Below are 144,179 nucleotides of genomic sequence, written 5' to 3'. Positions count from 1 at the left end.
GTTGGTACGTGTGAGAGAGATCCACCTTTCCAAGTTGTTGGGGTTAGTGTTGAGCGAACACGGACTGTATTATTCGTGTTCGTACCGAATAATTGGATTTTTTGTACCCGAACACGGACACGGACACTTTACTGTATGTTCGGGTAAAAATCCGTGTTCGGTCGTTTTATTTACGGGTTTTGCATGCTTTGGCGCTCTTTTCATGGCGGGCTTTCAACAGCCAATCAACAATCGTTTAACTGGTGTGCCTTAAGCCATCCCAGCCATGCCTGCAAATGTCTCAGTAGCTGTGATTGGCCGTCTGAAGCATGTGACCAAGTCTTTATAAGTTCGAGGCAGCCGCAGCGGCGTCATTATGCTGCTTAGATTCAGGGACAGAGAGCACACATCAATGTGCTGGCTGCTGATTAGGGAAAGATAGGCAGGAAAAAACCATTTGTGTCCGGATAGAATTGAGGGACAGGTCGGAGTGTTTAGGCAGGGCGAGTTGTAGGCATTTTAGGGATAGAGTCTGCTGAATTATATAGGGTCAGTGTCTTCTACAAACTACAATCGATATTGCTGTGTGGGGGGTGGGGTGAATCTGCACTCAATCCTGATCTACGATCTCTTCTCAATCCTGTTAGGGACAGAGTCTGCTGAATTTTAGGGAAACTGTGTTCTACAAACTACAATCGATATTGCTGTGTGGGGGGTGGGGTGAATCTGCACTCAATCCTGATCTACGATCTCTTCTCAATCCTGTTAGGGACAGAGTCTGCTGAATTTTAGGGAAACTGTGTTCTACAAACTACAATCAATATTGCTGTGTGGGGGGTGGGGTGAATCTGCACTCAATCCTGATCTACGATCTCTTCTCAATCCTGTTAGGGACAGAGTCTGCTGAATTTTAGGGAAACTGTGTTCTACAAACTACAATCGATATTGCTGTGTGGTGTGGGATTGGAGATAGGCAGGTGTCAGTGATCCACATCCATTTTTCTGTGTGTGAGCTGCAGTGAACACAATCTTTTTGGGCTGCAGTGAACACAATCTTTTTGGGCTGCAGTGAACACAATCTTTTTGGGCTGCAGTGAACACAATCTTTTTGGGCTGCAGTGAACACAATCTTTTTGGGCTGCAGTGAACACAATCTTTTTGGGGTGCAGTGAACAAAATCTTTTTGGGGTGCAGTGAACACAATCCTTTTTGGTGTGCAGTGAACACAATCTTTGTGGGGTGCAGTGAACACAATCTTTGTGGGGTGCAGTGAACAAAATCCTTTGTGGGGTGCAGTGAACACAATCTTTTTGGGGTGCAGTGAACAAAATCCTTTTTGGGGTGCAGTGAACAACATCCTTTTTGGGGTGCAGTGAACACAATCTTTTTGGGGTGCAGTGAACAAAATCCTTTGTGGGGTGCAGTGAACACAATCTTTTTGGGGTGCAGTGAACACAATCTTTTTGGGGTGGAGTGAACAACATCCTTTTTGGGGTGCAGTGAACAAAATCCTTTTTGGGGTGCAGTGAACAAAATCATTTTTGGGGTGCAGTGAACACAATCTTTTTGGGGTGCAGTGAACACAATCTTTGTGGGGTGCAGTGAACACAATCTTTTTGGGGTGGAGTGAACAACATCCTTTTTGGGGTGCAGTGAACAACATCCTTTTTGGGGTGCAGTGAACACAATCTTTTTGGGGTGCAGTGAACACAATCTTTGTGGGGTACAGTGAACAGAATCTTTGTGGGGTGCAGTGAACAAAATCTTTGGGGGGTACAGTGAACACAATCTTTGTGAGGTGCAGTGAACACAATCTTTGTGGGGTGCAGTGAACACAATCATTGTGGGGTGCAGTGAACTCAATCTTTGTGGGGTACAGTGAACACAATCTCATACTGAAGGTTTGAGGGTGCTGCCTGTTCCATACTCCCCCTACTCCTCATCTAGCCTTTTAGGGGTACAAACAATAGTAATTGGGGCCTAGTGTGGTTGTGTACGTGTGATATACATACACTTTTTTGGGATCATATTTTCTATTCCGCTATTTAATCAAAAACCTCTGGGGATCAGTTAAATTGGGGGATAGTCTGTGTTGGTACGTGTGAGAGAGATCCACCTTTCCAAGTTGTTGGGGTTCATCTCATACTTCTGAAGGTTTGAGGGTGCTGCCTGTTCCATACTCCCCCTACTCCTAGCCTTTTAGGGGTACAAACAATAGTAATTGGGGCCTAGTGTGGTTGTGTACGTGTGATATACATACACTTTTTTGGGATCATATTTTCTATTCCGCTATTTAATCAAAAACCTTTGGGGATCAGTTAAATTGGGGGATAGTCTGTGTTGGTACGTGTGAGAGAGATCCACCTTTCCAAGTTGTTGGGGTTCATCTCATACTTCTGAAGGTTTGAGGGTGCTGCCTGTTCCATACTCCCCCTACTCCTAGCCTTTTAGGGGTACAAACAATAGTAATTGGGGCCTAGTGTGGTTGTGTACGTGTGATATACATACACTTTTTTGGGATCATATTTTCTATTCCGCTATTTAATCAAAAACCTCTGGGGATCAGTTAAATTGGGGGATAGTCTGTGTTGGTACGTGTGAGAGAGATCCACCTTTCCAAGTTGTTGGGGTTCATCTCATACTTCTGAAGGTTTGAGGGTGCTGCCTGTTCCATACTCCCCCCTACTCCTAGCCTTTTAGGTGTACAAACAATAGTAATTGGGGCCTAGTGTGGTTGTGTACGTGTGATATACATACACTTTTTTGGGATCATATTTTCTATTCCGCTATTTAATCAAAAACCTTTGGGGATCAGTTAAATTGGGGGATAGTCTGTGTTGGTACGTGTGAGAGAGATCCACCTTTCCAAGTTGTTGGGGTTCATCTCATACTTCTGAAGGTTTGAGGGTGCTGCCTGTTCCATACTCCCCCTACTCCTAGCCTTTTAGGGGTACAAACAATAGTAATTGGGGCCTAGTGTGGTTGTGTACGTGTGATATACATACACTTTTTTGGGATCATATTTTCTATTCCGCTATTTAATCAAAAACCTTTGGGGATCAGTTAAATTGGGGGATAGTCTGTGTTGGTACGTGTGAGAGAGATCCACCTTTCCAAGTTGTTGGGGTTCATCTCATACTTCTGAAGGTTTGAGGGTGCTGCCTGTTCCATACTCCCCCTACTCCTAGCCTTTTAGGGGTACAAACAATAGTAATTGGGGCCTAGTGTGGTTGTGTACGTGTGATATACATACACTTTTTTGGGATCATATTTTCTATTCCGCTATTTAATCAAAAACCTTTGGGGATCAGTTAAATTGGGGGATAGTCTGTGTTGGTACGTGTGAGAGAGATCCACCTTTCCAAGTTGTTGGGGTTCATCTCATACTTCTGAAGGTTTGAGGGTGCTGCCTGTTCCATACTCCCCCTACTCCTAGCCTTTTAGGGGTACAAACAATAGTAATTGGGGCCTAGTGTGGTTGTGTACGTGTGATATACATACACTTTTTTGGGATCATATTTTCTATTCCGCTATTTAATCAAAAACCTTTGGGGATCAGTTAAATTGGGGGATAGTCTGTGTTGGTACGTGTGAGAGAGATCCACCTTTCCAAGTTGTTGGGGTTCATCTCATACTTCTGAAGGTTTGAGGGTGCTGCCTGTTCCATACTCCCCCTACTCCTAGCCTTTTAGGGGTACAAACAATAGTAATTGGGGCCTAGTGTGGTTGTGTACGTGTGATATACATACACTTTTTTGGGATCATATTTTCTATTCCGCTATTTAATCAAAAACCTCTGGGGATCAGTTAAATTGGGGGATAGTCTGTGTTGGTACGTGTGAGAGAGATCCACCTTTCCAAGTTGTTGGCGTTCATCTCATACTTCTGAAGGTTTGAGGGTGCTGCCTGTTCCATACTCCCCCCTACTCCTAGCCTTTTAGGGGTACAAACAATAGTAATTGGGGCCTAGTGTGGTTGTGTACGTGTGATATACATACACTTTTTTGGGATCATATTTTCTATTCCGCTATTTAATCAAAAACCTTTGGGGATCAGTTAAATTGGGGGATAGTCTGTGTTGGTACGTGTGAGAGAGATCCACCTTTCCAAGTTGTTGGGGTTCATCTCATACTTCTGAAGGTTTGAGGGTGCTGCCTGTTCCATACTCCCCCTACTCCTAGCCTTTTAGGGGTACAAACAATAGTAATTGGGGCCTAGTGTGGTTGTGTACGTGTGATATACATACACTTTTTTGGGATCATATTTTCTATTCCGCTATTTAATCAAAAACCTCTGGGGATCAGTTAAATTGGGGGATAGTCTGTGTTGGTACGTGTGAGAGAGATCCACCTTTCCAAGTTGTTGGGGTTCATCTCATACTTCTGAAGGTTTGAGGGTGCTGCCTGTTCCATACTCCCCCCTACTCCTAGCCTTTTAGGGGTACAAACAATAGTAATTGGGGCCTAGTGTGGTTGTGTACGTGTGATATACATACACTTTTTTGGGATCATATTTTCTATTCCGCTATTTAATCAAAAACCTTTGGGGATCAGTTAAATTGGGGGATAGTCTGTGTTGGTACGTGTGAGAGAGATCCACCTTTCCAAGTTGTTGGGGTTCATCTCATACTTCTGAAGGTTTGAGGGTGCTGCCTGTTCCATACTCCCCCTACTCCTAGCCTTTTAGGGGTACAAACAATAGTAATTGGGGCCTAGTGTGGTTGTGTACGTGTGATATACATACACTTTTTTGGGATCATATTTTCTATTCCGCTATTTAATCAAAAACCTTTGGGGATCAGTTAAATTGGGGGATAGTCTGTGTTGGTACGTGTGAGAGAGATCCACCTTTCCAAGTTGTTGGGGTTCATCTCATACTTCTGAAGGTTTGAGGGTGCTGCCTGTTCCATACTCCCCCTACTCCTAGCCTTTTAGGGGTACAAACAATAGTAATTGGGGCCTAGTGTGGTTGTGTACGTGTGATATACATACACTTTTTTGGGATCATATTTTCTATTCCGCTATTTAATCAAAAACCTCTGGGGATCAGTTAAATTGGGGGATAGTCTGTGTTGGTACGTGTGAGAGAGATCCACCTTTCCAAGTTGTTTGGGTTCATCTCATACTTCTGAAGGTTTGAGGGTGCTGCCTGTTCCATACTCCCCCTACTCCTAGCCTTTTAGGGGTACAAACAATAGTAATTGGGGCCTAGTGTGGTTGTGTACGTGTGATATACATACACTTTTTTGGGATCATATTTTCTATTCCGCTATTTAATCAAAAACCTTTGGGGATCAGTTAAATTGGGGGATAGTCTGTGTTGGTACGTGTGAGAGAGATCCACCTTTCCAAGTTGTTGGGGTTCATCTCATACTTCTGAAGGTTTGAGGGTGCTGCCTGTTCCATACTCCCCCTACTCCTAGCCTTTTAGGGGTACAAACAATAGTAATTGGGGCCTAGTGTGGTTGTGTACGTGTGATATACATACACTTTTTTGGGATCATATTTTCTATTCCGCTATTTAATCAAAAACCTCTGGGGATCAGTTAAATTGGGGGATAGTCTGTGTTGGTACGTGTGAGAGAGATCCACCTTTCCAAGTTGTTGGGGTTCATCTCATACTTCTGAAGGTTTGAGGGTGCTGCCTGTTCCATACTCCCCCCTACTCCTAGCCTTTTAGGGGTACAAACAATAGTAATTGGGGCCTAGTGTGGTTGTGTACGTGTGATATACATACACTTTTTTGGGATCATATTTTCTATTCCGCTATTTAATCAAAAACCTTTGGGGATCAGTTAAATTGGGGGATAGTCTGTGTTGGTACGTGTGAGAGAGATCCACCTTTCCAAGTTGTTGGGGTTCATCTCATACTTCTGAAGGTTTGAGGGTGCTGCCTGTTCCATACTCCCCCTACTCCTAGCCTTTTAGGGGTACAAACAATAGTAATTGGGGCCTAGTGTGGTTGTGTACGTGTGATATACATACACTTTTTTGGGATCATATTTTCTATTCCGCTATTTAATCAAAAACCTTTGGGGATCAGTTAAATTGGGGGATAGTCTGTGTTGGTACGTGTGAGAGAGATCCACCTTTCCAAGTTGTTGGGGTTCATCTCATACTTCTGAAGGTTTGAGGGTGCTGCCTGTTCCATACTCCCCCTACTCCTAGCCTTTTAGGGGTACAAACAATAGTAATTGGGGCCTAGTGTGGTTGTGTACGTGTGATATACATACACTTTTTTGGGATCATATTTTCTATTCCGCTATTTAATCAAAAACCTTTGGGGATCAGTTAAATTGGGGGATAGTCTGTGTTGGTACGTGTGAGAGAGATCCACCTTTCCAAGTTGTTGGGGTTCATCTCATACTTCTGAAGGTTTGAGGGTGCTGCCTGTTCCATACTCCCCCTACTCCTAGCCTTTTAGGGGTACAAACAATAGTAATTGGGGCCTAGTGTGGTTGTGTACGTGTGATATACATACACTTTTTTGGGATCATATTTTCTATTCCGCTATTTAATCAAAAACCTCTGGGGATCAGTTAAATTGGGGGATAGTCTGTGTTGGTACGTGTGAGAGAGATCCACCTTTCCAAGTTGTTGGGGTTCATCTCATACTTCTGAAGGTTTGAGGGTGCTGCCTGTTCCATACTCCCCCCTACTCCTAGCCTTTTAGGGGTACAAACAATAGTAATTGGGGCCTAGTGTGGTTGTGTACGTGTGATATACATACACTTTTTTGGGATCATATTTTCTATTCCGCTATTTAATCAAAAACCTTTGGGGATCAGTTAAATTGGGGGATAGTCTGTGTTGGTACGTGTGAGAGAGATCCACCTTTCCAAGTTGTTGGGGTTCATCTCATACTTCTGAAGGTTTGAGGGTGCTGCCTGTTCCATACCCCCCCTACTCCTCATCTAGCCTTTTAGGGGTACAAACAATAGTAATTGGGGCCTAGTGTGGTTGTGTACGTGCGAGATACATACACTTTTTTTGATCATATTTCCTATTCCGCTATTCAATAAAAACCTTTGAGGATCAATTGAATTGCGGGATAGTCTGTGTCGGTACGTGTGAGAGAGATCCACCTTTCCAAGTTGTTGGGGTTCATCTCATACTTCTGAAGGTTTGAGGGTGCTGCCTGTTCCATACCCCCCCTACTCCTCATCTAGCCTTTTAGGGGTACAAACAATAGTAATTGGGGCCTAGTGTGGTTGTGTACGTGCGAGATACATACACTTTTTTTGATCATATTTCCTATTCCGCTATTCAATAAAAACCTTTGGGGATCAATTAAATTGCGGGATAGTCTGTGTCGGTACGTGTGAGATCCACCTTTCCAAGTTTTTGGGGTTCATCTCATACTTCTGAAGCTTTGAGGGTGCTGCCTGTTCCATACTCCTCCTCCTCCTCATCCATCCTTTTAGGTGTACAAACAATAGTAATTGGGGCCTAGTGTGCTTCTGTACGTGTGAGATACATACACATTTTTTGATCATATTTCCTATTCCGCTATTCAATAAAAACCTTTGGGGATCAATTAAATTGCGGAATAGTCTGTGTCGGTACGTGTGAGATCCACCTTTCCAAGTTTTTGGGGTTCATCTCATACTTCTGAAGCTTTGAGGGTGCTGCCTGTTCCATACTCCTCCTCCTCCTCATCCATCCTTTTAGGTGTACAAACAATAGTAATTGGGGCCTAGTGTGCTTCTGTACGTGTGAGATACATACACATTTTTTGATCATATTTCCTATTCCGCTATTCAATAAAAACCTTTGGGGATCAATTAAATTGCGGAATAGTCTGTGTCGGTACGTGTGAGATCCACCTTTCCAAGTTTTTGGGGTTCATCTCATACTTCTGAAGCTTTGAGGGTGCTGCCTGTTCCATACTCCTCCTCCTCCTCATCCATCCTTTTAGGTGTACAAACAATAGTAATTGGGGCCTAGTGTGTTTCTGTACGTGCGAGATACATACACTTTTTTTGATCATATTTCCTATTCCGCTATTCAATAAAAACCTTTGGGGATCAATTAAATTGCGGGATAGTCTGTGTCGGTACGTGTGAGATCCACCTTTCCAAGTTTTTGGGGTTCATCTCATACTTCTGAAGCTTTGAGGGTGCTGCCTGTTCCATACTCCTCCTCCTCCTCATCCATCCTTTTAGGTGTACAAACAATAGTAATTGGGGCCTAGTGTGCTTCTGTACGTGTGAGATACATACACATTTTTTGATCATATTTCCTATTCCGCTATTCAATAAAAACCTTTGGGGATCAATTAAATTGCGGAATAGTCTGTGTCGGTACGTGTGAGATCCACCTTTCCAAGTTTTTGGGGTTCATCTCATACTTCTGAAGCTTTGAGGGTGCTGCCTGTTCCATACTCCTCCTCCTCCTCATCCATCCTTTTAGGTGTACAAACAATAGTAATTGGGGCCTAGTGTGTTTCTGTACGTGCGAGATACATACACTTTTTTTGATCATATTTCCTATTCCGCTATTCAATAAAAACCTTTGGGGATCAATTAAATTGCGGGATAGTCTGTGTCGGTACGTGTGAGATCCACCTTTCCAAGTTTTTGGGGTTCATCTCATACTTCTGAAGCTTTGAGGGTGCTGCCTGTTCCATACTCCTCCTCCTCCTCATCCATCCTTTTAGGTGTACAAACAATAGTAATTGGGGCCTAGTGTGCTTCTGTACGTGTGAGATACATACACATTTTTTGATCATATTTCCTATTCCGCTATTCAATAAAAACCTTTGGGGATCAATTAAATTGCGGGATAGTCTGTGTCGGTACGTGTGAGATCCACCTTTCCAAGTTTTTGGGGTTCATCTCATACTTCTGAAGCTTTGAGGGTGCTGCCTGTTCCATACTCCTCCTCCTCCTCATCCATCCTTTTAGGTGTACAAACAATAGTAATTGGGGCCTAGTGTGTTTCTGTACGTGTGAGATACATACACTTTTTTTGATCATATTTCCTATTCCGCTATTCAATAAAAACCTTTGGGGATCAATTGAATTGCGGGATAGTCTGTGTCGGTACGTGTGAGAGAGATCCACCTTTCCAAGTTGTTGGGGTTCATCTCATACTTCTGAAGGTTTGAGGGTGCTGCCTGTTCCATACCCCCCCTACTCCTCATCTAGCCTTTTAGGGGTACAAACAATAGTAATTGGGGCCTAGTGTGGTTGTGTACGTGTGATATACATACACTTTTTTTGGATCATATTTTCTATTCCGCTATTCAATAAAAACCTTTCTAGGGCAAGATCTTAAATTACAGAAATATGAGGAGACCGTCAAATAAGGGCCGTGGCCTGGGTCGTGGTGCTGCTGGTAGAGCTCCTGTTGCAAGGAGAGGACATGGTCGATCTGTGCCAGCTACACGCACAAGTGAAACACCTTCCTCAAGTGTGAGTAGGCGACAGAACCTGCATCAGTATTTGGTAGGGCATCAAACGCCCCTAGAAGTGATGAGGCCAGAACAAGTTGAGGCGATAGTAGATTGGTTTGCTGCTGACAGTGCCTCCAGTTCCTTCACATTGTCTCCCACCCAGTCTACTGCAGAAAGGTCAGAGTTGGCACCTGCAGCCAATGTCCAACCGTCTTTCACCTCACCCCCTTGCAAATCAGGCCAGCAGTCTGAGCCCCAAGCCATACAGCAGTCTCTTATTCTTTTTGAGGACTCTGTCAGCAGGGTTTCCCAGGGCCATCCACCTAGCCCTGCCCCAGAAGTGGAAGAGATTGAGTGCAGCGATGCCCAACCACTTATTCCTCAAGATGAGTACATGCAAGGATCATCGCAGCACGTCTCCGATGATGACGAAACGCAGGTGCCAACTGCTGCGGCGTTCAGCATTGTGGAGACCGACAAGGAGGGCAGGGGTGAAGACTGGGTGGAAGATGATGTGGAGGACGATGAGGTCCTCGACCCCACATGGAATGAACGTCATGCAGGTGAACTGAGTAGTTTGGAGGAAGAGGCGGTGGTCGCACAGAGCCACCAGCACAGCAGAAGAGGGAGCAGGGTGCAGAAGCGGAGCGGCCGTGCCCTAGACACTACACCCGCTACTGCCCAACGCAGCAAGGGAACGAGCGCACCAAAGTCAGCTCAAAGGAGTTCTCTAGCGTGGAAGTTCTTTAGAAAATGTGCTGATGACAGGACACGAGTGGTTTGCACCCTGTGCAATCAGAGCTTGAAGCGAGGCATGAACCTTCTCAACCTGAGCACAACCTGCATGATCAGGCATCTAAGTGCAAAGCACGAGCTGCAGTGGAGTACACACCTTCAAAACCAAGAAACGTCTCTGGCTCATCCTGCTTCCTCTTCTGCTGCAGTCTCGGCCGCTCCAGCCACATCTGTAGTGATACCGGCACCTGCCACCCCGCAAACAGACGATCTGTCAGCAACACCACCACCTGGGTCACCAACAACCATCTCCACAATGTCCCGTGGAAGCGTTCAGCTTTCCATCTCCCAAACACTTGAGAGGAAGAGGAAGTACCCCCCTACCCACCCGCGATCCCTGGCCCTGAATGCCAGCATTTCAAAATTATTGGCCTTTGAAATGCTGTCATTCCGTCTGGTGGAGACGCACAGTTTTAAAAACCTTATGTCGGTGGCTGTCCCACAGTACGTCGTGCCCAGCCGCCACTACTTTTCCAGGCAAGCCATCCCTTCCCTGCACAACCAAGTGGGGGAAAAAATCAGGTGTGCACTGTGCAACGCCATCTGTGCCAAGGTCCACCTAACTACGGATACGTGGACCAGTAAGCACGGTCAGGGGCGTTATATCTCCCTAACGGCACACTGGGTAAATGCAGTGGCGGATGGGCCTGAGGCGGATAGCAATTTGGCGCATGTCCTTCCACCACCGAGGATTGCAGGGCGCTTCAGTTTGCCTCCTGTTCCTAACTCCTCCTACTCCGCTTCCTCATCCTCTACCGCCTCCTCATCCGGACAGCGTAACACCTTCACCACCAACTTCAGCACGGCCAGGGGTAAACGACAGCAGGCAGTTTTACAACTTGCCTGTTTGGGGGACAAACCACACACCGCGCAGGAGTTGTGGAGGAGCATGGAACAGCAGACAAATGAGTGGTTGCTGCCAGCGAGCCTCAAGCCCGGCCTGGTGGTGTGCGATAACGGGCGAAATCTCATAGCAGCTCTGGGCCTAGCCGGTTTGACGCACATCCCTTGCCTGGCGCATGTGCTGAATTTGGTGGTGCAGAGGTTCCTTAAAAACTACCCCGATATGTCAGAGCTGCTGCAGAAAGTGCGGGCCGTTTGTGCGCACTTTCGGCGTTCTCACCCTGCTGCTGCTCGCCTGGCAGCGCTGCAGCGTAACTTCGGCCTTCCCGCTCACCGCCTCATATGTGACGTGCCCACAAGGTGGAACTCCACCTTGCACATGCTGGAAAGACTGTGCGAGCAGCAGCAGGCCATAGTGGAGTTTCAGCTGCAGCACGCACGCGTGAGTCGCTCTGCGGAACAGCACCACTTCACCACCAATAACTGGGCCTCCATGCGAGACCTGTGTGCCTTGTTGCGCTGTTTTGAGTACTCCACCAACATGGCCAGTGGCAATGACGCCGTTCTCAGCTTAACTATCCCACTTCTATGCCTCCTTGAAAAAACAATTCGGGCGATGATGGAAGGGGATGTGGCACAGGATGAGGAGGAGGAGGAGGATGAAGAGGTAACATTTCCAAGGCTTTCAGGGCAGTCATTCGCAAGGGGCTCCGAGGGTGGGTTCCTGCACACGCAAACGCCAGGGACGCAATTGTCCAGCAGGGGCACAGTTCTGGAGGATGAGGAGGATGAGGAGGAGGAGGAGCTGGAGGAGGAGATGGAACCATGTTCACAGCAGGGTGGCACCCAGGCCAGCTCATGGCCATCACTGGTGCGTGGCTGGGGGGATACAGAGGACACGGACCATACACCTCCCACAGAGGACAGCCTTTCGTTGCCTCTGGGCAGCCTGGCACACATGAGCGATTACATGCTGCAGTGTCTCCACAACGACCGCCGAGTTGCCCACATTCTAACTTGTGCTGATTACTGGGTGGCCACGCTGCTGGATCCCCGTTACAAGGACAACGTACCGTCCTTAATTCACTCACTGGAGCGCGATCGCAAGATGCGCGAGTACAAGCGCACGCTGGTAGACGCCATGCTGCTGGCATTCCCATCTGACAGCGGGGCCACAGTGGAAGCACAAGGCAGAGGAGGAGGAGGAGGAGGTCGCCAACGCAACCAGGGCACCGCCAGCACCTCAGAAGGCAGGGTTAGCATGGCCGAAATGTGGAAAAGCTTTGTCAGCACGCCACAACAAACAGCAGCACCAGCAGCTCAGATGGAACGTCTTAGCAGGAGGCAGCATTTTACCAACATGGTGGAGCAGTATGTGTGCACACGCCTACATGTAGTGAATGACGGGTCTGCCCCCTTCAACTTCTGGGTCTCCAAATTGGGCACATGGCCTGAGCTTGCCCTTTACGCCTTGGAGGTGCTGGCGTGCCCTGCAGCCAGTGTATTATCTGAACGGGTATTTAGCACGGCTGGGGGCGTTATAACAGACAAGCGCAGCCGCCTGTCCAGAGACAATGTGGACAAGCTCACGTTCATTAAAATGAACCAGGCATGGATCCCACGGGACTTTTCCGTACCTTATGCAGAATAGCAATGGATACCGACCTTACCCACCCATTGTTCCATTTTTGCTCTTTCTCACTCTTTTGGGGTGTACCCTCATTTAAAATTTGTGAAAAGAAGCAGTGTTGGCTACCTCGTCCTCCTCCTCAGGGCCAGATTAATGTAGGGTCTATTGGAGCTGCAGCTCCAGGCCCCTACCTTTTATATAGGCCCCGGGTTGGCCATATTCACTGTTACCGCTCTTCTGTCACTTGTAAACACAGAAGTCTGGCTTCTATGCTCGCTTCCCCAGGCAGCACCCTCAGAACCTCCCCACACAGCGTGAAGGCCGGACAAGGAGGGACAGTTGGCGATGCATGGATGTGTTTATGGGCTTCAGAGACAGCATCCCATGTTGAATTAGGCATGCATGGCTGCACCCTTCCTCCTCTGGGTGCATGGCAAGGCACGGCCCTAAGGCCCTTCAAAATCCTCAGCACCAAGCCCATGATGCTGTTAATCCGGCCCTGGTCCTCCTCCACCGCCGCTTCCACCTACACCGCCCATAGGTGTGCGCAGCCTATTGCATTAAGGTGTGCACCCCAAAGTTGAAATACACATGCATGTGTTTGCCAGCAGGGAGAGTAATGTATCGGGGCCATGTACCTGTAGGCAAGGAGAAATAGAGCAGAGCAGGTCCCAGGGAGATCTTTCCCATCTCCTCACTGGCAATGCTATGTGCCCTAGGTGATTAGGGTGTGCCCAGGCACACCCAGCACACCCTGTGCGCACGCCTATGTCACCGCCACATCCACCACCACCTCAACCTCCCTCCTACTCCATATGGGCCTCGTCCTTCAGAGATGAAGAAGAACATTGTTTTATTTTTCTGTTTTTTTTTGTTGTTTTAAGTTATTTCCCTATCCACATTTGTTTGCAGAGCACTTGCCATGCTCTTAATTACGTTTTGCTGCCATTTGCAGCACTCTAGCCCTTTCCTTTGGTGTTTTAGAGCCATTTTAGTGCCTTAAAGTTCGGGTCCCCATTGACTTCAATGGGGTTCGGTGTCCGGGAAAAGTTCGGTAAAAGTCCGGGACACGGACCCGGACTTTTTTTTAAAGTTCGGCCGAACCCGTCGAACACGGACATCTAGGTGTCCGCTCAACCCTAGTTGGGGTTCATCTCATACTTCTGAAGGTTTGAGGGTGCTGCCTGTTCCATACTCCCCCTACTCCTAGCCTTTTAGGGGTACAAACAATAGTAATTGGGGCCTAGTGTGGTTGTGTACGTGTGATATACATACACTTTTTTGGGATCATATTTTCTATTCCGCTATTTAATCAAAAACCTCTGGGGATCAGTTAAATTGGGGGATAGTCTGTGTTGGTACGTGTGAGAGAGATCCACCTTTCCAAGTTGTTGGGGTTCATCTCATACTTCTGAAGGTTTGAGGGTGCTGCCTGTTCCATACTCCCCCTACTCCTAGCCTTTTAGGGGTACAAACAATAGTAATTGGGGCCTAGTGTGGTTGTGTACGTGTGATATACATACACTTTTTTGGGATCATATTTTCTATTCCGCTATTTAATCAAAAACCTCTGGGGATCAGTTAAATTGGGGGATAGTCTGTGTTGGTACGTGTGAGAGAGATCCACCTTTCCAAGTTGTTGGGGTTCATCTCATACTTCTGAAGGTTTGAGGGTGCTGCCTGTTCCATACTCCCCCTACTCCTAGCCTTTTAGGGGTACAAACAATAGTAATTGGGGCCTAGTGTGGTTGTGTACGTGTGATATACATACACTTTTTTGGGATCATATTTTCTATTCCGCTATTTAATCAAAAACCTTTGGGGATCAGTTAAATTGGGGGATAGTCTGTGTTGGTACGTGTGAGAGAGATCCACCTTTCCAAGTTGTTGAGGTTCATCTCATACTTCTGAAGGTTTGAGGGTGCTGCCTGTTCCATACTCCCCCTACTCCTAGCCTTTTAGGGGTACAAACAATAGTAATTGGGGCCTAGTGTGGTTGTGTACGTGTGATATACATACACTTTTTTGGGATCATATTTTCTATTCCGCTATTTAATCAAAAACCTTTGGGGATCAGTTAAATTGGGGGATAGTCTGTGTTGGTACGTGTGAGAGAGATCCACCTTTCCAAGTTGTTGGGGTTCATCTCATACTTCTGAAGGTTTGAGGGTGCTGCCTGTTCCATACTCCCCCTACTCCTAGCCTTTTAGGGGTACAAACAATAGTAATTGGGGCCTAGTGTGGTTGTGTACGTGTGATATACATACACTTTTTTGGGATCATATTTTCTATTCCGCTATTTAATCAAAAACCTTTGGGGATCAGTTAAATTGGGGGATAGTCTGTGTTGGTACGTGTGAGAGAGATCCACCTTTCCAAGTTGTTGGGGTTCATCTCATACTTCTGAAGGTTTGAGGGTGCTGCCTGTTCCATACTCCCCCTACTCCTAGCCTTTTAGGGGTACAAACAATAGTAATTGGGGCCTAGTGTGGTTGTGTACGTGTGATATACATACACTTTTTTGGGATCATATTTTCTATTCCGCTATTTAATCAAAAACCTCTGGGGATCAGTTAAATTGGGGGATAGTCTGTGTTGGTACGTGTGAGAGAGATCCACCTTTCCAAGTTGTTGGGGTTCATCTCATACTTCTGAAGGTTTGAGGGTGCTGCCTGTTCCATACTCCCCCTACTCCTAGCCTTTTAGGGGTACAAACAATAGTAATTGGGGCCTAGTGTGGTTGTGTACGTGTGATATACATACACTTTTTTGGGATCATATTTTCTATTCCGCTATTTAATCAAAAACCTCTGGGGATCAGTTAAATTGGGGGATAGTCTGTGTTGGTACGTGTGAGAGAGATCCACCTTTCCAAGTTGTTGGGGTTCATCTCATACTTCTGAAGGTTTGAGGGTGCTGCCTGTTCCATACTCCCCCTACTCCTAGCCTTTTAGGGGTACAAACAATAGTAATTGGGGCCTAGTGTGGTTGTGTACGTGTGATATACATACACTTTTTTGGGATCATATTTTCTATTCCGCTATTTAATCAAAAACCTTTGGGGATCAGTTAAATTGGGGGATAGTCTGTGTTGGTACGTGTGAGAGAGATCCACCTTTCCAAGTTGTTGAGGTTCATCTCATACTTCTGAAGGTTTGAGGGTGCTGCCTGTTCCATACTCCCCCTACTCCTAGCCTTTTAGGGGTACAAACAATAGTAATTGGGGCCTAGTGTGGTTGTGTACGTGTGATATACATACACTTTTTTGGGATCATATTTTCTATTCCGCTATTTAATCAAAAACCTTTGGGGATCAGTTAAATTGGGGGATAGTCTGTGTTGGTACGTGTGAGAGAGATCCACCTTTCCAAGTTGTTGGGGTTCATCTCATACTTCTGAAGGTTTGAGGGTGCTGCCTGTTCCATACTCCCCCTACTCCTAGCCTTTTAGGGGTACAAACAATAGTAATTGGGGCCTAGTGTGGTTGTGTACGTGTGATATACATACACTTTTTTGGGATCATATTTTCTATTCCGCTATTTAATCAAAAACCTCTGGGGATCAGTTAAATTGGGGGATAGTCTGTGTTGGTACGTGTGAGAGAGATCCACCTTTCCAAGTTGTTGGGGTTCATCTCATACTTCTGAAGGTTTGAGGGTGCTGCCTGTTCCATACTCCCCCTACTCCTAGCCTTTTAGGGGTACAAACAATAGTAATTGGGGCCTAGTGTGGTTGTGTACGTGTGATATACATACACTTTTTTGGGATCATATTTTCTATTCCGCTATTTAATCAAAAACCTTTGGGGATCAGTTAAATTGGGGGATAGTCTGTGTTGGTACGTGTGAGAGAGATCCACCTTTCCAAGTTGTTGGGGTTCATCTCATACTTCTGAAGGTTTGAGGGTGCTGCCTGTTCCATACTCCCCCTACTCCTAGCCTTTTAGGGGTACAAACAATAGTAATTGGGGCCTAGTGTGGTTGTGTACGTGTGATATACATACACTTTTTTGGGATCATATTTTCTATTCCGCTATTTAATCAAAAACCTTTGGGGATCAGTTAAATTGGGGGATAGTCTGTGTTGGTACGTGTGAGAGAGATCCACCTTTCCAAGTTGTTGGGGTTCATCTCATACTTCTGAAGGTTTGAGGGTGCTGCCTGTTCCATACTCCCCCTACTCCTAGCCTTTTAGGGGTACAAACAATAGTAATTGGGGCCTAGTGTGGTTGTGTACGTGTGATATACATACACTTTTTTGGGATCATATTTTCTATTCCGCTATTTAATCAAAAACCTTTGGGGATCAGTTAAATTGGGGGATAGTCTGTGTTGGTACGTGTGAGAGAGATCCACCTTTCCAAGTTGTTGAGGTTCATCTCATACTTCTGAAGGTTTGAGGGTGCTGCCTGTTCCATACTCCCCCTACTCCTAGCCTTTTAGGGGTACAAACAATAGTAATTGGGGCCTAGTGTGGTTGTGTACGTGTGATATACATACACTTTTTTGGGATCATATTTTCTATTCCGCTATTTAATCAAAAACCTTTGGGGATCAGTTAAATTGGGGGATAGTCTGTGTTGGTACGTGTGAGAGAGATCCACCTTTCCAAGTTGTTGGGGTTCATCTCATACTTCTGAAGGTTTGAGGGTGCTGCCTGTTCCATACTCCCCCTACTCCTAGCCTTTTAGGGGTACAAACAATAGTAATTGGGGCCTAGTGTGGTTGTGTACGTGTGATATACATACACTTTTTTGGGATCATATTTTCTATTCCGCTATTTAATCAAAAACCTTTGGGGATCAGTTAAATTGGGGGATAGTCTGTGTTGGTACGTGTGAGAGAGATCCACCTTTCCAAGTTGTTGGGGTTCATCTCATACTTCTGAAGGTTTGAGGGTGCTGCCTGTTCCATACTCCCCCTACTCCTAGCCTTTTAGGGGTACAAACAATAGTAATTGGGGCCTAGTGTGGTTGTGTACGTGTGATATACATACACTTTTTTGGGATCATATTTTCTATTCCGCTATTTAATCAAAAACCTTTGGGGATCAGTTAAATTGGGGGATAGTCTGTGTTGGTACGTGTGAGAGAGATCCACCTTTCCAAGTTGTTGGGGTTCATCTCATACTTCTGAAGGTTTGAGGGTGCTGCCTGTTCCATACTCCCCCTACTCCTAGCCTTTTAGGGGTACAAACAATAGTAATTGGGGCCTAGTGTGGTTGTGTACGTGTGATATACATACACTTTTTTGGGATCATATTTTCTATTCCGCTATTTAATCAAAAACCTTTGGGGATCAGTTAAATTGGGGGATAGTCTGTGTTGGTACGTGTGAGAGAGATCCACCTTTCCAAGTTGTTGGGGTTCATCTCATACTTCTGAAGGTTTGAGGGTGCTGCCTGTTCCATACTCCCCCTACTCCTAGCCTTTTAGGGGTACAAACAATAGTAATTGGGGCCTAGTGTGGTTGTGTACGTGCGAGATACATACACTTTTTTTGATCATATTTCCTATTCCGCTATTCAATAAAAACCTTTGAGGATCAATTGAATTGCGGGATAGTCTGTGTCGGTACGTGTGAGAGAGATCCACCTTTCCAAGTTGTTGGGGTTCATCTCATACTTCTGAAGGTTTGAGGGTGCTGCCTGTTCCATACCCCCCCTACTCCTCATCTAGCCTTTTAGGGGTACAAACAATAGTAATTGGGGCCTAGTGTGGTTGTGTACGTGCGAGATACATACACTTTTTTTGATCATATTTCCTATTCCGCTATTCAATAAAAACCTTTGAGGATCAATTGAATTGCGGGATAGTCTGTGTCGGTACGTGTGAGAGAGATCCACCTTTCCAAGTTGTTGGGGTTCATCTCATACTTCTGAAGGTTTGAGGGTGCTGCCTGTTCCATACCCCCCCTACTCCTCATCTAGCCTTTTAGGGGTACAAACAATAGTAATTGGGGCCTAGTGTGGTTGTGTACGTGTGATATACATACACTTTTTTTGGATCATATTTTCTATTCCGCTATTTAATTTAACTGGGCCTCCATGCGAGACCTGTGTGCCTTGTTGCGCTGTTTTGAGTACTCCACCAACATGGCCAGTGGCAATGACGCCGTTCTCAGCTTAACTATCCCACTTCTATGCCTCCTTGAAAAAACAATTCGGGCGATGATGGAAGAGGATGTGGCACAGGATGAGGAGGAGGAGGAGGATGAAGAGGTAACATTTCCAAGGCTTTCAGGGCAGTCATTCGCAAGGGGCTCCGAGGGTGGGTTCCTGCACACGCAAACGCCAGGGACGCAATTGTCCAGCAGGGGCACAGTTCTGGAGGATGAGGAGGATGAGGAGGAGGAGGAGCTGGAGGAGGAGATGGAACCATGTTCACAGCAGGGTGGCACCCAGGCCAGCTCATGGCCATCACTGGTGCGTGGCTGGGGGGATACAGAGGACACGGACCATACACCTCCCACAGAGGACAGCCTTTCGTTGCCTCTGGGCAGCCTGGCACACATGAGCGATTACATGCTGCAGTGTCTCCACAACGACCGCCGAGTTGCCCACATTCTAACTTGTGCTGATTACTGGGTGGCCACGCTGCTGGATCCCCGTTACAAGGACAACGTACCGTCCTTAATTCACTCACTGGAGCGCGATCGCAAGATGCGCGAGTACAAGCGCACGCTGGTAGACGCCATGCTGCTGGCATTCCCATCTGACAGCGGGGCCACAGTGGAAGCACAAGGCAGAGGAGGAGGAGGAGGAGGTCGCCAACGCAACCAGGGCACCGCCAGCACCTCAGAAGGCAGGGTTAGCATGGCCGAAATGTGGAAAAGCTTTGTCAGCACGCCACAACAAACAGCAGCACCAGCAGCTCAGATGGAACGTCTTAGCAGGAGGCAGCATTTTACCAACATGGTGGAGCAGTATGTGTGCACACGCCTACATGTAGTGAATGACGGGTCTGCCCCCTTCAACTTCTGGGTCTCCAAATTGGGCACATGGCCTGAGCTTGCCCTTTACGCCTTGGAGGTGCTGGCGTGCCCTGCAGCCAGTGTATTATCTGAACGGGTATTTAGCACGGCTGGGGGCGTTATAACAGACAAGCGCAGCCGCCTGTCCAGAGACAATGTGGACAAGCTCACGTTCATTAAAATGAACCAGGCATGGATCCCACGGGACTTTTCCGTACCTTATGCAGAATAGCAATGGATACCGACCTTACCCACCCATTGTTCCATTTTTGCTCTTTCTCACTCTTTTGGGGTGTACCCTCATTTAAAATTTTTGAAAAGAAGCAGTGTTGGCTACCTCGTCCTCCTCCTCAGGGCCAGATTAATGTAGGGGCTATTGGAGCTGCAGCTCCAGGCCCCTACCTTTTATATAGGCCCCGGGTTGGCCATATTCACTGTTACCGCTCTTCTGTCACTTGTAAACACAGAAGTCTGGCTTCTATGCTCGCTTCCCCAGGCAGCACCCTCAGAACCTCCCCACACAGCGTGAAGGCCGGACAAGGAGGGACAGTTGGCGATGCATGGATGTGTTTATGGGCTTCAGAGACAGCATCCCATGTTGAATTAGGCATGCATGGCTGCACCCTTCCTCCTCTGGGTGCATGGCAAGGCACGGCCCTTAAGGCCCTTCAAAATCCTCAGCACCAAGCCCATGATGCTGTTAATCCGGCCCTGGTCCTCCTCCACCGCCGCTTCCACCTACACCGCCCATAGGTGTGCGCAGCCTATTGCATTAAGGTGTGCACCCCAAAGTTGAAATACACATGCATGTGTTTGCCAGCAGGGAGAGTAATGTATCGGGGCCATGTACCTGTAGGCAAGGAGAAATAGAGCAGAGCAGGTCCCAGGGAGATCTTTCCCATCTCCTCACTGGCAATGCTATGTGCCCTAGGTGATTAGGGTGTGCCCAGGCACACCCAGCACACCCTGTGCGCACGCCTATGTCACCGCCACATCCACCACCACCTTAACCTCCCTCCTACTCCATATGGGCCTCGTCCTTCAGAGATGAAGAAGAACATTGTTTTATTTTTCTGTTTTTTTTTGTTGTTTTAAGTTATTTCCCTATCCACATTTGTTTGCAGAGCACTTGCCATGCTCTTAATTACGTTTTGCTGCCATTTGCAGCACTCTAGCCCTTTCCTTTGGTGTTTTAGAGCCATTTTAGTGCCTTAAAGTTCGGGTCCCCATTGACTTCAATGGGGTTCGGTGTCCGGGAAAAGTTCGGTAAAAGTCCGGGACACGGACCCGGACTTTTTTTTAAAGTTCGGCCGAACCCGTCGAACACGGACATCTAGGTGTTCGCTCAACCCTAATCTTAACCATAGCATTAGAATACCCCCATTCTTTGCCTTTGCAGCTTAAAAGGGGGGGGGGGGGGTTTGGTTGGGGAGGCTCAGGGACGTTTTTAACACCCCCCACCTGAAAGTCAAAGTGAGCACTTAGTAAGGCTATGTTCACATCTGTGCGGTTGGTGCCGCTGTGGAACTCGCACAAATACCAGCCGCTGCAACCACTCACACCTGCCCTCACTGGAAATCGCACCTTGGTTCCCCGTGCGGGCTGCGATTTCAGAAATAGTGGAGCAACTTCTATCCTACGTGTCCCAGGGCACGGCAGCCCATTTAAATGAATGGGCTCTCGTGGCCATGCAATTAATGGCCCACATACCCACACAGTTGTGAACCTAGACTCGTTTTTGTTTTGGGTCAGTGGCCATGAAATAAATGAAGCCAACAACCGCCAGACAAGTAACATTTTTAGAAAAATACCACCAATGGCATCTCTTATAATTCTCTCAGTATAGACTTTGCTGAGCCAGAACTAGGGATAGACCGATATGTTTTTTTCAGGGCTGATACTGATACCGATATTGATATTTTGGTCACACCATATCAGTATCGGCCGATATGGGCCAATATTTTGTACATATAAAGTTTTAAAAAATAAACACAAGTTTTGACACAAATTTGGTACTGAACATGTTAATTTTTGTTTAATGCTTAATGGCTGGCTGTCTGGCACCCTGTGGTGGGGGGGGGGGGGGCTGGCTTGCTGGCACCCTGTGGTGGGTGGTTGGCTGGCTGGCACCCTCTGGTGGGTGGCTGGCTGGCACGCTGTGGTGGATGGCTGGCTGTCGGGCACCCTGTGGTGGGTGGCTGGCTGGCACCCTGTGGTAGGTGGGTGGCTGGCACAAGGGCTGTGGGTGGCTGACTGGCTGGCACCCTATGGTGGGTGGCTGGCTGGCTGGCACCCTGTGGTGGGTGGCTTGCTGACACAGGGGCTGTGGGTGGCTGGTTGGTACAGGGCCTGTGGGTGGCTGGCTGGCTGGTACAGTGCCTGTGGCTGGCTGGTACAGGGCCTGTGGGTGGCTGGCTGGTACAGTGCCTGTGGCTGGCTGGCTGGTACAGGGCCTGTGGATGTGGGTGGGTGGGTGGCTGGCTGGCACTGGGCTGCTGTGGGTGGGTGTATGGCTGTGATACACTCCCACAAGACTAGTCTCGACTCCAGGCAAGGCTGTCCAAAGCGAGGGAGGCAGCCTAAGAAGGCAGAATGACGTCACAAAAATATCGGCAATATCGGCCAGTTCCGGGGCCAATACAGATATATCGGGGAAAGTGCATATCGGCTCCTGATATATCGGCCTAATAATCGGTCTATCCCTAGCCAGAACACCTACCATGGGCAGTGCTAAATCAGCATGTATGTGAGTTACTATAATAAAAATGTTATGCAAAGGCACGCTCCAAGCTTAGGAATAAAAAATGGAAGGGGCCAAAGAAAAGCCTCTAAAGAACGGCTGCATAAAGGGATGCTCAGACCAACTTTGTATGAATAATCAAAAATTCTTTATTAAGGATCAAGGTGACACATTGTCTAAAAATTAACCCCGTCATAGGGGAACAGTGTACAAAACATGAGAGGATACAGAAAATAAACTGACCACACACAAGACATAAAACCAAAAAAGAGATCACACATACAAGGCCGGCCTCACACATACACTGGAAGAAAAGGCCGTGACCACCAAGCTGACCCAGCCATACAGTGGATATATGCCAATCAATTCACGGCCGTCATCTGGCCAATGGCACAATTGACCAGTATGGGATACAGCTTATGTTTGGTGTGAGCCCGCGCAGTCTTCCCCATACACTGCGTCTCTCCCTTGCTCCCGCACCCCTACTCACCATTACAGCAAGAGACTCTCTGCCATAGGGGTTCTAAGTTGGCCCGATTATGCAAACCAAACGTTATTTGAGGATTTGAACTTCATCTTTTTCAAGACACTAGCCATCACCCATGTCAAGGACTGGCTCTATTTACAGTTTATATTAATCGGTGTGCAGACATTCCTCTAGATGCTTCCCTCTTTTCATGGTGAAATCGTGTTGATAATTTAGAGCCTATATGCCTCTCAATGACAGTAGAAGTGTATGGGTTTAGATCTGCATTGCATGGCAACAGTTCACAGTATATTCTGAATTTTAGGGTTGACAAAATTAGAGTTTAAAGTTTGAAGTTCTCAACCTTTTGAACCATTGGTGCAGCTATATTGGTTATATATCATACCAGGTATTTTACATCATTGTGGCATGCCGACCAGCAAACCGATGAGATAGCAGCATTCAGACATTCCCGGTTGGAATGTATGCAGCTTACTCCGGTTATTGCTGGTCTGATCTTCCAGTGTATGTGTGAGGCCGGCCTTGTATGTGTGATCTCTTTTTTGGTTTTATGTCTTGTGTGTGGTCAGTTTATTTTCTGTATCCTCTCATGTTTTGTACACTGTTCCCCTATGACGGGGTTAATTTTTAGACAATGTTTTACCTTGATCCTTAATAAAGAATTTTTGATTATTCATACAAAGTTGGTCTGAGCATCCCTTTATGCAGCCGTTCTTTAGAGGCTTTTCTTTGGCCCCTTCCATTTTTTATTCCCCAGTTACATTAGGATGCGGTGGCTCCCCACTTATCATTTGAGACCCTCTTGGACTACCATTGGGTCTACTGACGGGTCTGTGCCCAGGTAATTTAGGACACAGCACTCTCCATTTTGGGTGCTCTTCTTATAACGCTCCAAGCTTATATCAATGGTTTTGATGGTTATATAATGCAGAAGAGGATGTATTGCCGATAAATTTGGGTCTTCTTTGGTGCAGATTAGCAAATTAAAATAGCACTTACTTGCGGGTACCGATAGAGCCCCAGAATATGAGCCAACAGCATGGTGTAGGTGGAGATGGAGTGGCCAATGACAGCAGCCAAACGGACATCTTGGTTACAGCGGTAGTTAACCAGAGGTTGGCCGTGTCCACTCAGCAGCTGCAATGTTCCCGATATCGCCCTCTGCAGGACAGTGCAAGAGTCAAAAATCCAAAACCCCAATGAGATGTTTGGCAATAATTGCGGATCTTTATTTATCTCCTCCACTGCAAAATGTACAGCCTGGACACGTTGATAATTCTCCAGCCTGAAACTGAATTTAAGACAAAGTATAACACATTGTGCCATTCATTTATTGTCTTTAAAAACTGATCTAAGATAACCTGTTGTGCCTATGATACTATTAGCGCTGAGATCTAGGCAGATACAGACGACACACGAATGCAGTTCTGTAATCATTATTTAATCATTATAGTGGTTCTAAAGGCGTAGTTTTTTTTTTAATTTACCTTAATTCTCTGCATTAAGGTAAAACATCTTCAGTGTGCAACTACCACCCAGCCCCCCCCCCCCCTATACTTGCCTGAGCTCGATCTTCATCCAGCACAGTGCCCAAGAGTAGCGTCTCTCGGCTCTCTCTTTCTTCATGGGACAGATGGGCAGCAGTGGGAACCACTGGCTCCCGCTGCTGTCAATCACAGCCAATGAGAAGGAAGCAGGGGTGGGGCTACGTCTATGGACACCACACAGAGCCAGCTTGGAAGTGAGCCCGCACAAGTGCAAGTTGCTATGGTGGGCACTCAGCATTGGGGGGGGGGGCATCATTATTTAAAATATATGTACTGTATATAGGTTTACAATCACCTCAAATTGTATTTTTAAATATAAGCAGTGTAAGTATCTAACTTTGTCCTGGTAGCAGCTTCCAACAGTCCCTGTACATCAGGGCTGGAGCGTAAGAGGAAAATGCAGAACAAGGAACCAATCACTTCATGTGCTGACAAGAAGCAAGTAGGAGAAAGGAGAATGACAGCACCACTTTGCTGCTTCTCTATTCACTATTTAGTCATAGGCTTTAGGTGGGCCTAGGATGACCTGGGCTCAGAGGAAGGTGGTTGAATGATGCTGGCCATCAGAATTGGGGCAACTAGTGGAATAAAAAAGTTCAGTGGTAGAAACCTCTGGATTGAAGGTATATGTTGCACCAAAAGATGTTTTTCCTATTTTATTTTTCAATAGGCTATTTATTTTTATCTTGCTTTTTTGATCTGTCATAGGGAAATAGGGAACTGAAAACAGAAGTCTGCAGTTGGCTGTATATTTCATTAGATGGCTGTTTAGGTGCCCTAGAACTCAAGAAGCTATCACCCCCCCACCTCACCCTTTGCATCCTATAACTAGTCCCTTAGTGTGTTGGACAGCCTTGTTGGCAGTGACCCTTAAAAGGCAATTAAGTAGGTAAAGCCAAAATTTTAGTTGTGGATAGAGTGATGACATTTTAGAACTTCTGTTTGTCCATGTTGGAGTTGTCTCCAGTACAAAAAGTGATGGGAAATCGAAAATGTTGTAGTTCTCACTAGTGATGAGCCGAATACCCCCCTGTTCGGTTCGCATCGCATCAGAACATTTCGAGCAGAGAAAATGTTCTAGCGAACATACGAACAAAAACAATCACAAGTCTTTATTTTAAAGGCTTAAATGTAAGTGACTATTAATCACCCACTGGCCAGGGGAGATTCAAACCCATAACTTGCAAGCCCGTTATTCTACCAGCTACGCCACCAAGCCAGCTGATTAACCTAAGACTCTCTCTGCCTAACTAACTTCTATCTGAGTTTGACAGCTCTTTTAAAGGGCTCTGACATCACCAGCACCCCATAATCCACTGCTCAGGTGCAGTGAATAAATTACTGACTTCAGTAATTATAGTAGTCAGGGGGGCGTGGCTTGGATGGCGCTGCGGAGGATGGCAGCACATTGAGAGAGCTCCGTGAACCTTCAGCCCTACTAAGCTTATCGGTCTCCCTAAAACACGGCAATGGGCAGAATTCTCCGCCACGGAACACAGAGCAGACAGTCCCGGTCCACGCCGGCTTCTTCCAGCAAAAATATATCGGCCCTCTTCAAGGCACAGGCCGTGGCAAGATCCCTCAACTTGGCCGACAAGATGGCGCAGCTCCACCATGAGGCCGACTTCAGTGAGTAGTCACTCTCTGCTTCGGAGGACACGGTAAGAGAGGAGCGCTCTCCCGACCTTCCCCTCACTTATGCGGACATGACTGTCATAGCGGCAGACATAAAGAAATCCTTTGCTGCTACTATCACTAGCCTGACTGCTAACATCATGGTCCTTTCTTATAAACTGGACAGGTCAGAGAGAGAAGGGAAGGCCAGACATACTGCCATTAAGCTTCTGGAGCACACTGCTGAATCGCATGCTGCACATTTGATTGATGTTAACAGACAGATTGAAGACCTGGACAATAGGGTCAGACACAATAATACCAGAGTGCGGGGAGTTCCAGAGTCTATCCCCTCTGAAGACACTAAGCAAGCCCTGACCAAAATCTTTTATAATATACTTGAGAGACCCGAAGAGTCGCCGATTGAATTTGTACGGGCGCACAGGGTCCTCCGACCAAAGGACCGGATAATCTGCCTCCCAGAGACATTATCTGCTGTCTGCACAACTTTCCTCTCAAGGAGGAAATTCTCGCCAAAGCACGCCAAAATGATCAAGTGCTGTTTAATGGGGAACCTATTCTCCTTTTTCAGGACTTATCTCCTATTACACTTAATAATAGATGTGCTTTGCGCCCCCTGCTGGAGGCTCTGAGAATTAAAGGACACTCCTATAGATGGAAATTTCCTTTTGCTCCTAGTGTTACTTTTCATGGGAAAACCTACCTCTTACGGACCCCACCGGATCTACCTGCGTTCCGTGAGGCCCTTCAGATTCCTTTTACAGAAGTACCTGACTGGTATGCGGAGTTCAAATTGCCAGAAGCTCCCAGCAACCCTCCATCTTATTGGCGCAAGCAACAAGAAATTGAAGCTGAGCAAATACGCCGATGGCACACCGAGACGTTCCCACACCACGCCAAAAACTCCCAAGACCCTGGGACCCAGAGCTCATTTTTGACGGCGACGTTATGTCTACCTAATGCCTTGCTGGTTCATATTTTTCTAGATGCACCCCAGCGTCTCTGGCCCCTCGTTCCACAGTTAACTTCTTGACCCACCTCTGCATATGGCTCCTCGTTCTATGGACACCATAGGCCTTTGCTCATTTGTTTGCCGTGGCATTACCCTTTTTTTCTTTTCTCTTTTTTTTTTCTTCTTGGAGACCACTTCAACTTGGTTCAAGCCCTGCTTGTTACCTCCTTTCACTTTTTGGGCTTGGTTCGTGATGATATTTTTCCTAGACATTTGTGTTACATCACTGACTGATGCTCCCACTCACCTCACAAATCAGTAGTCTGAAACTAATGCTGATTGCATTTGTCCTTTTTCCTTTTGGTTCTTATCGGACTACGTTTTTGATCGCCTTCAGTGTCCCCCACTGTTAGGCGTTGTTATATATTGTTATTAGGAATTTTGCTGAATAGTGCATAAGAGTGTCTGATATTTTAAATTCCCTATTGCTTCCGATTTCTTTTCTTGTATCTCCTTCTGCCACTGATCCTTTTCTGCACCCCCCCCCCCCTCCCATTTTCTTTCTCCTTAGAGCTGGCTCGGGGTGCTCTACGGAAGTTCGTTCTTGGGTTCTTGGTCCCCTCTCCTGACTTCACCAGGACCCACACCAGCATCTCTGCCGCTTTCCTACAACTGGCTTAGGCCCACCTAACCCGGAACGGTGAGTAAGCCGGAGACCTCTACATAGCATACACCACCCAAGATATTTACATCATGTTTTCTGCACTTGGCAGGAGTCCCACTGTACTCTCTTTTAATTGCAGAGGACTCAATATACCAGAGAAGAGATCTTCCATTCTTAGAGCTTTAAGTAAGGTGAAACCTGCCTTTGTTTTTCTTCAGGAAACTCACTTCCGTGCCAGATCCATACCCAACCTAAACACTAGACAGTTCCCTAGAGTCTTTCATGCAACCTCTCCTATAAACAGGGCCAAGGGAGTATCCATCTTGATACATAAAGAGACCGCATTTGACCTTACTCACCAGCTATCAGACCCTGATGGCCGTTTTCTCCTGCTGAAAGGTACCTTAGCTGGTAGGTCAGTGACCCTTGCTAATGTCTTTTTCCCCAACTCTGCCTATGTATCCTTCTGCCAGAAGGTGATTGATGAGCTGAAGTGGTTTGGGGAGGGTTGTATTATTCTTGTAGGGGATTTCAACGTACCCCTAAACCCACTGTTGGACACTTCCAATGGTCACTCCTGCATAAAATACAGGACCTTGAAAAAACGTAAGGCTTTGCTTGGGTCGCTCACTCTAGTGGACTCATGGAGAGCATTAAATGCTGACACCAAAGACTACACGTACTATTCACCGGTACATTCCAAATACTCTTGCACTGACTTTCTATATGTTTCCCAACGTGATCTACCGGACTTCACAGCATCACATATAGGCAACCAAACCATCTCGGACCATGCCCCTATCTCGTTGACACTCAACGTCAAACCGAAGGACTCAGGAAAAGTCTTCAACTGGTGTCTGAACCCCACATTGCTAGCTGACCCCCAAATTTGCGACCATATCTTTAGAGAGCTAGACCTACTCTTTGAAGTTCACGCAAACTCTACGGTTCTTCCAATGAAAGTCTGGGAAGCACATAAATGTACTATCAGGGGGGCGCTTATAATGTGGTGGCCAAACTCATTGCCACTCATCTCAAGTCCTTACTTCCGCAATTGATAGGTCCAGAGCAGGTGGGTTTCATGCCTGGTCGCGAGGCCCGCGACAATGTACTAAAGTCCATTAGTCTGATTCATAGATTCCATCTGGACGGTGTCGGAGGCCTTCTCCTGTCCACAGACGCGGATAAGGCCTTCAACAGAGTGGCTTGGGATTTCATGTTCGCGACCTGCAGACATGTGGGCATGGGAAACCACATGCTTGCATGGATCACAGCTCAGGTTAAAGTGAACGGCGCCCTGTCAGAGCCGATTCACATTCGTAATGGCGCACGCCAGGGCTGCCCACTTTCACCCCTTCTATTCATTCTGTCCCTGGAACCCTTTATTCGCACAATTAACTTACACTCTTCCATCAGGGGCATCGTGGTGGATGGTAGGGAGCATAAAATTGGCGCTTACGCGGACAATCTTTTATTCTATGTCTCTCTCCCGTCGATCTCGATCCCCAACTTGTTGGACATGTTTGAGATCAATGGCTATATGTCAAATATGCTAGTAAATTACCACAAGTCTGAAGCCTTAAACCTAACCCTGACTACGCAGCAGATGAGTGACATCCAGCAGAACTGCTAATTTAAATGGAACCCGACGAGCATACAATACCTGGGAGTTAAACTCACCCAGCACCCCAAAAATTTGTTCAAGCACAACTATCAACCACTTCTCGCTTCCATCACAAGAGAATTACAAGGTTGGATGCCCAGACACTTTTTCTGGTTCGGCCGAGCCGCTATCATTAAAATGATAACCCTGCCGAAGCTTCTGTACCTACTACAAGCCCTCCCCATTGTCATACCCTCCAATTTCTTTATGAAACTGCGTTCTCTACAGATACAATTTATATGGAATCATAAACAACCCCGGGTGCATTTTGACACGATGACCAAATCCAAATCCTCTGGTGGTATGAGCTTACCTAACTTCAAGCACTACTACTGGGCTGTCCATCTCTCCAGGATTATAGACTGGAACTGCCATGCCCGCTCGAAAGACTGGGTAGAGGTTGAAAAATCTTTCTCCTTGGCTCCACTGGCACATTCCCCTTGGATCCCTTTGACATACTGTCCTAAAGCGTTATTGTCACACCCCCTCATCGGCCCCACACTGAAGACATTCCATACCATTGCTCAAAAATATGATATATCCTCCTCACAGAGTCCCCTGACTCCACTATAATCCGGAGTTCACACCGGGTATGAACAACCTCTCTTTCCTGAAAAGCACACTAGACCCAATACTGGCCAAGGACTGTTTTGTAGGTGGCGTTTTTAGACAATAAGCAGACTTTGCACAGCTAACTCAGGCCCGGAGAATGCCTTTCTGGTCATACTTTCAAGCTCGCAGCTACCTTACATCACACAAAAGAAGACTTTTAGTGTGCAGACCACTGAGTGACTTTGAACACTGCTGTCATTCGGGGGACCGAGTTGAGAAGACCATTTCCCTGACCTAAGCCTGGCTACAGAAACACACTGATACTAAGCAGGACAGATTCAGGGAGAGATGGAGCTCCTCGTTGAACACTCCTATTTCTGAGGCACAATGGAAACGAGTATGTCTGCTCTCGCACAAGTGCTCGCTGAGTACGAAAATGCAAGAAACTGCTTATAAACTCCACGCCTGATAAAGTTAAAAGATGGTATCCTCATGCTGATGATACTTGTTGGAGATGTGGTCAGGAGATAGGCACCTTAACTCACATTTGGTGGTCTTGTCCGCTTATTTCCAGCCACTGGAGAAAAATCCAGACACTGTTCTCCACCATTGTCGGCGAGGAGGTTACCTTCTCTCCTGAACTCTGCTTATTGCATCTAAGCTCCATACCACTCTATAGCTATAAGAACTCCTTGATTATTCACCTCATTAATGCAGCCAGATCTCTCGTTCCCCTGCACTGGAAATCCACTTCTGTTCCCTCTATCTCAGACTGGCTGAGGAAAGTCTCGGAAATTTGTGAAATGGAAAGGGTAAGTGCTCTGGCAAACGCCAGAATTCCCAGGTTTCTCTCCTGCTGGAATGCCTGGCTCACCTTCCAGACCTCCCCGCAACATGCTTCAGCCTTCCCTGGTCTACCCTGAGCCGGCTCCCTATCTTCTCTGACCTCTCTTCCAGTGGCGGCCCGTGCATAGGGGGCGCCAGGGCGCCGCCCCCCTACCCCTAAAAAAAAAGAAAAGAAAAAAAAAACAAAACGAACAAATAAAGTTGTTCAAAAAAAAAAAATTGGGTTCGCCGGCCTGAACCCAAGGCTCTGGTGGCTGGGGGGGGGTGGGGTTACGTCCCAGAAGAGGCGCCGATTGGCTGCCTTCTGGGGGGGTAGGGGGGTATCCTGGGCGCAAGTCTTTGCGGTTGGACACCCCCACTTTCTGATATCCTGGCTGTGATTGGTCCAGTCTACAGCCTGGACCAATCATCATCCAGGATATCGCTGACGTCGCAATGGGGGCAGTGCCGGTGCGTGCGTCAGTCACTCACCGTCACCGCCGCTCAGAGAAGAGGAGAGGCCACCCGCCCGGCGGTTCCCGCCGCCGAGACGACGAGGGAGAAGGACCCGCCGCAGAAGAGGAGGAAGAAGCTGAGCCGCGCCGCGCCGCCGCCAGGTAAGTTTGAAGGGAGCACGCACGCTGGCACTCTGCAATCATTGGGGGACAATGCTGGCGCTCTGCAATCATTGGGGGACAATGCTGTGGCGATTTGCAATCATTGGGGGACAATGCTGGCGCTCTGCAATCATTGGGGGAAAATGCTGGCGCTCTGCAATCATTGGGGGACAATGCTGGCGCTCTGCAATCATTGGGGGACAATGCTGTGGCGCTTTGCAATCATTGGGGGACAATGCTGGCACTCTGCAATCATTGGGGGGCAATGCTGGCACTCTGCAATCATTGGGGGACAATGCTGGCGCTCTGCAATCATTGGGGGACAATGCTGGCGCTCTGCAATCATTGGGGGGCAATGCTGGCACTCTGCAATCATTGGGGGATAATGCTGGCACTCTGAAATCATTGGGGTACAATGCTGGCACTCTGCAATCATTGGGGGACAATGCTGGTGCTCTGCAATCATTGGGGGGCAATGCTGTGGCACTCTGCAATCATTGGGGGGCAATGCTGGCACTCTGCAATCATTGGGGGACAATGCTGGCACTCTGCAATCATTGGGGGACAATGCTGGCACTCTGCAATCATTGGGGTACAATGCTGGCGCTCTGCAATCATTGGGGGACAATGCTGTGGCGCTCTGCAATCATTGGGGGACAATGCTGGCACTCTGCAATCATTGGGGGACAATGCTGGTGCTCTGCAATCATTGGGGGACAATGCTGGCGCTCTGCAATCATTGGGGGACAATGCTGGCGCTCTGCAATCATTGGGGGGCAATGCTGGCGCTCTGCAATCATTGGGGGACAATGCTGGCACTCTGCAATCATTGGGATACAATGCTGGCACTCTGCAATCATTGGGGGACAATGCTGGCGCTCTGCAATCATTGGGGGGCAATGCTGGCGCTCTGCAATCATTGGGGGACAATGCTGGCACTCTGCAATCATTGGGGGACAATGCTGTGGCACTCTGCAATCATTGGGGGGCAATGCTGGCACTCTGCAATCATTGGGGGACAATGCTGTGGCACTCTGCAATCATTGGGGGACAAAGCTGTGGCACTCTGCAATCATTGGGGGACAAAGCTGTGGCGCTCTGCAATCATTGGGGGACAATGCTGTGGCACTCTGCAATCATTGGGGGACAATGCTGTGGCACTCTGCAATCATTGGGGGACAATGCTGAGGCGCTCTGCAATCATTGGGGGACAATGCTGTGGCGCTCTGCAATCATTGGGGGACAAAGCTGTGGCGCTCTGCAATCATTGGGGGACAATGCTGGAGCTCTGCATTCATTGGGGGACAATGCTGTGGCACTCTGCAATCATTGGGGGACAATGCTGTGGCGCTCTGCAATCATTGGGGGACAATGCTGGCGCTCTGCAATCATTGGGGGACAATGCTGGTGCTCTGCAATCATTGGGGGACAATGCTGGCGCTCTGCAATCATTGGGGGACAATGCTGGCGCTCTGCAATCATTGGGGGACAATGCTGTGGCGCTCTGCAATCATTGGGGGACAATGCTGTGGCGCTCTGCAATCATTGGGGGACAATGCTGGCGCTCTGCAATCATTGGGGGAAAATGCTGACACTCTGCAATCATTGGGGGACAATGCTGTGGCGCTCTGCAATCATTGGGGGACAATGCTGGCACTCTGCAATCATTGGGGGACAATGCTGTGGCGCTCTGCAATCATTGGGGGACAATGCTGGCGCTCTGCAATCATTGGGGGACAATGCTGTGGCGATTTGCAATCATTGGGGGACAATGCTGGCGCTCTGCAATCATTGGGGGAAAATGCTGGCGCTCTGCAATCATTGGGGGACAATGCTGGCGCTCTGCAATCATTGGGGGACAATGCTGTGGCGCTTTGCAATCATTGGGGGACAATGCTGGCACTCTGCAATCATTGGGGGGCAATTCTGGCACTCTGCAATCATTGGGGGACAATGCTGGCGCTCTGCAATCATTGGGGGACAATGCTGGCGCTCTGCAATCATTGGGGGGCAATGCTGGCACTCTGCAATCATTGGGGGACAATGCTGGCACTCTGCAATCATTGGGGTACAATGCTGGCACTCTGCAATCATTGGGGGACAATGCTGGCGCTCTGCAATCATTGGGGGGCAATGCTGTGGCACTCTGCAATCATTGGGGGGCAATGCTGGCACTCTGCAATCATTGGGGGACAATGCTGGCACTCTGCAATCATTGGGGGACAATGCTGGCACTCTGCAATCATTGGGGTACAATGCTGGCGCTCTGCAATCATTGGGGGACAATGCTGTGGCGCTCTGCAATCATTGGGGGACAATGCTGGCGCTCTGCAATCATTGGGGGACAATGCTGGTGCTCTGCAATCATTGGGGGACAATGCTGGCGCTCTGCAATCATTGGGGGACAATGCTGGCGCTCTGCAATCATTGGGGGACAATGCTGGCACTCTGCAATCATTGGGATACAATGCTGGCACTCTGCAATCATTGGGGGACAATGCTGGCGCTCTGCAATCATTGGGGGGCAATGCTGGCGCTCTGCAATCATTGGGGGACAATGCTGGCACTCTGCAATCATTGGGGGACAATGCTGTGGCACTCTGCAATCATTGGGGGGCAATGCTGGCACTCTGCAATCATTGGGGGACAATGCTGTGGCACTCTGCAATCATTGGGGGACAAAGCTGTGGCACTCTGCAATCATTGGGGGACAAAGCTGTGGCGCTCTGCAATCATTGGGGGACAATGCTGTGGCGCTCTGCAATCATTGGGATACAATGCTGTGGCACTCTGCAATCATTGGGGGACAATGCTGAGGCGCTCTGCAATCATTGGGGGACAATGCTGTGGCGCTCTGCAATCATTGGGGGACAAAGCTGTGGCGCTCTGCAATCATTGGGGGACAATGCTGGAGCTCTGCATTCATTGGGGGACAATGCTGTGGCACTCTGCAATCATTGGGGGACAATGCTGTGGCGCTCTGCAATCATTGGGGGACAATGCTGGCGCTCTGCAATCATTGGGGGACAATGCTGGTGCTCTGCAATCATTGGGGGACAATGCTGGCGCTCTGCAATCATTGGGGGACAATGCTGGCGCTCTGCAATCATTGGGGGACAATGCTGGCGCTCTGCAATCATTGGGGGACAATGCTGTGGCGCTCTGCAATCATTGGGGGACAATGCTGGCGCTCTGCAATCATTGGGGGGCAATGCTGGCGCTCTGCAATCATTGGGGGACAATGCTGGCGCTCTGCAATCATTGGGGGACAATGCTGGCGCTCTGCAATCATTGGGGGACAATGCTGGCGCTCTGCAATCATTGGGGGACAATGCTGGCACTCTGCAATCATTGGGGGACAATGCTGGCGCTCTGCAATCATTGGGGGACAATGCTGGCGCTCTGCAATCATTGGGGGACAATGCTGGCACTCTGCAATCATTGGGGTACAATGCTGGCGCTCTGCAATCATTGGGGGACAATGCTGGCGCTCTGCAATCATTGGGGGACAATGCTGGCACTCTGCAATCATTGGGGGACAATGCTGTGGCACTCTGCAATCATTGGGGGGCAATGCTGGCACTCTGCAATCATTGGGGGACAATGCTGTGGCACTCTGCAATCATTGGGGGACAAAGCTGTGGCACTCTGCAATCATTGGGGGACAAAGCTGTGGCGCTCTGCAATCATTGGGGGACAATGCTGTGGCGCTCTGCAATCATTGGGGGACAATGCTGTGGCACTCTGCAATCATTGGGGGACAATGCTGTGGCGCTCTGCAATCATTGGGGTACAATGCTGGCGCTCTGCAATCATTGGGGGACAATGCTGTGGCGCTCTGCAATCATTGGGGAACAATGCTGTGGCGCTCTGCAATCATTGGGGGACAATGCTGTGGCGCTCTGCAATCATTGGGGACAATGCTGTGGCGCTCTGCAGTGATTGGGGACAATGCTGTGGCGCTCTGCATTGAAAGGGGCTCGCACGCTGAACTCTGCATTGATGGGGGCATGGAACAGTTGCATTGAAGGGGGCACGCACGCTGAACTCTGCACAGTGTTTATTGCATTGAAGGGGGCACAGCACAGTTGCATTGAAGGGGGCATGCACGCTGAACTCTGCATTGTGGGGGCACAGCACAGTGTTCATTGCATTGAAGGGGGCACAGCACAGTTGCATTGAAGGGGGCATGCATGCTGAACTCTGCATTGTTGGGGCACAGCACAGAGTTCATTGCATTGAAGGGGGCACAGTGTTTATTGCATTGAAGGGGGCACAGCACAGTGTTTATTGCATTGAAGGGGGCACAGCACAGTGTTTATTGCATTGAAGGGGGCACAGCACAGTATTTATTGCATTGAAGGGGGCACAGCACAGTGTTCATTGCATTGTGGGGGCACAGCACAGTGTTCATTGCATTGAAAGGGGCAAAGCACAGTGTTTATTGCATTGAAGGGGGCACAGCACAGTGTTTATTGCATTGAAGGGGGCACAGCACAGTGTTGCATTGAAGGGGGCACGCACGCTGAACTCTGCATTGTTGGGGCACAGCACAGTGTTCATTGCATTGAAGGGGGCATAGCACAGTGTTTATTGCATTGAAGGGGGCACAGCACAGTGTTTATTGCATTGAAGGGGGCACAGCACATTGTTCATTGCATTGAAGGGGGCACAGCACAGTTGCATTGAAGGGGGCATGCACGCTGAACTCTGCATTGTGGGGGCACAGCACAGTGTTTATTGCATTGAAGGGGGCATAGCACAGTGTTTATTGCATTGAAGGGGGCACAGCACAGTGTTTATTGCATTGAAGGGGGCACAGCACATTGTTCATTGCATTGAAGGGGGCACAGCACAGTTGCATTGAAGGGGGCACAGCACAGTTGCATTGAAGGGGGCATAGCACAGTGTTTATTGCATTGAAGGGGGCATAGCACAATGTTCATTGCATTGAAGGGGGCACGCACGCTGAACTCTGCATTGAAGGGGGCATGTACACTGGTCTCTGCATTGAAAGGGGGCATGTACGCTGGTCACTGCATTGAAAGGGGGCATATACCATCTCCTGTACCATGACCTGTGACATGCCTATACCATATCTGTGCCATGCCTGTACCATCACCTGTGCCATGCCTGTACCATCACCTATGCCATGCCTATACCATCACCTGTGCTATGCCTGTACCATGACTTCAAAGTCACGCAATTTTTTACTGCGTTTTTTGACGCGAAGCAATACCTATTACATTTTTCTTTTTGCGCCCCCCCAAAAATTTTGAGCACCAGCCGCCACTGCCCCAGTGTCAGGCTGAAGGGCCCCTGATGGAAGCTGTCCTGTCTTCTAAGTAGAGCCGATAACTAGCACTTTGGGCTGATGGAGGAAGGCAAAACTGCCAATTAGCAATGACTTCAACATTTCTTTTGTGTAATTCTGACAGCTCCTTTGTTCTATGAATGTTTTTGAATGTTGGTAACAGTGCAGTTGCGGTGAGATTTACACTTTATGGGCTAAGGTTTGTGGAAACCTGATCATCACTCACACTTGCTTAAGTCTTCTCTCCCAAGACTCATGTGACAGCACTGAGTGCCTGAATGGATGTTCTCTAAGCATCGGCACTGTCACGGCATGAGAAGAAGGTAGGAGAGTGCCCCTATACCCCAGCTACCAAGTTTTGAAGATATAATACAATGAAATTCAAAGCACAAAAAATGATTAAATAATTCTTACGTTTTGCACGTGGCTGGAGCTGGCCGTTCCTTGTACTCAATCTTTGGATATACTTTGTTCACATGGACAGGTACCACCACCCCAACTAGTATGTCCCCATTTAGTGACATGCCTGTGAGCTCTGTAGTGAATAGTCTGCAGCTGTTAGGAGAACATTCCGATATAAATACAAGGCTCAGCAGGAGGAGGAGACCAAACATTATCTTTCATAGAGTATGGGGGGATCCTCCAGTGCCCAACAGCAGGTCATGAATGGATAATGAGACCTCCAGTTCTTAAATAGTGAAATGCAAATCCTAGAACAAAAAGGACATTTATTTTACAAAATGAATTCGATATTTCTTCCATATCAACTGCTTAATCTTAAACCACATAGATAAGTGAATAATGAGAGGAGTAACTCTAACCCTCTCCCTGTTCCCTTATTTCTCTATTATATACAGTTTTGAACAGATTTTAAATTAGAGAGACAATCTAAAGATAAACATCTCCTGCTCTCCAGAAAACCCATAAGCCTTGGGTAATCCTGTCAAATATATACATATAGATAGATAGATAGATAGATAGATAGATAGATAGATAGATAGATAGATAGATAGATAGATAGATAGATAGATAGATAGATAGATAGATAGATAGATAGATAGATAGATAGATAGATAGATAGATAGATAGATAGATAGATAGATAGATAGACAGTATCTCACAAAAGTGAGTACACCCCATACATTTTTGTAAGTATTTTATTATGTCAATTTATGTGACAACACTGAAGAAATGACACTTTGCTACAAAGTAGTGAGTGTACAGCTTGTATAACAGTGTAAATCTGCTGTCCCCTCAAAATAACTCAACACACAGCCATTAATGTCTAAACCGCTGGCAACAAAAGTAAGTACACCCCTAAGTTAAAATGTCTAAATTGGGCCCAAAGTGGCAATATTTTGTGTGGCCACCAATATTTTCCAGCACTGTCTTAACACCCTTGGGCATGGAGTTCACCAGAGCTTTACAGGCTGCCACTGGAGTCCTCTTCCCCTCCTCTATGAAGACATCACAGAACTAATGGATGTTAGAGACCTTGTGATCCTCCACTTTCTGTTTGAGGATGCCCCACAGATGCTCAATAGGGTTTAGGTCTGGGGACATGCTTGGCCAGTCCATCACCTTTACCCTCAGCTTCTTTAGCAAGGCAGTGGTCATCTTGGAGGTGTGTTTGGGGTCATTATCATGTTGGAATATTGCCCTGTGGCCCAGTCTCCAAAGGAAAGGGATCATGCTCTGCTTCAGTATGTCACAGTACATGTTGGCATTCATGGTTCCCTCAATAAACTGTAGCTCCCTTGTGCTGGCAGCATTCATACAGCCCGAGACCATGACACTCCCACCACCATGCTTGACTGTAGGCAAGACACACTTGTCTTTGTACTCCTTACCTGGTTGCTGCCTCACACACTTGACACCATCTGAACCAAATAGGTTTATCTTGGTCTCATCAGACCACAGGACATGGTTCCAGTAATCCATGTCCTTAGTCTGCTTTTCTTCAGCAAACTGTTTGCGGGCTTTCTTGTGCATCATCTTTAAAGAGGGTTCCTTCTGGGATGACAGCCATGCAGACCAATGTGATGCAGTGTGCGGCGTATGGTCTGAGCACTGGCAGGCTGACCCCCCACCCCTTCAACCTCTGCAGCAATGCTGGCAGCACTCATACGTCTATTTCCCAAAGCCAACCTCTGGATATGACACTGAGCATGTGCACTCAACTTCTTTGGTTGACCATGGCGAGGCCTGTTCTGAGTGGAACCTGTTAAACCACTGTATGGTCTTAGCCACCATGCTTCAGCTCAGTTTCAGGGTCTTGGAAATCTTCCTATAGCCTAGGTAATCTTTACGTAGAGCAACAATTCTTCTTTTCAGATCCTCAGAGAGTTCTTTGCCATGAGGTGTCATGTTGAACTTCCAGTGACCAGTATGAGAGAGTGAGAGCGATAACACCAAATTTAACACACCTGCTCCTCATTCACACCTGAGACCTTGCAACACTAATGAGTCACATGACACCGGGGAGGGAAAATGGCTAACTGGGCCCAATTTGAACATTTTCACTTAGGGGTGTACTCACTTTTGTTGCCAGTGGTTTAGACATTAATGGCTGTGTGTTGAGTTATTGTGAGGGGACAGCAAATTTACACTGTTATACAAGCTGCACACTCACTACTTTACATGGTATCAAAATTACATTTCTTCAGTGTTATCACATGAAAAGATATAATAAAATATTTACAAAAATGTGAGGGGTGTACTCACTTTTGTGAGATACTGTATGTATGTATGTATGTACATATATATTCTCATAAGTATACTCTGTATTAAATTTTCATTGGCAAAAAAAAAAAAAACTATAAAACATGAAGAACACAATTGCCATTTAAAGAGTACATAACATATATAAGTCCTTTCTACTGTAATATTTCTTGATTAATATATTAATAGAGGAAAGAACATTACATTATGCATATATGTATTGGTATATGTAATAATATTAAATTCAGATGACAAATAAACTTCTAGGGTACTAAATATATAGCGATAGATAGATAGATAGATAGATAGATAGATAGATAGATAGATAGATAGATAGATAGATAGATAGATAGATAGATAGATAGATAGATAGATAGATAGATAGATAGATAGATAGATAGATAGATAGATAGATAGATAGATAGATAGATAGATAGATAGATAGATAGATAGACAGTATATATGGATGTCTATCTATCTATCTATCTATCTATCTATCTATCTATCTATCTATCTATCTATCTATCTATCTATCTATCTATCTATCTATCTATCTATCTATCTATCTATCTATCTATCTATCTATCTATCTATCTATCTAGCATATTACAGTTTTCCCTTCCTGCAATCTCTGATGCAAGAGAAAGAGGCCTTACTGAGACTTGAATTTCAACAGCTGCACATTATTTTACTAAGAAGCCAAGCCAACTGCTGCTTCACCATATAGGGCAGTGATGGCAAACCTTGGCACCCCAGATGTTTTGGAACTACATTTCCTATGATGCTCAACTACACTGCAGAGTACAGGAGCATCATGGGAAAAGTAGTTCCAAAGCATCTGGGGTGCCACATTGTGCCATCACTTTTTTAAAGGGACAATGAGTTGTACGTTTAATGGGGGGTGATAGGGACTTTATTTTATAAAAGACTTGGCAGCTCACACAAGAAGGACTCACATACATTCATACATATAGATTTACATGCTTACAAGAACTTAGCAAAAACCTTATTTCAATAGCATTGCTATAGTTTTTTATATTGTTTCATATTTGATATCACAATATGCATCCTGTAATTATTTTTTTATTTTGCGATTAAAGTGTTACTAAACCCAGGAGCCTGTATTCACAATATCTGGTCTCCCACAGTACACAGAACATGGAAATACAATCATTTTTCTAAATATAAACTGCTAAATACCTTTTCTCATCAGTAGTATAAAGCAGTCTTATGACTTCTATGAGTGTCTAGTTAAAGCTTGTAGGAGGAGTTGTCATTCTACTCGGACTGTCCTATGAGGTTGCATGGCCCCTGAACCTCTGTCTGGACAGTGCTGATTGGCCCTGTGCCGATCACATGCACACTCCCAAGAAAAAAAACTCTCAAGCAATACACATCAAACTGAGCATGTGCAGAGGGCCTCCAAGGCTCTGTTCTTGGGAACTGTGGAAGAAGGGGAGGATCAGAGAATAGAGGATTAAACAGCCTTTTTACACAATGCGAGGGTTTAACCCCTGAGGTTTCACAGTGAGTATAACAAGCATGCTTTACTGCATATACAGACTGATTTTACTGTTGTGGGTTTAGTAACACTTTAAATACATTTTTTGTTTTTTACACAAGAAAAGAAAGGACTTTTCAGTTTGAGCTCATCTCATCGATAAAAGGTATTTGTACAAGGTCATTAGATAAAAATTACATTTGACAGAGATACATATAATTAAAAAAAATAAGACAGCACTCATGGGCCTTGAAAGTTGAACGCTCAGTAATAAGGTTTTTTTGGACGTTCCAATAAGGCACAAACTTGACTTCTTTAGGACAACAGTGAAGTGAAACAGAAGACCATATGTAGCACTGCCACCTTGGGAGCTGCTGAGAGTGGATTCCCCTGGGTTACCCATAGCAACAGTCTGTAAAACGTATCACTTTAAGACTTGACTCAGACAATGAACAGTCCAGGGGATTTGATTTTTGTGTTTTATTTTAGAACTTGGATGGGAGACTCCAACTTATATTGAGCACATCTAGTTGTAGTGTATGCAGCAAGGCCGCTGCTTCACCTTGCCACAGAAGTGAAGATATCTGAATGTGTTCTTTTTAAAGTTATTCTTCAGGGTCTCAACTTGGCACCCCCTTTCTCACTTGCTGTGCGTGCCAGCCCCCTGTCCACTGACTCTCACCGGAGTGGTCCCCTTCCTGGGCAGACCCCTGGCAAGCTCCCTGGTACTCACGGACACTGTTTTTCCTCAGGTTGCTCTGCCACTTGCTCCCAGTCAGTATCCTTTGGACTTTCTGGCTCAGCCCCACACTTGGCTCACTAGGCCGGCTGCCTGTGACCACCTTCCTTGCTGACAGGAGGAGAGACAGCCATCACCCTCCTCCTGGAACCTGGCTTCTCTCCCAAAGATGCCCTGTCACATGTGCCCCCGGCTTTAATGACCTATCCCCAGGATGCACCGCTGTTGTGCCCTCCCACTGGGACAGCCACAAAAGCCTGTGTCACTGGCTGGGTTTCCTTCACCGTCCAACAGGCAGATATTGGATACAGTGGGGACACTCCCTCAGACCAAGTGAATCACACATGGACACATGTCATAGGCAAAACTACTGATTAGGCTCCCCTGATAAGCAGATGAAGCAAACAAATGCTTTTACCTAGCACCTAACTAGAAGGGTGCTACACATATATACCTTAAAACCTCTCCTATCATTACCTCCCACATTTGAAGACATCATCAAGTGCAATGGTCAAAGTTTCAACTCAAATGCTTGGCAAATGTACACAAAGAAACCACAAAGCAGTAACAAAGTAATACATACAAAATGGACATGAAAGATGGAGCCAAACCCAGGCACTAATGGCAAGTGCCAGAGTCTAGAGAAGGCATTACAGAACGTTATGCTACCTAGGTAAGATAGCAAGCAAGATGAGCTTGTGCCTCGTCAAAACATTAAAATATTGTTGTTACCCTTTAAAGAAATGTCTATGGAGGGAAACATAGTCTTCTATTGCTGACCTCCTTCTGAAATGTGGCCTGGCTGTCTCTGACCTGAGTTTTTTGAGTCACCAAACTGGAAAATGTATGAAGCAAGATGGATCTGCATACTTGTTCTGGGCCATTATCTCAGCAAACACTGCACCAATGGATTGATATGATGGCCAAGTGAGTAGAACTATTCAGGAGTGGTTAATCATACCCTACTCATTTCTTAGAGAATAGATATCCTTTAAGAATCAACACTTTATGAATAAAAACTCTTTGTTGGAAAGGAGCACAGAAGATCCGTCAACACACAATGTATGTCTGTTGGTGAGCATCATGATAAAGGAAACCACATAAAATACCTTTTTTGAAAATTACGGTATATATTACTTCCCACAAACAGTGATGTTGCACAATGCATGAAGTAGAAGCACACTTACCTCCTCACTGTCCTGCAGTCTTTTGTCTCCATGAGAAACACTTTTTATATGGAGCGATCTTTCAAGGTATGGGAATTAAAGTCCCAACTGGAATGACATATTCTAGAGCCGGGACTAATACTGCAAGAAGAAAGGGAAACGCCTTCAGAGAATGGCTTTCCTCAGCAGAAATGGCAATAGGCACAATTATATTTAATAACATAATGAGAGCATTTAGTCATTTGCTCAGTTTATCACCATGGGGGTATTCTCCTCTAATGACACAATATTCATATAAAATACAATGTTAATAATAGTATAAAATAGTAACATTGGATAATGTACAAACATTGTAAATGTTAAGGACATAGAAGTATATTAGGAAATACAGCATGGATATGGATGAGACTACATTTATAAAGATCCCAAATCTCCAAGGGTAATCCTATTATTAGAGTGTATTTGTACCCAAGAACAAAAAAAAATTATATATTGCAGTTTTCTGTTCCTTAGATGTGTGGGCTGATTTAGTTCTCATTTTAATGCTTTTTGTCCTTTATTACCCTTTAAATAAATGTGTAATGAGGGAAACATAGTCTTCTATTCTATTATTTTTATCTTCTATCTTCATCGTACCCCTACCTGGATTTTCCCCCAGTAATATTCTTCCTGTAAAGGGTGACCTAGCTCTTTCTCACTGTACTGTATCTTAGGAGGAAAAGTTGTCACCGTAGGGAGTAAGAAATTGTGTTAGGACTACAACACCTACTTTTTTCCCCATCTTCACAACATAATAGAGAAGCTCCAAATAGTAAATTAATTGGATTGATACCATTCCATGGGTTTTCAGTGTTTGGGATAAAGTGCCTAGAAAGTTAGGAGCACAGTGGATTTCTGGAAGGACCTATGAGTATATTTAAAGAGACAATGCCATTTTTAGGACCTGTGTACAGTGAAAAACCCACTTAAAGTAGATAAAATGCACCTGTAAATTAATCCTGAATAATTTCAGGAGGGTCTTAAAAAGGGAAGGGCAAAATTAAAGGAACACTTTTAAAACACATCATATCCCAATGGGGAAAAATATCATGCTGGCAATCTATACTGATATGGACTAGGTAATGGAAATTAAAATTATCAACCTACAGAGGGCTGGATTTAAAGGCTAGTCCATTTTGCTGAAATTTCATTGCAGCAACTCAGAATGGTCCTCAGTAGTTTGTATGGCCCCCATGTGCATGTATGCAAGGCTGACAACCCCAGGGCATGCTCCTTTTGAGATGACGGATGGTGTCCTGAGGTATTTCCTCCCAGATCTGGATCAGGGCATCACTGAGCTCCTAAACAGACTGAGGTGCAACCTGGTGGCATCAGATGGTCCAAAACGTATTGTCCCAGAGGTGTTCTTTTGGATTTAGGTCAGGTGAGCATGGGGGCCATTTAATGGCATCAATTCCTTCATCCTCCAGAAACTGGCAGCATACTCTCGCCACATGATGCCGGGCATTGTCGTGCACCAGGAGGAACTCAGGACCCACTGTACCAGTGTAGGGTCTGACAATGCGTCCAAAGAGTTCACCCTGATACCTAATGGCAGTCAGGATACCATTGTCTAGCCTGTAGGGGTCTGTGCGTCCCTCCATGGATATGCCTCCCCAGACCATCACTGACCCACCACCAAATCGGTCATGCTGAACAATGTTACAGGCAGCATAATGTTCTCCCTGGCTTTTCCAGATCCTTACACGTCTGTCACATGGTGCTCAGGGTGAACCTGATCTCATCTGTGAAAAGCACAGGGCGCCAGTGGTGGACCTGCCAATTCTGGTGTTAAATGGCAAATGCCAATCGAGCTCCACAGTGCCAGGCAGTGAGCACAGGGCCCACTAAAGGACGTTGGGTCCTCAGGCAACCATCCTGATGTCTGTTTTTGAATGTTTGGTCATTCACACATTCACACCAGTGGCCTGCTGGAGGTCATTTTGTAGGGCTCTGACAGTTCTCATCCTGTTCTTTCTTGCACAAAGGAGCAGATACCGGTCCTGCTGAAGGGGTAAGGACCTTCTACGGCCCTGTCCAGATCTCCTGAAGTAACTGCCTGTCTCCTGGAATCTCCTCAATGCTCTTGAGACTGTGGTGGGAGACACAGCAAACTTTCTGGCAATGGCCCATTGGAATGCCTGTGCAACATCTATAGGGTCTAGGTATTGCCTCATGCTTCCAGTCATGACACTGACCCTAGCCAAATGTAAAACTAGTGAAAAACAGTCAGAAAAGATGAGTAGGGAAAAAAATTTAGTGGCCTCCACCTGTAAAGCCATTCTTGTTTTGGAGGTTGTCTCATTGTTGCCCCTGTTGTTAATTTCATTAACACCAAATCAGCTGAAACTGATTAACATATCCCAGGAGTTTAACTGATTTGATGCTACACTCTGATTAAAAAGTGTTCCTTTCATTTTTTTGAGCAGTGCATATATATATATATATATATATATATATATATATATATATATTGTACAGTGAGAAGAGGGTCCTGTTCATGTGGCTGCAAGGGTGGCATGAAAATTACACAAATCTTTCAAATAACAGGTTTGAAGGATGTCTTAAATCTTCTAAACGCGTTTCGGCGGCCCACTCTTCTTCCTCAGAGCTAAGCTACTTTGTAACGCATTGGCTTTTTACATGTGTGTCCACACTGTTCAGCATTGTGTGTGTTTTTATGCCCTGCTCTAATTTTCCATCTTGTGAGTACCCATTTTTTGTTGATCTTACTATTGTGTAAATGTTTTTTGGTAATGCACTAGGTGCTTGCGCCTTTCATTTTCTTTTGTTTTTGTTGTATTAATCGAACCATCCCATCTGAGGAGGTCAGCATCTGCTTAGTTATTTACCATTGTCCTTGCTGTTCTACACTAGGGATGATCGAACGGTTCGGATCGACCATCGGTTCGGCCCGAACATTGGGTGTTCGAGGTTCGGCCGAATTTAGAACTTTTTGCCCAAAAAGTTCGGAATTCGGCAACCAGAACCGCCCAAAATGCAATGCTTCAGGAAATGGGCTTTAAAAGCCCGTGATTGGACCAGAACCATTAGCAAAAGCCAATTGAGGGGGCAGGAGAATGCTAGGAATGTGATTGGAGTGACTAGGGGGTCCCTAGACCAATCATTAGTGAATATGCCCCCCAGTATATAAGATCGCCCCCGCCATATTCCTAGCATTGTTATACTGGACATGGAAGAGAGTGGAAGCAGTTCTGTTAATTTTACTTTAAAAGTGTCATTTAGCATTTATTAGTGTGAGGAAAGGGATATCTAGTGTAGTTAGAGTGCTCCTTTACAGTTAAGTTAGCTTCAAAAATTCAGTTTCTGTAGGGAAAGTGTTAAGTGTAAGGGGACCGTAGTGTAGTGTAGGGTTAACTGGCAGTGACTGCTATGGCAGGGTGACAAAACCCTTCCATAGCAGGGTGACCGCTATAGAGAAATGATCATTTCTCTGAATTGCTTCGGCACACCCATATGTCTTCTCACCAGCCAAGCATTTTTTATGCTGCAGGGGCTGCCACTGCCAGTGCTTTTTTGAGGACATGTTTGATGTCAGACATGACATCTGAACATGTGTATAGGGGGTATATATAGACATATATGTCTGAATATATACCCCTAGACATATATAGGTGTGATAGTAGCAGAAATAAATGCTTGCGCTAATGAAATCATTTACAGTAATATATTTCTGCTACTATCACACCTATATATGTCTAGGGGTATATATTCAGACATATATGTGTATATATACAACCTATACACATGTTCAGATGTTTTGCCTGCCTCAAAAGAACCCAAAAAAATGCTAAAAAACGATAGCGTCAAAAAAAGAATGCCCAGGTATGTTTTTGCTGGCATTTTTTGGGGGGTTTTGGAGGCAGGCAAAACATCTGAACTTGTGCACAGTACCACTATACACAAGTTCAGATGTTTTTCCTGACTGCAAAGAACCCAAAAAAATGCCTGCTTTGAAACCGGCAAGGTGTGGAGAGAAGCTAACCCCCTGAGCTGAAAGTTTTCTAATACATATAATCCTTTTTTTTTCTGGTTCTGGACATGCTACAGAGCTGAAACTTCACAGGTACACCTTTTAGACCCCCCAGACACAAAATCACACAAAAATAGGTTCTTAAAAATTGTAATTTTTGATAAAAAAAAGCCAATTATTGAAAAAAAAAAAAAAAAAGAGAGATTTTTTGATTTTTACTTTGGATTTCAGATCTGGTGGATCTAAAAAGTGTACATGTGAAGTTTCAGCTCTGTAGCATGTCCAGAACCATAATTAAAAAGATCGTTTGTATTAGAAAACGTTCAGACAGGGGGTTGGCTTCGCTGCTGTAACACCTTGACGGTTTAACCACTTCCCGCCCGCCCTATAGGCAAATGACGGCGGGAATGTGGTTGAGTTATCCTGACCGGACGTCATATGACGGCGGCAGGATAACTCTGCTCTGGGCGCCCCCCGGGGGCGCGCAGAGCGGCGATCGGTGATGCGAGGTGTCAGTCTGACACCCTGCATCTCCGATCTCGGTAAAGAGCCTCTGACGGAGGCTCTTTACCATGTGATCAGCCGTGTCCAATCACGGCTGGTCACATAGTAAATAGGAACAGCCGTTGATCGGCTTTCCTTAGTTCGTGCCTGACAGGCACGAGTAAAGGAGCGCCGATCGGCGGCTCCCCTGACAGGGGGGGGGGTCGGCACTGGTAATCAGATCATTGATTACCAGTGCAGACCCTCGGGGGGGGATGCCACTAGATCCACCAGGGATGCCCACTATGACCCCAGGGATGCCCACTATGACCCCAGGGATGCCCACTATGGCCACCAGGGATGGCAATCAGGGCTCAGGGAGCCCCCCATTGCCCACAACATTAGTGCTGCCCACCAGTGCCCTCCCTATCAGTGCTGCCCACAAGTGCCCATCATTGCCATCCTTAAGTGTCGCCCACCAGTGCCCATTATTGCCCACCGGTGCCGCCTATCAGTGCCCATTAGTGCCCATCAGTGCCGCCCGTCAGTGCCGATCAGTGCCGCCCATCAGTGCCCATCAGTGCCCACCAGTGCCGCCTATCAGTGCCCATTAGTGCCCGTCAGTGCCACCTATCAGTGCCTGTCAGTGCCACCTATCAGTGCCCATCAATGCCGCCTATCAGTGCCCAGCAGTGCCGCCTATCAGTGCCCACCAATGCTGCATATCAGTGCTACCTATCAGTGCCACATATCAGTGCCTATCAGTGCCGCATATCAGTGCCGCCTATCAGTGCCGCCTATCAGTGCCACCCCATCAGTGCCACCCCATCAGTGCCTCCTCATCAGTGCCTGTCAGTGCAGTCTCATCAGTGCTCATCAGTGCAGGAAAAAAATTATTTATTTACAAAATTGTATAACATAAACAAAATTTATTTATTTTTTTTTAAACTTTTCGGTCTTTTTTTATTTGTTTAGCAAAAAGTAAAAATCGCACAGATGATCAAATACCACCGAAAGAAAGCTCTATTTGTGGGGGGAAAATGACATAAATTTGGTGTAGGTACAGTGTTGCATGACCGCGCAATTGTCATTCAAAATGCAACAGCGCTAAAAGGGGAAAATTGGCCTGGGCGGGAAGGGAGGGAAGTGCCCTGTATTAAAGTGGTTAATAGAAGGCATTTTTTTGGGTTCTTTGCAGTCATAGTAGCAGTGTGATAGTAGCAGAAATATATGCTTGCGCTAATGAAATCATTTACAGTAATATATTTCTGCTACTATCACACCTATATATGTCACTTTTTAGACCCCCCAGATACTAAATCCAAAGTCAAAATCAAAAAATCTCTCTCTTTTTTTTTTTTTTTTCAATAATTGGCTTTTTTTATCAAAAATGACAATTTTTAAGAACTTTTTTTTGTGTGATTAATAGTTAATGGGGCATGACCCAGAACCCTAGGCACTTTTTAGGGGCATTTATTTGGTTTTAGGGCTTAAAAATGGTGTTTTTTGATTACCGAAGTTCGGGTCAAATTGATTTCAATGGGGTTCTGAAATCCGGGCCGAACTTTCGGGAAGTTCGGATGTTCTGGCCGAACCGAACTTTTCAAAAGTTCGATCATCCTTATTCTACACTATGGAGAACCTCATAGCGCTGAAAGTGACTGCTTGCCTTTGTAGACTGGCATGCCATTGAAGTTTATGTGCGTTTAAAGGCAGGTGTCCCAATACTTTTAACAATATAATGTAGTTTATTGTAAATGTACTAACCTGAATTGTGTCTTAGATTCCCAGCTGCAATTTCTTTGTGTCTTTCTTTTTTTTTTTTTTTTTTACTTTTTTTTCTTTAGAAACGATGTGGAGGTTGGGTTTTACACAGCAAAGGCCAAACAGTCTACAATTCCTCTGCTTTGCCAACTTAATCTGTCTCCTCCCAGGCACATAGCACTCAGTTCAGTTGTAATTTATTTTTTTAATAACATTTCTAGAACTGCATGTTCACTGTGGCATGGTGGTACTATGTGATGTTGATATCTAATATGTTTATCCTCTTACACAAGTATATGTGACTCATGCTTTTGAAAACTATGACTCTACTGTCTTTGATATTGTTTCTATACTTGAAGAAACAATAAAAATATTGAAATTAAAAAATACATGTAGTCAGGCACTGTCACAAAGAATTTAATGTGATGTGTAATTTAATTGAACTGGTTCCTGTGGAACTGCAGGTCCCATTAACTTTCATTGCTCCACTCTGATAAGCTCAGGTCGGAGGCCACAATGAGGATGTGCTAAAGAAATGGATTATGGGATAGCTAGTTCCGGTGCTGCTATTTAGAACTGTATTATTTCGGTAGGAAACTGCTGTTCCCAGAAGTCCCACTAACAGGAAGGAAAAATAATAATATTATTTAGCACAGATGCTTGGAAAAACTGGGGCACTTGATGCCAGACAAGGAGGAGAGAAGTATGGAGCTTGCGGAGTCTGAGTGCTCACATGGCCTACCATCACCCACCTGATAGCTCAATACATGTTTGCTTTATCAACACTTATCGGGTCGGGTTCTTGTGCCAGATCTTCATCCTGTCTGTAGCTTTTTTGCATCACAATGGCCTCATCGGTCCAGACGTGTTGGCCAGGAAACTCAGCGCCATCACCAAAAATTGCTCCTGCTCTCCAGGGACTTTAGGGTAGAAAGATCTGCAACACTAATGCCGGAGAATTGTAAAACTCCTGAGGGGTCCCTCATCCAGCAAGACCAAGCAAAGGAAGTGCCGGAGTCAGAAAGTGAAAGGGTTGGATACCTACCTTTTTGCTTTATACATTTTATGCTGCTGTGATACTTCACCACATTCCCTTTCACCAAATTAGTGAGGGGTGTGCTATCAACCTGCTCCTTGCTGTCATTGACTATTATACAACATCATCTCGAACCTTGACTTACTTCACTAGAGCATAGACTCCCTTCTGTATATTATTTGCCAATTATACAGTTATCAGTTTTATTTTCTAAAATACTCCCTCCTTCCCCCCCCCCCCCCCCACCAAAATTGTCCTCAGCAGATGGGGAGACATTTACTAGTTCATTCAGCCTTCTGCTGTAACATAGGAGAGAGACACCCAGAGGGATACCCTTAAGTACAGCAATATAAAGGGCCCCAATGAAGCCGGCAGACTACAGAGACTGCCAGCCCTGAATAGTCTCTGAGCATACCCACATCTTGATTGCTTACTTACTTTGTGAAGTTGCAAAATTCTGTTTAATAGAATGTTGTGGTTGGGAATCTTTCCTAAAGTCCTGCAGGCAAATTTGAGCTTACTGAGGTCACACAATGAGGCCTAGTAACAGAATAGTTAGAAAGTGCTTGATGCTGATATGTACATTACATGGCTGTCGCTACTGGGTCAGAGTATCCTCGCTACAGTTTAAGCTGACTTTCTCTGACATTAACCACTTAAGCCCCAGAAGATTTTACCCCCTTCCTGATCAAGCCCTATTTTGCGATTCGGCACTGCGTGACTTTAACGGACAATTGCGCGGTCGTGCGACGCTGTACCTAAACTAATTTGACGTCCTTTTTTTCCTACAAATAGAGCTTTCATTTGGTGGTGTTTGATCACCTCTGCGATTTTTTGATCATGCGCTATAAACAAAAAAATTGCGACAATTTTGCAAAAATAACAATATTTTTCAAATTTATTTATTTGAAATTCCCCCAAAAAATGTAAAAATCTAAATTTTTTAACACTTTTGGCCAATTTATTTTCTGCTACATATGTTTGGTAAAATAAATCACAATAAGCGTATTTTGATTGGTTTGCGCAAAAGTTATTGCATTTACTAACTAAGGGAAAGATTTTTGTCATTTTTTTTTTAACGAGTAATCTGCGATTTTTTTTGCGGGACTGCGACATTGCGGCGGACAGATCGGACCCTTGACTGACATTTTTGACACTTTTGGGGGTACCAGTGACATTACTACAGTAATCAGTGTTATACATATGCACTGTTACTGTAAAAATGACAATGGCAGGGAAGGGGTAAACTTTATTGGAGAAGGAGGGGTTAAGTGTGTCCCTAGGGGCGTGTTTCTAACTGTGCAGGGATGTGGCTTTACATGTAACAGCAGAGATCTACGGTCCTACATAGCAGGACCGTTAGATCTCTGCTATTACACAGGGAAGAATGACAGGCGGCTTTGTTTACATTAGCCGCCTGCCTTTCTCCCTTCACAGCGGACGATCTCGAGTGACCGGCGGACATCGGGTCCGACGGTCACACGCGCGGACTTGTTAGTTGTTAGGGAATGAGCGGCGGCGGGAGTGCGCCTCCGGCGGCGCGCGCTCGCCCCCTATTGGCTCACAGGCTAGTGACGTACCGGTACGTCACTTTGCCTGGCCGGGGCTGACCACCGCAGTATATGTACTTGCGGCGGCCGGCAAGCGGTTAATATATAAAATCATCATGGCTGTTCCCTGGGAGGGGGAAGGGTTATTATTAGCCTAGTAGGTCTATGTCTAGCATTAGGGGTATTGTTTCTTCCCATATGTGGTGCTGTAAATTTTGTGTTAGCATTTTTAACAAATAAAATTACAGACTCACTTACATTGATATTGTTGTCCTCTGGTTGGGAGGGTGTGAGTGGTTGTAGCAGAATTACTCAGTAGCTCATACTCAGGGGGGTGCATTTATCCAGTGGCACTTTAAGGGGTACGCTACATATATACTGGGCCTCCAAAAGAGAGGCCTTTGCATGTGACCTTTGGATGCTTGGCATTTTTGGAGTTCCTTGCATACATACCATTCTATGATTCAGCCGCTTGAGCTTTCTTGCTTTGTCAAAAATGTGCTACACAGAGCCAGCAATTGGCATCGGACAGTCCTTTCAGTGCCAGTTCTCCTCCACAAGCAGAGCACTGTTCTAATGAGCTCTGCCATTGCCTGAAGAAGCCATCCAGTAGTGCAAGCAAGGATTTGCCTTCAACATACTGAAACTGGAATTGAAAGACAGTCTTCCTGTTCCTGTTTCCAAGACAAGAAGGAAGGGAAATCTCCCCAAAAGGACACATAAAAAAGATACTTTTCGGTTTCTACCACTTGTCTATAGATACACTTTAAAGGCTTAGAGCAAAGCTGAAGCTCTATTTAACTTGTTGATGAACAAGTATGCTAATAAACTGTTTAGTACTATATAATCACTGGAGAATTTTTTTTTTTTTTTAACCTCCACCATCAGTTCTAATAAAATACAACCATATATCAGATTCTGCATGCTCTCCAAGAAGAGAGCTCTGCTCATTTTAGAAGCTCAACATTTTCATCTTCACCTTTGACTGAATTTTGATCTATGTACACACATACAGCACCTATAGTCTGGACCCACAACTGGAAGGCAGCAAAAATTTGAGCTTGAGTTTGCACCTGTCTGTAGTTAGATATTTGTCAAATGACATGAGCCAGCTATGTGACAAAAGAAAAAACATGCACCAACGGAAGGAGCACCGGGCTATGATTAAATTGCCCAAATAAATGTTTTGGTTTGCACAAAAAAATGGCCAATGCACTTTAGGGGCCAGGAAACAATCCCCCTTCATCGGGGCTTCAGTTAAAAGAGAATTCAGTTGACTCAAAATAGGACTTTCATGTGTGAATCTATGTGGGAAGTTAATTGCTGGACTAGGGGATTTACTAGCCAACACCATCTGTATAGGCTTGATTGCTCACGCAGATGCAGCTGGCTATTTTTTTCTTAGTCCAGCATTCAATTTTCCACATAGATTTATTGATGTGACAAAAAAGGTTGCCATACTGCAAATAGGGGACTACATTGTTAGAAAAAACTTTCATGTGAAGGACTGCTGTTACTAGACACTGTAAAAGACTGTCACCAAGTTGCATAATATTGCCAGTGATTGCTAGCAAGTTGCAAAAAAAAAAAAAATAATTGTTTATTTGCAGAAGAGTGGTGATTTTATTTTTTATTTTTTTCACAGGCTAATCAGTTCTGTGGTAAAACTTGCTTAACATGAGTTCAATGCAAACTTCCCCTCTCACTTTACATATTCAGTACATACTGTAGAAACCAAGCCAGTATCTAGAACTCATAATGTCCCTAGCAGGACTGTTAACCAAAGGGTGTGAGGACAATATCCCCCCGGACAATATCCCCAGGACATTATCCCCCGGGACAATATCCCCCCGGAAAACATCCTGGACATAGGGTTAGGGTTAGAGAGGGGATATTGTCTAGGGGGATATTGTCCAGGGAGGATATTGTCCGGGGGGGATGTTGTCCAGGGGGAATATTGTCTGGGGGCATGTTGTCCAGGGGGGATATTGTCCGGGGGGATATTGTCCGGGGGATATTGTCCGGGGGGATATTGTCCGGGGAGATATTGTCCTAGAATCTAACCAAACCTATATCCCAACTAGTAAATTATCCAACCCAAGCCTACTCCATATTATCCCCCACTTTCCAAACCTAATTGTTAGAAGGCCATACCTGATAATGATAGATGGCCATCTGCTTTTTTGCAGGACTTTGTGTGCTTGAGTGAACACTCCACAGAGTGTCGTTGGCAAATGTTTGGCTATTTCAAGCTGAGCTCTTTCATGGTTCTGGGTCCTATTGTTTTCAGTTATCTTCCTCTAGTGTCATGATCAGAGGTCAGGCTCAAAGACCAGTAGCTATAGCAGTGGAAGCTCACACAGGAACCCACAGGATAGGAACGCAGTCAGGTCACCCAGGCAGATGATGCAGGCTCACCTGAGGTGCGGAATCTAAGTACTAACCGGTGTTCACCAGAGCTCCTGATGGTGGAGATGCATTTTGCTGCATGTTAGCACCAGGCCGTGGTCCTCCAGGAGGTGAGCAAACCAGGGTCCAATATCAAATATAGCAGGTAGGGGTCAAGCAGAAGCATAGTCAAGGAATAGCCAAGGTCGGTTACGAGTAGTTGCAGGTTGGGATAAACAGAAGCAAAGTCGAGGAACAAGCCAAATGTCGATAACAAATGGTAGCGGAGATACAGACGGCAGCAGGAGAGACAAGCGAGATATTGGCTGGAGAAGGCACAATATTCTGGTAACCAGAAAGTGCAAAGACATATGGCTTAAATCAAGAAGTTCATTGGAGGAGCAAAGGGTTCAAGGTTCAAGGCAATTAGGATTCACGGCAGAATCATTCAAGGATTTGTCCAGGGAGCTGTCCAGCACTCCAAGTGGCTCAGCAAGCAGTCATTGCCAGACACAGTGGAGGTCCCAGGTTCAAGCCCAGGTGAGTTCCCCTTTCAGAACACAATAGCACAGGGGAGTAATTGCAGTTCTTATCACACTGCCCTCCACCTATCAGACTTCCATTTCCACCTGTCAGTCAGCCCCTTCTTATCACACTTTCCCCCCACCTGTCACAGTGCCTCTATTCTTATCATACTGCCCCCCCACCTGTCACACAGCCCCCCTTTTGTTTACACTGCCCATGTCATACTGTCCCCCCATCACACTGCCCCCTTCTGTCACACTGTTCCCATCACCCTGCCCCTTTGTCACAATACCCCCCCTGTCATACTGCCTCCCTTCTGTAACATTGCCCCTCCATCATTCTGCCCCCTCGTCACACTTCCCTCTTCTGTCATATTTACCCCGCTCCTGTCACACTACCCCCGTCATACTGCCCCCTCTTGTTAAACAGCCCCCCTCCTTTCACAGTTCTCCCTCATTACACTGCCCCCTCTTATCACATTGCTTCCCTCTTATCACACTGCCCCCCCTCCTGTCATACTTCCCAGGTACCCTTTTTTTGTCACAAAATTTCCCTGTCCTACCGCTCCCTCTTATCACACTGACCCCCTTTCATACTGCCCCCCAAAACACTCCCCCATCATACTGCCCTTTCTTGTCACACTGCCCCCCCTTATTTCACAGTGACCCCTTCTATCACACTCCGCCCTAATGTCCTAATGTCATACTTCTCAGATACCATTCTCCTGTCACACTGCCCCCCCACCTGTCATTAGCTGCAAGTACACCATTCAAGTACAAAATTTTAAGTACAGTGAAGAGATATTGCAGGAAACTGAAGAGATTGGCTTGGAGTTTGCAACTGACTCATCTGTGTTTTTTGCAGGCTATTGTTTGAGAAGGGGAAAGGAATTTGGTCAGGTGTTTGCTATTTGCATTTGCTAATGAGACTAGCCCATTAAGGTGTTACAATTGTTGCTGGGGGAGGAGCTGTGAAGAAGTGTGTATATATAGAGAAATACTAATTAGCTGGCCTAATTCATTAGCTGCAAGTACACCATTCAAGTACAACATTTTAAGTACAGTGAAGAGATATTGCAGGAGATAGTCAGGAGGTAGGCTGGAAGGTGGACAAAGAAAAAAAAAGGTAAGATTTGTTTGACTTAAATTTACAATTTTTTTTTCTCCTCTTTAAAATGGCAGACTTGATTCAGTGCAGGAATTGTTGTGCATTTATTTCATGTTCCACTATTTGGAGATTCGGATGCTGTCAGATCTGTAGGCAATTCTCCTTACTGCAGCAGGAAATTGCATTTTTGAAATCAGAGATATTTAAATTATCTGTTAAACAAATTCCAGCTGGGACTGCTGCAATGCCACTGCCACAGAGGACCCCCAGAAATGGCAGATGGGTTACTGTAGGTTCTGGAAGACTTAGAGTGGTGGATAGAAGACAAGTCCCACAGTCAGTGGTTCTCCAAAATTCATTTGCAGCACTCTCAGAATGTAAGGACAACATGGATATGGACTCAAGCACAGAGGTTGAGAAACCATCGACTCATATGTCTAATGTATGCAAGACTGCAGCCAAGGACTCAATGATTCAATCATAGGATTCAATCATAAGAAGTGTGGAGCGTAAAGAAAATGGTTTTGTGAGATGTCTCCCTGGTGCTACTGCTAGGCGAGATAGAAGACGTATTATTAATATTGTTAAGCAAGCAAAGCAGGAAGGGGACGTGGATGTTCTTGTCCATCTAGGGACAAATGACCTGGCTTGCAATGAAGTGTCAGAGGTGAAAAAATCTTTTATCACACTTGGAAATGACATACAGGATTTTGCATCCACCATTTCATTTTCTGAAGTTCTGCCTGTGCATAATGTTCAGAATGATAGGCAGAGGCGCATGAAGGAGTTCAACATATGGCTTAGTAAATGGTGTCAAGAGCAAGGATTTGGCTTTGTTTCTCATGATAGCTCTACTTGGAATAGAAAGGAACTGTACAAAAAAGATGGTTTGCATCTTTCTCTCAAAGGAACAAATGTACTTAGTGAACAACTCCAAGAATTTGCGAAAGAGTATTTAAACTAGGAAGGGGGGGGGGGGCAAAAGAGTGAAAATACAAGAGTATTTTAAGAGAGTCCAATTGCCCCCCGAAACAATGCCAGAACAGGTCAGAAGCACAGAGGTTAAGAAATGATAAGCTCAGAGTCCTGTCTACAAATGCTCGCAGTTTAGGTAAAAAAATCAATGAACTTGGGTCAATAATGGCATCTGAGAATGTAGATTTAGTGGCTGTTACGGAGACATGGTTTAATGAAAGAAATGACTGGGACATAACCATACCAGAATACTCTTTATACAGAAGAGACAGAGAAGGCAAGAAAGGAGGAGCAGTGGCCCTGTATGTGAAAGATAGCATTAAATCTAACCTAATACAAGTTGGTGAGGCCAACATAGAGTCAGTTTGGGTTACGTTGCAGTTTGCTAATCATGCAGTAACTCGTATAGGTGTGATATATAGACCACCTGGTCAAGTTAAAGAACTAGATGATCTACTAGTTGAAGAAATAGCTAAAATGACAATGAAAGGAGAAGTTATCATTATGGGAGATTTCAATCTTCCAGATATAAACTGGAAAACCAAAATAGCAAGTTCTACCAGAAGTACAGATATTCTAAATTCCCTACTGGGGTTGTCTCTGCAACAAGTGGTTGAGGAGCCAACCCGGAGGGAGGCCATTTTGGATTTGGTATTCATAAATGGGGATTCGGTATATGATGTCATTGTAGGCAAAACCTTGGGATCTAGTGATCACCAGTCAGTGTGGTTTAATCTAAGAACTGTGAAAGAGTCACACCACACAAAAACAAAAGTTTTAGATTTTATAAAAACAGACTTTTCAAAAATGAAATTAGTCATAAATGAGTCCTTATCAGACTGGAACGGATTACATGGAGTCCAGGAGAAATGGGACTACTTAAAAGGTGCATTATTGAAGACAACAGAAAATTGCATTAGACTTGTCAGTAAAAGCAAAAAAAGGAAGAGACCACTGTGGTACTCAGCAGAAGTGGCTCAAATCATTAAAAATAAAAAGCTAGCATTTTGTAATTATAAAAAAACCCAGAGCAATGAAGACAAGGAAATCTACAAGATTAGGCAGAAAGAGGCCAAGCAAGTTATAAGAACTTCTAAAGCGCAAGCAGAAGAAAAACTAGCTCAGTCTATGAAAAAGGGGGATAAGACATTCTTCAGATATATAAATGAAAAAAGGAAATTAAAACAAGGAATAACTAAATTAAAAACAAAGGACGGAAGGTATGTATAAGAGAATAAAGGGCTAGCCGACTGCCTTAATGAATACTTCTGTTCAGTTTTTACAGAAGAAAAAGAAGGAAAAGGACCTCCACTTGAAAGGATGACTAATGAATCGTTTGATGCATGTGTCTTTACAGAGGAAGACGTTCTAAGATTGCTGTCTAAAGTGAAGACAAATAAGTCACAGGGTCCTGATGATATACACCCAAAATTATTAAAAGAGCTTAGTGGTGAGCTGGCAAAACCATTAACAGATTTATTTAACCAATCATTAATAACAGGAGTCGTCCCGGAAGATTGGAAATTGGCAAATGTCGTGCCCATTCACAAGAAAGGTAGTAGGGAGGAATCGAGCAACTATAGACCAGTGAGTCTGACATCAATAGTAGGCAAATTAATGGAAACCCTATTAAAGGATAGAATTGTGGAACATCTTAAATCTCATGGATTGCAAGATGAAAAACAACATGGGTTTACTTCAGGGAGATCATGTCAAACAAATCTTATAGATTTTTTTGACTGGGTGACTAAAATAATAGACGGTGGAGGTGCAGTAGACATTGCATATCTAGATTTTAGTAAGGCTTTTGACACTGTCCCACATAGAAGACTTATCAATAAACTACAGTGATTGAGCATGGACTCCCATATTGTTGAGTGGATTAGGCAGAGGCTGAGTGGCAGACAACAGAGGGTTGTGGTCAATGGAGAACATTCAGAACAAGGTCATGTTACCAGTGGGGTACCTCAGGGATCTGTACTGGGACCAATTTTGTTTAATATCTTCATAAGTGATATTGCAAAATGCCTCGATGGTAAGGTTTGTCTTTTTGCTGATGACACAAAGATATGTAACAGGGTTGATGTTCCTGGAGGGAAACGCCAAATGGTAAAGGATTTAGGAAAACTAGAAGAATGGTCAGAACTCTGGCAACTGAAATTTAATGTGGATAAGTGCAAGATAATGCACCTGGGGCGTAAAAACCCAAGGGCAGATTATAGAATATTTGACACAGTCCTGACCTCAGTATCTGAGGAAAGGGATTTAGGAGTAATTATTTCAGAAGACTTAAAGGTGGGAGGACAATGTAACAGAGCAGCACGAAATGCCAGCAGAATGCTTGGATGTATAGGGAGAGGTATAAGCAGTAGAAAGAGAGAAGTGCTTATGCCGCTGTACAGAACACTGGTGAGACCTCACCTTGAGTATTGTGCGCAGTACTGGAGGCCATATCTCCAGAAGGATATAGATACTCTAGAGAGAGTTCAGAGAAGAGCTACTAAACTAGTACATGGATTGCAGGAAAAAACTTACCAGGAAAGGTTAAAGGACCTTAACATGTATAGCTTGGAAGAAAGAAGAAACAGAGGGGATATGATAGAAACTTTTAAATACATAAAGGGAATCAACTCGGTAAAGGAGGAGAGCATATTTAAAAGAAGAAAAACTACCACAAGAGGACACAGTTTTAAACTAGAGGGGCAAAGGTTTAAAAGTAATATGAGGAAGTATTACTTTACTGAGAGAGTAGTGGATGCATGGAATAACCTTCCTGCAGAAGTGGTAGCTGCAAATACAGTGAAGGAGTTTAAGCATGCATGGGATAGGCATAAGGCTATCCTTCATATAAGATAGGGCCAGGGACTGTTCATAGGATTCAGATATATTGGGCAGACTAGATGGGCCAAATGGTTCTTATCTGCCGACACATTCTATGTTTCTATTTTTCTATGCCTCTCTCCTGTCACAACATCCCATCATACTGCCCCCTCCTATCACACTTCCCCCATCATACTGCCTCTGTCTCACTGCCCCCCTACTGTCACAATACTCCCATCATACTACTTATCCGTCACACTACTACCCTGTCATACTGCCCCCCCCATCATACTATCTTCTTCTTGTTACACTAACCCCCTCCTTTCACAGTGCCCCCCCCCCACCGACCCCTTTTTTTCCTGAATGGACACAGTGAGTGGTCGGTACCGCACTCACTGTGTCCATTCACAGCTCTGTACAGATCTATTCCTGTCCATTTATTCTGTGCAGCTGAGGCTGCCGAGGTTGGAGATTAACGGCCCGGACTTGGAGGAAAGGGCCCCTGCCATGGTAGAGGGCTCTTCATGGTTTCTTGCACCAGGTCCCTGAAAGTTCTAGTTACGCCTCTGCTTCAAACTATCTTATTGCCATATTGACTAAAGAATGAACTGGTCCATGTGCTAGAGCTAGTATAGGCAAACATATAGACTCATACTGAAGCACCCAAAGTAACATTCTCTGGGTGACCTCTGCTCCAGCTGCCAAAATACATACCTATGCACTCAGGACCTTCTATTATCCTAGCACTTCCTGTCTCACCCTACTGGGATGCTTGGACTTGGGTTGCAAGAGAGGTCTTATCCCTCATCATCTTGAACCCCTCATACAAAATTGGTGACACCACTGTAGTACCAAATGAGTCAGTCTTCTCATCAGCCTCAGAAACAATCAAAAGTTTAATAACGTTTTTTGCTTTACCACATACAATTGTTTAATGTTTTCTGTATACTTTCTGTGTGTTTTCTGCACAACTTTAATGCAGATACATATATATATTTTTTTTAAATGAAAGGGAGCAAAGGTCCACTAATATTAATCCCTCATCACCATCTCCCATGCCCACTTTGACGACTTCTCCAGAGCCTCTCCTATCGTCTGGAACTCCCTACCTCAATCTGTTCGACTATCTCCTATTCTGTCCACTTTTAAGTGCTTACTGAAAACCCTGTTCTTTAGAGCAGCCTGTCTTGCCTCTACCTAATAACTGTACTTTTATTTTTTCCATAAGTTCATCCCCCACAGTTTTTACCTGTTGTGTCACTTGACCCTCCCTCTTAGATTGTAAGCTCTAATGAACAAGGCCCTCTTATTCCTCCGGTATTGAGTTGTCTGCCCTTATGTTGTAAAGTGCTGTGCAAACTGTTGGCACTATGTAAATATATTTAAACAACTTTAAAAATAATACACTATGAGACAGAATGAAATAAAGGCTTGGATGATAACATTACTGCATATGTAAATGAACTTAATGATAATCCAGCAACTTTTTGTTTCAAATCGTTTTTTTTTATTTTAAATAAACCGTTAATACTATTTTTTATTTATTTTTTTATTCACGTCTGTTAGTATCTATTTCTTTCCAAGGAGATGCTTTTTTGAGTTGGCACTAGGACGGAATAAAATGATGTAACATTTAGGAACAAACATACAGCCAAGCATGGCCCATGCAGAGGACAGGATGGCAAAGATCTCCATAGCCACTGTGTACTTTCCGCTGGTGGAGAGATGAGCTGGGATAAAGGAAAACCAAACACTGAGGAAAGCCATCATGCTGAAGTTGATGAATTTAGCTTCGTTGAATGTGTTGGGAAGTTGTCTAGCCATGAACGCAACAAAACAACTGATCAGAGCCAAGAGAGTTAGATAGCCCAAAGTAAGCCAAAAGGCTGTTGTTGAACCCTCATTGCATTGAAAAACTAGAACCCCAGTTTTGACCTTAGGGTTGTATTCAGGAAAAGGAGGAGAGCTATATAACCAAAAAAAACAGATCATACATTGAACGCATGTGCTTAGACCGATGAGTAGGTAGGATACATGGGGATTAGCCCATCTTTTCAGATCACTGTTTGGCTTAGTAGCTTTAAAAGCAATCATTACCATGATCGTTTTAGCTAATATGCACGAGACACATAAGGCAAACACTATCCCGAAAATAACCTGACGTAAAAGGCACTTTTGACATTGAGGATAACCGATAAACAACAAAGAGCACAAAAAGCAAAGGGAAAGGCAGACCAGAAGAAGGCAGCTTATGGGGTAATTGTTGGCACGGACAATTGGAGTAGCTTTATAATGAATCAGAAGACCTAAAATGGCGATTGGAACTAAGGAAGAAGAAATGCTTGTCGATGCCAAGGTGACACCTAAAGTCTCATCATACGCAAGATATTCAACAGGTTTTGGTAGACACTTGTCTTTTTCTTCACTTGGCCAATTATTCCAGGAGCAGCTAAAGCAAACTGTAGAGTCTAAAACAAAACAAGAAAAAACAAGATGGGAGCTTGTTACACGGTAACCTGCTCTAAGGAATGCAAGATGTCATTGTATTTGCTGTTAACTTACCAGTTTCATTTGAAATTTCTCCCTGAGAACAAGGTACACATTCATTGCAGCAGTTTGGTTCACCTCTGACAGAAGCTTTTCTGTGGCCTGGTAAGCAACTTACACTGCAGATGGAGATCGGAACCTAGGGCAGGCCAAAATAAAAGAGGAAAGGTTAATTGTAAAAAAAAATAATAATATAAAAGATCTTTAAATAAAATGACCATATAAAATAGTAGTTGCTGTCATTATATAAATTAAATTAAGTGGATATTTTTGTTAATGACGGCATGAAGCTTATTATGACCTTCCTCCATTTCTGTTTCATCTGGGCATTTAATAATTTATTAAGTTGTACTTTTGGGATGTTCAAAGAAAATTGGTTGTATGTAGTATTGGGCCAAAGAATTAAAAAAATATATATTTGCATTGCTGACGTAACTCTACTCTACTCTACTCTACTCTACTCTACTCTACTCTACTCTACTCTACTCTACTCTACTCTACTCTACTCTACTCTACTCTACTCTACTCTACTCCACTCTATTCCACTCCACTCCTTTATTCCACTCCACTCTACTCTACTCTACTCTATTCCACCCTACTCTACTCTACTCTACTCTACTCTACTCTACTCTACTCTACTCTACTCTACTCTACTCTACTGAACTCTATTCCACTCCACTCCTTTATTCCACTCCACTCTACTCTACTCTTCTCTACTCTACTCTACTCTACTCTACTCTACTCTACTCTACTCTACTCTACTCTACTCCACTCCACTCTACTCTACTGTACTCTATTCCACTCCACTCTACTCTACTCTACTCTACTCTACTCTAGTCTACTCTAGTCTACTCCACTCTACTCTACTCTATTCCACTCCACTCCTTTATTCCACTCCACTTCTTTATTCTACTCCAATCCACTCCTCTCCTCTTCTTTTCCCTCCACTCCTTTCCTCCATTTTTTTACCTTGATAAGGCTGTGTCATTTAATTAAATAGCGACTCAATTAACAGTAACAACAAGCAGTTCAATTACGTGCAAATGGCTTAGCTATGGCAGCACAAGCAAATCAAATAACATATATTATAATAAGCTAATAATAAACATTGTAACATAATAACATTACAAAAAATACTGCGTTTCCCCCAAAATGAGCCAGGTTCTTATATTAGGTTTGGCTATAAAAAACAAACTAGAGATTAATTTCAGGTTTTGTCTTATCTATGTCCCCTGTCTTCTCTCCCCCTGTCAGCTCAGGATTTATCATCATTATGACATCTTTAATCCCCAAAATAAGCCTTAGTTAAAGCAATTGTAAAAATATGTAATCCCTTTGGAAAAAAGATTACATAATGTCCAAAGTGTCTCCTTTTGTAACTTTATAAAAAGAGTATATAATGTCCAGTGAGTCTTCTTTTGTAAATTTATTGTTGACCAGGTTTCCTTTAATAATTAAAAAAAAAAAAAAGATCAGGAGATATCCATTACCATTTACCACCAAATGAAAGCCCAGATTCTCTTGAAAAAAAAAAAACAAGGTATAATCCACCTGGATGCACAAAGTAGTTATGATGATATGTACGGATTTACTAACAGATGTCAAAGTTTCAAAATTGTGCTTGGGCATTTAAAGTTGTTTTACCCTTAGGAGTGAAGGGGTTTGAAAAAAAACTTTATTTGTGCACATTTTTATGATATTTACATTCTCCAATTTAATATTACTAGAATTAAAATATCTAGAATCCCCTTTTCTTTGTTGTAATGCATTTTAAATGTTAATGTGTGTACTGTGTTAGGGGAGCCCATTTAAAATGAATGGGCTGCCAATATACCAATATACCCAAATGTGTGTAAAATCACACATGACCCATTTTTTGTAATACAGTTGTATTGTATGTTGCTGTACAAGGGACATTTCCATGTAGCGGTAAAGTTTGCTTTCCTTTTAGGTTTGATCAAGGTCAGTGCCAGGGTTAGTGTTTGGGCCAAGGTCAGGTCAATGGTCATGGTCAGTATTTTTTTTTTGGCCAGAATTTTTTATTATTTTTTTTTTAAATTAGTATCAGTGTCAGTTAGTGTCCGTGTGTTTCAGGTATTATTAAAAAAAAAAAGCAAAATGCGCACTATTGTTTTTGGGCTGTACTACAGGTACAATCATCTAATATACACATATGAGGTATCGCTGTGATCGTCAGGAGCAGAATAATTTAATTTGGGCTGTTCTTTGGTGTAAGGTTATGGTAGTACCAAGAAATATACAATAAATAAACTATTTAACGGTTTTACACTATGGAGCTTTTATTTTTCTACATGGCTGTCTTTTGGCGAGCACTGGCATCTTGAGTGTGGGACGAGTATTGTATCTGCAGTAGAATACATTTCCTCCCTCCTTGTGGCGGTTCCATCTTGAGGCTCCCCATATCTCCTCCATTCATTTTTGGATATTCTACAGGGTCACAGGATCATCTGTGCATTATCCTCCTCCTTCTGACTATTTGATTCTTTACCTTTGTCATCTGGTAAGCAGTATTACTTACGGTGATGGATTGGTACACAGGGGGTGGAGGGCATCACATCACGCGTGTTTGTCTTGTTCCAATTTAATTCATCAGCAGATTGGTATTCACCATTCACATTTTTGGGGTCATTTTTAGACACTTTTATTTGGTGTTTGATTTTTTATTTCAACTGTTTCAACTATTGTTGAAATAGTAATTAATTAGAGATTTTTATTTTTGCGCAGCACTATTTATTTTATTATTTTTTTACTTCAACTATTTTTTTATTTTTTACTAATTGAGTTTATTGGTATATTGGTATTCACCATATTTTTTGACACTTTATTCTGTGTTGATCTTTTATCCATTCATTTGCACATTTAGTTATTGATCATTATTTAGCGCAACTCTTACTGTTAATTATAAATAATTTGTGTTATCTCACTTGAAGTTGCAGCTGTTTCTAGCCACTAGCGCGGTTATATAATTTTACCAAGAAATATACAGCTTAATTTAAAAAAAAAAAAGGTATTTTTATTGTTTTCCTTTGATAATAATAAATAAAAAATAAAAAAATCTAGAGATATCCACTACCATTTACCACCAAATGAAAGCCCAGTTTCTCCTGAAAAAAAAAAACAAGGTATAATCTATCTGCATGCACAGAGTAGTTGTGATGATGTCTACGGTTTTACTAACACAGGTCAAAGTTGCTAAATTGTACTTAGGCGTTTATTTATGTTTTACCCTTAGGCGCGAAGGGGTTAAAAAAAAAAAAAGCATTATTTGTGCACATTTTTATGATATTTGCATTCTCTAATTTTTAAGTGCAATATCTGGAAGCCCCTTTACTTCTTTGTGCCGTTTGAATGCACTTTAACCACTTTTCCACCGGAGGATTTTGCTGTCTTACGTCCAGGCCACTTTTTGCGATTCGGCACTGTGCGAATTTAACTGACAATTGCGCGGCCGTGCGATGCCGTACCCAAACGAAATTTACGTTCTTGTTTTCCCACAAATAGAGCTTTCTTTTGGTGGTATTTGATCACCTGTGCAATTTTTACTTTTTGCGCTATAAACAAAAAAAGAGCGTAAATTTTGAAAAAATAACAATATTTTTCAAATTTTTTATATGAAATTCCCCCCCAAAAAATGTAAAAATCTAATTTTTTTTACATTTTTGGCCAATTTGTTTTCTGCTACCTATGTTTGGTAAAAAAAATCACAATAAGCGTATTTTGATTGGTTTGCGCAAAAGTTATTGCGTTTACTAACTAAGGGAAAGATTTCTGTCATTTTTGGTGTTTTTTTTTTTTTAACGAGTAATGGCGGCGATCTGCGATTTTTTTTTTGTGGGACTGCGACATTGCGGCGGACAGATCGGATCCTTGACTGACATTTTTGACACTTTTGGGGGTACCAGTGACATTTCTACAGTAATCAGTGCTATATATATGCACTGTTACTGTAAAAATGACACTGGCAGGGAAGGGGTTAATTTTATTGGAGAGGGAGGGGTTAATGTATGCCTGGTGCTTACTAACATGTGTGGGGGGAGGTGACTGAGTGACACAGGGACAGATCGCAGGTTCAGCTATGCTGAACCCTGCAATCTGTCACTGTTTGTCACTTAGGAGATTCGCCCGCTTTGTTTACACAAGCGGGCAGATCTCCAAACTCGATTCCCCGACGATCGGGGAAGAGCAGCGGCGATCGCCGCCGCTCCTCTCCTGGCCCGACTCCCGCTGTAACTGAAAACAGCGGGAGCGAGCCTCCGGCGGCGCGCGAGCGCCACCCACAAGGGGAGGAGTCCAGCGACGTAGGTCTAAGTCGCTGGACGGAATCGAGCCACTTTGCCGCAGAACAGTCACAGTGACTGGTCGGCAAGTGGTTAAATGTTAACATATACTGTGTTAGGGGAGCTTATTCAAAATGAATGGGCTACCAAAATACCCAAATGCCTGTAAAATCGTACATGGCCCATTTTTGTAATACAGTTGTACTTTGCTGCACCAACGACATTTCCATGTTGCGGTAAAGTCTGCTTTACTGTGAATTACCACAGCGCACAGTAGCGCAAGGTGCAATAATACACTTATAATACGGGGAGGGGCTAGTCATTTTGAATAGGACCCCAATGCGCCTTCATTGTAGCATACCACAACATAACTATACTTTAAAAAAAGGTTCATGTTTGATTTTAGGAATGTTAGGATGCATTGGCAGCCCATTGGGTTAACTTAATGCAACACACATTAACACATGTAACATCATGTGTTAACTCCCTGCTAAGAAGTCGATAGGCCCTTAAGACTGCAAAAAATGTGTAAGATTCTAAAGCCTTATGTCTAAGATTCCAAAACCCAATATCTATCAGTAGAGCGTCTTACCTGTTGGTTATCAGAAGCCCATTGTATGAGACTCATGTTAATATTAAGAGCTTTCGAGTATGCTGTGGTACTATTGTATGTTCCCACCTTGACCTGTCTTATTTTACCATTTGGATCTTTTTGCCAGTTTACAATATCGTAGACAGGAGGAGGATCTCCATGTTTATCGAAGAAAAAATCCCTTCCACTCTTCAGCTTCAATCGAACATTCTTCATGTAGTAGAGCACCTGTACGAGAAAATCGTTTTTTTATTTCCTAAAATTGGCCTTTTATTTATCATGGGACTTTAAAGCATACTAAATAAGTTGTTAAGAGGAAATCAAAAGTGGAGATTATTAATTTTTTTTGTTACAATCATCTTCATATCTATTAGTAGCTATAAAAGACAAAGGCTTCGTTCACATTGGGCCATTTGGAATCGCGGGCAGAAATGAGATTCTGATGCATTTGTCGTGCCAAATTTTGCATTTAAAAATCGTCACCATAGGCTCCTGCTTTTGCCAATCAAATCCTGTGCGGAGGGAGCGGGGGGTAGGGTCCAACCTTACTGTGTTTGCCAATAGATGCACACACCCTGGCTCAGGAGTGAGCCTGCAAATGCACCTCCACAGGAAGTGGGTATCTATGGGGGTGCACCAAGAAGAGGAGGAGCAGAGAGCACCAGTGAGGACAACAGAATAGGATTGGGGGTGCCCTGTGCAACACCATTGTACAGAGTAGATAAGTATTTCATGTTTAATATTGAAAAATAAATGGAAGCCTTTTACAATCACTTTTAAAAAAAAAATGAACAATTACATCCCCTGGGATATAACGCCCCTGCAGGGACCAGCCCCTGGGGTTTACCTTCCCCTGCAAGGACCAGCAACTGTCACTTGGGATGACTAAGCAACAAGATTGGATGTGTTGATAACGTTTTCATTCGGTGGGTCAGCAGGCATCATTTATCATGATTGGCTTGGATCTGCATTGCTGGACAACATAACTGATGATGGGTATACGCGGGGCACTGAACTTTTATTTATTTACAATAAAGAACATGTGAAAAGGTGTATATATATTTACTTTTTACTTTTTGTATTATGAACCCCTAGTCATTCACATTGGGGGGGCATCTGGGAAAGAAGCCCTTGTACTCATCAACATGGGGACAAGATGCATGGCATGGTGTTCCCCCTAAAATCTATATCAGACCCCAAGGATTTTGTATGGAATCTGAGGGGACTCCACATCTTTTTTCAGTTTTTTTTAATGTTGAGGGACAAGAGCCTATTCTCTACATTTGGTCCTTCAAAAAGGATATGAGTAGTTATTGGTGGGACTATAGAGTAAACTAAAAGGCTATTTGATAATAAGGGGCCCCTTATATACACCCCCTCCCAGAGGAATGAGTATGCGGTATACTAGTACCCCTTAATATTTCATGCTCCCAACTTTGTGGGAACAGTTTGGGTATGGCCCCTTCCTGTTCACACATGACTGCACACCAGTGCACAAAGCAAGGTCCCTAAAGACATGAATGAACGAGTTTGGGGTGGAGGAACTTGACGGGCCTGCACAGAGTCCTGACCTTAACCTAATGAAACACTTTTGGAATTAATTAAAGTGGAGACTGTGAGCCATTCCTTTTTTTTAATACATCAGTGCCTGACTTTACAAATGCCCTTCTGGAAGAATGGTCAAACATTCCCATAGACACACTCCTAAACCTAGTTGACAACCTTCAAAGAGGAGTTGAATCTGTTATACCTGCATAGGGTGGGCCAACTCAATATTGAACCCTACGTACTAATACTGATATTCCATTAAAATTCATGTGTGTGTAAAGGCAGGCGTCCCTATACTTATGACAATATAGGGTATCTTTTTAGTGCTTTCCAAGGGAGAAAATGCACTCTTGCCCACCAGTACAGTTCTCTCAAAATCAGATATTGTGTTTAGTATTTATTTTTGTTAAATTATGTTACTAGAGCAGATCTTACTTGCCATGGCTTCATATTCCAAATGTCTGAGCAGCTCCCATTTAAAAAAGGGCCTTTCCCATGTTGGCAAATATTTAAGTCATGCAAGGCTTTGGCAATTACATATACAGCATTGTAGAGGTTATAAAGAAGACGCATGCTGGTGACATTATCCAAGCTTATCTGAAAATGTTCAATTATATCATTATCGGTGCAATTCCTTGCAGGCCTTTCCCGGATGAAGGTTATATTTTGATAATCTAGAAGAGTGCAGCCAGCATTTTCCTCCCAGAACATCAAATCCCACAATTCTTGTGATAACTTGGAGAATTGGATGTTTCTAATAAAACCATGGAAGCCTGGTAAGTCTTCACTATAATAAGCAAATCCCATTGTTCCAGTGAGATGTGTTGAGTATTTCTCAGAGGACAACAAAGTTGAAGTTGCCCAACCTTCACTGGCCACCAACGTCTTCTTGGTCACATTGTGACGTAAAAGCTCCCCAAGCAGAGAAATTAGATCAACATCTGATGCAAATATAACTATAGCATTAGCTCTGGAATTCCTAATAGCCTGGATGATGCGTGGAATGTTTTTGTCTGGGTGACTGTTTTGGATATACTCTATAAATGCAACACAGACTCCCAATTGGATTATTTCTTGCCTCACACCCTGAATTCCTTGGTAGCCATAGTCATTGGAATCGGCAACCATGCCTACATAAGTCCATCCAAAATGCAGCACCAAATGAGCTATTCCTTTAGACTGAAAGGCATCGCTGGGAGCAGTGCGGAGAGAGAACGGGAAATTAGTCCGGTCACTGAGAAGGGAACTGGTGGAAACGTGACTGATCTGAAAATAAAATATAAAACAATTTGTGTGAAAATTCGTCATCAGGTACGTAAAGTGACGACAGCGACGATTCTGATGTCTCTTTCTGGCGCATAGCTTGTGGAATTTGGGAAGTATAACAAATGATTCTTCAGAATTTCCAACGGAGCGATGTGCCAGAAAGAGACATCAGAATCGTCGCTGTCATCACTTTCCGTACCTGATGACAAATTTTCCCACGAATCGATATCGCTCCGTTCTTCAAGTAACTCAATTTTGCTGTCGCTGTTTTCCAGTCCGTCTAAAATCACTTTTGCGCAAAAAGAGCGCTTTTTGGATGCCATGGTCGTTCTCTATTTTCCAGGCACAAACCACTGGAAAAGCACAGGCAGGGCACTGGAAAAGTCACCAGGTGAAATCCTGTCGTGAAATGGCATGATACAGTGTAATCCGTTAGGATCACAGCTTTGTATCATCTCATTTGTGTATTTACATTTTTTAATTTTCCATCGGTTCCACCCCCCTGCATCGCAACACTCGCAGGAAAGGAAACCGGAAGACAGGTGCGGGAGCACACAGTGGGAGGACAGCGGAAGGATGGCTGGGGAGGACGGGGCGGCGGAGGATCGCAGGGGAAGATGAGTTTTAAAATGTAAAACAACAGATTTCTAAGCAAAACAATGTACCGCTTTTAGCACAGAAATGTGGACATAATCAGACCAGCAGGGAGGTTAAAGAAAGTGAAACATAAAGGATAACCTGGCAGGGTCAATGAATAATAGAACTTCTGTGTGAATGCAAGTGACAGACTGCATCATATATGCCAATTACCATTTTTCCAAGAGTTCTACTTTAACCACTTGCCGACCGCCGCAAGTACATTTACTGCGGCGGTCAGCCCCTCCTGGGCAAAGTGACGTAGTACTATGTCGCTCACCCAGGAGCCTGTAGGGGGCGAGCGCGCACCACCGGGGGCGAGCGCGCACTGCCGGAGGCGCGCTCCTGCCTCCGCTCGTTCACTGAGGTCCCCGCACGAGTGACCAGTGGCTCCGATGTCCGCCGGCCACTCGCGATCTCCCGCTGGATAGGGAGAAAGACAGGCGGCTGATCTAAACAAAGCCGTCTGTCATTCTCCCTGATGTAACAGCAGAGATCATACGATCCTTCTATGTAGGATCGTATGTCTCTGTGGTTACATCAAAAGCCACGCCCCTCTACAGTTAGAAACACGCCCCTAGGGACACACTTAACCCCCGAATCTCTAATAAAGTTAACCCCTTCCCTGCCAGTGTAATTTTTACAGTAACAGTGCATATGTATAGCACTGATTACTGTAGTAATGTCACTGGTACTCCCAAAAGTGTCAAAAATGTTAGTCAGGGGTCCGATCTGTCCGCCGCAATGTCGCAGTACCGCAAAAAAAAACGCAGATCGCCGCCATTACTAGTTAAAAAAAAACCAATAAAAATGACATAAATCTTTCCCTTAGTTAGTAAACGCAATAACTTTTGCGCAAACCAATCAAAATACTCCCATTGCAATTTTTTTTACCAAAAATATGTAGCAGAAAACAAATTGGCCTAAAATGTTAAAAAATTTTAATTTTTACATTTTTTGGGGGGAATTTCATATAAAAAAATGGGAAAAATATTGTTATTTTTTCAAAAATGACGCTTTTTTTTTGTTTATAGCGCAAAAAGTAAAAATTGCACAGGTGATCAAATACAACCAAAAGAAAGCTCTGTTTGTGGGAAAAAAAGGACGTAAAATTAATTTGGGTACAGTGTCGTACGACCGCGCAATTGTCCGTTAAATTCACGCAGTGCCGAATCGCAAAATAGGGCCTGGTCTTTGAGCAGCCAAATCCTCCAGGGCTTAAGTGGTTAACAAGCTGAAGCTAAACAAAGGCTAATGTTTGGAACTTTACAATAAACACAGATAGAGGCACATAGGAAGTCCTCATTGATGAACATTTGATATGCTTTTCTTTTTACTGCCATCCATAACTTTAACTCCTTAATGCCTAAGCACAATTTTGCAACTTTGACATGTGTTAGTAAAACCGTACATATCATCACAACTACTTTGTGTATCCAAGTAGATTATACTGTTTTTTTTTAGGACAAATTGGGTTTTCATTTGGTGGTAAATGGTAATCAATATTTCTTGATTTTGTTTTCCGTAATCAAAGGAAAACTTGCCAAAAATAGTAGAAAAAAAAATATTTTTTTAAATTTAGCTATATATTTTTTTGCTATTTTCATAACCTTCCACTAAAGAACAACCCAAAATAAATTCTTCTGCTCCTGAAGATTGCAGCAATGTTAGTTGCTTTATGTACCCATAGCACAGCCCAGAAACAATAGTGCCAAAGACATGCTGGTAGGTTAATTGGATCCTGTATAAAATTGGCCCTACTATGTATGTATGAATGTGAGTTAGGAACCTTAGATTGTAAGCTCCTTGAGGGCAGGGACTGATGTGAATGTGCAATGTATATGTAAAGCACTGCGTAAATTGACAGCGCTATATAAGAACCTGAAATAATAATAATAATTTTGCTTTTTTTATCCTTACATCCTTATTCTGACATTATTAGTAACTGACACTGATACTAATTTTCCTGATGATGACCTTTGACCCTGACCTTAACGCAAACACTAACCCTGGCACTGACCTAGATCAAACCTTGACCTAGGTGTTTAATTGTATTTTTTTTATTAATTATTATTATTATTATTTTACACACAGTTTTTTTTTTTCTCTCTGGAAGGAGAAAGAGAGATATAATGTATCTCTCTCCTCCATTCACATAGAGAGAAAACACGGGGGAGGGCTTCCCTGTGACTAATCACTATGATAGTCAATCAGAGGCTATCACAATTATAAGGTGACCCAGAATCAGGAGTTTCAATTCCTAATCATTAGAACGGGGCCAGGGGCTGTCGACGAGACCCCAGTCTCTGTGCTCTGAACATGCCATGTGGTACGCTCCCAGCACAAAGACAGATATGCAAATATGTGGATCCACGAAAAATTGCTGCATTTTGGACAATTCCTCCTTCACCGTTGACACTTGGGACTGATACTTTATGCTGAATTTATGTTCATATCACTTGGGACTGTTTTAAGTTTGTTTTTTCACTTCATTATATATGGTTATTTATACATAATGTTCTATTAGCGCTGCACTTTTTATATTTTTTTTCCACGAAAAATAGCCCAGTCCAGTGGGGCTGCATACGCTCAGCGCCAAGGGGTTAATGCCTAGTAACATTTCTTTGATAACAGGAAAGACTTGATAAGCCTTCTGCATTTATCTCTGATACAAGGAAAGCAACCTACGAATATCATATCAGTTTAAATCAAGAGATGATTGATATTTTTTTTAAACATTGTTACTCCTCAATACTTATTTTATACATACATGTGGAATCTTGATAACCTTTAAAATATGAGCCATCAGTATGGAGAATGTAGAAGTAGTGTAGCCAATGATGGCAGTCAATGGCTTCTTTTTTTGGCACTGAAAGTTGGGTATGGCTTTATTGAGCCCAGTTATCATCCTTAAAGAACCCTCCAGCTCCTTCTGCAGCACCCGACAGGAGTCATATATCTGGAAGCCCAAGCTTACATTGGGGAGAAGTAAAGGGTTACTATTTATTTCTTCCATGGCAAATTTTATAGTCTGTAGCTGAAGATATTTTTCCAGAAGAATCCTGAAAGTAGGATGAAGATGGAAATGGCATTAAATATAAATTAGGTTTTATAAGTATACAAGAAGTAAAAGACTGAATTACTGTAAGCAAATGAAACCATTGAGCTTTTAATCAATTTCGATTCTTTTATTTCAATAAGGCAAAATAAAATGAAAAATTCTGCATTGGCAAAGTTCCTACACCTCAACATTCTAAAAAAGATTTTAAAAACCATCTAAAGTTTGGCTGTTCTTAAGGCCAACTTTAGAATCTTTGGGGTTAGAGTGATCTATTATGCAAATCCAGCTTTTTGCAATTAATTTTCCAGATCATTCTAAAAGTCATCTTTTTACCTTCATGTAACCCTTTTCTGTGTAAACCTTTTAACCAGTATTTTACATTTTAAGACTAACTCTACTTAGAAGAAGGGTTAGATTTGCCCAGGTATTGGCTTGAGCTTGGTACTTGTATTAGTATATTAATATAAACCATATGACTCACAATAAAATAAATAATTACAAAGGTAGGATATCTGTATATACTGTACTTCTTTTAGGCACAAAACTGTAGAATGATACCTTTAAATGAATCTAAAGCCAAAACAGTTTTCTTTTTTTTTTTCTCCTATTTAAGTAGATGTAAGGTTAGAGCCTTTGTCAGTGTAGCAAAACCCCCAGGGGGGCTGCTGGGTAATAGCACCTCCTCTGCATTCCCTGGACCCTGAAAACACTCCGACCCGGTGGGCACTATAGGTTCAGCTATGTTTACTCTTGACACTTGAATATCCGTGTAACTGTTTACTAGAACAGGTTAAATGCAACAGGTACAATAATAACACACCAGGATATACAATAGTGAAACAGGGTACTAGTCTTCCAAATCCCGATGATCCAAATGGGATCTGGGAGACAAACACCAATTCAGATTAAAGAGTAGCAATGTATATATATATATATATATATATATATATATATATATATATATAGTCAGCATGCCAATTGCACACTCCCTCAAAACTTGGGCAATGAGCTGTGTGATAAAACTGCACATTTTAGAGTGGCCTTTATTGTGGCCAGCCTAAGGCACACCTGTGCAATAATCATGCTGTCTAAGCAGCATCTTGATATGCCACATCTGTGAGGTGGATGGATAATATCGGAAAAGGAGAAGCGCTCACTAACACAGATTTAGACAGATTTGTGAACAATATTTGCTAGAAATAGGCCTTTTGTGTACATAGAAAAAGTCTTAGATGTTTGAGTTCAGCTCAAGGAAAATGGGGGTAAAAACAAAAGTGTTGCATACCGTATATACTCGAGTATAAGCCGAGGCCCTACTTTTACCACAAAAAGATGGGAAAAATCATTGACTCGAGTATAAGCCTAGGGTGAGAATGCAGGGCGGCGGGCATGGTACAGGAGAATGCAGGGCACTGGCATGGTGCAGGAGAATGCAGGGTACTGGCATGGTACAGGAGAATGCAGGGTACTGGCATGGTACAGGAGAATGCAGGGTACTGGCATGGTACAAGAGGATCCGGGTATGTGGGCATACTACAGGAGATGCAGTGCTGTGGGCATGGTACAGATGGACCATGCCCGCAGCACTGCATCCCTTGTAGTGTGCCCGCAGCCCTGCATAATGGCAGGTAGTGCAGCTGTTTCACTTACCTGTTCCAGAGGCGCTTTCATTTTAAAAATGGCTCCGCCCGGCGCCGACACGTAATTGCGCACACGCCGCCGCCGCTCGTATACTTTCGGCTATTCCCTGCCTCTCCCGAGCGGCGGAGGAGCGTGCGCGGTGACATGTATGCGCCGGGCGGCGCCATTTTTAAAGCTTAAGCACGTCGGAGTGGCCAGGGACTTTTTTTTTTTTTTTTTTTGACTCGAGTATAAGCCGAGGGGGATGTTTTCAGCACAAAAAATGTGCTGAAAAACTCGGCTTATACTCGAGTATATACGGTATATAATTTTGTTTAGTGTATATACACGTAATAAAATGAGCATGTAATAAGTAAGTGTGCATTAGGATAAAAATGTTTATTTATATTAATAGAATGTCTTACTTTCTACAGATGACTTGACCTGGCCTCTGAGCAAAGGTTAATTGGGGAAATTTGTTCTCCACATGAAGGGATAATACTGCTCCAGCCATTATATCCCCATCCCAAGATATACCCATCTGATCTGAAGTGTCCAAAGTGCATGCTGGTCCATTAGAAGACAATACCTGAATGATAAAATACTGGACGATGTGCCAGAGCGAATTGTAGAAAAGTGCAATACTCCTTACAACACAAAAATAAAATAAACATATTTTTATCTTTTCATTACATCATTTCAAGGGAACACGGTACAGTCTAGGGCAGCCTTTCTAAACCCTTTCAACACAGAGGAACCCTTAAAATAACTTTTGGGTCTCAGAGAACCCCTGCTAAAAAATAATACATCTACAATGCATGATACATTAGCGTGATGATCAGTGGGAAGAATACTTCTTACACTTAAGGGTCATTTGGAATTTTTAACTCCTTAATGATAGCTAAAAAGATCAAAAGTGTCACTCAGAACTTATCAGAGAGGCAGAAATTGCTCATTGCTCAAGGAACCCATTGCAATCCTTGGAGGAACCTTAGGATTTCATTTTGAAGTTATATTTTTCTGACTTAAAGCTCAGATAGATCTGTACAGAAAGAAGGGTTGGAGCAACTAGTTTGATAAATGATTTATTTGTGTAGCTTGAGCTACTGAGGTCTGTGAAACACAGGCGTTTTCAACAGGAGATAAGAAGGAACTGGAAGATATTTCAAAAGGAGCCAAAAGTTCTACCTGATGCCAGAAAATAAGAACACAATAAAACAATATGCAATTTTAACTTTTAGCTGATTTAAAAGAGAATATTGATCCTTTTCCAAGAGAAGCTTACTATCTGCTGTACATCCCTTTCAGAGTCTTTCAGAGGCTATTGATTAAAATTAGTATTGTCAGGTGATGAGGTTCACATTTTCCCGTTTCATAGAGTAAGGAAGGTTTACAATCACTTTCAGGCATTTACTGCTATCTGTGACAACATTTCAGCAGACAAGAGGTGAAGATCACTTTTAACCAGCAACAACCTTACTTTAGAAGAGCAGGAGAAGGTTAGAACTCATGGTAATGTTATTATGATTTCAGGATTACAACGATATTCCAAAAGAAATCTTATTTATATCAATATGTGACATGAATGACAGCAGTGGCGGCCGGTGTACTGAGAGCGCAGGGGTGCCGCCCCCCCCATCCATGCGTCTGGCCCCCTAATCTGCATGCAGGGGCGCCGGACGCATGGAGTTCAATGGGGCTTTTTTTTTTTTTAAATCGCCTGATTAGAGCCAGAGGCTCTAATAGGGCGATGCAACGGGTGGACCCGGGGCGCAGAGCAGTGCGTCCCGAGCCCACCCATTGTGTGACAATAGCGAATGAAAATTCGCTATTGTCACACCGATCCTCCTCCTTGCCTATCAGGAAGCGCGTCCGATACGCGCTTCCTGATTGGTCGCAAGGCAAACCCCATGCCATTGGCCGAGGAGGAGGCGGGAGCGGGAGGACTGGAGGAGAGATGCTGCTGGGACCGAGGAGAAGCCGACGCCGAGAGACTGATCAGAAGCCGCCCGCCACCGCTGCTGCTCCAGGTAAGTAAGGGGGCACGCATGTTGATCTCTACATTGGGGGAATGTATGCTGGTCACTGCATTGGGGACCTGCACGCTGATCTCTGCATTGGGAGAATGGTATGCTGGTCACTGCATTGAAGGGGGCACGCACGCTGATCTCTGCATTGGGGGCATGTATGCTGGTCACTGCATTGAAGGGGGCACGCACGCTGATCTCTGCATTGGGGGCATGTATGCTGGTTGCTGCATTGGGGGCATGTATGCTGGTCACTGCATTGGGGGCATGTATGCTGGTCACTGCATTGGAGGCATGTACGCTGGTCACTGCATTGGGGGCATGTACGCTGGTCACTGCATTGGGGGCATGCATGCTGGTTACTGCATTGGGGGCATGTACGCTGGTCACTGCTTTGGGGGCATGTATGCTGGTCACTGCATTGGAGGAATGTATGCTGGTCACTGCATTGGGGGAATGTATGCTGATCACTGCATTGAAGGGGGCATGTACGCTGGTCTCTGCATTGAAAGGCGCATGTACGCTGGTCACTGCATTGAAGGGGGCATGTACGCTGGTTACTGCATTGAAGGGGACATGTACGCTGGTCACTGCATTGAAGGGGGCATGTACGTTGGTCACTGCATTGAAAGGGGGCACGCTGGTCACTGTGCATTGAAGGGGGCATGTACGCTGGTCACTGTGCATTGAAGGGGGCATGTATGCTGGTCACTGTGCATTGAAAGGGGGCACGCTGGTCACTGTGCATTGAAAGGGGGCACGCTGGTCACTGAGCATTGAAAGGGGGGCACACTCGTCACTGTGCATTGAAAGGGGGCACTCTGGTCACTCTGCATTGAAAGGAGGCACGCTGGTCACTGTGTATTGAAAGGGGGCACGCTGGTCACTGTGCATTGAAAGGGGGGCACACTCATCACTGTGCATTGAAAGGGGGCACGCTGGTCACTCTGCATTTAAAGGGGGCACGCTGGTCACTCTGCATTGAAAGGGGGCATGCTGGTCTCTCTGCATTGAAAGGGGGGCACGCTGGTCACTCTGCATTGAAAGGGGGCATGCTGGTCTCTCTGCATTGAAAGGGGGCATGCTGGTCTCTCTGCATTGAAAGGGGGCACGCTGGTCTCTCTGCATTGAAAGGGGGCACACTATACCTTAATTACTGAAGGTCCCTTTCACACTTTTGCAACCTTAAAGTCACAATTTTTTTACAGCGTTTTTTTGCCGCAAAGCAATGCCTATTACATTTTTCTGTTTGCGCCCCCCCCCCCCCAAAAAAAAAAATTTGAGCACCAGCCGCCACTGAATGACAGATTGATAAACATATCATAATAATGAGACACAAATAGAAGCATAGAAGAGAGGTAGGGATTCCTCTGGGAGAGTATGGAGCACAGTGGGTATGGAGCATGGTCCTGTGTTGTATATGGTTTAGCCCTATCTATATTCAGTTTTTAAGGGCAGGAAGCAATAGGTAGGTTTACCAGTCCATGTACGCCCAGGAAGCGCAAACCTAGCTGGGACTTTTGCCACCCCCAAGTAGTTCCTTCGACATAGACCTCAATGGGGGCAAGTTGGTCTTGGGCCCTTGTAGTTGCTTAGGAGGGCCTAAGCTGTATCAGGGGGTGTTTTCCTCTTCTTAGTTTAGCAAATCATTTTGAGGAAGAAGATATTACAGTTACAAAAAGAGGGGAGGGGAAGGACCTCTATTAGAAACTGGTCAACAAAACATTTTCTTTAACATTTTTTCTAAGATAATCACATGATTAGATTGTAAGCTCTTCTGAGCAGGGCCCTCTAAATCCTCTTGTATTTTATTGTATTGTATATGTACTGTCTCCCTCTAATATTGTAAAGCGCTGCGTAAATTGCTGGCGCTATAGAAATCCCTAATAATAATAATAATAATGTGGAAAATAGAACTTGAACAACAGGACAGCATATTTAATTCAAAATGACTCAATATCTGAAACAAGTTGAAGTGTTTTTTAATTTGTCTTCTTAATTAAAATATTTTTTACATTTTGACTTTTTACAAGATGCTGGATTCACTTTTTTAACAAGCCGTGCAACTGAACGGTGATTCCTTTTCACAGGAAAGCTGTTGATTGCTTTTTCAATTTCAATATTGCTTATAGTTGCTTAAGTTAAGGTTTAAAACAATGTAAGAAGATACAATACATAGTATTATAATATTTACTGATGTATCTTGATGCATTCACCTAATCTAGACTGAATGTTTTTGAATATATAGGTTTTAGAATGTTTGTATGTATCGTGAACACCTGTAATTTGATGGAGAGGGAAGGATGGTTTTGTGTGGATGGTTGAAGCCCAGTACATAACTCTACTAGAACAATTGTTATTTTCTACTATGGGCCCATGGATTGTTTCTTTTTTTTTTTCTTATGGTGATATTTTCTTGCCAATATTTTTTCTACTTTGACCAGTGGTAATTTAGATTTAGTATCGCGATAGATAGAACATACAAATGTATTATATCATTTGTTCAGTTTATAATGACCCTAAAATGTTGGTTCTGGTGCCAAGCATTGTAAAGTTATTTATAAAGGATTTATATTTTATAAAGGGTTACTATTACTATTTTGAACATTTTTGGAACACTAAGAGTCGGTTCCCACTATGGCGACAGGACTCTGTACTACTTCGGGGGTGACTTGTGAAGTCCAGTGCACCGCGACTTTGGCGCGACTTGCACGGACTTCATATAATGAATGTCTATGCAAGTCTCTCTGAGGTCGCCCCGAAGTAGTACAGGACCCTTTTTCTAAGTCGGAGCGACTTGTCTCGCTCCTATTAGAACGGGTCCTGTAGCAATCAATGGACTGCAAGGGACCGCGACTTGTCAGGCTGACAAGTCGCCTGACAAGTCGAGCTGGTGTGAATCGAGTCTAAACAAAATAAATAACAAATTAAATGGAAAAGAAAACAAAAAGGAAAATAGAAAGAAAAAATAAATGTAGAAAAAATCAGCAGAAAAAAATAAAGAAAGAAGAGGAAGGAATAAATTAGGGCTAATATGGGTTGATAAGGGGTTATTAGGGGTTGAATAGGTGGAAATTAAAAAAAAAACAAAAAAAACATTATTTGCAGATGAAAGATCATCCCCTTGATTTGCCTACATGACATTAAAAGAGTAAATACAATGCAATATTATTGTTGTTACATCGTATTTCTAAATGAAGCTTCTGTTTCTAAATGAAGCTTCTTAACACTGTTAACAAGCTTTTTTTTTTTATACACCCTACTGTGATTCAGAGCAAGTTTTGGCTTTGATTTTCCAGAAATAGCAGCCTAGGAAGCTACGGCAAGGGGAGTGGGACCAGGATACCATATGCCCAAAGAGCTGCGTTGAAGTATTTTTAGGGCATGTGCCATATACAGTATTGAAAGGTATTAATCAGATGACAACTGGGAAAAAAATAACCTAATATTTAAGCTGCATTTGCAAAAAAGACTTAAAAAAGGAATCTCCAGGTCTAGATGCAAAGTGTTTGGCCCACTTTTTTTAGATTAGTGAGTTTTTGTGAGGCAAACCGGGGACCAGATTTTGGCACCAGGGTGGAGGTGAACCTGTCTCCCTAGCAGCAGCAGATTCTTTTGTGTATACTTCCCAAAATTTTGATTCACAATATGTTGCCATTTTTTTTAAATGAAATTTAAAACAATGAAAGTGAGATGTGTAATATGAATGTTGATTCTGCTATTAAAGTTTTATTTATTTATTTATTTATTATTTTTTTTTTAGAGATTGAGGAACACATTGAAATTTTGAGATTATATTTTGGCTGCACATTGTGATGTTAAAAAGTTCTTTATGACTCTGAAAATTAAAATCTTGCACACATCATACAGAGTAATTACATACCTCATTGTAATGTAGTGTAAGTTCACTTGCTCTGAATAACACAGACGGTTAACATGAATCCCTCAAATAAATATATATATAGAGGAATTCCTCAGTCCCAGATGAACACTAAAGATGACAGTTAAATTGATACCTCGGGGAACATTAATAAAAATGTTTACAGCTTACCTATTTATAGAACGAAGAGCATATGTTATTTCTCTAACCAAGGTTCTAATCATCACTTTTTTTTTTAATTATTTAAACAATGAAGTAAGGGCTTTTTTTTTTTTAAATGTTGTACATTTTTTTTTTTATCAGAAAAAAGTTTTTTTTTATCAGAAAAAAAGTTTTTTTTTATCAAAGCTACAGAAAAATAGAAATTGACACCATCATATAATATTGAAATAAATTAACAATGCAAAGGATATAACAATTACATAGTAAAGATGCACGGATATCAAAATAAATAAGCTCTAAATCAGAGCAGAGTAATGCTGGCCATACACTAGCCGAAAAATAGTTCTAAAATCTGTCATTTAGTCCGATCGTTCATTTTTCGTCCAGTTAATGGGAATAAATAGAAAATCATTTTTAACTTTTCAGAACCGAAAAAATCGAAGGAACAGTTTGGAAAATTCTGCCGAACGAACGATAAATTGAAAGATTAATGTGTCTCTCGGCCGAACTGTTTGCACTAAGCATATGTGACAAACTGAACAAAAAAAATGTCCATTGAATGATTTATCGTTCGAAATTCGGTCATTATATGATGGCACGATCTTCTGCTCTCACGGCCGGTTTTTCGTTTTTGAATATTAGTTTGAACGGTTTTTGTTTTTTGAAAATTAGTTTGAACGATGTTTCAGCTAGTTTATGGCCAGCTTTAAAGCGGATTTCCACCCTAAAAATGCACTTTTCCCCTTCCGCTTGCTCTAAATTACCTGAAAAATAATTGGATAATTACATTTTTTTTTATTCACTTACCTTGTTTTTAAAGAAAATATACTTACCTTCCTTCCACTTCCTCCCTCTGTGGATGGGGCCGGCGCCGTCACTTCCTGCTTGCGTTGACTCCTGGGAGCTTAACGTCATCGCTCCCTGGAGTCAATGTGCCTGCACCGGCCCCGCTCGTCAGTTCCGGTGCATGCGCGTCATTCCCTGCTAAAAAGGTTCTGGGCATGTGCAGGGATGACATGCCTGCACCGGAACTGATGAGTGGGGCCGGTGCAGGGCATTCTGGGACAGAAGAGGACGCCGAAGAGCACGTGTTGGCTTCAGCTGCCCACACCTGAGATGGCAGCGCTGGACAAGAAATGTTCAAGGTAAGTATTTCTTCTACAAGGTAAGTGCGACCCGGGACAGTTCAGAGGCCATCCATTCTGAAATGCACTAGCCCTGACTGTCCCGGGGGTATTTTTATTTCCAAAACGTTCCTGAGGCCAGAACTCCGCTTTAAGTCCCAATATGCTATGAGTTTTCCGCTTGGTGGCAATAACCAAGAGTAACCATTGGTCAAAGGATATAAAGAAAAACATAAAACTATAAGAAAATAAAGAATAAAACAAAACCAACAATAAGCTAACAACAGTCCTATCACCTTCTGTTTCCAAGTAAGACTGGGTTCACACTGATGTGGTGGGAGAAGGGGGTCCAGTGTAGCCCTGTTCTTTGATTCAGGTGCGAATCAGGTCTGAATTTTTGTCTGAATTTGCACCTGAAACAGAGCCAAAGACGCACATAACCCTTTTCCAATGCGGACCGCGGCCGCCCCTAGAGCTGTGTGAACCGGCTCCATTGAGAGCCAGTCACACTCTCCTGTTATGCGAATTAGATGCGGGGAAACCCACATCCAATTCGCATTGGTGTGAACCCAGCCTTAAATGAGGTTGATAACATTAACTGTGGGAGAACTTTCTATGGAAATTCACAACTATCACCAAGCAATAGAAAATATGAGCAATGGAAGGGACTTTGGGACAGATATATAGTCATTACACCTGCAATAATCGGTCCAAGACTAACTGAGGGGGGCCAGTCCTGGTGTTTCAAGCCATTGAATGAACCTGATAAATCCATTGTTTCAGTGTGGGGACATGTGGAGACAACCAAAGTCTGGCAATCTGTTACGGGATATGTACAGCAGCCTCATTATGGTGATGTGGAGCGGAGAAGGAAACATTTCTTAATCGACCGCTCCCAAAATACACACTAATGGGTCCATTGGAATGTTGTGCAAGTTTAATGTAACATTTAACCACTTCTGGACCGGAAGATTTTCCCCATTAAAGACCAGGCCATATTTTACGATTCAGCACTGTGGTAATTAAAATGGACAATTGCGCGTCGTATGACGCTGTACCTAAATAGAATTGATGTCCCTTTTTCCTACAAATAGAGCTTTCTTTTGGTGATATTTGATCACCTGTGCAATTTTTATTTTTTGCGTTATAAACAAAAAAAGAGCGACAATTTTGAAAAAAAGAAAAAACAATATTTTTTCACATTCTGTTATATAACATTCCCATAAAAAAAAAAAAATGTAAAAATCAAAATTTTTTAACATTTTAGGCCAATTTTTTTTCTGCTACATATTTTTGGTAAAAAGAAAATAGCAATAAGCGTATTTTGATTGGTTTGCGCAAAAGTTATTGCGTCTACTAACTACGGGAAAGATTTATGTCATTTTTATTGTTTTTTTTTTCTTTTTTTTACTAGTAATGGCGGCAATCTGCGATTTTTTGTGGTACTGCGACATTGCAGCAGACAGACCGGACCCCTGACTGACATTTTTGACACTTTTGGGGGGACCAGTGACATTACTACAGTAATCAGTACTAAAAATATGCACTGTACCTAGGGGCGTGTTTCTAACTGTATGGGGGCGGGGCTTGTGAAATGATCCCAGAGACATGTGATCCTATAAAGAAGGATCACAAGGGCTCTATGATCATTCCAGGGAGAAGAACAGTCAGCTGTGTTCTGACCGTTCTTCTCTCTCAGCGGGGAACGATCGCGGGTGTCAGGTGGCAATCTGCCTGCCTGCTGCATCGGCTTCCCCAGGTGTTCGCCCCCCTGGTTGCCTCCAAGCAAATATGCAGTAAGCGGTCAGAAACCGGCTAAAAATGAAAAAATGTTTAACTACTTCTCACCCAACGACATCATATGACGTTGTAGACTTTGAGTGGGGATATCTGAATGATGGGTGCAGCTGCAGGCATCATTCAGATATCTTCTTTTTCTGCCGGAGATTCCCTGTCATGTAAAAACAATCATAGCGGCTATTCAGCTGCTTGATTGTTTTTACAGACGGCCCTCCGATGCTTCTATCGGCTTGCCTGTGCGATCAGCGAGCCGGATAATAAATTGGCCTGTGGTGGCCATTTACCACAGAGCTGACCGAGGACAAGATGATCCTCAGTCATCTCTATGATCTCTATGACCTTCGGAGGTCGGGCGTAAAGTTATGAAGTCACGTCCGGCCTCGCCGGATCTAAACGCTGCTGTTTCCTCAGGGGAAAGCTGAGATCATTTTTTTTATCTCATTAAAAAAATGTAAAGTGAAAGTGTCAAAACATAAAAACAAGAGTAAAATAAACAATAAAAAAAAATAAACATGTAAAGTGCCCCTGTCCCCGCATGTTACCATGCAGAAGCGAACACATACATTGCGCCTGCGTATGTAAACGACGTTTAAGCCACCCATGTGAGGTATCACCACGAACGCTAGAAGGAGAGCCATAATTCTAGCCCAAGACATCCTCTGCAACTTTAAACAGGTAAGCTGTAAACCTTTTTAAAGTGTCGCCTATAGAGATTTTTAAGTACCGAAGTTTGGCGCCATTCCACGAGTGTCCGCAATTTTAAAGTGTGACATGTTAGGCATCTATTTACTCGGCATAAAATCGGGCTAACTTCATTGTTTTTATTCTTTTCAAAAAAAAAAAGCTTGATTGAAAAATTGCTGCGCAAATACATAAGGTGTGACATAAAAAGTTGCAACCGCCACCATTTTATTCCCTATGGTCTCTGCTAAAAATGTAAATATAATATTTTGGGGTTCTGCCCATTGTTTCTTAATGTTATTTTCCGCCACAAGATTGTTTTAAATGTCTAATTGACTGTTTATTGGATTTATGTTTTTGCCTTTTGAGTACGGTCAAGTTCCATTGAAGACTCAAGCTCTTGCCAACTCTACCCCTAAAGCAACTCCTCTGGACACTACTGAAATGTGGATGTTTCCAGATCTGACCACTGTATGTCAGTCAACAACCACAGTGAGTACAAGCATACCTCAACCACACATTCAATAATTTTCCAACAATAAATGGGATTAACCTTCCTATTCATTAACTCACATGGCCTTAAACACCCGGTTAAATGGAGATCTCTGTGGCAAGAAGCTATATGTTACAAATGTGATATCCTTCTGCAACAAGGCTCCACCCCAATGCATGCACAGAAATTTCCCCTACATGTTCTCTGCCAACGCAGATACCAAACAAAAAGGAGTACTAATAGCCATTAAGGATAAGGTAAACTTCACCCTCCACAAGGAAATTAAGGACTCCCAAGGGAGATACTTAATCCTTATTTGCACTCAACTTAACCACCATCACGCTGGTAAATGTGTATGCTCCTAATGCCAACCAAATTTGCTTCTTTAACAGAGTTCTGAAAATAGTACACAAACATCAACAAGGTAACATACTACTTTGTGGAGACTTTAACATCACCCCAGATCCATCTATGGACTCCACCAGTGGCGGCTGGTGCTCCAAATTTTTTGGGGGGGCGCAAACAGAAAAATGTAATAGCCATTGCTTTGCGGCAAAAAACGCTGTAAAAAATTGCGTGACTTTGAGGTCGCAAAAGTGTGAAAGGGGCCTTCAGTAATTAAGGTATAGTGTGTAGGGATGATCGAATGGTTCGGTCGACCATCGGTTCGACCCGAACATTGGCTGTTCGAAATTCGGCCGAATTCCGAACTTTTGCGGTAAAAGTTCGGAATTCGGCCACCAGAACCGCCCAAAATGCAATGGGACAGGAACTGGGCTTTAAAAGCCCGTGATTGGCCCAGAAACATCACTAAAAGCAGATTGGAGTGACTAGGGGGTCCAGAGGCCAATCAGGAGTGAATTTGCTTCCCATACGCCCCCCAGTATATAACATAGCCCCGCCAAATTGGAAATTTTTTGGGCGTCTTTGGAGGCAGGCATGACATCTGAACTTCAGTATAGGGATATATATACTGTACAAATATACACACACACACATATAGGTGTGAAAGGAACGGAACCCCATCCCTGAGCTAATGAAATATTTTCAGTAGCGCAGGGATGGGGTTCCGCTCCTTTCACACCTATATGTGTGTATGTGTATATGTGTATATATATATATATATATATATATATATATGTGTATATATATATATATATATATATATATATATATATATATATATATATATATATACATATATATGTGTGTGTGTGTGTGTGTGTGTGTGTGTATATATACCCCTATACAGAAGTTCAGATGTTATGCCTGCCTCCAAAGACGCCCAAAAAATGTCCAATAAACGCCTGCAACAAAATCGCCCAGGTGTGAAACCCCATCCCTGCACTACTGAAAATTATATTCTGGTTCTAGACATGCTACAGAGCTGAAACTTCACAGGTACACTTTTTAGACCCCCCAGACACTAAATTTCAATATTTTTTTCAATAATTGGCTCTCTATCAAAAATGAAAAATTTTAAGAACTTTTTTTTCTGTGATTAATAGTCCCTGGGGCATGACCCAGAACCCTGGGCACTTTTTAGGGGCATTTATTGGGTTTTAGGGCTTCAAAATGGTATTTTTTGATTCCAGAAGTTCGGGTTCCATTGATTTCAATAGGGTTCTGGAATCCTAACCGAACTTTCGGGAAGTTCGGGTGTTCTGGTCGAACCAAACTTTTCATAAGTTTGATCATCCCTAATAGTGTGCCCCTTTCAATGCAGAGAGGCCAGCGTGCCCCCTTTCAATGCAGAGAGACCAGCATGCCCCCTTTCAATGCAGAGTAACCAACGTGCCCCCTTTCAATGCACAGTGACCAGTGTGCCCCCTTTCAATGCACAGTGATCAGCGTGCCCCCTATTAATGCACAGTGACCAGCGTGCCCCCTTTCAATGTACAGTGACCAGCGTGCCCCCTTTCAATTCACAGTGACCAGCGTGCCCCCTTTCAATGCAGTGACCTGTGTACATGCCCCCTTCAATGCAGTGACCAGCATACATGCCCCCTTCAATGCAGTGACAAGCGTACATGCCCCCAATGCAGAGACAAGCATACATGCCCCCTTCAATGCAGTGACCAGCATACCATTCCCCCAATGCAGAGATCAGCATACATGCCCCCAATGCAGTGACCAGCATAAATGCCCCCAATGCAGTGACCAATGTACATGCCCCCAATGAAGAGATCAGTGTACATGCCCCCAATGCAGTGACCAGCATACATGCCCCCAATGCCGTGACCAGCGTACATGCCACCAATGCAGAGATCAGCGTGTGTGCCCCCAATGTAGTGACCAGCGTACATGCCCCCAATGTAGTGACCAGCGTACATGTCCCCAATGCAGTGACCAGCGTACATGCCCCCAATGCAGTGACCAGCGTACATGCCCCCAATGCAGAGACCAGCATACATGCCCCCTTCAATGCAGTGACCAGCATACCATTCCCCCAATGTAGTGACCAGCATACATGCCCCCAATGCAGAGATCAGTGTGCGTGCCCCCAATGCAGTGACCAGCGTACATGCCCCCAATGCAGAGATCAGCATGCGTGCCCCCAATGTAGTGGCCAGCATACATGCCCCCAATGTAGTGACCAGCGTACATGCCCCCAGTGCAGTGGCCAGCGTACATGCCCCCAATGTAGTGACCAGCGTACATGCCCCCAATGCAGTGACCAGCGTACATGCCCCCAATGCAGAGATCAGCGTGCGTGCCCCCTTACTTACCTGGAGCAGCAGCGGCGGCGGGTGGCTTCTCCTCATTCCCGGTGACCAGCGGCGTGTCTCCTCCAGTCCTTCCACTCCAGCCTCCTCCTCAGCCAATGGCATGAGATTTGCCTTGCGGCCAATCAGGAAGCGCGTATCGGACGCGCTTCCTGATTGGCCAGGAGGAGGATCGGTGTGACAATAGTGAATTTTCATTCGCTATTGTCACACAATGGGTGGGCTCGGGACGCACTGCTCTGCGCCCCGGGTCCACCCTTTGCAGCACCCTATTAGAGCCTCTGGCTCTAATCAGGTGATGCAAAAGAAATCCCCATTGAACTCCATGCGTCCAGTGGCTGCCGGTCTATTTAGGGCGCAGGGGCGCCACCCCCCATCCATGCGTCCGGCCCCCTAATCTGCATGCAGGGGCGGCGCCCCTGCGCCCTAAATAGATCGGCCGCCACTGGACTCCACTACTTCATGTTCCATCACTCCAACATCATATCCACCTACATGTACTATGCAACGCTTGGTGTTGTTTTCATACTGATGAGAGAGATTTTACCTTTTTTTCAAATCCTTATTACTCCTATACACGGATTGATTTATTCTTACTTGATCGTTGGCTGTTGGAGAAAATCATAACTACATCTATTAATACCATTACATGGTTGGACTATGCCTTGGTCCTGTTAACAAATCAAGACTCTTTGTCGTCCCATAGTACTCCTGTCTGGAGACTTAATTCTCATCTCTTAGTTCGGGAGGATACAAGAGCTGAACTGGAACGTCATCTAGTAGAATATTCTGGTTTAAATAAATTCTCTGTGAATGACCAATTTACGGTCTGGAATGCACATAAGGCCTTCATGAGGGGCCATTTTATTAAATTAGGGCTAAGAGACAGCGACAGAACCACATTGATAGTCTGACTAAATAAATTGAAAATGTAGATGCCCAAAACAAACACAAGCCATTACCCACCCTTTCCAGCCTGCCTTTGGCCAATCATGGCTCTGACAGGACACTGTGATGTGATTGGCCAAAGCATACAGGTCATGTGCATGCTTTGGCCAATCATCAGTAATTTATTCACTGCACCAGCGCAGCGCATTATGGGGTGCTCATTGAACTTCCCACCGAGCGCCCCATTTGTTTGTGTGTTCAGAGAACACATGAACAGCTGATGTTGGAGTCAAACTTATGTTTGACTCGAACATCAAGCCCATCCCTATTTAGAAACCTACAAATAGAATTTGGACTCTCCTCAAATGATTATTTTACATTTTTCAAATATCTCATTACAATACGTTCAAGCACGTACTTAACATCACACTGCCTTGGAAGATAGCACAATTCTTCACTACACCTACATCTACTCTTAAAGGTATTTCTCTGTTATATTCTGCCCTTAATACCAAAGGTAGCTTTGTCAAAACGTCACCCGTCATGGCCTGGGAGAGAGAAATGGGAACAGTTAATTCACCTGAAAAGTGGCAAGCCACAGTTAGAGCTACCTACTCAGCCTCTAGAAACATAAACATGTGGGAACTGACCCAAAAAATTGTTGTTGAGATTGTATTTAACCCCATTTAGAATATCTAAATTCTCACCTCAGATATCGCCTTTGTGCTGGCGAAACTGTGGCAGTGTGGGTACCCTTTATCATATCATGTGGCCCCAAAATGCTGCTCACCTTTGTCTGCACCAGCTATTCAGGAACTTGGTTTGTTCCATGTAAATTACTATCCCATAAGATGTTCGTATAACTGTTTAGCTTTCCTGCTTGTATATTGTTTGTATTTGCCCAACATTTTGAAAACTTCAATAAAAATCTATTGAAATAAAAAGGTTGGGAAAGGTTGCTCTAGAGCAGTGATGACCTTGACACCCCAGATGTTTTGGAACTACATTTCCCATGGTGCTCAACAACACTGCAGAGTGCATGAGCATCATGGGAGATGTAGTTCAAAAACATCTGGGGCGCCAAGGTTCGCCATCACTGCTCTAGAGCTTCAGATTTCTGGCCAGCTGCCAAGATTCTAGTGGAACAAAAAGGTGGGTAAGGACTATGATTTAAGTAAATGTGTTGTGAACATTGAACATTGAGTTTTCCCACAATGCTTAAAGATACAGAGGTCAAAGATGGCTTATTTACAGTGTTTTTATAGTTTTTTTCAGCATATGTAAATATGTTATTTGTAATGATATGAGCACATGCTCACTTACACTTAATCTCTAACAAGAGATAGACCTTTAAATACAATACCTACCATATTGGATGCTGAAAGTTGGCTTTTCTGCAGTAAACTTTACCAATGCCTAGATCTCAGTACAGAAAAACAAATTGATTTGTTATATTTGTGCCCCAGTGTGGAAAGATGTTGGTATAACCTGTGTTATAAACCTTTTTGAAGGAAAAATAAAAAAATATTTTGAAGGAAAAAATATATATATTTTCAATGTATAAGATAGGGTGACCATTTGTTTTGGAACTCTACTTTCTTATATAGTTCAATATGCTTTTCAATTTAAATTAATTAAATTAAATAATTTAAGGAACTACACAATACAAACATATATAAACATATTATAAAATAATATTGTTTTATTATAAAGGGTAATACTGTTAAAATTATAAAAGTATTTAGTATTCCACAAAGTCAAAACTAGATAACCTAAATGGACAGTATACCTAAGATAATCATTTTATTTCCTGTTGCCATATCTCTTAATGGGTTTTTTTTTGGAGTTTTTTTCGGGATGGAGTAAAATTATATAGCATTTTGGAACAAACATGCAACCAAGCATAGCCCAGGTAGAGGATAGGATAGCAAAAATTTCCACGGCCACTGTGTACTTGGTGCTAATAGAAAGGTGGCTTGCTATGAAGGTCAGCCAAACACAAAGAAAAGCCATCATGCTGAAAGTAATAAATTTAGCTTCATTAAAGCTATCTGGAAGCTGCCTTGCCAGGAAAGCAACTAGAAAACTGAATTTAGCTAAAAGAGTAAGATAACCCAAAGTACACAAAAAACCAACCATTGATCCCTCATTGCATTCAAGAATGAGAATTTCAGGTTTGACGTTATTGTTGTACTGAGGGTATGGTGGGAAGAATAAAAGCCAAAAGGTACAAATAAGAGACTGTAAAAAAGTTCCCAAACCAATTACTTTATAGGAAACATGTGGACTAGCCCATTTACTCAAATAACTGTTTGGCTTGGTGGCTCTAAATGCAATCATAACCATGATGGTTTTGGCCAGTATACATGACACACAAAGGGCAAAGACCATCCCAAAGGCTACCTGACGTAAAAGACACTTGTGAAGTTGAGGATAACCAATGAAGGCCAAAGAGCACAAGAAGCAAAGGGAAAGACAGATCAGAAGCAGACAACTGATGTTAAAATTGTTGGCACGCACTATGGGTGTAGCTTTATAATGAATAAAAAGCCATAAAATTGCTAAGGGGACAAAGGATGATGTAACGCTGGTACATGTTAAAGTGATCCCCAATGGCTCTTCAAACTTGAGATAGTCAATGGATTTTGGCAAGCATTTGTCTTTTTCCTGACTTGGCCATTCATTCCATGAGCATTTAGAGCATTCAGCAGAATCTGAAAATAATAAATAAAATAAATAATAACAATTATTAAAACGGTACTGTCCTAAAAAAGAACCCAAAAAACAAAAAAAAAAAACAGCCTCTATTAGGCTTTTTACGCTATTAGGTCAAAATTGTGTTGACACCTGAGCTTCACTCCTAGATTAACTTGTTGGATATTCCATTCACAAAAACCATGGGCATTAGTATGGATGTTGGTCACTGTTTGTGGATATTGTATAATTTCTATTCACAGTTTTCCGATCACATAGTTCACTGCCCGCATTGAACTGACACATAATATCATGTTTTTTCTTTTTTTATTCTAGCACTATTCATGCCTGCTGACATGTCCTTCAGTTCATCATATATTGATTTTGCTCTCTATTCTTATTTCTATTTGTAACACTGCATTAGTGCAGTTCTCATCACTGACACGAGGGGGAGCTTCTTTGTAGGGTCCTGGCGGGACAGGAGACTAATCCGACGACTTGCAGCGCTGACGCATTAGTATGCGCCGCGCACTTCCGATGTTATGCCGGCCCGAGCGGAAGTGACGTCATAGTCGTCCTCCTTCTCCCGTCCCGCCATCCCCGTAACTTTTGGCGGCCTGCTTGGCGGTCATTAGCTTCCGGGGTCGTATCCGCCCACGCCATGGAGCAACACATGGCGTGGTTGGGGTGGATTTCGGATGCATTTAGCCAGTAGTTATGGACTTATAAGGAGGGGCAAACCCTCCACAATTGTCAGAGACAGCGTGAGCTCCTTGAGGAGAGGCCGTCGATACTTTCACATAGGACCGGTTTTTCCTTCCGGATATACAATATTTTCTGAGCATTTGCCTTAAAGGTTAGTACTTGAGATTGCAAAAGACTCTTCTTTCGGGTCTAAACATCCGATTCCCCACTGCTTTCTCCCCCATCCCTTATTTTGCCTATGCATAGTACGGCTATTTTCCTTCTGTTTGCCCCATAAATTTCTCTGTATGATATGCGAACACATTGTATCATATACGTATTTTTTATACAGTGAAGGGTGCACTGGATAATTCGATTCCTCTGCAACACACGGATGTTCCCTACAACCATATTTGTGATCACCAGCATTCTATTTGCGGCTAATAAGGGACATAACGGTGGAGCCATATGAGATATGCTTGCATATAAACTGGACACCCTATTTTGATTAAGGGGTTAATTAAAAGTGTCCGCTCTTTAGACAAGTGGGTAACCTTAAATTACTTGACTGCTTTTCTTATATGAAAATACTAAAACAAACTAAAATCAGGGGGATATGCTTCACCCGGGATGTTGAAGGACTATAAACACTTAAATTAGAATATTTATTTTTATATCTATCTAATATTCAAGACACTATAATATGTGATACACCAGGACCACCGCCCTCCCTATATATTTATAGTTGTATATATACATATGTATATTTCTGTCTCATGAGATACATACTTATTGTATGATACACTTTATACCATAGATATACACAGTTAGGCCTCAAAGTATGTGGTAATATCCACATCCTTGGCTTGGCCTGCTATGGCTTTATTCCCCTCTCCCCCCCTTATGTAAGGCCTGGGTAATACATTGGGGCACCTTAGTAGCCCCAACCTTCTTCCCCTCTGTTTTTTTTGTTTGGGATCACAAGAGGAATGTAATGAGTTATACATTTTGATACCTGTTTTTATAAAAATACTTTTTTCAAAGTGAATATAATGATTGTTATAACCGAATTTAAATAACTACACTAAGGAAACATTTTAATGGAGTAGATGAGTAAACTATTTAGTAGAAATAAAAATCTTTGGAATAAAAATTGTATTGTTAATATATTGTATCTCCTAGCCTTTCAGGAATCGCCTGAGGAAGCGACCAAGCGAAACGCGTCGCAATTCCATATCTACCACAAGTGAACCCTACATTTCTATGATCTTTCATCATGATTTATCATGATTTGTTATATATCCATATGAGTCGTCTCAGTTCCTAGAGGCATTGGGGTTCCAGTGGTTAAAGACTATGTCTTATGATTTATGTGCATGTATTTTACTATGTTTTATTGAACACATGTCTACTGTTGTACTTTTGTACGTTCATGTTAAATAAATGATATGTATTTTTATTAGATGACTGTTATATTTATTCCAACCGAGATCCGCACTTACTAGTAGCCTATAAAGTCCCAACATATCTGAGAGGCTGAGAGACCCCAGTGATTTGTGGGACTCTCTCATTCCCCTCTCCCCTTTTTTCTATTTCGTTACTACAGGGATGTGGCAATAGTATGTTCTAGAGTATGTCTCATTCATTCTTTATCAGTTTGTGGATATAACATTAAGACTTTCCACAAGATTGTGGAGTGAATCAGTGGGAATGTATGCACATTCAGCCAAAAGGGCATTTGTGAGGTCAGATGCTGATGTTGTAAGAGGAGACTTGGAAGCAGCATTTCAATTTATCCCAAAGGTGTTCAGTAGGGTTGAGGTCAGGGTTTTGTGATGGCCACATGAGTTCCTCCACATCAAACCCATCAACCCATGTTTTTATGGAGTTGGCTTTGTGCCGAGGGGCACAGTCATTCTAGAAAAGAAAAGAGTCTTCCCCAAATTGCTACCACAAGGCTGGATGAGCACAATTGTCTAAAATGTTTTTCTATGCTGTAGCAATAACAGTACTCCTAACTGGGAGCCCCTGAATTAAATCATTTGGAGGGCTGTCTGCATCATTTTGGCTACATAATGTAAATTTGAGGATCGGGTATTCATAAGTGTTTGCCTACATATTGCGTCTTTTGTCCACTCACTGGTCTTATTGGAAATCTCTGCATGTGAACAGGGGGTACACCGGAAGCAACAACTTGGTTCTCCTTTAATGGAAGATGTCTTGTAACCAGATTGGCAGTTCCCACTGCAAACTGAAACTGGAACCTGGGGATAGAATTTAAGTAATAATAAAACATCAAGGATCAGTTTACCTGTTTCCATTCTGAATTTACATGGGGGGTTGGAAACACTCAGAAGTATCTAATTTATATAACTTAGGGGTCTATATATTAATGTTTTCTTTCAAGATCTACACAACTCTCACCAAAGATTTACACATTTTTAACATAAGATTCAATTACATAAATGCACTGATGTACATGACAATGTCAAAATATATTATATTTTGCCATGTCACACCAACCCTCAATAACAATAATAATAAATAAATATATAAAATACCATAATATCTTGCAAGCAATACAATAACTTCTAACTGTTTAATAACTATATAATGTATATTATGTAGTCATGCATCTCCCAAGCTCTCTAGATTGTTTGGCAGGATCACCACTAGTTTTTTGCTGTAAATTAACCACTTAAGCCCCGGAGGATTTGGCTGCTAAAAGACCAGGGGGTATTTTGCGATTCGGCACTGCGTGACTTTAACGGACCATTGCACGGTCGCGCGACGCTGTACCTAAACGAATTTGATGTCCTTTTTTTCCCACAAACAGAGCTTTCTTTTGGTGGTATTTGATCACCTGTGCGATTTTTTGATCATGCGCTATAAACAAAAAAAGAGCGTCAATTTTGCAAAAATAACAATATTTTTCAAATTTTTTTATATGAAATTCCCGCCCAAAAAAATGTAAAAATCAAAATTTTTTAACATTTTCGGCCAATTAATTTTATGCTACATATGTTTGGTTAAAAAAATCGCAAAAAGCGTATTTTGAAGTTATCACTTTTACTAACAAAGGGAAAGATTTCTGTCATTTTTGTTGTTTTTCTTTTTAACGCGTAATGGCGGCGATCTGCGATTTTTTTTGCGGTACTGCGACATTGGGGCGGACAGATCGGACCCCCTTGACTGACATTTTTGACACTTTTGAGGTTACCAGTGACATTTCTACAGTAATCAGTGCTATATATATGCAATGTTACTGTAAAATTACACTGGTAGTGAAGGGGTTAACTTTATTTGAGAGGGAGGGGCTGTGTTTGTCCCTAGGGGCGTGCTTTCTACTGTGATTGGCTGTGGCTACTAGTGTAGGAACAGTGATCAACGGTCCTACATAGTAGAACCGTCTGATCACTGTTTCTACACAGGGGAGAATGACAAGCGGCTTGTTTACATCAGCCGTCTGACTTTCTCCCTCTGTACCGACGATCGGCGAGTGACCGGCGGACATCGGGTCCACCAGTCACACGCACTAACTTCCCTGTGAACGAGCCGCGGCGGGCGGGCGCACACTCGACCTCTATTTGCTCACAAGGAAGTGACAGGCAAGTGACGTACCGGTACGTCACTCTGCCTGGCCGGGGCTGACCGCCGCAGTATATAGTCGTGCGGCGGTCGGCAACCAGTTAAATGTATTTAAAGGGATATTACGTGAGAAATAGTACATAAACGTTTAATACTCAGCTCATTGTGGGGCTGGAGATCAAAAAGGTTGGTTATAAATAAAGTCTGTTTGCATTTTTCTCACATTCACTTCCTCGAAAACCCATACAAGTATGCCATGCCCAATACTATTATGTGGAATTACATTTTTGGATCCATGAATAGGAGAAATATTTCACTCTTATTGAAAATCTTAAAACATATAATACACGCAATCTTACCACTGGGGTACCTGAAGCCCATTGCAAAGCGCTTGCGTTGATTTTAAGTGTGTGCTCGTCAACAGATGTACATTTATAACTTCCCACTTTTATTTGTCTCACAACTCCATCCTGGTCTTGTTGCCAGTTTACAATGTCATACACAGGAGGAGGGTCCCCGTTATTATTAAAGAACAGTTCATTTCCATTGCTCAGGTTCACCCGAACATTCTTCAAGTAGTGTAGCATCTGCAAAAGGAAGGACCATTTTTGTGATAAGAGGGATCTGAAGGAACTCTAGAAATTATCTTTTCATTCAGGACCAATTAGCGACATCCCATTCCAAGCATTAATATGGAGATACCCCCTCCCCATTACAATTTAAACAGCTTAAATTATCTTTTGAAGGCTTTCCACAAGATTTTGGAGTGTGTCTGTGGGAATTTGTTTCCATTAAGCCAAAAGAACATTTGGGAGGTCAGGTACCTGGCTCTCAACCATCATTCCTATTCATCCAAAAGGTATTCAAGAGGGTTGCGGTCAGATCTCTGTGCAGGCCATTCAAGTTTCTCCACACCAACTTATTAAACCATGTCTTTGAGGAGCTGACTTTGTTGCCACAAAGTTGAAAGTGCATGTAGTAGGATTTTCATTATGTAAACAGCTGAACTCAGTCATTTGGATGGGTATCCACATACCTTTGACCATAAAGTGTACTTCCCTACATAAATTGGAGCTTCAGTAAATGTTGGATGGCCCCTCTCTCTGGGATAAACAGAGGCAATTTATGCTACAACGTTTAATAGAATACACATACACATGTACCATTGTTTTATTGTTCCACTAAAATATTTTAAAAAATAATAATAATATGAAATACTTTTATAGTGTGTAGGGTAAAATATTAGTTAATTCATGATAACATTAGTGGTGAATGGTTTCATTTAAGTGTTAAAGTGATATCATCTTTTCTAGATTTAAGTAGGCATGGCCCTCAGTAGAAGTATTGTGGTCTCTGATTGATTCCTTAGGTACTCTAATCTTCACCTACAATCAGAAATTGCTGGTCCTTGTAATAAAACTGCAATTGAAATACCCCTGCCTACCAGTCAAACTTTGCAACAGCATTGTGTTCAGAGATGCCATCATAGCTTGACAAGAGCTGTGCAAGACAATAGGCCTCTCCCTATATTTCTCACTAAGTTTCAATATAAAATAATCCAGCATTACCACAGAGTGATGATTATTTAGCTTTTCGAGAATGATGATGATGATAAAACATATCAACACAAACCTTTGCAATCTCTGTCTAATGAGTATCATCTCTCTCCCGGTGGTCATCTTTTTCACTTTCTACAAATTACCAGCTAATAGAAAGCTCAAATTAATGCCAGTATTAACCACTTGCCGACCGCCGCAAGTAGATTTACTGCGGCGGTCAGCCCCTCACAGGCAAAGTGACGTAAATAAATGTCACTAGCCTGTGAGGCTCTGGGGAGCGAGCGCGCGCCGCCGGCGGACCCGCCAGAGGATTCTGCCTCTACTGACAACCAGCAACCAGGTACCCTTTCACCTCTGCACCTTCCAGCCCCTCCTGCACGAGCCGGGCCAAATCAAAGATGCGGCTGGAATCCGCAGACAAGGCCTCAAAGCCTGGGAGCTCGAGTAAACCCCTGCTGCCCATCTCCCTGGGGACATCCCCCTTCGCTGCCTTCCCCACTGTAGGCCAACCTATCATGGACACTGCTCTCAAGGACATGATGTATGCCCTCCATACCACCCTCCAGGCAGACATTGTATCACTTGCGACCAAATTCTCTGCTGAAGCACTCTCCCTGGGGGAAGGGTTCATACTGTAGAATCCTCAATTTCAGAGATTGTGACAACAGTTAATGATTTGGTGGAGGCACATGAAGAAAATTTGGCTCAAAGCTAAAATCGCAGATCTGGAGGACCGCTCCAGAAGAAACAATCTTAAAATACGTGGCATACCTGAGACTGTACTACCTGCTGAGCTACACAAATTCACCACTGATGTGTTTTTAGCTACTTTACCTGGAGCGTCTCCCCTGGAGCTGACGATTGACCGTATCCACAGGGTTCCTAAGACCCCTTTTCTCCCACAACATGTGCCTCGCTACACATTGCTCCGTGTGCACTTCTACCAAACCAAAGAAGCCATCTTAAACAAAGCTAGATTCTTGGGCAACCTCCCTGACCCCTACTCCGCTGTACAAATTTTTGCGGATCTATCTAAGCATACCTTGGACATGCGTAGACAACTTTCCACCATTACAAAAGCGCTGCACAACCATAACCTGCCGTACAAGTGGAAACACCCTTCCAAGATTTTGGTGGAGAGGAATGGAGAATCATACACGATTACCACGCTTGATAGGGGCATATCCCTGCTCCATTCTTGGGGCATCATCCCTGATCCGGTTCCCCCCCCAGGAGCGAAAAAAATCCCCAAGCAGAGTTCCCCCACAATGGCAATCCATGCCGCAACGCACCGCAAGAGACACTTGAAAGACTGGGATCACGTCTTCTTTCTCTCTCTACTCCCTTTTTTTTATGGGGTCCTGTTCAACCTCCAACTCGTCGTCCAGTGGCATTTAGCCCGTTTGGCTATTGAACTGTTCTTACCCCCGACTGGAGACGGCTACTCCAGCCTATGGTTTCCATCCGCTTCTGTGTTCTTTGTTTGTCCTGTTTAGTTTTGTGTTGTTTTTTCTCTCCCACCTCTGCAGGTGTAACAGACTTTGATCTACAACGAGACATTATGTCTTCCCCCAGGATCTCCTGGACATCCCTCAAGCATCACAGATCTACGAGCATCCTCTACAAGTCTACAGGAGACTACATCAACAGCTTCCAGCTCCTCACTCACTCATCTGGCTACAGTATGATCACCTTCGCTTTCGTGAGTAACGACCCCTCGCAAACACTTCCACTCACACATGACAGTTAAAATCTTGTCTGTAAATGCCAACGGCCTCAATCATCCGGCCAAGCGCACTTCACTGTGGCGCACTGCCGTCAAGAACAAAGCTGATATTGTCTGTGTCCAAGAGACTCACTTTCTAGACCAGCATGCTCCCACTTGCGCACATAGAAACTATCCTACTGTATTCACAGCCTCTTGCTCTAAGAAACTGAAAGGCGTCCTTTTAGCTATACACAAAGACCTGGACTTCAACCTGGTCACCTCAGTTACAGACGCCAACGGCAGATACCTGATCGTTGTATGCTCCATAGATGTCTTTACGGTGACTTTGGTCTCTCTATATGTTCCAAACGTTCATCAACTTTGTTTCCTGAACAGAACTATGACAAAAATCAGATCGGTCCAGAAAGGACCCCTGGTGCTGTGTGGTGACTTTAACCTTCCCCCGGATAGAACAGTGGACACTTCAACTACCACCACCAGGTGCCTGCCATCCTTGCAAGGCTTTATCCACAGGAATGACCTTTATGACATTTGGAGGTGCCACCATCCCTCCGATAGAGAATTTACCCACCACTCTGTGATGCATAATACTTATTCACGTATTGATGTTATTTTGTCTGACTTAGCTTTACTCCAGAGAGCGGTGGACTCTGGTCTGACCACGGACCAGTGAGTGTAGTACTCTCACTGACTCATAAACCCACATCTCAAAAACCCTGGAGAGCAAACGCTGCACTTCTCAAGCAGCCAGAAAATGTTGATTTCTTAAAAAACTCCCTATCTGAATTTTTCGAGACCAATCAGGGGTCGGTATCTGAGTCCGCGACTCTTTGGAATGCCCATAGGGCGTTTAGCAGAGGGGTGCTTATTCAACTGCAGCGTAGAACAAATAGAAAGCGCTCCCAAATTATAGACAGACTCACCAGAGACATCACCTCTCTGGAGACCCAGAACCAGACTAATCCCTCCACAGACCTAAAAACCCGACTCTTGACACTCAGGCGGGAACTCCGATCCCATTTTCTTGACACCTACGAACGTAATCTCCGAAAAACCAAAGCCACTTACTACGCCACTAGCAACAAGGCTGGCAAACTCTTGGCCGCCAAGATTAAAGGCCAATGTGCTAAAAGTAAAATCAAGTCCATCATTCATCCACATACGAACGAACGGCTACACGACCCTAGAGACATAGCCAACGCCTTTAGTAGCTACTATGAATCTCTTTATAACCTGAAAGATTCCCAGACCTCGTCCTCCAATCCTGAACACATTAAGGAATTCCTGGATAGCATTACCCTGCCTTCCCTCACACCCACACAGGCTGCACAACTGAATGCCCCATTCACAGTGGAAGAGGTTCAACTAGCCATAGCATCCTTGCCAACTGGGAAATCCCCTGGCCTGGATGGTCTGGTTAACGACTACTACAAATCCATGAAAGACGTACTAGCACCCCATCTGTGCACGTTATCCTTTCCGGCAGAAATGCTAGAGGCTACCATTGTGACCCTCCCCAAACCGGGTAAAGACCCGACCTCTCCACAAAACTTCCGTCCCATCTCCCTGCTCAATTCGGACATAAAAATTTACGCCAGACTAGTCACTAATAGACTGATGCCACTGTTACCAACGCTTATACACAAAGACCAATCGGGTTTCACATTAGGTAGGCAATCTGCTGACGCAACTAGACGGCTCATTGATGTTATTCATACTGCACACTCCACCAGAAGGCCTTCTCTGCTCCTCTCCTTAGACGCAGAGAAGGCGTTCGATAGAGTCCTCTGGGGGTACCTCCAGGAAGTGCTCCGTAGATTTGGCATACATGGCAGAATGCATGCAGCTATACTGGCGCTCTACTCCCATCCTACAGCCCGAGTTTTGGTCGACACATCCCTCTCCACCCCTTTCAACATCACCAATGGAACACGGCAGGAGTTCCCACTCTCACCCCTTGTCTTTAATTTAGCCATAGAACCCCTGGCCCAAAAAATCCGTACAGACCCCTACGTCACCGGCATTCACGTCGGATCTCAGGAGCACCGCATCAGCTTATTTTCTGATGATGTTATCCTGATGGTATCGAACCCCACATCCTCTCTTCCGCGACTTAAAACTATTCTCACTGAATTCGGGGAGGTCTCGTTATATAAAGTAAAGTAAACTAAATCCCACATGTTAGACCTAGGAATCGACGGGACAACCAGGAACCTTCTTACTCGTTCGCTCCCATATAAATGGGCCGATACCGGTGTTACATACCTAGGCATTACCCTTACCAAGTCCACGACACTCTTGTTCCAGGCCAACTTCTCCCCCTTTAAGCTCCAATTATCCAAAGAACTTCAAAATATAGCGAAATTCGAATTTACGTGGTCGGGGCGACTAGCAGCTTTTAAAATGTGCACATTGCCCAAACTGCTATACCTCTTCAGGTCGTTACCCATCCCCCATCCCTAAGTCGTTCCTGCAATCATTGCAGACGATGGTGTCCCGCTATTTATGGAAGAGCAAGCGAGCTCGGTGTGCGCGGGGAATATTGATGAAGTCCAAGGAAACGGGAGGGGCCTCTGTGCCCAACCTGGAAGAATATTACATGGCCTCCATCCTCTCGCAACTACGCACTTGGTTCCAGCAGACCCCGGATACTGTCTGGGGGACACCGGAACAAGACCTGACTCCTCGTAGGGACCTCACCTCCTGGCTATGTAGTAGGAAAGTTGGAGACAAAATGCCGGCACACCTACCTCCGACCGTCAAAGCTTCGGTCTCAGCCTGGCTGCGCTTGACACACTCTAGATGGAAACACACGCCTCTTACTACAATCTCCCTGCCTCTGCTTAGCGTTCTCCAAGTAGTCCCAGACATGAACCTGAGTCAGTGGACGGATCACAGACTCACCACTTTAGATGCCCTCTACATTGGAGATACCCTTAAAACCTTCTCACAGATATCTTCGGAGTTCCAAATCCCCAAGACAGAATGGTATCGCCACATCCAACTTTGGTCCTGTTTGCAGCGTAACCCTCAGTATAGAGCCGCCATCCCGAGGAAAATTTGGGAGTTCCTCACTTCCCCTTCTCCGAAAGCGAAAGGGGTCTCTGCTATCTACCCCATCCTGAGTGAAAAAAATGTCTTTACCAAGTCTCCTCCCCTGCTCAAATGGGAACGAGATCTGGGAACGACCTTCTCTTCTCAACAGTGGTCCATGGCCCTATCCTCGAGTGGTAAAGCTTCCTTGAGCGCCTCCATTACGGAAATGCACCTCAAAATCTCTCTGAGATGGTACCTCACCCCAGCCATAATAGCAAAGTTCCATGGTGATACCCCTCCTACATGTTGGTGAGCATGCGTTTAAATAGGCACCATTAAACACCTGCTGTGGGACTGTCCGCCAATACGAGTGCTTTGGTCGGAGGTGTTCCAGATGTTATCCAACATTGTGCAAATACCCCTGGATCCGACACCAGAGTTAGGACTATTGAACCTGACCATAGAGACCATTCCAAGACCGTTCCGTAAAGTAGTGCTAAATGTCCTTTTTGCAACTAGATTAATTATTACTAGACAATGGAAGAGCAGCCAACCTCCATCTCTTCTAGACATCATCCATACTACCCAATTACATCACACGTACGAGCTAATTATGACCCCCACGAGTGAGTCTTACCATAGGAAAAAAAACAATTGGCCCCATTGGACCCATTGGTTCAGTTTGAACTTCTCTGTGTAATCTAATCTGCGGCCACTAGATGGCGCACTTGCACTGTTATGTAGATTCCAGATGAATTGAGTGAGGAAGCTATGTTCTAAACTCTCCATTTTACTATATTGAGGATTTTATATGCTTATGAGCCAAGTAGATCTGGTTCAATATTGTTACTTGATTACTGTTTTGCAATACCTGTTACATGTCTTATGCAATCCTGCTTATTGTTATACCCTGTTATTTAAAAAAATTGCAATAAAAACGATTTAAAATGAAAAAAAAAAAAAAAAAACAAGTCTTATTTCCCAATGATCCTCTCCTTCTCCTCTTTGGCTTTAAGGAACATTCAGACAGCGACATTAGAAGAACACAGTTCAAAGATTTTGGGTAAGAAACACATCTTCCTGCTTGAACCCATGAGGTGTATTAAGCATATTAAGCTTGATCTCTGTACCTACGATAACAGATGTTAAAACACTCCTTCAAATTAGAAATTGTTTGCTTAACTTACATTCAAAAACTTTTTTAATACAGAGAGGCTACAGTGAGAAAACTTTTCCCAAGGAGTGCTGTTTCTTCATGATATCTGCATGCTGGGCATATGTTTTATTCTGCTACTCTGTTCTCCTTTGGACTTTGACAGCAAAATAGGATGACTTAGTCATGTGTTTCCGCAGATGCTTTATCATTAATGTTATAAAACAGAAAACATTGTCTAACTTAGATATACCGAGTGCAGTGCATTCATGTCCAACATTCAAGTTTTGGATGGTTATAGGTTTTTAATTTAACAGCAAGAATAGGTGGTCAGTATAAGGGGTTCAAGGGGGGAAGGGGGGTTAAAAGGTAGAGAACAATGTTGTTCTTATTTTAATGGGCTAGGGATGGGTGTGTTCTTTTTCATATATTGAATGTCATATTGTTTAAATACATTTAATAATTTTTATACGCATTGGAGTTGATTTACTAAAATTGGAGAGTGCAAAATCTGGTGCAGTTGTCCATGATAGCCAATCAGCTTCTAACTTCAGTTTGTTCAATTAAGCTTGGACGAAATAAAGCTGGAAGCTGATTGGTTTCTTTGCAGAGCTGTGGCAGATTTTGCGATTTTCAGTTTTAGTAAACCAACCCCACTGATATATTTAGTTTGGCTTCTTGCTCTGTGTGGTGTCCGGATCCACATTTTCTTCCATGTTGAGTTCAAGACCACGACAAAAAGTTAAAGTGGAAAGAAGTATAGCATTTATACAGAATTACTGTTTTAATAAGTATACTATGTTGGTTATTATAGCAAAGCTGCAGTCGTCCTTTAAACAATGCAGATGGAACCCAACTGCATATGATTCTTTGTAGACCAATTGTAGTAAATTACTTCAATTTATTTACTAAAAGTGTAGTTTTAGTCTTACCTGCCATGGTCTGAAGTTCCAGAGTCCTGAGCAACTTCTATTGATAAAGGGTCCATTTCCTTTTTTACACATAGAAAGGTCATGTAAAGACTGAGCTATGACCTTCACAGCACAGTACATGGAGTACAGGTGTCTTAGGTTGGTTACATTAGTTAATCCAACGCTAAAGGTTTCCACTTTATCTTTCAGTGCACAGGCTCTTGTGGGCAGTTCTCCTTGGAATGAGAAATTTTGGAATTCTTTGAATGTACAACCAGCCTTGTCTTCTAAGAACATATTGTCCCATGGGTCTACTGATTCTTTAAAAAACGTAATGTCATCAAAAAATTTATGAAACCCTTCACTATAGTCACTGTGGAAGGTAAAGCCTACAGTACCTAAGAGAATTTTCCAGTATCTTTCATTTAGTAAGTAGAAAGATGTAGACCAGGCTTCACTAGCTACCCAAGTCTTTCCTGTAACATTTAGCTTGATTAGTTCATCAAATAAGATTAACAACCCAGCTTCAAGTGCGAATACAATCACAACTTTGGCCGTCGATTTTTTGACAGTCTCAATTATGTGAGGGATGTTATTATCTGGATGGCTGTTCTGAATATAAACAATGAACTCCACACATATTCCAAATTTGAGGATATTTTGTTGAAGGATCCCAATGCCATGTAATCCATAATCATTATCCTCAGCAACCAGACCAACCCATGTCCATCCAAAATGCAACACGAGCTGGGCCAGTCCTTGTGACTGAAATACATCGCTGGGCACTGTCCGAAAAAAAGATGGAAACTTTGTTCTGTCGCTCAGAACATAACTGGTTGAAGCGTGACTGATCTGTTGTGCAAAGATAAACATATTTTTCAAGGAGTTATATTTATTGATTTTCAAGTAAAGGCAGTACAAAGAAAAACACAAACTTGAATAGTCTCTCACATCTCTTAAGTATACAGGCGTAATAAAAGATCAGATTTTATAATGGGTACAGAAAACGAAGTCTAGTGATAAGTCAACAAGGTAGACAAGTAGTGCACAATTCCTAAAATCCTGGATCTAGAGAGGCTAGGGTAGGTGGGCTAGAGATCCAACAGCTCCAAATCTTAACAAACATCTTTTTTTTTCCTTCAAAAGTAAGCTTATAAAGTAGGAGGCTAGAATTAATAATTTGCAACCAAGTATTAATTGAAGGAGTGAATGATTCCTTCCATCACAGTAAAATTGTATTTTTTTTACGGAGAAATAGAGGACATACAACAAGCTTTTAGGATATCTTGAAATAGAAATATCAAAAAATATACCCTATAGGCAGTCCTTAGAATGAAATATCTTGAGGAGACCCAGTGCTAAGGAGATAAAATATAATCGGGGCGTAGCTTGGATTGCAAGCATGATGGCTGCTTGAACACGGAGCTCCTGCACTGATCCGCTCCCTACAGCACACACAGGCAACACATCTAAAAAATATGGGCAAAATAACAAGGTCTGGTGCCATCTCTAAACCATCAAGACCTGGATCGAGCAATTCCGCCAAGCATATCCCCGATTTCTTCGGATCCCAACTCTCACACAGAAGAGGCTCCCTAGACCCCAAGATGGCGCGGGCTGCAAGACAGGAGGATTAGGTGGAATATGACACCGAATCCCTTGGTGATACCGAGGAAACGGTAGGTGATCATGAACCCCTTGACCATCCCCTGACCTTTAAAGACATGACAGCAATCACAGCAGACATCAAAGGGTCCTTCTCGGCTGCAATTACAGACCTGAAGGCAGACATCACAAGACTGTCGGATCAGATGGCTGCAGTTGAAAAAGCAGGGAGATACAGGGATAAGGCGATCAGAAAGCTAGAAGATGTCACACTTACCCACTCCTCACATCTCATCAGCATGAACAGGCAGATAGAGGACTTGGATAATAGAGGCCTCAGAAACAATGTCTGAGTCAGGGGGATGCCAGAGACAGTAGAGAGAGAGCAAATCAAATCAGCCCTGCAATCTGTCTTTAATAGTCTCTTAGAAAGACCCGAGGAATCACCCATTGATTTTGAAAGGGCACACAGAGCCCTTCCCCCTAAAGCTACAGGGGATGCTTCCCCCAAGGGCATTATATGCTGCCTGACGAGCCACCCCTTGAAAGAAGAAATTCTTGCAAAAGCAAGACAAAACGATCAGATCCTCTTTAATGAGACTCCTATACAACTTTTTCAGGATCTTTCACCTATCACTCTCAAAAACAGAAGAGCAATAAAGCCCCTATTGGAAATCCTCAAGGAGAAAAATATTCAATATCGATGGAAATTCCCGTTCGCTCTTCAGGTCACATTTGGCGGCAAACAACATCTCCTCCGCACCCCTGATGACCTACCAGAATTCTGCACCAACCTCCATCTAGATGTGATTGAACTTCCTGACTGGTACGCAGAATTTCTGTTTCCCCACTCACACCAGGCATTACCTGACAACCAAGAAACCTCTACTTCTCGCTCCCCTCATCACAGAAGAGGAAAACAGCAGAGGAAACGTGAATTAAATTCACTTTTTGGGTCTTCTCCCAAAACCCCCAAACAGAGAGACCGTATATGAGGGCCCCTGCGTTTTTTTCTTGTTATCTCAGTCATCCAGACCTACCACTGAGTAATGCTATTTTTGCTCTACTTCAGTACAAGTTTTTCAACATGCTCTTTATCACAATGCTAAGTTGCCCATTTAATCATCATCATTATCTGGTGATTCACTCCCCTGTTCTATAGCTGACCCTGGAAAAAACAGTTCCATGTAATTACCTTAGCACACCGATAGATGGCATTGCTAACCTATCTCTGTTGGCCTACACAGGATATGCTCCTCATAACAAATTGTTGCTTGGTTTTTCACCCTTCTTCTCTCTGACTTCTTTCAGAGTAGACAACATTGATTATTGACTTACTCCCTGTGCAGACTTCCCTCTACATCTACCTTCACAGATCGGCTGTTTGAAGATGAACTATTTGAAGAACAGAGGGCATTGATCGGGTATTTCCTTTCAGATCAATGTTAGACTTTATTAATCTGAGACAGTGGCGTCGGCAGGGGGGGGCTGACCTGGGCTATAGCCCCGAGTGTGCTCCCCAAAAGCCCCGGGTCTCCTGTTGCTTTTTTAAAATGATTAGCCCCGAGTCCCAAAGCCTGGGTTTGGCCGAGAACTCGGGGCTACATACCTCAGCAGTGTAAGATTTATAAAGCACATCCAATGATTGGTGGGCAATCCGGGGCAGCCGCAAGGAGAGTGAATGCAGCTGTCAAGTTTCAGCATTGATGTCGGGTGTGGGCGGGGCCGGTATGCCACGCCCACCTTCCTCCCCAGACAGCTTCTGTTTCTCTATGCACGGAACAATGGGGCGGAGCCCCGCATACCGGTCCCGCCCACACCCGAAATCAATGCTACTTGACAGCGGCAATCACTCTCCTTCCTTGCGGCTGCCCCAGATCGCCCACCAATCACTGGATGCAGTGGCGTAAAGGGCACTGTGTAAACGGCAGGCAGTGGCAGCTCCTTCAGTCCGGGGACTAGCGGGGGCGGAGCCGCGGCGGGAAGGGGGCGGGGCCTCGGCGGGAAGAAGGGGCGGAGCCTCGGCGGGAAGAAGGTGAGTGCCCATTGCTCAAGTGTGTGTGCTGGGTAGTAGAGGGATGGGGAAGCTGCATATAGAGGAATTCATCTTTCCCTATTCTTTCTGCAGCTGCTGAATAACTGATTCTCCTCCTCTCCCTCCTGCAGGAAGAATAGGGGAAGATCAATTCCTCTATATGCAGCTGCCCCATCCCCCTCCTATACAACTTCTTTTGCTGGCTCACCAGTGCTCTTAACCCCCCCCCTCCAGTGTTCTAATCCCCCCTCAGTGCTCTTATTCCCCCCCCACTCGGTGCTCTTATCCCCCCCCCCACCCTCAGTGCACTTATCCCCGACTCAGTGCTCTTATCCCCCCCACCCAGTGCACTGGACTGCCCCCTGTTCTTTAGCCCTCCCCCGGTGCTCTTCAGCTCCCCACTGTGCTTTTCATCTCCCTCCCCCTATGTTCCCTGTCCCCCCCATGCTCTCCACCCCCTGCGCCTTCCAACCCCCCTGCAATGCTTTCCAAACCCCCTCTTAATACTCTCCAGTCCCCCACCCCCACCCCACCATGCCCTTCAGCTCCTCCAGTGCTCTCTGCTTCCCCTGTGCTCTCCGGCCCCCCTAGTGCTCTTCTATCTTCTATCATGTCCTCAGTCTCTGACCATCTCCTGTATCATCTCTGCAGTCTCTGACTGTCTCCTGAACCATGTCTGCAGTCTCTGACCATCTTCTGTAACATGTCCTCAGTCTCTGACCATCTCCTGTATCATGTCCTCAGTCTCTGACCATCTTCTGTAACATGTCCTCAGTCTCTGACCATCTTCTGTAACATGTCCTCAGTCTCTGACCATCTTCTGTAACATGTCCTCAGTCTCTGACCATCTCCTGTATCATGTCCTCAGTCTCTGACCATCTTCTGTAACATGTCCTTAGTCTCTGACCATCTCCTGTATCATGTCCTTAGTCTCTGACCATCTTCTGTAACATGTCCTTAGTCTCTGACCATCTTCTGTAACATGTCCTCAGTCTCTGACCATCTTCTGTAACATGTCCTCAGTCTCTCACCATCTCCTGTATCATGTCCTCAGTCTCTGACCATCTCCTGTATCATGTCCTCAGTCTCTGACCATCTTCTGTAACATGTCCTCAGTCTCTGACCATCTCCTGTATCATGTCCTCAGTCTCTGACCATCTTCTGTAACATGTCCTCAGTCTCTGACCATCTTCTGTAACATGTCCTCAGTCTCTCACCATCTCCTGTATCATGTCCTCAGTCTCTGACCATCTTCTGTAACATGTCCTCAGTCTCTGACCATCTTCTGTAACATGTCCTCAGTCTCTGACCATCTCCTGTATCATGTCCTTAGTCTCTGACCATCTTCTGTAACATGTCCTTAGTCTCTGACCATCTTCTGTATCATGTCCTCAGTCTCTGACCATCTTCTGTAACATGTCCTCAGTCTCTCACCATCTCCTGTATCATGTCCTCAGTCTCTGACCATCTCCTGTATCATGTCCTCAGTCTCTGACCATCTTCTGTAACATGTCCTCAGTCTCTGACCATCTCCTGTATCATGTCCTCAGTCTCTGACCATCTTCTGTAACATGTCCTCAGTCTCTGACCATCTTCTGTAACATGTCCTCAGTCTCTCACCATCTCCTGTATCATGTCCTTAGTCTCTGACCATCTTCTGTAACATGTCCTCAGTCTCTGACCATCTCCTGTATCATGTCCTCAGTCTCTGACCATCTCCTGTATCATGTCCTCAGTCTCTGACCATCTTCTGTAACATGTCCTCAGTCTCTCACCATCTCCTGTATCATGTCCTCAGTCTCTGACCATCTTCTGTAACATGTCCTCAGTCTCTCACCATCTCCTGTATCATGTCCTCAGTCTCTGACCATCTCCTGTATCATGTCCTCAGTCTCTGACCATCTTCTGTAACATGTCCTCAGTCTCTGACCATCTCCTGTATCATGTCCTCAGTCTCTGACCATCTTCTGTAACATGTCCTCAGTCTCTGACCATCTCCTGTATCATGTCCTCAGTCTCTGACCATCTTCTGTAACATGTCCTCAGTCTCTGACCATCTTCTGTAACATGTCCTCAGTCTCTGACCATCTTCTGTAACATGTCCTCAGTCTCTGACCATCTCCTGTATCATGTCCTCAGTCTCTGACCATCTCCTGTATCATGTCCTTAGTCTCTGACCATCTTCTGTAACATGTCCTTAGTCTCTGACCATCTTCTGTAACATGTCCTCAGTCTCTGACCATCTTCTGTAACATGTCCTCAGTCTCTCACCATCTCCTGTATCATGTCCTCAGTCTCTGACCATCTCCTGTATCATGTCCTCAGTCTCTGACCATCTTCTGTAACATGTCCTCAGTCTCTGACCATCTCCTGTATCATGTCCTCAGTCTCTGACCATCTTCTGTAACATATCCTCAGTCTCTGACCATCTTCTGTAACATGTCCTCAGTCTCTCACCATCTCCTGTATCATGTCCTCAGTCTCTGACCATCTTCTGTAACATGTCCTCAGTCTCTGACCATCTTCTGTAACATGTCCTCAGTCTCTGACCATCTTCTGTAACATGTCCTCAGTCTCTGACCATCTCCTGTATCATGTCCTTAGTCTCTGACCATCTTCTGTAACATGTCCTTAGTCTCTGACCATCTTCTGTATCATGTCCTCAGTCTCTGACCATCTTCTGTAACATGTCCTCAGTCTCTCACCATCTCCTGTATCATGTCCTCAGTCTCTGACCATCTCCTGTATCATGTCCTCAGTCTCTGACCATCTTCTGTAACATGTCCTCAGTCTCTGACCATCTCCTGTATCATGTCCTCAGTCTCTGACCATCTTCTGTAACATGTCCTCAGTCTCTGACCATCTTCTGTAACATGTCCTCAGTCTCTCACCATCTCCTGTATCATGTCCTCAGTCTCTGACCATCTTCTGTAACATGTCCTCAGTCTCTGACCATCTCCTGTATCATGTCCTCAGTCTCTGACCATCTCCTGTATCATGTCCTCAGTCTCTGACCATCTTCTGTAACATGTCCTCAGTCTCTCACCATCTCCTGTATCATGTCCTCAGTCTCTGACCATCTTCTGTAACATGTCCTCAGTCTCTCACCATCTCCTGTATCATGTCCTCAGTCTCTGACCATCTCCTGTATCATGTCCTCAGTCTCTGACCATCTTCTGTAACATGTCCTCAGTCTCTGACCATCTCCTGTATCATGTCCTCAGTCTCTGACCATCTTCTGTAACATGTCCTCAGTCTCTGACCATCTCCTGTAACATGTCCTCAGTCTCTGGCCATCTTCTGTTTAATGTCCTCAGTCTCTGACCATCTCCTGTATCATCTCTGCAGTCTCTGACTGTCTCCTGAACCATGTCCTCAGTCTCTGGCCATCTCCTGTACCATGTCTGCAGTCTCTGACCATCTCCTGTACCATGACGTCTCTAAGACTTTGAAATGTGTTCACCACATATACCGGGATGCTTCGCTTTCCATTCACAGGCCTGTGGAAGAGGTGCTGCAAATCACAGCAGGACAATGCTTGCTGGATCTGTTGGGTTGGGCAGGTGAGTGTTCCCACGTATAACATGTAAGAGGAGGGAAAAAAAATGATGGGACAATAGTCAGACATGGGGTGGTATGGAGAGGAGTACAGGGGGTCAGACATGGGGTGGTATGGAGAGTAGAGGAGTACAGGGGGTCAGACATGGGGTGGTATGGAGAGGAGTACAGGGGGTCAGACATGGGTTGGTATGGAGAGGAGTACAGGGGGTCAGACATGGGGTGGTATGGAGAGGAGAGGAGTACAGGGGGTCAGTCATGGGGTGGTATGGAGAGGAGTACAGGGGGTCAGACATGGGGTGGTATGAAGAGGAGTACAGGGGGTCAGACATGGGGTGGTATGGAGAGGAGTACAGGGGGTCAGTCATGGGGTGGTATGGAGAGGAGAGGAGTACAGGGGGTCAGACATGGGGTGGTATGGAGAGGAGTACAGGGGGTCAGACATGGGGTGGTATGGAGAGGAGAGGAGTACAGGGGGTCAGTCACGGGGTGGTATGGAGAGCAGAGAAGTACAGGGGGTCAGACATGGGGTGATATGGAGAGGAGAACAGGGGGGCAGATATAGGGTGGTATGGAGAGGAGCGGAGTACAGGGGGTCAGTCATGGGGTGGTATGGAGAGGAGAGAAGTACAGGGGTTCAGTCATGGGGTTGTATGAAGAGGAATACAGGGGGTCAGACATGGGGTGGTATGGAGAGGAGCTCTCCATACCACCCCATGATTGACCTCCTGTACTCCTCTCCTCTCCATACCACCCCATGTCTGACCCCCTGTACTCCTCTTCATACCACCCCATGTCTGACCCCCTGTACTCCTCTCCTCTCCATACCACCCCATGACTGACCCCCTGTACTCCTCTCCTCTCCATACCACCCCATGACTGACCCCCTGTACTCCTCTCATCTCCATACCACCCCATGACTGACCCCCTGTACTCCTCTCCTCTTCATACCACCCCATGTCTGACCCCATGTACTCCTCTCCATACCAACCCATGTCTGACCCCCTGTACTCCTCTCCATACCACCCCATGTCTGACCCCCTGTACTCCTCTCCTCTTCATACCACCCCATGTCTGACCCCCTGTACTCCTCTCCATACCACCCCATGTCTGACCCCCTGTACTCCTCTTCATACCACCCCATGTCTGACCCCCTGTACTCCTCTCCATACCACCCCATGACTGACCCCCTGTACTCCTCTCCTCTCCATACCACCCCATGTCTGACCCCCTGTACTCCTCTCCATACCAACCCATGTCTGACCCCCTGTACTCCTCTCCTCTCCATACCACCCCATGACTGACCTCCTGTACTCCTCTCCATAGCACCCCATGTCTGACCCCCTGTACTCCTCTCCATACCACCCCATGTCTGACCCCCTGTACTCCTCTCCATACCACCCCATGTCTGACCCCCTGTACTCCTCTCCATACCACCCCATGTCTGACCCCCTGTACTCCTCTCCATACCACCCCATGTCTGACTCCCTGTACTCCTCTCCTCTTCATACCACCCCATGACTGACCTCCTGTACTCCTCTCCATACCACCACATGACTGACCCCCTTTACTTCTTTCTTCTCCATACCACCCAATTTCTCACCCCCTGTACTCCTCTCCATACCACCCCTTGACTGACCCTTGACTGAGGGGGCCATTGGGTGGAGCTTGGGCGGTACTTACTTTTAAATATGGGAGGAGCTTGGGCGGGGCTTTTCTTTAAAATGTGGGAGGGGGTTATCAAATTTATCTTCGGGCTGAAGCCCCTGGTCTTTTTCCCACCTAGCAACACCCCTGATCTGAGATAACCTATTACAATCGTTTTATCTGGAATCACTGTTGGCTACTACCTCACTATCACCTCCTCCGGACTTTTTGTGAGGTTACCCACTCCTGGTATTTACTCTCATGTTTTTTGCAGACTTCCTAGACTGTTAGTGTACTTCTGCTTCATTCCTAGCTCATCTATACCCGATAATACAGTGATCGCAAGGAACTTGAAGACACTCAGGTTTTACCAGCATTGATTGTCTATATCTATTTGATTTATGCCAGGTACCCTTTAATACCTCCTATTCCTTGGGATTTTCGGTAATGAGAGTTGTTAGGAAGGGAGGGTTAGGGGGGAGGATCATCATCTTCTATATAGGCACCTCTTATGTAGTTAACATCTCGTATATTGAACATTATTAACACCAGACTTAAAGCGGAGTTCCGGCCACAAAAAAAATTTTCAATGAAAATACCCCTGGGACAGTCAGGGCTAGTACATTCCACAATGGATAGCCTCTGATATGTCCCGGTTCGCACTTACCTTTCAGAAGAAATACTTACCTTGAAAATTTCTTCTCCAGCACTGCCATTTCGGATGTGGGCATCTGAAGCCAGCGCGTCCTCTTCTGCATCCTCTTCCATGTCCTCTTCTCCCAGAATGCGCCTTGCGGGCGGGTCATCCCTCCACAGCTTCTGGCCATGCCCACAAGCTGTTTAGCAGGGAATGAGGCGCCGCACCGGAAGTGACGAGCGGGGCCGGTGCAGGCGCATTGATTCCTGGGAGCGATGGAGTTCAGCTCCCAGAAATCAATGCAAAGAGGAAGTGACGACGCGGGCCGCGGCCGCAGAGGGAGGAAGTGGAAGAAAGGTGAGTATATTTTTCTGCAATAAGAAGGTAAGTAAAAAAAAAAAAAAAAATCTTAATTATCCATTTCTTTTTCAGGTGACTAGAAGCAAGCGGATGGCCCAAAATTGACTATGTCGATTTTGTGGCCGGAACTCCGCTTTAAAGGTTATACGGACGTCCAGATCAGAATTTTCCAATATGACCAAGTTAATGGGAAGACAATTCTGAAGCGACTCCATAGGGGGATAGTTATATTGCCTCTAACAATGCCATATGTAGCGTTATACCATGTTGCTGTATAATATAAAGGTTTGATTTCAGGGGATTTACTCCTCGGTGATGTTCTGAACCCTGCTTTCATACCCATGGATGCAGTTCATCACCACTATTCCAGGATGGGGAGGTTTTGCCTTCACCTCAAAAGAGCAACCTGTTACAAATGTTTTACTATTACTGTTTCCTAAACGGAATTGTTCATTTCAGGGATGCGGATCATTTGGGACTTGCAATAGTGACCTAATCCTAGTCTTTTACTTGGAGGCCGTCCTCTTGTGACTCCTTCCTCACTCCTAAAAGGATATATCATATTTACCTAGTGCACTTATATTTTACATTATTCTCTCCTACAATTGAGTGTGCTCAGCTTGCCGCTCTTTGTGGTTAAACCGACCACACACTACTTTGAGTCTTATACTTTTTTCCTATTTCCTTTACTCCTTCCTCTCTCTCCCTCTCTTTTAATCCTTTTCCTTACCCTTTTGAATCTCCTGATCCTTTTCCCACCTTCTCCAACTATATCTACCTCCACATTGACCCGGTGTGGACCTCCAGTCTACATTTTATACTTACAGTAAGCCATAAGCATGGTTTACTCTCAGCTGGGCAAAAACCCACTAGTAATCTCTCACAATGTAAATGGCTTAAATACGCCTGAAAAAAGAAGATGAATACTATATGAATTGAAAAAAAAATAAACCACAGATTGCATTTTTTCAAGATTGCATTTCAAGGGGCCAAAGCATCCTGAACTTACCAATAAATACCTTCCTAAAGCCTACTACGCTTCAAGCGAACAGACAAAAACAAAGGGAGTAGCTATTCTTATACACAAAGATACCCCATTAAATTGTCGATAAACACTATGCGGACCCAGAGGGCAGATTTCTATTCATTGCACATTTTATCTCAGGCAAACCTTAGCCAATGTCTATTTCCCCAACAAAGCTCATGTCTCATTTTGTAATCAATTGATCTCTGAGCTTAAAGGCTTTGCACATGGGTGTGTCATCCTTGGGGGAGACTTTAATATTCCACTGAACCCCTCGTGTGACACCTCCACAGGCAAATCAAGCCTTACATATGCAATTCTTAAAAAAAATTAAATTAAATTTGCAATCCATGACATTGATTGATGCCTGGAGAACACTCCACCCTGACACAAAGGACTTCACATTTTACTCCTCCACACACAAATGCTATACAAGAATTGATAACATCTTTGTTTCTCAGAGGGACCTGGCCGAAATCAGTGGAGCTGAGATTGGGCTGATCACCATCACAGATCATGCCCCGGTCTCACTACACATGCAATTTTCTCCTGTGTTCAAATGCGATCACTCTTGGAAAATAAAATCATCACTTCTACTGGATCTGCCTATTCAAACCCGTACCCAAGCCACAATTAACAGCTATTTCAGTGAAAACTGTTCAGACGAGCTATCTCCTCTTACAGTATGGGAAGCTCACAAAACGGTCATAAGAGGTGAGCTGATTCGCATAGGTGCACAGAAGAAGAGGGAAAGGCAGCAAATGATGGCTAACTTACTGGCCAAAATCTCAGATTTAGAAAACTAAACACAAACAATCACTCTCTTTACAAGTAGAGGAAGACCTGATTCAAGCACGTAAAGATTTCGGAGCCCTCTTAGAGACTAGCATAAGAAGGATAATATTTCTTAAAAAATCTCTATTTATATGAGCATGGAGATAAATCAGGCAAGACCCTAGCAAGAGCTCTTAGAGAGGCACAAACTTCCAATAATATTATAGGCATTAGAAACCCATAAGGACATATTACTCAGGACTCCAGAGCCATTGCTAATACCTTCAGAGATTTTTACACAAACCTATACAACATCCCTCCACAAAGTAAACCTGAGCACATTGACATGAACAGAGATCAAGCCATTAAAGACTATCTGATCAGGAGTGGCCTCCCTACCCTTGATTCCGATAGTTTGGCCGACCTTGAATCGGACATAACACCAGATGAAGTCATAACTGCCAACAAAGCTTTAAAGCCAGGCAAAAGCCCGGGACCTGACGGCTTTACGTCACAATACTATAAAATGAATGCAGAAATCCTGGCTGGCCACTCATTTAACAGACGCCCTCAATGTTATTAAAGACAAACATCAACCCTCCAATGAATTTCTTATGGCCCATATAACAGTTATACCCAAGCCAGATAAAGACGCATCTATTTGCTCGAGCTACCGGCCCATCTCCTTATTGAATATTGATTTAACAATATTAGCCAAATTTTTTGCGGATAGAATACGGCCCTATATAGAGAGAATCATTGGCCCTGACCAAGTTGGATTCATGCCTGGAATGGAAGTCAGGGATAACATAATTAAATCCCTGAACCTGATACATGGTGCCAGGTCTGCCAAGTTTGAAGGTCTCTTACTCTCCACCGATGCGGAGAAGGCCTTCGACAGGGTAGCTTGGGATTTCCTCTTTGCCACTTGTGCACATGTAGGTTTTGGTTCAAATTTAAGGTCTTGGATACAGGCTCTCTATTCAAATCCACAGGCTAAAGTCAGGGTCAATGGGTTTTTTTCCAATCCACTAAAATTACACAATGGTACTCGACAGGGATGCCCCTTATCCCCTCTCCTATTTATTCTCACTTTAGAGCCCCTGTATAGATCAATAAATCTTGTCCCATCTATTCAAGGCATTAGGCTAAACAAAAAAGAGTTCAAAATTTCGGCGTATGCTGATGACCTTCTTTTTTATATCGCTCAGCCACATATCTCAATCCCAAAACTGAACAAACAATTTCAACTATACAGATATTTCCCCAATTTTAAAATAAATAATTCAAAGTCTGAAGCAATCAACTTAACACTCCCTCCACATTTAATAAACCTAACTAAAGCTAACTGCCCATATAGATGGGAATCAAAAGCTTTAAAATATCTAGGCATAAGATTACCAGCTAAGCTTGACTCTTTGTTTGACATTAACTATCTTTCCTTACTAGTGACACTGGAGGGCGATTTGAGGAGATGGGACAGAGTATACATTCTCTTGGTTTGGTAGGGCAGCCATTATCAAAATGGCTGTTTTGCCCAGACTGCTCTATCTCTTCCACGCGCTTCCTATTCATATACCTGCTTCCTTTTTCCGAAAGCTTACCACTCTGCAGAGATCTTTCATATGGGCAAACAAACACCCTAGAATCAACTTCAAATACTTGCAACTTAGTAAGGTTGAAGGTGGCATGAGTATCCCGGACTTTCAGAAATATTACTTTGCTACTCGTCTAACCAGGATAATTGATTGGCACTGCCATAGTTCAACCAAAGCCTGGGTTAATATTGAACGTGGCTGGACTAAATATGATACTCACTACATGCTCTGGTCCAATCCGTGCTCACATCCACTAGAAATCAAAAAGCACCCTCTGATAAATACCACCCTTGCAATATTCCAAAAACTACTACACAAACACAAATTATCTACATGCCCTGGCCCCCTCACTTCTCTATACAACAACCCAGAGTTCCCACCGGTTTGGACAACAATTAATTTGTCACTACACAGAAAGGGGAACTGAAAAGGGTCCTGGCTAGTAACTGTTTTTACAACTCCAAAATACTGCAATTTACAGCAATGAGCAATGAAGAGAAAATGTTCAGTTAATAGCCCTCTGTCATACTGGAATTATGTACAGATGCACGACTTCCTCCAAAGCAATAAGGACAAGTCACAATTCCATAGAGACCTCACAAGCTTTGAAAAATGCTGTCTCCTTCAGACTCCAATGAGAAAGGTGACTTTGCAGGCCTATAAATGGCTTAATGAAACCTCATCAGACTTTACTGATCCATTTAAGTTACTTTGGGAAAAAGACTTGGGCAAAACCTTCACAAATGCACAATGGAGGAAGTCGTGCATCTTCTCGCATCGATGCTCTCTCAGCACACAACTCCAGGAATCAGCATTCAAAACCAGAACACAATGTTACAGGACCCCTGTAAAACTTAAACACTGGTACCCCTCAATGTCAGACTCCTGTTGGAGATGCGGAGGTGGTCGTGGCACTTCATGCACATCTGGTGGTCCTGTCCCCAAATACAGACATTTTGGAAAGAAATGACATACTGGATAAAACATATAACAGATGTAGATTTAGATTTTCATGCTCCCACATTTCTCTTACACATAAATACTTTTTTCATATCGAAGATACAAATCCTCTCTGGTACGACACCTACTCAATACAGCAAAGAGCCTCACAAATCTGTCTAAAACAAAACAATTTTTTACCTTCTGCACTTGTCTATAGGTATTTAGATTTAGAGTGTGTAATGAGTGCAGAATAATACACAGAAATATGTTTCATCCTGTCTCCTCAATAATTTCTCCTGGGCAGTAACTAGAGCAGGGTTAGCTAGTGACCCAAATTGTAATTGAATAGCATGTCAGGGTTGACAAAAAAGATAAGACGTGTTTTTTTTTAAGGTTGCAAAGCGATATATAAACAAAAACTGCCTCTTGTCATTATTTATTTTTTACACTTTTTTGGGTGAATGAGTAGGGGGTACAAGTGGATCTAGGGGCCCCCTTGTTAAAGGGGGCTTCCAGATTCCAAAAACCCCCCTGACCACTTAGGGTCATCAGGAAGAGGCCCTTGTCCCCACAAATAGCTTTGGGGTGGTGTCCCGCTTGCCCCAAAGCACCCCCCTTATGTTGAGGGCATGTGGCCTGGTATGGTTCAGGAGGAAACTCGTTCACCCCCCTTTTCCTGGCAGACTGCGTGCTCAACTAAGGGTCTAATATGGATTTTGGGGGGGGGGGGGCCACACCATTTTATTTTTAATTTTACAATTTTTGTCTTAAAATCCATACCAGACCCAAAGGGCCTAGTATGGGTTGGGGGTTATGTACCCCATACTCATTTACATATAGGGGGGTTGGATCTGGGGGCCCCCTTGTAAAAGAGCCCCACCTGTCTCAAAGCACCCCAAATGTTGAGGGCATGTGGCTTGGTATGGTTCAGGAGGGCGCTTGCCCCCCTTACCTGGCCTGCCAGGCTGCGTGCTTGGATAAGGGTGTGGTGTTGGATCCCACAACATTTCTTTTAAAATTTTGGCGTGGGGGTCTCCCTAAAAATCCATACCAGACCTAAGGGTCTGGTAGGAATTTTGGGGGGACCCCATGTCGTTTTTTATTTTTTTTTTAATCCTGGCATGGAGTTCCCATTAAAATCTATACCAGTTGCAAAGGGTCTGGTTTGGACTGGGGGGGGGGGGGGAGGAAACCCCACAACATTTTTTTTAACATTTTCTTTTGCCGTAAATAGGGGTTTTTTTTCAGCCGGAAAAATGTCAGTTTTAATGTAGCAGGTTCCAAACACGGTACAGTTGTGCCACTTTACAGGCAGACTAAGGGCAAACCCCCCCCCCCCCGGCACTATATTTAAAGGAGTTTTTAATTTTTATTGTTTTACTTTAAACATTTTAAGCATCATTAAAATCAATGCTCCCTAGGGCAGTACCCGGACCCTCATACCCTTTTTATGGTCAATAACTTGCATATAAGCCTTCAAAACTGGGACTTTTGATTTTTCAAGTTCGGGGGCCCATAAACTTCAATAGAGTTTGAGGCTTGGGGCTGAACTTTTTCCCTGTTAGGGAGGTCTGCTGCAAATCAAACAGGGGGTGTTCGGCCCATCTCTATGAGCGATGTGTTACCCTAGATGTATTTGTAAAGTTATTTTTGTCCTTCCTACATAACCCACATCTACATTGTAAGAGATATACCATGTTTTTGGGTGGAACCATGTTATAAATCTATCTATTTTATATGACCTTCCTGTTACTGTGGATTCAAAGGTCTGGGTCCTAAAATAATTGAATCCAAAAGATCTACATATAGGACATCTTTGGTAAGGAAAAAAACCTTACCAGTTACCAAAGAAAAAGGGTTTGTTTGGTAGTTCTATGACATTAGTTGCCACATAATATCTAAGTGCAGGAGGCTTTCTAAAAATTATTTAAGGGCAATCAAAAAAAAATTACCTCACCTCACTTTTTAGAATGTTCCAATGTTTGTTTAACAACCTATTAATGACTTTCTGAAGGGCTAATCTCATATCGCCACCTAATCCCTAGGTTAATGAAATGTAATGCTATCATAAACTGGTGCAGACTCTGCTCTGAACCCTTTCAGGCATCATCTATGTAACGCTACCATAACACTACCTCCTCCATTGGCCAATATAGATAGCCCTCTCCTCCCAGTGGGCCATGAAGGATGGTCACACTGGGAGCAAATTGTGGCCCCCATAGCAATGTTGGTTTTCTGTAGGAAAAAACAGTACCATAGCAGTAGTTATGTTTGTTATTCTGTATTTCTGGTATTCAATCTGTAGCTTCAAAGAAATGTCTGACTGCTAATAATGACTTGTAATACGGGATTATAGTATAGAGAGATGACATGTTTGCTGTTATCAGCAGAAAATCATCCTCCTTTGTCATTCCCATAGGTGCAATAATGGTATCCCGGGTCTCCTTAACCCCTTGCCGACCGCCGCCCGCCGCAAATATACTGCAGCAGGCTGGCTTGGCTGCATGAACTGTACAGTGGTTTGCAGGAGCACTCCTGGGGGTGCGCGCGCGCCACCTGAGGCACGCACCTGCCCCTATTAGGCAGCCGCTCCAAAACTAATTTTTTTGGGGAATGTTATATAGCAGAAAGTGAAAAATATAGTTTTTTTTTCAGAATTGTCTCTATTTTTATATTTATAGCGCAATAAATAAAAATCGCACAGGTGATCAAATACCACCAAAAGAAAGCTCTATTTGTTGGAAAAAAAGCACATCAATTTTATTTGGGTACAAAGTCGAACATCCGCGCAATTGTCAGTTAAAATAACTCAGTGCCAAATCGCAAAAAATGGCCTGGTCGTTAAGGGGCAAAACCTTCAGCCAGCCGTATCCCCTCTCATTCTGGGATGACATCATATAATGTCACCTCAGTGTCACAGCTCTCACGTGCCCCTGGGATGCGACGCAACCCCAATCTAGGTAAAGAGCCGATGACGCGCCTCTTTACCCATGTGATCGGCTGTGTCCAATCACAGCCGATCACATGTAAACACGGAAGTGCCGTTTATCGGCTCTCCTCGCCTCACACTGACAGAGGCGAGAAGAGCCTCTGTGGGCAGTGGGGATGCCGATCCATGGGGCCGGCAGCCGCAACTTTTGCCCGGCACCCGCGATCGCTCCCCACTGAGAGAGAACAATGGTCAGCTGTTGTAAGCACAGTAGACCATTGTTCTCTCTGAAATAAACACAGAGCGCCTGTGATCCTCCTATATAGGCTCACAGGACTCTGTGTTAATTTCACAAGTCCCTCCCCCATACAGTTAGAAAACACCCCCTAGTCTCACACTTAACCCATTGATCACCCCTGGGTTAACCCCTTCCCTGCCAATGTCATTTTTACTGAATTGTTGCTCTTTTTTTGCTTATAGTGCAATAAATAAAAATCGCACAGGTGATCAAATACTACCAAAAGGAAGCTCTATTTGTGGGAAAAAAAGGACATCAATTTTTTTTAGGTACAGCGTCGCACGATCGCGCAATTGTCCATTAAAATAACGCAGTGCCGTACCGCAAAAGATAGCTTGGTCATTAACCACTTAAGCCCTGGAGGATTTTCCTGCTCAAAGACCAGTGCCTATTTTGCGATTCGTCACTTCGTGAATTTAACGGACAATTGCGTGGTCGTGGGATGCTTACCCAAATGAAATTGACATATTTTTTTCCCCACAAACAGAGCTTTCTTTTGGTGGTATTTGATCACCTGTGCGATTTTTATTTTTTGCGCTATGAAAAAAAAAAGAGCGTCAATTTTGAAAAATAACAATATTTTTCACATTTTTTTAATATGAAACCCCCCCCCCCCAAAAAAAAAAAGTAAAAATCAAAAATTTTTAACATTTTAGGCCAATTTGTTTTTTGCTACATATTTTTGGTAAAAAAAATGGCAATAAGCGTATTTTGATTGGTTTGCGCAAAAGTTATTGCGTTTACTAACTAAGGGAAAGATTTATGAAATTTTTTTGGGGTTTTTTTTAACTAGTAATGGCGGCAATCTGCGATTTTTTTTGCGGGACTGAGACATTGTGGCGGACAGATCGGACCCCTGACTAACATTTTTGACACTTTTGGAGGTACCAGTGACATTACAGTAATCAGTGCTATAAATATGCACTGTTACTGTAAAAATGACACTGGCAGGGAAGGAGTTAACTTTATTAGTGATCAAGGGGTTAAGTGTGTCCCTAGGGGCGTGATTCTAACTGTAAAGGGGCGTGGCTTGTGATGTAACGATAGAGACATACGATCCTACATAGCAGGATTGTATGATCTCTGCTGTTACCCCAGGGAGAATGAAAGGCAGCTTTGTTTACATCAGCCGCCTGCCTTTCTCCCTCTCCAGCGGGAGATCGCGAGAGACCGGCGGACATCGGAGCCACCGGTCACTCGCGCAGGGATGTCCCTGAACGAGCGGGGGTGGGAGCGCGCCTCCGGCGGCGCGCGCTCGCCCCCCCAGGGTCCTGGGTGAGCGACGTAGTACTACCTCACTTTGCCCAGGAGGGGCTGACTGCCGCTGTAAATATACTGTGGGTGGTCGGCAAGCGGTTAAGGGGGCAGTCCAGAAGTGGTTAACTAATGCTGTTTATGGAATGCTTGGTCTGTTACAGGAAGGGGAAAAATAACAGATCTTTTGGCAATATGCACAAGTATTAAAACTCTGTTGCAGGGGAACAGAAAAGAAAATGAATGTGTTAATGTTAAACAGACTGCATCATATACATTATGCCATTTTTAAATGTTGCCCAAAGTAAGCTATGGCTAAGCGCTAAGGGATCGTGAAACACGTTAGTTGGTGATGCTGTTCCCCTCTATTTGTGTTTTTGGATATGCTTTTATGGACTTGCTGAAGTGAAGGTGATTTTACTGGACGTGCATCCAACCAAAATTATTTTTGCTCATTGGAATCTGTGATGGAAGGGGCCAGCATCTGGTCTGTGTCTTAGTGGAGTTGGAGATGGGAGATTGACCTAGAGTGGTGTTCACACACATCTTTGCCCATAGTTATACTTTAAGCCTCAAAAAATATTCCGTGGGGTCAAATCCTGAGGCTGTGGGTGTTCCCATAAAGGTTTGGGGGTGGTAATGTGCAGGTATGGTTACAGTGAAGTCTTTTGGCACAGGATGTAGACAAACAGTAGAGCCTCGGACATTGAATTGAGCTAAGCATGCAACTGTGGAGGGGGAGGATGTTTTAGGTAAGCTCAGGGGAAGATGCCAAAAAATAAAAAGTACACTCCGTTTTTAAAGTGTACTCCCTAGGTTTGCAAAAAACATATCCTATGATCTTTGTGAATAAAGTCATGCAACATACGTGAGGATGCCTGCTCAGGCCTAGTATGTGAGCCATGAGGATGGAAGATGTAGAGGTAGAGTGACCAATGATGGCAGCCAGCTGTTCCTTATTTTGGCACCTAAAGTTGGGTATGGCTTTGTTTTGCCCGGACAACATCCACAAGGTGCCATCCAGCTCCTTCTGTAGGACCCGGCAGGAATCATGAAATTGGAAACCCAGGGTGACATTGGGGAGGATTCTGGGATCGTCATTTATCTGTTTCACAGTGTACCTTAAGCTCTGTAGTTGGAAATATTTATCCAGGCGTATGCTAAAAAGACAAAATTGGTATTTTAATTTTAAAACAACGTCAAAAAGCCAATTTAGGCTGATGCCAAGTAAGGTTCAGGTAATAACATTGTAAAAAAAACTGTTTAATAATTGCCACAGAGTTGCAATGATTTGTATCTGCTTAAATTTTTAAAGTCTAAGAGCCGGTCCACACTAGCACGACTTGTCAGGCGACTTGTCAGCCTGACAAGTCGCGCTCCAACTTAGAAAAAGGGTCCTGTACTACTTTGGGGCGACCTCGGAGCAACTTGCATAGACTTCCATTATGTGAAGTCCCTGCAAGTCGCTCCGAAGTCGTGGTGCATGAGAATGCACAAGACGCCCCCGAAGTAGTACAGAGTCGTGTTGCCCCAGTGTGAACCGACTCTTACAGTGTAACTCCAGCTAACAGTTTTTCATATTTTTTACATTTTTATTTCAACAATAAAAAATAACAAACAATATGAAATAACAGAAACATATATAAGTAATGGTAAAAAAAATCTGCAGAAATCTAAAAGCTAAGGGCAAAAAAAGGAATAGATTAGAGCTGATTAGCTCTAGGGGTTAAATAAGAAAACAAATATTTAATCATTTGCATTTATTTTACTTGCATGGTTGCTTTAAATGATGCTATATGCTGATAAAAATCACAAATAATGTTGTTATACTGTATATCTACATAACATAGCCATCCTGTTTTAGGGTTGGACCCCCTTCTTCAGAGCTAAGGAGTTTTGTTAAATATTAGTAAATGTATTCAAGCAAAGCATTATTTTGCACAAGAGCCAGGGCCGGTGCTACAACTAGATGAACTAGGCAGCCACCTAGGGCGCACTGCCATGGCCAGTGCCACATTCTTCTCTTGTCACCTCCTCATCCCAGTTGGATGTCACCTCTAGAGAGGGGGGCAGTGTATATAGGAAGGGGGTGTAGGATTAAAGGGGGCAGTGTGTATAGGAAAGGGGGGGTGTTGGATTAAAGGGGGCAGTATGTATAGGAAGGGGAGTGTAGGGTTAAAGGGGGGAAGTGTGTATAGGAAGGGGTGTAGGGTTAAGGCGGTAGTATGTAAAGGAAGGGGGGTGTAGGGTTAAAGGGGGGAAGTGTGTATAGAAAGGGGAGTGTTAACTTAAAGGGGGGCAGTGTGTATACAAAGGGGGTGTAGGGTTAAAGGGGGGAAGTGTGTATAGTAAGGGGAGTGTAGACTTAAAGGGGGGCAGTGTGTATAGAAAGGGGGTGTAGGATTAAAGGGGGCAGTGTGTATAGGAAGGGGGGTGTAGGATTAAAGGGGGCAGTATGTATAGGAAGGGGGGTGTAGGGTTAAAGGGGGGCAGTGTGTATAGGAAGGGGAGTGTAGACTTAAAGGGGGGCAGTGTGTATAGAAAGGGGGTGTAGGATTAAAGGGGGCAGTGTGTATAGGAAGGGGGGTGCTACCACTAGATGAACTAGGCAGCCACCTAGGGCGCACTGCCATGGCCAGTGCCACATTCTTATCCTGTCACCTCCTCATCCCAGTTGGATGTCACCTCTAGAGAGGGGGGCAGTGTATATAGGAAGGGGGGTGTAGGATTAAAGGGGGCAGTGTGTATAGGAAAGGGGGGGTGTTGGATTAAAGGGGGCAGTATGTATAGGAAGGGGAGTGTAGGGTTAAAGGGGGGCAGTGTGTATAGGAAGGGGTGTAGGGTTAAGGGCGGTAGTATGTAAAGGAAGGGGGTGTAGGGTTAAAGGCGGGAATTGTGTATAGGAAGGGGAGTGTTAACTTAAAGGGGGGCAGTGTGTAAACAAAGGGGGTGTAGGGTTAAAGGGGGGAAGTGTGTATAGTAAGGGGAGTATAGACTTAAAGGGGGGCAGTGTGTATAGGAAGGGGGGTGTAGGATTAAAGGGGGCAGTATGTATAGGAAGGGGGGTGTAGGGTTAAAGGGGGGCAGTGTGTATAGGAAGGGGAGTGTAGACTTAAAGGGGGGGCAGTGTGTATAGAAAGGGGGTGTAGGGTAAAAGGGGGTTTAGCAATAATGGGGGGGCAGTGTGTGCAGGAAGAGGGTGTAGACTTAAAGGGGACAGTGTATACAGAAAGGGAAGTTTAAGGTTCAAAGGGGGGGGATTATGTGCTCAGGAAAGAGGGGGATGTGTACAGGTTGTTTTTTTTTTAGGGGGGGGGTTGCAAGTAGCTGGTCTTGCCTAGGGCAAAATATAGTCTAGCCCCGGCCCTGAAAAGGGCAACTGTAGTTGCAGCTGTGATATACAGGTAAGGGCGTAGGAGATATATCTTGGGAACTTTGTGGTGTTTAAGGCTTATAAGGCTTATCTCCTACATCCAAGGTCCAGAACTGGTTAAAATAGTAATACTGCATAATCCTTCTAAAACCCAATAGTATTACAACTGCATAGATAAAACAAATCACCTTGCATCTTCTCTACCCCACCTCTAACCACTTTTGGCAACCTTAAGACCCAGTAAGGCAAACATGGAATCAGCTTTACCCATGTACAGGAAATCCTACTCTGCAGTTTTTATCATAAAGGGTAGTTCTTACTTTTGGCAGATGACTGGTTCTGGTTTCTGATTGAATAACATATTGGAGTACTTGATGTCTGAATGAATACTGAATACCACACCAATAATGACATCCCCTTCTTTAAATATTCCCGTTCTATCTTGTGTATTCAGGAAGCAACTTTGTCCAGTGGAATAGTAGTATGATGGAGAGAAGTTATATAAAATAAAGTGCAAAAGGGCAATCTGGAAAAGAGTCACCAGCCTGAAACACAAGAACATGTAATTGTAATCATTTGTAATCAATTGTAATAATTTTCAATCGATTGTTTGATTCAAACAATCAAACTGAATTTCATTCAATTTGATTCTAAACCCTAACTGAATGACATGTATGTGCTAAATTGTGGTAAAATTAACATTCATGTTTTAATTTTTTTCTAACTTGGGTTTCCTGATGGTGACAATAATGGACCATTTTTGTGTAATATGCAATGACACAGGCACCTGTAGTCTCCTTCCTCGGCCATGTAAGTAAATGCATTTGAAACGTTGTTATTTATTTTTTTATTTTTTTAATGTAGGAGTCATTTATTGTGGTTGATATGACATACTTGAAAAAGGATTTACATGATGGGACTTTTTTTTATAAGTCAAAAACTGTGTTGGATTAATGCTTTTATAGAAGCCCTCTTATTTTAAAGGGGGTTTCCAGATTCCAAAAAGCCCTGTATCCACAGACTCTCACAACCACTGGGCCAAGGTTGTGGGAAAAAAGGCCCTTGGCCTCCTCAACATGGATACAAAATGGATTTTACAGAATCGGCTCCCATTGATATTAGGGGGTTTTGGCATGGGAAGGGATAAAAGAGATTATTATATATGTATGGAACTATTTTTGTATATGTATTTATTTGGCTATTAAAAGGAAATAATAAAGATATAAAGTTTAAAAAAATAAAATAAAAATAAACATAATTTGCGGTAGGCTTTTTTTGGGGATTTATGTTTTTTGTATTGTAAAAAGTTCCTTTTTGACCTTGTTTCCAATCTATTTTTAAAAATGTTACTAAAATTAAGCTGTGCCTCTTTTCAAGCTACTTTTTTGCCTGTGGTCTTCTACCTTATTTTGTTTTGTTCATTTCTGACCCGTGGCCTTAACTGTGGACTACCCAACTGCTTGAGGCATAGTCCCAGTTTATTTGAGCTGCAAGTTCCGACAACTAGACTATTGCTTGGTATACACTTTGGTGAAACTTCCTGATAAAATTTTTCAGTAGAGATGGGCTGAAGGACCCTCTGTTCAGTTTGCAGCAGAACTTTCGAACATCACAAATGTTTAGAACCGAATAACGAACCCCATTAAAGTCTATAGGACCCAAACTGAAAAAATTAAAGTGCCCATTTTAAAGGCTTATATGCAAGTAATTGGGCATACAATGGTTATGAGGGTCTGGGAATTGCCTTGCGGGACATGTATCAATGAAAAAAAAAGTTTGTAAACATCATTTTAAATGAGCTGTGATTTAATGATGCTTAAAGAGAAACCATCAAAAGGAGAAATAACACTAAAAATGAAAAATTCCTTTATAAATATAGTGCTAGGGGGGTCCCCTTAGTCTGCAAAGTGGCACATCTGTACCGTGTATAGAGCCTGCTGAAGAAAAAAAATCGGGGGTTTGGGTATTGATGGTGCCTTCACACTGTAACCCTACAGAGGTACTCTTCATGAAAGCAAGAATTGGCCTGGCTGTCAAAAATTGCAATGATATGCACCTGTCAAACAGATGCAGAAAAATTGGTCCTTGCATGTTAATTGTGCCCATGAAACCTACACAAAAAAATTCTTCCACATGAAATCAACACCCACAAAGCTAGACAGCCTACACAGTCTCAGAGATTCGAGATCAAGAAAGCACCCGATTAGCGACATCAGCATCAGGGGTTTGATTGCTGCTGCTAATCCAGGACTGATTCATTTTGATAAATGTCAGCCGTGCTCTCTTATCTGTCACAAAACCTCTGGCAGCACTGAATGCCTGTCCGGAAAGCATGCTGGATGCAGAGCAGCCCAGGAGCTCAATTGCATACTGGGCAAGTTTTGGCCAGTGGTCTATTCTCATGACTAATTAACCCAGTGGGTCGTCAACTATAAAGCTCTCCGTATCTGTTTTCACCCCTATATAATCTCCCGCCATATGATGAAGACACTGCAAATGGGATGTGGATGTTGAAAGCCCTGGGCACGAGGACTAAAAAAGGGTAAAATGCCTCACTGAGGCAGTCCCTTTGTCCACCGATTCTCTCTTGACCAACAGAAGCCTCCAAACTACATTTTCCACTAGTCTGTAACCTACCAACATCTCAAAATCCATACCAGACCCTTATCCAAGCATGCAGCCTGGCAGGCCAGGATAGGGTGGGATGAGCGAGCGCCCCCCCCCTCCTGAACCATACCAGGTTGCTTGCCCCCAACAAGAGGAGGGTGCTTTGGGGTGCCCCCCAAAGCACCTTGTCCCCATGTTGATGGGGACAAGAGCCTCTTCCAAAACAACCCTGGGCTGTGGTTGTGGGGATCTGCGGGTGGGGGGCTTATTGGAATCTGGAATCTCTGGGCCCCCAGATCCCACCCCCCCCATGTGAATGGGTATCGGGTACATCATACCCCTACCCATTCACCAAAAAAGTGTACAAAAAAAAAATACAAAATACAGTTTTTGACAAGTCCTTTATTCAAAAAATAAAATAAAAAATAGTGTCCCTCAATGTAAATCCATCATCAATCATGACACTCACCGCACCCGAAAAATAGAAAAAGTTCAAAGTTCTTGAGCTTTGACAGCTCTTTTATAGGCAAGGTGTGGGGCCACCTGGTTACGTCACCTAGTGGCATCGCCCCCCCCCCCCCCATCTGACGTCACGTGATGTCATGTGATGTCAGAAGTGGGTAGTGCCACCGGGTGATGTAACCAGGTGGCCCTGCCCCTTGCCTACAAAACAGCTGTCAAAGGGCCCCTTTGTTAAAAGGGGCTTCCAGATTCTGAAAAAAAAAAAATCCCGAAGGGCCTGCTATGGACTGGGGAAGGGGACCCTACGCTGTTTTTTTTTTTTTCATTTTTTTTTTATCTGTATTGCCAGGAGCCAACAATACATTACAACCGTGGGCAAATTTAAATGACATTTTTTTCTTTTAGAAATGTTAGTATTGCTGCAACAGGCTACATACATCGTACAGATGCGCCACTTTACAGGCACATTCAGGGGGCCCCCCAGGCACGATATTTAATGGAATCTTTCATTTTTATTGTTTCACTTTAAGCATTATTAAAATCCCTGCTCCTGTAGAAATGATCGCTTTAACCTTTTTTTTTTTTTTTGCATTGATTCATGTCCCCCAGGGTAGTACCCAGGTCCCCATACACTTTTTTGGGCCAATAACTTGCATTAAAGCCTTTAAAATTAGGACTTTTGATTTTTTATGTTCGTGTCCTATAGACTTTAATGGAGTTTGCATGTTTGCATGTGAACATTTCCCCTGTTTGAGATGTTCTGGTGCAAACCGAATAGGGGGGGTGTTCGGCTCATCGCTAATCCTGCATTATATTATCATCCCTGTCAGTGGAGGCTGCTGAGAGGTCATGAGATTAGATATAGACCGGAAAGGTGGGGAGTGAGGAGGAGCAGAATTGCGTCCCTTTTGTGTGGCTTTCAGGTGCTCTTGCCAACGGGTTGTGTTTGGAAGCCGGAGAGAGGGTAAATGCCTTGTCAAGCATGTGGTACCCAAATGGCTGGTGTTTTTGCCATGCTTGATGTGCTTGAGGCAAAGTTTGCAAATTGTGAATCGGCTGCACATGTGGTAAAAAAAGGCCCAAACAGCTGAGCTCTGGGAAGTGCGAGATATCAGCTCCACAATCTGGTGGAATAGTGTGGCTGCTCTCTAATCTTCCATGATGGCCGCTTCTTTGGGGTTGTGCCTTACCCTGACTTTCCTTCTCTGCTCTATACGGCACTTAAGCAGCGTCAGTGACCACATCATCATCACCTCCATCCTCATTATCACTGGAGACAACTAAGCAATATGCTACAGCTGGGAGAAACATGACTGCTATGGCTGTGCATCGTTAAGGAGTAAATGGCTGACGCTGTGTACCAATAACTCTGACTGTAAATGGCTGACTCATCCATGCCTGATGCTGGGGCTATGGCAGGAGAAGCTGTGGACAAGGAGGCAGAATAAGCCACCCTTGCAGCTGCAGTGGACTGCGCACTAGTTTATGCTTGGGTGACGGAGGATGAGGAGGATTATGATGATTTAGTAAGCCAGTCCATAACTTCCTCTGCATGCTGTGACTAGTGTAAGGGCAAAGATACACCGACTCCCATCCCATCCCTATTCCTGACTAGAATGCTGCCTGCTTGGCGCTCCTGCTGACCCTCTCACTTCATTCCCATGTTAGTCACTGGCCTAGGACAGTTGGATATGAGAAGCCATTGCTGATACATGTATTGTATCCACACCTTCCATGACATCCTTATGATCCATTGGTGCTTGATAGGAGGATTGAATAGTGCGGTTATACCATCCTTATGTCCTAAGCGCATGTGGCCTATCCATTAATTTGGGGGCCCCTTATCTCTGGTAAGCAGCCAATTTACATACCTTCCACGGGTGCATTTCTGGCTCATATCTTCTTTGGGAAAAAGGTCTCCTATCCACCACCATTTATGCTGGGACTTGTTGTCCATTACTGTGTTGCACGGTTTAAATACCTGATGAACTTTATTTCCTTCACGGATTCATTTTTCACTATTTTTTCTTGATATGGACATTTTATTGATACGATTTTCCATATATATGACCACTTTGTTGTGAATGAATTTTCTATTTTATCACCATTTTTATTGATCACTATTTATGTTAGCACTACACATTGTATTATTGCTATCTTTGATTTTTTTCTATAGATCAGTGTATTGCTGCTTTCGCTGTCATTATTACTTTCCCCCCTTTTTTTTCATACTATTTAGCGCAGGAATTTTTTTAGTTTATTTTTTAAATGTGCAGTAATGCACTGATATATACTGTGTTAAACGTACAGTAATGCACTGATATATACTATGTTAAATGTACAGTAATGCACTGATACATACTGTGTTAAACGTGCCGTGTTAAAATACCACCATTTAGGGGTGGTATTTTCAGGTTTTAATTTTTATTCATGGGTTTATTTGTTTTTATTTCACTATGATAGGGCTTTTTGTTCTTGGAGCTGCTTTTTATTTGCAGCATCCTACAGCATGATTTGAAAGAAAACAATGCTGAATGCATGAAAAGTGTGCATTTAAACTACCTCACATTATAACAATCACACTCACCACACTCTCCTATCCCCATAGATAAAATAAAAGTCAACTTCCGGTTCCGGGCGCCGCATGGAGTGAGTGAGCGATCCGCAGCTCCCGCGGCAGACCCCGAAATCTGCTTATAAATCCGGCCCGACATACCCCACCGGCCCCCCACTCCTTACCTGTGCCCATCGAGCCCCAGGGACCCGGCGGAGGCCAGTCACTGCCCGCCCGATGGATCGCTTCTTGGAGAAGGCCGCCCCACGCCCTCCGCCGGCGGCATCCCAAATCGAGGCCCCGGTCTCGGCCTACTCCGGCGCTGCTGCGGACTCAGCAGCTATGGACACCACTACTGGGACACCAGGTACCCTCCAGCAGCCACCTGCTCCTGTCTCTCCCATGCCTGGCACCTCCACAGAACAGATTGCTCAGGCAGTAGTGGCTCTTTTAACCCCTACCATTGCAGCCTCTGTAGAAAAGGCTGTGGCTGCTGGCATGGCCAGCATAAAGAAGGAGCTGGCAGCACATTCCCAAAGGCTCAACGAGGTGGAGTCCCGGCTATCTAACGTCGAGGATGAACTATATCAAGCCCAGGGAACCGAGCAGTCGCAAGACAAGCTCAATCGTATTATAATGGATAAACTAGAGGACTTGGAGAACAGATCGCGACGGAGCAACCTGCGATTTATTGGGGTTCCTGAAAATGTCGCCCCATCAGCTATCCCTGAACTCTGTGCAAAAAGAATCCCCGCAGCTCTGGGCCTGCACGGCACGTGCGTGGTAGAGCGGGCTCACAGGATGGGTTTGTACTCGGAAGAACGTAAGACTCCGCGCCCTATCATTGCCAAGTATTTGAACTATGCGGACAAGTCTGCTATCCTGCAAAAATTCCGCCAGACTACTAATTTCCAAATTGAAGGCATGAAAATATTGATTTTCGCGGACTACTCTGTCGATGTCGCAAAAAGACGCAAAGCCTTCCAGACCGTTTGCACCAAACTGCACCAGGAACACCTGAAATTCACCTTGGCCTATCCGGCGACACTGCGCCTTCGCGCACCTAACGGCAACCAACTTTCCTTCCAGGACCCTGAGGAAGCAGAGGCCTTTGTCCGCACACTCCATCATGGCGATCAGGGACCCTCTTCTTCTGCTAAAGCCCTTCAGTTTCCCAGACCTATGGATCAAAGGAGCCCCAGGAAGGAATCCCCCAAGCGTCAAAGGTACTCTGACGTGGTTAGCTCTGGTCGCCCGGGCATGCCGCACTGAACTGTCCTTTCACGTGAGTTTTTGCGCCTTTTTCTTGGCACCGTCCTGGCTGTCTAACCCAGGGCTGCCTGCCCGGGGTCACTTGGTGCTCTCCCTGGCACCTTCTCAGGCTACAGTTTATGTGTAATTTTATTTTGCCTTATTGGTACATTATGGGGTGCTGCTTCGTTGTATTTATTACTGCATTTTCATTGTTATGTGCTCCTCTCCTGCTCCGTTTGTGTACACCTCGGTGGCCTGCATCCTCCTTGTCCTGGACCGAGACTCATGCGTCTCTGCGATACTGGGCTGACGAATGGGCCTTCGTATCCCCGTTTCAGCTATGGGGTCCTGCTTGGCGAGCTGTGCTCCGTGTTGTACACATGCGGAAAAAAGCGAAGTTCTTACTGAGTTTACTGTTATCCTGCTGTATTACTTGTTACGTTTCATTTTGGTTCCATCCTATTCTCCTATTTGTCCCCTCCCTATCCCTGTCCCTGAGGATCAAACATGGGTCCCCTTTTCCTTTGGTCACCTGGGTCCGTGATCTCTTGTGGGTCAGTGTGTCTAGAATCGGGCGCCCATTTCTCCTACCCCCGGGTACCGATAGTTTACGTATGATCTCCCTTTTTCCTAGATCCCCTTCTCACGTCTCATGCCTATTGTGACGTGGAACGTTAAGGGTCTCCGATCCCCGGCTAAGAGAATGAAAGTTTTACGACACCTTAAAAGGCTTAAGGCGGACATTGCTCTTATCCAGGAATCGCATCTCCCCGCAGAGGACATGAAACGCATGGAAAAACTATGGGTGGGCAAAATTGTGGGTTCGGCTTCCTCCGGCCGTAAAGCTGGAGTAATGATACTGTTTCATAAAAGACTCCCGGTGGAAATTCTCTCCACGGACGCGGATTCTGAGGGGCGTTATGTCTCGGTTCATTTGCGTCTGTACGACAGTGAAATGATCATCTCCAACGTATATGCCCCCAATGTGTTTGACCAATCCTTTCACGCTGCGATCTCTGCCAGACTTCTCACCCTTCCGAATGTCCCTCGCCTTGTTGGCGGGGATTTCAATGCCGTTATGGACCCTGTCCTGGACAGGTCCTCCTCTAAATTATCGTCGCTTCCCCACTCCCCCGAATGTCCTACTCCGCTAGCGTCGGTGATTGATTCGCTTTCCATGACGGACGTTTGGCGACACTCCCACCCAACGGATCGGGAATATTCTTTTTATTCACACCCCCATAAATTGTTCACGAGAATCGATTATTTGTTCTGCACAGACTCCCTCCTCCCTCTTCTGCGCGAGGCCACCATACACGACATAGCGATTTCAGACCATTCCCCAGTCTCTGTATCCCTGACGCTCTCGGACTCCCCTCCTGCCCCCCGTATTTGGAGATTCCCCTCCTATCTCAAAAATAACACCGACTTCGAATTATTTCTGCGTCGTGAATGGGAAGAATACTTTGCGGCCAATTCTCTACACTCCGGTTCCCCTCTCCTATTTTGGGAGGCGGGCAAAGCCTTCTTGAGAGGCCGTATTATCTCTTATGCGGCGGCTTTTAAAAGACATGCGAACAGCGGGTACAAATCGGCTAGCGACAAACTGCAAAAAGCTCAGCGTGCACATATACAAGCGGACACTCCCACGGCTCGAACGTCCTGGCTGGAAGCTAAACAAGAGTTTGATACATGGGCTGACAAGGTCGAATCTATTCACAAAGCGCATCTATCGGCGACTTTGCACCGCTTCGGCAACAAAGCTGGGAAATTGTTGGCTAGGCTGTGTAAAGGCTCGATGTCCACCACGCACATTGGCTCACTACGAAACAAAGCGGGAGTGGTCGACTCTACCCCTCAGGGGGTTCAGCAGATTATGCGGGACTTTTACGCCTCGCTATATGCTCCCGATGAGGTGGACGGATCTATGGCCGATCGCTTTTTGTTTGGTACTGGGCTGCCTAAAATTACCAGAGAACATCTTGACACACTTAATGCCCCGATTACGGCTGAGGAGATTTCGACAATGATTAAACATCTAGCGGCGAACAAGGCGCCCGGCCCCGATGGTCTTTCCGGGGAGTTCTATAAAGTCATTGCGCCCAGTGTAATCCCCACACTCGTCCAAGTATACTCCTCGATATGGAACGGCGGCCCCTATCTCCCGACGGGTAATCAGGCCATCATTAAGTTGCTGGCGAAAAAGGGAAAAGATCCCTTGGAGCCGGGCTCGTACCGCCCTATCTCCTTGTTAAACCTCGATGTCAAAATCCTCTCGAAAATCACGGCGTCTCGCTTAGCCAATATTATGCCCTATCTTATACATCCAGCGCAATCGGGGTTCACCAAGGGTCGCTCGGCTACGGCAAATATCAGGAAAGTGCTGGTAGCACTGGAACAGGCCAGATTGCATCCGGACCAAGACATGGCCATAGTAACACTCGATGCCGAAAAGGCATTTGACAATGTGAACTTTACGTGGCTGCGCCGAGTCCTAGATGCTATGGGTTTCAGCGGACCCTTTGTCGACCTCATTACCTCTATGTACCTGTCACCTTCGGCCAGACTATGTGTAGGGGGTGCTCTCACCGATGATTTCCGCCTGTTTAAAGGTACCAGACAAGGCTGCCCCCTCTCGCCGCTATTGTTTAATCTTGCACTCGAACCCCTTTCTCGCTACCTGCTGACTAAAGCCCCCCTGCATGGGATCGGTGTGGGCTCTCACGAACTCCGCCTATCCCTGTTTGCGGATGATGTGCTTCTATTTACCTCAAACCCTGCAGTTGACATCCCGGTGGTGGTTTCCACTTTTGACAGTTTCAGGCTCTGCTCCGGTCTAAAAATAAACTACTCTAAAAGTGAAATACTCCCTTTAGGAACCGGTGCTTCTCGCCCCTGGGAGGGGAACTCCCCGTTCATGATAGCATCTAAATATATCACCTATTTGGGTATTAAGATAGGGCGCACCCCTGCCTCTATCTACACACTGAACAACCCCCCATTATTCTCCAAAATAACGAGGGAACTGGATAATTGGATGGAACTACCGCTGTCGCTTCTGGGGAGATGTCATCTCATTAAAATGGTCAGTTTTGCTCGCCTGCTTTATCTCCTCCAGACTCTTCCCCTGCTGATCAAACATAAAGATGCTCAAACCCTCCAGAGGGCTTTTTCTCGCTTTCTCTGGCGGGGAAAGAGGCCACGGATCTCCTATAAAAAGCTTCATCTCCCCAGGAGTGACGCGGGTATCAATCTTCCTAATCTGAGATTGTATAATCTGTCATGTTTACTCAGGGTGGCCTTGGACTGGATATCCCAGACATCGCATTATTCCAATTATGAGCTCGAATCTCAGATGTCCAGTCCAATCTCTCTGACAGCTCTTATGCACGTTAAGTGGGCGCAACTATGCCCTGCACTCCGCCATAATATACTTCTGAGAGACACTGCCATAGCGTGGAGGGAGGTGAGGAAACTCCTGAAACTACCTTTACATTTCTCCAAGTTTCTCCCGATCCGGGGAAATCCCGGTTCCCTCCGGGCCTGGACCATTCTGTATATCAACAATGGGAAAGGAAGGGACTGGTAACTTTTGCACAATTATGTGATTTGGGCTCTGGCGTTACATATCCCCTCCAAACCATAAAGGCTAAGTTTGAACTTCAGGACAAGGACACCTTTTTTGTGGTACAATGCCTACACTTCCTCACTAATACCGCGGGGAAACCAGAAACTCGCTTTAAACCTTCCCTCATTGACACCTTGCTGGACTCTGCCACATTCAATATCTCAGCGATTTACAAACCACTTCTGAAACAGTGTCCGCCTGCGCTTTACACCTCAACGGCTTCTAACTGGCTCAAGGATTTCCCTGGAGAAGATACATTGCCTCACATGATCCAAGGTCTCAACACCACCCTCGGACTCACACCCAATTCGATATGGAAAGAGACCCAGCTTAAAATTTTCCACCGTGCCTATGTACCCTTTCTGTCGGACAAATCGATTCCAGATGCTCACAAATGTCCATTATGTGCTGCGGAAAGACCCTCCTTATGCCACAAGTTCTGGTCCTGTCCCTCTATCTCCTCTTTCTGGGACCAGGTTCTGTCTTTTGTCAAGGAAGTGACCAAGACCGTCATGCCTAAAGACCCTCTATTGCTCTTGTTTGGTTATTGGGACAAACGCCTGCAAAAATGGTCTAGCACCTCTGCTGCAACACATCGCCTGTGGATTCTATCCTGTTTATTGGTGGCTAGAAGAACGATCCTGGCCAACTGGATCTCTACGACCCCCCCGTCACTTGCCCGGGTCCGATCAGAGCTTGCCACACTTCTTTCCATTGACTGCATTAATACGGATCTTTCAGTTCGCTCTTCACGGAAACTATTTTCTCAGAAATGGGACGCCTACATCAAGTTTACTCTCCCCCAGACGGACCCCTCCATGGCTAAATTTATGTTTACGTTCCAGGCCTTGCCCAAAGACTCCACTTGATCCCTCAGGTCATATCCGATTTGATGCTCTTTTGACCCCGGACCCTGCTCCTCCTCCCCCCCCTTCCTGTCCCTCCCCAGTCCCTGTCCCCCTCCTCCTGAGGGGCCTATGTTGTATAAAATTTCTGTGTAACTGTAAATGTTTTGTTTATATTGCCGATTATCCAGTGTTATATTGCAAAATTTTAAATAAAAAAAAAAAAAATAAAAAAAAAATAAAAGTCAGGCATACACAAGTTAGGCCTACTATCTCTAATTAAAACTGTCCTGAGGCTGGATAATTTTAAACTAACAGAGGAATTTTGCTGTTAGGAAATTTGGGCCTTTTCTTGCTCATTAACATTGTCCTGTTGCTCACCAATTTAACACTACTTTACTGTCCGAGGCCTCCTAATTTTTGTAGTAAAACACCTGCCTGTACCCTTTAATCACTTATGGATCTCCCCACGCAGATGTACTGTGACAGGGCCACCCTCCTGCGCAAAATCATGTACTTGTACATGATTTCGCGCACAGAGTCTAGAACGGGCATGCGCCCTGCTGGCGACCTGTGATCCCGATGTGCTTGGACATAGCGAGAGCCAATCAGCGGGTCTGGCAGACCTGATGTTTGCCGGCACCCGGCGATCATTCCGGAGAGAGGCAGAACAGTGGTCTGCCTATGTAAGCAAGGCAGATCGCTGTTCTGTCAGAGGGAAAGATGAAGAGCCTGTGTTTCTGCTAAGCAGGAACACGGATCTCTGTCTTCCCACAGTCAAATTCTTCTCCCCCCCCCCCCCAAAGTTAGCAAGCAGTCCCAGGGAACACATTTAACTCTTTGATCACCCCTGATGTTAACCCCTTCCCTGCCAATGTCATTAGTACAGTTACAATGCATTTTGTTAGCACTGATCACTGTATTGGTGTCACTGGTTCCACAAAAGTGTCTTTTAGGGGTTTATTTACTAAAGCTAAAGATGGCAAAATTAGTCAAATTTCTGCATAAAAAACAATTAGGTTCTAACCTCAGCCTGTTCAATTAAGCTTTGGCTATAAAACATGGAAGCTGATTGGTTTCTTTGCAGAATTGTGCCTAATTTTACACTCCTTAAGCTGGATACACACTATACAACTTTTGTTGTCAGATTTCCTTTAGATTTACCTTCAACTATGTAGTGCAAGGGCCACCCTGATTGCATATAAATTGAAAGTGTTTAGGTCTGACCTCATATTATATGGTTTTGGTAAATCTGAAGGAAAAAATCTAAAGAAAGTTGTATAGTGTGTATGGCCCATTAGTTTTAGTAAATAAACCCCTTAGTGTCAGATTTGTCCGTTTTGTCCGCTGCAATGTCGCAGTCCCGGTAAAAATCGCTGATTGCCGCCATTACTAGTAAAAAATAAATAAATAAAAATTCAATAAATCTATCCCATAGTTAGTAGACGCAATAACATTTGCGCAAACCAATCAATATACACTTATTGGGATTTTTTTTTTACCAGAAATATGTAGCAGAATACATATTGACCTAAAGTGATGAATAAATTCGATTTTTTTACATTTTTGGGGGGGAATGTTTTATAGCAGAAAGTAAAAAACACATATTTTTTTATTAAATTGTCAGTCCTTTTTGTTTATGGCGCAAAAAATAAAAACCAAAGAGGTGATCAAATACCTCCTAAAGAAAGCTCTATTTGTGAGGAAAAAAAGGACATCAATTTTATTTAGGTGCAGCGTCACATGACCACGCAATTTCAGTTTCAAGTAGCGCAGTGCCGTATCGCAAAAATGGCCTGGTCATGAAGGGGGGGTGAACCTTCCGGGGTTGAAGTGGTTAAGTTCTACGTTTGAATGAAAGCAGTGGTTAGGGTCTCCAGTATGCTGCCAGAACAGAGCAGCTTCTTATAGTTCTAAAGCACTTTTAATGCCTAAAAAATATTATTTACTATTTATGCAGGCTGACTGAATAGCAGTATTAAAAAACACCAGCAATAATGAATAATTGCCCTGACTTCAATAAATCATTGCAAAGTAACATGCAAACTACATACCTCATTGTGATCTCTATTAGATGGATTTTTAATTGGATGGACATTGCAAATCAATCTTTCTCTTGAATATATATATATACATATTGACGTACAGTATTCCCAACTGATATATTAATAGAAGTATACCACAGGGAACAGAGAAACCTTGCCTATAATCCCCCTAGTAGTTTATGGCGGATGTGCTAATTAATTTTTCTTGATGGAATGGGTTAATTCTAGCAAGCCGCTGCTGGACAGCTCCAGTGGGCTTTCTGTTCCTAGAGAATGGAATAATTCTTCCCAATTATCTGCAACAACACACCTGATTTCAGCCTAAGGATTATGTAATCACGTGGATCATTGTCATAACTGCCTGCAGCACATCTGTGTTGGAAATATATAATAAATATATTGTAGAATGTATCAATAATTAGAGATTATTCATAGTCATGAAAAATAATGCATAGATATATATTTTTAGGAGGGGTAGATACACTATATTACCAAAAGTATTGGGACACCTGCCTTTACACACACACATGGACTTTAATGGCATCCCAGTCTTAGTCCGTAGGGTTCAATATTGAGTTGGCCCACCCTTTGCAGCTATAACAGCTTCAACTCTTCTGGGAAGGCTGTCCACAAGGTTTAGGAGTGTGTCTATAGGAATGTTTGACTATTCTTACAGAAGCACATTTGTGAGATAAGGCACTGATGATGGAGGAGAAGACCTGTCTCCCAGTCTGTGCTCTAATTCATCCCAAAGGTGTTCTATCGGGGTGCAGGCCAGTCAGGTTCCTCTATCCAAAACTCACTCATCCATGTCTTTCTGGACCTTGCTTTGTGCACTGGTGCGCAGTCATGTTGGAACAGGAAGGAGCCATCCCCAAAGTGTTCCCACAAAGTTGGGAGCATGAAATTGTACAAAATGTCTTGGTATGCTGACGTCTTAAGAGTTCCCTTCACTGGAACTAAGGGGCCAAGCCTAACCCCTGAAAAACAACTCCACACCATAATCCCCTCCTCCACCAAATGATTTGGACCAATGCTCAAAGCAAGGCCCATAAAGACATGGATGAGCGAGTTTGGGGTGGAGGAACTTGACTGGCTTGCACAGAGTCCTGACCTCAACCCAATAGAACACCTTTGGGATGAATTCGAGCGGAGACTGCGAGCCAGGGCTTCTCGTCCACATCAGTGCCTGGCCTCACAAATAGGCTTCTAAAATGAATGGTCAAACATTCCCATAGACACACTCCTAAACTTTGTGGACAGCCTTCCCAGAAGAGTTGAAGCTGTTAAAGTTGCAAAGGGTGGGCCAACTCAATATTGAACTTAGACTAAGACTGGGATCTTAAAGTTCATGTGTGTGAAAAGGCAGGCGTCCCAATACTTTTGGTAATAAAGTGTAGATAGGGTTGGTGAATCTTGGTCAAAGTTCAGCGATCCCAAATATAGTGGTGAATCCCATTGATGTCTATAGGAGGCAATTTTGTTTTGTTAAATGTTGCCCATTCTTAGGATGTGTAGGCAAACTACTCTAAAAAGGCATGGGGAGCTGGGTACTGCAATTAGGGACAAGTACTAATGTAAAAAACAATATTGTATGGCAGGAAGAGTTTCTTTTCACGCAGCTTTAAGGACAACATGTAAAATCCATGCATCCTGTTTAAATACCATGCATGGGGATACCCTAAAGATTTACATTGTGTTAGGGAACAATGCAGACTCAGCAACATCATACACTAGCAAATTCTTCTCCATTCCCAGTAGACGACTCCTAAGTGGAAAAACGCATCGGGGGGGGGGGGGGGGGGCTAGCTGCGTCACCATATGTCACGGACCGTTCTGCAGGAGGCCGTGATTATTTTATTTTGAGTTATTTCACAAGTGCCTGATTCCATTTACTTGATGTAAGTAGTTGCCTTCTTTTTTAATAAAATATATCGAAGGTAATACACTATGGCACTTTTCCACTGCAAGTACCGGCTCGGCTCTACTCGGCCCTGCTTGGCCCGGTTTGCTTTTCCACTGCTGGTACCGCATGGTACGGTGTTGGAACGGTTCGGTACGGTACGGTATGGTTTGCTTTTCCACAAAAGTAGTACTAAAGGTAAGTGGGTGGGATAACAACGGGGTGGGTGGGATTCTCTGACCAATCAGTGGCTAGTAGTGACTGCATGCAAAGGCATGCAAAGGATTGTGTGGGATATGGTACCAGTTACCAGTTGGAACCACAATCGAGTAGGTACTGTTTTTTCAGAGCCGTACCGTGCCGTACCGTTCGGTTCCATGCAGTGGAAAAGCGCCACCGTACCGTACCGAACCGTTCCTACACCATACCATGCGGTACCAGCAGAGGAAAAGCACAAAAGCGAGCCGAACCGTTCGGTTCCATGCAGTGGAAAAGCGCCATATTTGTCCCCTTTCCTGTTCCTGTTTTTATATTGGGTACTTTCTCCATGGAAATTGCATCTTGAGATATTGGAACCACATCACTGTGAAGTGGACCAGCTTCCAAGATTCCCAGTTGGATCTCCTGTTTTGTTTTCCAGCAGTCCAAGCTCATATCTCCCTGATTTTTGGTAAGAATCCACCTTTACCACCGAGTGTTACGACTGTACCACACTGTCAACTATCTATTGTTTCTATACACTTCAGTACCGATACGCCTTATGGGAGATAAGTGTATCTCTTTTTCATTATCACATTGATATTTTACTTATTTGCATTGTTAGCGCACTATTTATTTTATTTGTTTATTCTTCATTATTTATACTTGTCTAGTGCTTTTTTCCCCCTTTTTTTTACATTTTTGTTTTGCGCACCTTTCACCTTTAGGCCCCGTTCACACTGGGGCGATCCGACTTCCCGGGGCGACCTCACATGTCGCGGCGCGCTGCTCGCACCGCAACCTCGGAGCGGCCGGCACAGACTTCATAACATTGAAGTCAATGCAGATCGCTCCAGGTCGTCCCAAAGAAGCTCCGGACCCTTTTTCTAAGTCGGAGCGACTTGTGTCGCTCCTATTAGAACGGGTCCACAGCTTCTCTATGCCAGGCGACCTATGGCGACCTGTCAGGCGACCAGGTCGCCTGACAGGTCGCCCCAGTGTGAACGGGGGCTCACCATTATTAATAAAACATTTTTTGAAGCGCGCTCATCCCTCCATGCTCACGTGCAGAAGCGCACGCATATGTAAGTCACAAACTCATATGTAAACAGTGTTTGCATAACACATGTGAGGTATCGCTACGATCCTTAGAGCGAGAGCAATAATTCTAGTGCTAGACCTCCTCTGTAACTCTAAACAGGTAACCTGTAAATATTTTTAAAGCATCGTCTATTGGGATTTTAAGCACCTCACTTTGTCGCCATTTCACGAGCACAATTTTAAAACATGACGTTTTAGGGAATCTATTTACTCAATGTAGCATCATGGTTCATATTTTACAAAAAAAAAAATGGGGTATACATTGTGTTTTGTTTTTTTGGGGTTATAAGTAATTTTTTTTTAGCAAAAAATACTGATTTAACCACTTAAGCCCCGGAAGATTTTACCCCCTTCCTGACCAGGGTTTTTTTTTGCAATTTTTTTACTGCGTGACTTTAATGGACAATTGCGCGGTCGTATGACGCTGTACCTAAACTAATTTGATGTCCTTTTTTTCCCACAAACAGAGCTTTCTTTTGGTGGTATTTAATCACCTGTGCGATTTTTACTTTTTGCGCTATAAACAAAAAAAGAGCGTAAATTTTGCAAAAACAACAATATTTTTCTCATTTTTTTGTATGAAATTCCCCAAAAAAAAAAATGTAAAAATCTAAATTTTTTTACATTTTTGGCCAATTTGTTTTCTGCTACATATGTTTGGTAAAAAAAATTGCAAAAAGCGTATTTTGATTGGTTTGCGCAAAAGTTATTGCGTTTATTAACTAAGGGAAAGATTTCTATCATTTTTGGTGTTTTTTTTTAACGCGTAATGGCGGCGATCTGTGATTTTTTTTGCGGTACTGCGACATTGCGGCGGACAGATCGGACCCTTGACTGACATTTTTGACACTTTTGGGGTTACCAGTGACATTACTGCGGTAATCAGTGCTATACATATGCACTGTTACTGCAAAATGACACTGGTAGTGAAGGGGTTAACTTTATTTGAGAGGGAGGGGTGGTGTGTGTTCCTAGGGGTGTGATTCTTACTGTGATTGGCTGTGGCTTGAAGTGTAGGAACAATTATCAACGGTCCTACATAGTAGAACCGTACGATCACTGTTTCTACACAGGGGAGAATGACAGGCGGCTTGTTTACATCAGCCGCCTGCCTTTCTCCCTCTGCACCGACGATAGGCGAGTGACCGGCGGACATCAGGTTCGCCGGTCACACGCACGGACTTGCTGGGGAACGAGCCGGGGCAGGAGTGCGCCTCCGCGGGCATGCGCTCGCCAGCTATTGGCTCTGAAGCAAGTGACAGGCTAGTGACGTACCGGTACGTATATCGTCGTGCGGCGGTCGGCAACCAGTTAAATATTTAAACAAAAAGTACCAGAAAAGACCTAGTCTTCAATAATAAAGCTGTTCATTACTGGTTCGGATAAAAATTAACTTGGAATAAAGGGAAGGGGCAGAAATGGATAGA

The 144,179-nt window shown here is 44.1% G+C and overlaps 4 protein-coding genes across 4 annotated transcripts in view; all 4 read right to left on the bottom strand.

The window, feature by feature from the left end:
- LOC309552869 (extracellular calcium-sensing receptor-like) overlaps positions 1–24,467 on the bottom strand; it is a gene marked incomplete at both ends in the record, with an annotated part of 34,107 nt that extends 9,640 nt beyond the window's left edge. The window contains 2 exons of the mRNA XM_082253780.1: positions 23,841–24,132; positions 24,403–24,467. Coding sequence (XP_082109906.1) covers positions 23,841–24,132; positions 24,403–24,467 — 357 coding nt within the window. The remainder of the gene's footprint in view (positions 1–23,840; positions 24,133–24,402) is intronic.
- A 36,520-nt stretch (positions 24,468–60,987) lies between these two features.
- On the bottom strand, positions 60,988–67,071 carry LOC309552868 (vomeronasal type-2 receptor 26-like; the record flags this gene model as incomplete). The annotated part of the gene is made up of 3 exons (XM_082253779.1): positions 60,988–61,886; positions 61,981–62,104; positions 66,856–67,071. 3 exons carry the CDS (start codon positions 67,069–67,071, stop codon positions 60,988–60,990), a joined length of 1,239 nt encoding a protein of 412 aa, XP_082109905.1.
- A 1,743-nt stretch (positions 67,072–68,814) lies between these two features.
- On the bottom strand, positions 68,815–69,531 carry LOC309554078 (extracellular calcium-sensing receptor-like; the record flags this gene model as incomplete). The annotated part of the gene is made up of 1 exon (XM_082255612.1): positions 68,815–69,531. The coding sequence occupies one exon, from the start codon at positions 69,529–69,531 to the stop codon at positions 68,815–68,817; it is 717 nt and encodes a 238-aa protein (XP_082111738.1).
- A 4,682-nt stretch (positions 69,532–74,213) lies between these two features.
- Positions 74,214–131,181, bottom strand: LOC309552867 (extracellular calcium-sensing receptor-like; the record flags this gene model as incomplete). The annotated part of the gene is made up of 7 exons (XM_082253778.1): positions 74,214–74,247; positions 90,659–91,481; positions 96,104–96,320; positions 104,143–104,973; positions 123,651–123,942; positions 126,476–126,700; positions 131,096–131,181. 7 exons carry the CDS (start codon positions 131,179–131,181, stop codon positions 74,214–74,216), a joined length of 2,508 nt encoding a protein of 835 aa, XP_082109904.1.
- Between the last annotated feature and the right edge of the window lie 12,998 nt (positions 131,182–144,179).

This window comes from Pelophylax lessonae (assembly GCF_965119305.1).
Source record: "Pelophylax lessonae genome assembly, chromosome: 4".
Classification (NCBI taxonomy): domain Eukaryota; kingdom Metazoa; phylum Chordata; class Amphibia; order Anura; family Ranidae; genus Pelophylax; species Pelophylax lessonae.
This window is presented reverse-complemented; position numbering and strand designations above follow the sequence as displayed.